Source organism: Arachis stenosperma, chromosome 8, assembly GCF_014773155.1.
Source record: "Arachis stenosperma cultivar V10309 chromosome 8, arast.V10309.gnm1.PFL2, whole genome shotgun sequence".
In the NCBI taxonomy this organism is placed as follows: domain Eukaryota; kingdom Viridiplantae; phylum Streptophyta; class Magnoliopsida; order Fabales; family Fabaceae; genus Arachis; species Arachis stenosperma.
This window is the reverse complement of record NC_080384.1, coordinates 19537462-19681640: the sequence shown is the minus strand read 5'-3', so window position 1 is coordinate 19681640 and position 144179 is coordinate 19537462. Positions and strand designations below refer to the sequence as shown.

The 144179-nt window shown below is 36.3% G+C and overlaps 11 protein-coding genes and 1 non-coding gene across 20 annotated transcripts in view; 4 read left to right on the top strand and 8 right to left on the bottom strand.

The window, feature by feature from the left end:
- The window catches only part of LOC130944006 (nuclear poly(A) polymerase 4-like), a 6396-nt gene extending 5210 nt beyond the window's left edge, over positions 1 to 1186 (bottom strand). For all 8 annotated transcript variants that reach the window (XR_009071943.1, XR_009071945.1, XR_009071944.1 and 5 more), the window contains exons 1-3: positions 733 to 1186; positions 524 to 601; positions 202 to 309 (exon numbers count right to left, since the gene is read on the bottom strand). Coding sequence is in view for 3 of the 8 variants with exons in the window: in XM_057872120.1 (XP_057728103.1) it covers positions 202 to 309; positions 524 to 601; positions 733 to 879 (333 nt within the window). In the remaining 5 variants the exon portion in view is untranslated. The remainder of the gene's footprint in view (positions 1 to 201; positions 310 to 523; positions 602 to 732) is intronic.
- Positions 1187 to 6254: 5068 nt separating this feature from the next.
- LOC130945532 (uncharacterized) lies at positions 6255 to 6836 on the bottom strand. Its single transcript, XM_057874239.1, has one exon. It carries the CDS (start codon positions 6834 to 6836, stop codon positions 6255 to 6257), a length of 582 nt encoding a protein of 193 aa, XP_057730222.1.
- A 22498-nt stretch (positions 6837 to 29334) lies between these two features.
- Positions 29335 to 29442, bottom strand: LOC130946996 (small nucleolar RNA R71). The gene has a single exon (XR_009072411.1). It is a non-coding gene; the product is annotated as a small nucleolar RNA R71 (small nucleolar RNA).
- Positions 29443 to 54721: 25279 nt separating this feature from the next.
- LOC130944658 (ATP-dependent 6-phosphofructokinase 6-like) lies at positions 54722 to 60159 on the top strand. The gene is made up of 13 exons (XM_057873084.1): positions 54722 to 55160; positions 55256 to 55302; positions 55429 to 55468; positions 55741 to 55803; positions 55920 to 56057; positions 56281 to 56439; positions 56548 to 56601; positions 57357 to 57425; positions 57561 to 57690; positions 57836 to 58104; positions 59008 to 59056; positions 59197 to 59351; positions 59635 to 60159. Exons 1-13 carry the CDS (start codon positions 55062 to 55064, stop codon positions 59905 to 59907), a joined length of 1545 nt encoding a protein of 514 aa, XP_057729067.1. The 5' UTR covers positions 54722 to 55061; the 3' UTR covers positions 59908 to 60159.
- A 12841-nt stretch (positions 60160 to 73000) lies between these two features.
- LOC130945531 (uncharacterized) lies at positions 73001 to 75041 on the top strand. Its single transcript, XM_057874237.1, has 2 exons — positions 73001 to 73081; positions 74292 to 75041. The coding sequence occupies exons 1-2, from the start codon at positions 73001 to 73003 to the stop codon at positions 75039 to 75041; spliced, it is 831 nt and encodes a 276-aa protein (XP_057730220.1).
- Positions 75042 to 80369: 5328 nt separating this feature from the next.
- LOC130945530 (protein FAR-RED ELONGATED HYPOCOTYL 3-like) lies at positions 80370 to 82517 on the bottom strand. The gene is made up of 4 exons (XM_057874236.1): positions 80989 to 82517; positions 80756 to 80930; positions 80540 to 80617; positions 80370 to 80420 (listed from the first exon to the last, which is right to left on the bottom strand). Exons 1-4 carry the CDS (start codon positions 82515 to 82517, stop codon positions 80370 to 80372), a joined length of 1833 nt encoding a protein of 610 aa, XP_057730219.1.
- A 117-nt stretch (positions 82518 to 82634) lies between these two features.
- On the bottom strand, positions 82635 to 83798 carry LOC130945528 (uncharacterized). The gene is made up of 3 exons (XM_057874235.1): positions 83678 to 83798; positions 83176 to 83240; positions 82635 to 83078 (listed from the first exon to the last, which is right to left on the bottom strand). Exons 1-3 carry the CDS (start codon positions 83796 to 83798, stop codon positions 82635 to 82637), a joined length of 630 nt encoding a protein of 209 aa, XP_057730218.1.
- Positions 83799 to 88689: 4891 nt separating this feature from the next.
- Positions 88690 to 91439, bottom strand: LOC130945164 (serine/threonine-protein kinase Aurora-2). The gene is made up of 9 exons (XM_057873860.1): positions 91212 to 91439; positions 90698 to 90814; positions 90380 to 90526; positions 90172 to 90267; positions 89930 to 90025; positions 89749 to 89845; positions 89548 to 89665; positions 89190 to 89262; positions 88690 to 89075 (listed from the first exon to the last, which is right to left on the bottom strand). The coding sequence occupies exons 1-9, from the start codon at positions 91254 to 91256 to the stop codon at positions 88974 to 88976; spliced, it is 891 nt and encodes a 296-aa protein (XP_057729843.1). The 5' UTR covers positions 91257 to 91439; the 3' UTR covers positions 88690 to 88973.
- A 6676-nt stretch (positions 91440 to 98115) lies between these two features.
- LOC130946824 (uncharacterized) lies at positions 98116 to 103667 on the bottom strand. 2 transcript variants are annotated; one of them, XM_057875682.1, is made up of 6 exons: positions 103415 to 103667; positions 101389 to 101426; positions 100757 to 100895; positions 100562 to 100669; positions 100362 to 100455; positions 98116 to 100044 (listed from the first exon to the last, which is right to left on the bottom strand). In XM_057875682.1, coding segments are annotated over exons 2-6 (519 nt in total). In that variant the 5' UTR covers positions 101391 to 101426; positions 103415 to 103667; the 3' UTR covers positions 98116 to 99868. The 2 variants fall into 2 exon arrangements, with proteins under 2 accessions (XP_057731665.1, XP_057731664.1); XM_057875681.1 differs by having other exon boundaries at positions 101389 to 101514; positions 103415 to 103666.
- On the top strand, positions 98428 to 98928 carry LOC130946825 (oleosin Ara h 15.0101). The gene has a single exon (XM_057875683.1). The coding sequence runs from the start codon at positions 98428 to 98430 to the stop codon at positions 98926 to 98928; it is 501 nt and encodes a 166-aa protein (XP_057731666.1).
- Positions 103668 to 103827: 160 nt separating the features above from the next.
- LOC130944113 (calcineurin-binding protein 1) lies at positions 103828 to 115889 on the top strand. The gene is given in 20 exon segments (XM_057872280.1): positions 103828 to 103992; positions 104129 to 104203; positions 104484 to 104603; positions 104708 to 104748; positions 105330 to 105541; positions 106359 to 108208; positions 109676 to 109882; positions 109992 to 110472; positions 110475 to 110584; positions 110852 to 111087; positions 111207 to 111417; positions 111551 to 111706; positions 112149 to 112306; positions 112385 to 112577; positions 112778 to 113160; positions 113548 to 113728; positions 113926 to 114155; positions 114251 to 114914; positions 115186 to 115255; positions 115470 to 115889. Coding segments are annotated over 20 exon segments (5811 nt in total). The 5' UTR covers positions 103828 to 103989; the 3' UTR covers positions 115700 to 115889.
- Positions 115890 to 118274: 2385 nt separating this feature from the next.
- On the bottom strand, positions 118275 to 130064 carry LOC130943646 (uncharacterized). The gene is made up of 22 exons (XM_057871616.1): positions 128932 to 130064; positions 128242 to 128357; positions 127645 to 127853; positions 126517 to 126636; positions 126160 to 126288; positions 125957 to 126082; positions 124727 to 124782; positions 124527 to 124626; positions 124323 to 124440; positions 124012 to 124221; positions 123569 to 123902; positions 123313 to 123406; positions 122323 to 122431; positions 121932 to 122203; positions 121716 to 121843; positions 121346 to 121580; positions 120639 to 120827; positions 120242 to 120531; positions 119871 to 120081; positions 119530 to 119772; positions 119111 to 119202; positions 118275 to 119016 (listed from the first exon to the last, which is right to left on the bottom strand). The coding sequence occupies exons 1-22, from the start codon at positions 129780 to 129782 to the stop codon at positions 118869 to 118871; spliced, it is 4380 nt and encodes a 1459-aa protein (XP_057727599.1). The 5' UTR covers positions 129783 to 130064; the 3' UTR covers positions 118275 to 118868.
- Between the last annotated feature and the right edge of the window lie 14115 nt (positions 130065 to 144179).

The following is a 144179-nucleotide window of genomic DNA, read 5'->3' as shown; positions in this document are numbered from 1 at the left end:
TTCATATGATGTATCAAATAAAGGCAAACATGCACACCTTGAATTAAAGCACATCATACACCAAAAATCCTTTTTAGATAAACTACATTATACACTAATAGAATAATAGTTAAAAAATTGTCCCTTCGATTCAATTCTTTGCCAAAAGCAAGCACTACACTACTTAGAATCAATCAGGAGAAAGTTACACCTCATACTCACCCCTAGTCGATAAGAACCGAAAGTGAAAATAACGGCATTGGCATCCTCAACCATCTGATCCGTATAGCCTCGTTGACGCGTCAACTGCTTCACCCAACTTTTAACAGTCTACATCACAGGTCAACTTTGTCACACAACAAAAATAAAAAACTTTGAACTTTACAAAGTTGAAACAGTACCCCAAAAAACAATCTATCAGGGTTCAAAAACATGTTCAACATTCATCGACATGCAACAACACAAAACACAAATTCCACAACCCCTCATTCAAAGAAACACCTCAATAAACAGCAATCTCAATTAGATCGAAGGAGTTGATAACCTGATCAAGGCGCTGAAGAACCTCTCTCCTGGTGGCAGCTTCTTCATTGCTCTCGTAGAGTCCCGAATCAAGCAGAAACTAGGAAAAACCAAACAAAACAGACCCCCCCAAAAACAAAAAAGGATTTTTCCCCCACCAAATCAAAAGCATGAACGTGAAGTCAATAAGCAATTCAATTAAAATAAAATTGTTTAAAAAAAAAAACCTACCTTCTCCAATTCGGCGTTCCGATGTAAATCGGCGTCGGTGGGACCGGCGAGAGAGATAGGCTTCGTGATCCCAAGCGTGTTGGTTTGCTCCACCACCAGTGGCGGAGACGAAGAGCCACCGCCGTTGGGAGCATCGGAAACCACCATTTTTTCTCGACCTAGATATTTTTCTCCTTTTGTTTTTGTTGAGAAAGCAGAGTTTACCCTTCACCCTTACCCTTACCCCTATAACCCACCCTTTACTTCGCAAATCGCAATCTTTTCGAATCAAATCGCAAGGGATTTTAGGGCTCTCCAAATTAAAACAAGAAGAAGCACATGAATCAAAGGAAAAATATCTTCGGAATAACAACGATTGGGGGATTTGGATTTCCGGCGGGGTTTGGGTGGGTTAAGGGAGCGTTTGGGGAATAATGATCATTCATATCATCCTTATTCTTTTATTCATATAACAACTCTTAAAACTCATTTATTATTTATTATTTATACTAATTCATTGTTTATTTACCTTATTTATTTATTTATTGCGCATGCAGTGGACTACATGTTAACGTTGTATCCACTCCAACCATCCCACATGTCCTTCTTTTTTTCGACTTGTGTTTTTCAATTATTTTGCAACTTTTATTTCTTGTCACTTTACATATATATTTTTTGGAGTTAAAAGAAAAGAGAAAACAATAATATTTTTGTCTTCGTTTGATCTAGAAATTTCGGATCTCTTATCCATTGTGTTTCTTTGTCTAGCGTGTACGCCGGTTCAGTTTCGGTTTAATTTCATTATATTTAAATTTTTAAATAATTAAACTATAATCAAATCAATTTAAATTCAATTTTGAATCAGTTTTAAATTTCAGCGTTTTTAATTAAAGTTTAATGAAAGATTAAGGACAAATTATAATGCTTTAGGGTGGGTTTTTTTTATTGATAATGGGACTAACGCTTAAGAAAAGAGTTGCAACCAGATAAAAGATTATTAAGTAATAAATATAAAAATTAAATTCTTAGTTTTAGTGAATAGAGCAAGAGTTTAATTTTCATGTTTTAGCAACAATAAAACAAATTTACATTTTGTTTCTTAATGAAACAATTTTACATATACACCTAATAATGTATCATTGTGTGTCAATAGTCATCTATAAAAATATATATAACTAAATGAAGAATTTAATTTCTATGTATTATATAAAATAATTTTATATATACATTGAATCATAAAATTTATTACTTAAAAAATTATATAAATTTAATTAGATAATTATGTAAAAAATTTTATACTATTAATATATTAAAATTAAATTTTTAAATAAATATATAAAATAATTTATATTATTAATACACTAAAATTAAATTTATAAATTAATTATTAGCAATTAAACAAAAAGATTACTTATTAGGATTTTTAAATATCTTGTACATATAAAAAAAATCTAAATAAGCTATGCTAATGTTTGACATTCCTTTCGTTATATATTAATTATTAAGTATCCTCCTTCATTTTCTAATATATATAATTTAGAGTATTTATTTAAAATGATCTCCAAAAAATTTCGAAGTTAATATTTTAGTTTTTAATTAAAATTAATTATCAACATTGTCTTCAATCTTTAAAGACGTCTGTCAACTTGGTCTTCCACATCTCTATATGGAGAAGTGCTAATGAATCTATCGGATGTGTGTCAGTTAACTTGTTAAGTGTGTTTTTTGATTGTGATTTGTTAAATTGGAGTTTGAATAAAAGGGATTTTATAAAATTGATTTTGAGTAGAAATAAGTTTGTATCAATATCATTTATATTTGGTAACTTTATACTAAAATTGATTTTGATAAAATAAATATTGTTTGAATAATATTAGTGAAAATCACTTTTAGATAGATAATCATTAAAAAATATATGACATTAAATTAATAAATTATAATGTTATTTTTTAATATATGTTTAATTTTTTTATATTTTTTCTTACATATTTTTATATAGTATATTTTTAGTACTTTTAGTATTCTTTTTTAGTATACTATAATTTTTTACTATTATTATTATTTATGATTAGTTTTTTTGTTTAATTTATTTTACCTAATGGATCAATAAATTATATTATAAAAAGATAATAATAAATATAATGTACAAAAATTACTATTATAAAAATATATATAATGTCAAATAAAAATTAATAAAAAAATATAAATAATAAATAATAGAAAAAAAGAGCTCATATAAAAAGAAATAATAAGAATTCTATAAATAATACAATAATATATATAAAGGATAAAGTTGGTAAAAGAAAAATAAATGTTAAATGTCAATGGTTTGTAAACGTATTTTGTGACTAAAATCACTTTTGCGTTTATAGAAAGGAAAATTAGCCAAACCAAATATTGAAGCTTTCAAAAAGTTGTAATGTACTTTTTTTTCAATGTGATTGCCAAACACACCTTTACACGTATGTTGTGTCCTAATTTCTCATTTTACAGATCTAGAGGTAAGCTGAACTTCTTCTGTATCCCTTTATAGGTTTTCTGTTTCATCTGTATACAAACATTTTATAAGAAGCAATGTTTAATTTAACACACCTTGCAACTTTGAAAAATCTTGCAGAAACTATTTATTAATGCAAATTGCTTATCGGATGAATTGATTAGTTGGGAAGGACTAACACCTCTGAAATACTTAACAGTATTATCATTAAACTAGAACAAGTGGATAAATCATCACTGAAGTCCTGGCAACTATTCCTTTTTTGTGGTAATAGGGGGATCACAGATCCCAACAAAAGAGAAAAGAAAAATAAAAGAAAACCAAAGATAAGCTTAGCAGCCCCTTAATCTGAGGGTGCCTATGCTGTCAACATATAAACTGTGAACAATCTCAGGGGGAGGGGGAATAAAAAATCTGGTGTCCGATAGGAAGGTTTTGTCTTATCCTTGCAAGGATGTCCACAACACCATTAGCCTCACGCAGAATATGCTTCCACGATACTTGAGTCAAGCGCCTTCTCAGCACCTTAATATCATCTAACAGAGGAGAGTAAGGGTGATGTCTCGGACGATCTGCCTTGATGAAACCGATGGCCATCATAGAGTCGGATTCTATAACAATACGATTATAATCGTTGTCGATAGTGATTTGCAAGCCTTTGATAATACCCCACAATTCCCATGCATAATAGAGCAACTCCCTAGGTTGCAAGAAAACCCTTTCACAAACCTTCCAAGATTGTCACGAACAATTCCATCACAAGCAGCGTTACCATTATGAGCGTAGAAGGACCCGCCCACATTAATTTTAAGGTAGTCAGCATCAGGTGGGTACCATCGGATTAAGCTGTCCGGTTCCTTGGTCATCTTGCGAGCCAAGCCTTGCTTCTTCATCACCTTGGTATATTCTCTACACCCAATGATGATTCCAAAAGTTGATGTGGGGTCTGTCTCCTATCCTTCAGATGGAATTACTTTCAATTGCTTCCCAGGAAGAACATATGCCTTTCCAAAGGTTCGAGTCATTTGGTCTCCTAGTCACATTTGGAACAATGTCATTTCCGCACCGATACTTGGCTCTAAGTACCCAAGCCCATAGTGAGTCCTTCTTTTCGATAAGACCCCATCCTGCTTTCATAATATACGCACGATTAAGATCTTTAGCGTGCCGCACTCTTAGTCCTCCAGCTCTCTTAGGTTCACCCATTATTTTCCAGTTCAAGAGGTGAACCTTTTTTGAGTTTTCAATTTCTCCCCAAATAAAATTCCTGCATTTACGGTCAATAACATCACAAGTAGATATAGGAATAAAGGTAGTTTGCATAGTATAACTCGGAATAGTAGAAAGGACAGATCTCACTAGGGTGGTTCTCCCAGCTAGGGAAAGGGATGAGGCTTTCCAGTTGTTTAGTCTTGCATTAATCTTTACTTCCACCTCTTTATATGTATTTCTTGTAACTCTGGAATGGATGAGAGGGACGCCCAAATATTTAACAAGGTCTTCCATTCTCCTGAAGCTTAAGAATCCACTTATTTCTTCTCGAATACTATGCCCCCACATTCTTGGAGAAAAATATTCTGGTTTTGTCGTTGATGATCTTCTAACCTGAGCTCAAGCAAAACGCATCCAAAACCTTCATAATGACTTTGGCTTGTCTCATTTTAGCTTCCGCAAAGAGGACAAGATCATCCGCAAAGCAGATGTGCGAAAGTTTCGGACTGTTTCTATTTAATTGAATAGGTTTCCAAAAATCATGCTCTACTTCTGCATTTATCAATTGGGATAGTCTTTCCATGCAAAGGACAAAGATATAGGAAGAGATGGGGTCGCCTTAACGGATGCCCCGAGAGGGATTGAATTCGTCTAGAGCTTCTCCATTCCAAAGGACTTTCATTTTCACAGTTGAAATGCAACAATAAATTAAATTGATAATACACTCCGGAATACCTATATCAATTAGTGTGTCTCTGACAAAGGACCACTTCAATCTATCATAGGCCTTTTCCAAATCAATCTTAATAGTCATCCACCCTTTTCTACCTTTTTTGTGCCTCATGCAGTGAATAACTTCTTGTGATATAATAATATTGTCCAAACTCTGTCTCCCTGGAACGAAGCTGCATTGATTTGGGCTGATAAGCTTTTCCATAATCTTTTTCAAGCGGTTAGCTAGAACTTTAGTAATCACTTTGTAAGAGGCATTGCACAAGCTGATTGGCCGCAATTGTTTCAGGTCCGTGACCGGTTCCACCTTTGGAATAAGGGTGATTAACGTTTCATTAACTTCTTCCACCTTGTTCGGATTTCGGAAAATACCATCAACTAGCATGCAGAGGTCCGAGCCTACCTTCTCCCAAAAATTCTGGTAGAAAATAGCTTGAATTCCATCTGTACCCGGGGATTTCAGGCTACCCATGTGAAAGATGGCATCCGTAATCTCTAGGTGGTTAAAAGACCAACCCAACATCATCAGATCATCATTGGAGAGGGGGGAAGTTGTTCAGTACATAAGGACCATCTGGGGTGTCATTAGTGAAAGGTTACTGTAGAAAGATGTTGCCATACCTTCCAGAGTTGGTTTATCAGAAATCCAGCTGCCATCTGGCCCTTGAAGGGACTCAACTTTATTTTTCCTCCTTCTTGCCATGGTACTTCCATGGAAATATTTTGTATTACGGTCACCGAACTCTAACTATTTACATCTCAACTTTTGGTACCATAAAATCTCTTCTTGCAGTAGAATGTCTTTATATTCGGCCCATAGAGACTTTTGCAGCTCTTGGAGAAAAATGTTACTTTCGAGATTTATGCAAGCTGTAATCCCTTGTAACCTCCTTATAATTCTTCTCTTTCTTTTATGGATGTTACCAAAGACTTCAGATTTCCATGACTTAAGAGACCTCTGGAACTCAGTGATACAATGGGACCAAGACTTCTGGACCTTCCAATTACCCTTTACCCATTCAGCAAAATCTGGATGCGTTAGCCAAGCTGCCAGAAATCTAAACGGTCTTTCGCCCTTGTTTATTGGAGGAGAAGGGATGAGTTAGAGACAAAGAGGCGAGTGATCCGATTTGAAACTGGGTAGTTGTTTGACCTTCGATTCAGGGAAGGTGTTATGCCATTTCAGATTACAAAGTGCTCTGTCTAACCGCTCTACTAGGTTACCTCTTTTCCAGGTAAAGGTCCAGCCACAGTAGCCTAGATCAAAAAGGGCACAATCCGAGATACATGTTTGGAATTCAGAACAGGCACCTCTGGGATTGCTTCTAGCACTACCTTTCCTTTTGAAATCATTGAGAATAGCGTCGAAGTCGCCAATGAGACACCAGGGTTGGTTAATGTTGCTGCTTAGATCGCGAATCTTATTCCAGAGAGCTCTTCGACTTGCCCTCTGTGGGCTACCATATATGACCGAGAGCAACCAGGGTGGTGACTGCCCCTGCTTCAATTCTATGTGCACCATTTGAGAGCTATGAAAAGTGATATCCACATTCCAGGTAGATTTGTCCCAAAGGCACCATATGCCACCAGAAAACCCTCTAGCATCCTCAATGTAAAAATTATCAAAACCTAATTTTTTACAAACAGTTCTACCACAATCTCCACCAATATATGTTTCTAACATATTACAAAAACTAGCATTATATTATCTTTTAATGTCTTTAATAAGTGCCGAAAAAGTTTTACCCCCTGCTCCTCTACAATTCCAAGTAATAACATTCATGATGACCTCAAAAGAAAAAAAAGAAGGGTAGAAACATACCCAAGTTTAGTTTTGGGATTTGACCCCAGCAACCATCATCGGCGAGTCTAGCATAACATCATTTCCATGTCTCGATAAGTTGCTGTCAGCGTTACTCATATACTCCAACAAGCTGTCTGGTGGTTTTTCCTTCCGCAGAGGGCCTCCTTGGTTTCTCCGCGCTCCTTCATTCATGAAGCTCTTCGGCAATTGGGAGAGGAAACCATCCCTTACCATGTGCTCCTCTAGCACATTCTTCGCAATTTTTGACACTTCGTGGGATTCATTTTGTTCTTGCTGTAGCCTCCTCATAGTATCGAGCATTTTGGCTTCCATAGCAACAATTTCACTATTCCTTGTTGTTGAACGTTGTTGTAGGGGCGCTTTGGATGAGCTTGTAGAGATTTCCCCTTTTCTTGTAGCATCTTTCACTTTGGGCTTGTGATTTTTAATGATAGCCGGTGGCCCATTAGGAACAATCTGTTTCTTTTTTTAGTTTTGTGGGTTTTTGCCCGCTCCGGGCCTTAAGACCCTTTGGGCCATCTGGGTTTTTGACCCACTCTCCTTGGGAACATTAGGAAGCCTTGGTTCATCTTGTTTGGTCTATTGCTTTTCGCTAGCATGGATAGTATTAATATTCCCTTCAATTTCTGCATCCTCATATAGGATATTGTAGCGCGATCCTATTTCATTTAAATGCCCCGTCTTGGTATCTCCTCCTTTCCTAACTGTAAAGGATTCCTTTCTGATGGCAATTGATTTCTTCCCCATAATTAACCTTTTTGGTTTCTTCCTTATTTGTCGTCTCACCATCATCCACGGTCCAAAATCTGGTGGCCTTTGATTACGCTAAGATTCATGCGCCATATTCGTACTTTCCATATTGATTTCGTCCATCAACGTTGCTGCAATTTTCTCGCCTAAGTTAACCCCTTTGTCGGAATATTCCTCCGCTCGATGATTATTGTCATCTGCAAGGTTTTCACTACATTCCTCCGATCTGTGGTCATAGAGACCACATGCGAAGCAGATAAGATGAAGGCCTTCATATTCAACATTCAACGTGCTAGCCAGCACCGAGATACGAGGAATCAATTTCTTCGTAAGATCAATTTCTACACAGATTCTCGCAAATCACCCCTGGGAATGGATGGACGTAGCTCTATCAATCTTAAGCATCGTTCCTAATGCTGGACCAACTCTCCATAGGAACCGATGGTTATAAAGTTTGATAGGTAACTTCGGAATTGGATCCATGCCGCGATCTTCTTTACTTCTCTTTCTGATTCCAAGAAGAAAGGTCTCCACCTTTGGACAATCAAGTAATGTCCAGCTATCATCCACGACCCTCCTGTGAGCGCGAAGGAGTAGTCCTCCTCATCTGAAAAATAAACCAAGAAATAGTCACAATCCATATCAATAACATTAATCTTACCTTTCTTTACCCAGTCCCTTCCGAGGCGTTGCTCCATGAAGCCGAGATTTACTCGCTTTCCCAGAATTTTGACAATGAGTGAAGCATGCCAGAGCTTGCACCAGTCATCAAATTCTTCCTTTGTCACCTTGATCTCAGGACAAGGATCAAAGGGTTTATCTTCCCTTTGCAGATTTTCCTCGCCCATATACCAGCGATCCTCCGGATTCGGCTCGCTCTCGTTTGAGTTCAAAGAGCGCGGGCTTGAATCTTCATCCATAGTGCCTGGGGTTACCAAAAGGGAGTCTCTATATGAGACTTTTGGCCTTGTCGAGTTGTTTGCATCATTCCCCTTCGTGGGATCCATACTCTCACCCGATTGATTAAGATCAGCCTCGCGAGTTTTGACCTTTTTGGCACTTCGTTGCATTAGGTCATCCTCCTCGGATGAAACCCTAGCAGAGCTCTCATGTGCCAACATCTCTTAGGTCGGAAACTATTCATTATGCACTTGTTTCTATCTTAAACTCACATATAATAACAAACAAATTTATGTCAATTCATTAAGATTGCATGTATTAGGAATTTTCATTTGCTGAGGTTGTAGCTAGTCACACTCTAAATATGAACAGGGTCAACGGTGGAGGTATATATGCTCATAAGTCTCATCATACTCTCAAGTCAACTCGTAAGCTCTTATGAGTTTTATGAGTAAACTCTGAAGTACACTTCAAGTTAGTTAGTTAGTTAGTTTGATTGTTTTTTACTTTTTTTAAAGTTTTTTTTTCTTTTTAAAGCTCCACAAGTTTAAGTGAATTTTTTAGTTTGATGACCTGTGATGTTTTTAACTCTAGAGTTCTACTTGCATTTTGTCTTAGACTACTAATACCTCTTACTCGTGTTCTGTTTAGTATTTAATTATATGTATCATGTCAAATCCTTAGCGAATTTTTTAGGATGAATCATATTCTGTCTCAACTTTGCCTTGTAGATCTTTATGTTGATTGAAATTTGATTGGTCCTTTATGTAATTTACTTATTTCACATCATTTATGTAGTTTAACTACTTTGCCATCAGCACTGGTGATGAGCGGATATTTTATACACTTTTTGGGGGTAATTTCATGTAGATTTTAGCATGTTTTAATTAGTTTTTAGTTAAATATTATTAGTTTTTAGGCAAAAATCATATTTCTGGACTTTACTATGAGTGTGTGTATTTTTCTGTGATTTCAGGTATTTTCTGGCTGAAATTGAGGGAGCTGAGCAAAAATCTGACTTAGGCTGAAAAAGGACTGCTGATGCTGTTGGATCCTGACCTCCATGCACTCGAAATGGATTTTCTGGAGCTACAGGAGTCCAATTGGCACTCTTTCAACGGCGTTGGAAAGTAGACATCCAGGGCTTTCCAGCAATATATAATAGTCCATACTTTGCATGAAGATAGATGACGTAACTTGGCGTTGAACGCCAAGTACATGCTGCTGGCTGGAGTTAAACGCCAGAAACACGTCATGATCCGGAGTTGAACGCCCAAAACACGTCATAACTTGGAGTTCAACTCCAAGAAAAGCCTCTACTCGTGGATAGCTTTAGTCTCAGCCCCAGCACACACCAAGTGGGCCCCAGAAGTGGATTTCTGCACCAATTATCTTAGTTTACTCATATTCTGTAAACCTAGGTTACTAGTTTATTATTTAAACAACTTTTAGAGAATTATTTTGTACCTCATGACATTTTCAGATCTGAATTACATACTTTTTGACGGCATGAGTCTCTAAACTCCATTGTTGGGGGTGAGGAGCTCTGCAGCGTCTCGATGAATTAATACAATTACTTTGTTTTCCATTCAAACACGCTTGTTCTTATCTAAGATGTTCATTCGCGCTTAATTATGGAGAAGGTGATGATCCGTGACACTCATCACCTTCCTCAATCCATGAACGTGTGCCTGACAACCACCTCCGTTCTACATCAGATTGAATGAGTATCTCTTAGATTCCTTAATCAGAATCTTCGTGTTATAAGCCGGATTGATGGCGGCATTCATGAGAATCCGGAAAGTCTAAACCTTGTCTGTGGTATTCCGAGTAGGATTCTGGGATTGAATGACTGTGACGAGCTTCAAACTCCTGAAGGCTGGGCGTTAGTGACAGACGCAAAAGAATCAATGGATTCTATTCCAACCTGATTGAGAACCGACAGATGATTAGCCGTGCTGTGACAGAGCATAGGAACGTTTTCACTGAGAGGATGGGAAGTAGCCATTGACAACGGTGACACCCTACATAGAGCTTGCCATGGAAGGGACCTTGCGTGTGGGAAGAGGATTTCAAGGAAAAGTAGAAATTCAAAGGACAAAGCATCTCCAAAACTCCAACATATTTCTCATTACTGCACAACAAGTAACGCTTTTATTCTCTTTTATTTTTCCAATCTAATAATTCCAACTGATAATTTTAATTAATATCCTGACTAAGAATAATAAGATAAACATAGCTTGCTTCAAACCAATAATCTCCGTGGGATCGACCCTTACTCACGTAAGGTATTACTTGGACGACCCAGTGCACTTGCTGGTTAGTTGTGCGGATCACAAATTCGTGCACCAAGTTTTTGGCGCCGTTGCCGGGGATTATTCGAGTTTGAACAATTGAAGGCTTATTTTATTTCTTAGATTAGGAATAATTTATTTTTATTGTTATAGAGTCATTAAATCTTGATAGGATAGTTTCTTTTCAAAAATTCCTTTTCAAAATTTATTATTTGTCAATTTTTCGTGAGTCTAGTGTCTTGTTCTAAGTTTGGTGTGAATTGCATGTTCTTGTTTTTCCTTGATCTTCAAGTTGTTCTTGTTTATCTTTCTTGTTGATCTTGAGTTTTTCTTGCTTTGTGTCTTTTCTTGTTTCACTTGTGTTCTTTTTAAAGCATTAATTGGAATATTCAGAACAAGTGTTACATTTACTCCCAATTGGCTAGAGTATTGGTTTATATTCTTGATAATTGGGTTTACGCTTTGGAATCTTTTTTAAAAATAATTTTTCTTTGATTGAATCTTGTGCCAAACTTTAAGTTTGGTGTTTTCTTGTTAATCTTTTTATAATTTTCGAAAATTTTATTAAAGTTTTCTAAAAATCTTAAGTTTGGTGTTCTTCCTTTTGTTCTTGGTGTTCTTGTGAATCTTCAAGGTGTTCTTGAGTTTTTCTTGTGTCTTGATCTTAAAATTTTCAAGTTTGGTGTTCCTTGGTGTTTTCCCTCCAAAAATTTTCGAAAATAAGGAGCATTAGATCTAAAAATTTTAAGTCTTGTGTCTTTTGTGTGTTTTTCTCTTTCATTATAAAATTCAAAATTCAAAAAAATTATATTCTCTAACTAATTTTGAACTACTTTTTTTTCGAAAATTTTATATAAAAATTCAAATTTTAATTTCAAAATATTTTCAATTTCTTTTATTTATTTCGTTTTTTTTATTTTATTTTATAAAAATTAATCCAAAAAAAATAATATCAACATATAAATTATCCCTTGTATTCCATCATGGAAGCAAGTAGGAATGAACAGTCCAAGAGGACTCTGGGGTCATATGCTAACCCCACTACTGCTTCATATGGGAGTAGTATCTGTGTACCCTCCATTGGAGTTAGTAGCTTTGAGTTGAATCCTCAGCTCATTATCATGGTGCAGCAAAACTGTCAGTATTCTGGTCTTCCACATGAAGAACCTACAGAGTTTCTGGCACAATTTTTGCAAATTGCTGACACAGTACATGATAAGGAAGTGGATCAGGATGTCTACAGATTATTACTGTTTCCATTTGTTGTAAAAGATCAAGCTAAGAGGTGGTTAAATAACCAGCCTAAGAACAGCATAAAAACATGGAAGCAGCTGTCAGAAAAATTCCTGAATCACTATTTCCCTCCAAAACGGATGACACAGCTAAGGCTAAGCATCCAAGGCTTCAAACAAGGAGATAATGAATCTCTTTATGATGCCTGGGAGAGATACAGAGAGATGCTAAGAAAATGCCCCTCTGAAATGTTTTCAGAATGGGTGCAATTAGACATCTTCTACTATGGGCTTACAGAAAAAGCTCAGATTTCTCTAGACCACTCAGCTGGTGGATCTATACATATGAGAAAAACAATTGAAGAAGCTCAAGAGCTTATTGATACAGTTGCCAGAAATCAACATCTGTACCTAAGCAGTGAATCTTCCATGAAAGAAGAAGCTAAAACAGTAACTGCTGAACTCAGTCCGGTGGATCAGGCTAATGAATTCAATCAGCAATTAGACTTTCTAACTCAGCAGCTAGCCGAATTCAAGGAAATATTACAGAAAACAAGAATGGCTAACAGGAATATGGAAGCACAATTAAAGTAGACAGAAAAGCAACTGTCAAAACAAACAGCAGAAGAATGCCAAGCAGTTCAATTAAGAAGTGGGAAAATATTAAATACCTCACTTCAAAGCAGCAGGAAACCAAGAAATGAACAAATGGCTACTCAAAATCCCTCTGAGGACAGTCAGAGCCCAGAGAGGAATAAAGCTGGCGCTGAACGCCCAGACCATGCTCATTCCTGGCGTTCAACGCCAGAAACAAGCATGAATCCGGCGTTGAACGCCCAAAGGGAGCATGGTTCTGGCATTCAAACGCCAGTAACAAACAAGGAGGTGGCGTCTAACGCCACTCCAGCTTCCATCCCTGGCATTCAAATACCAGTGGGGGATCAGTCACATACAAGTGCTGATGACAACCCTTCTAAAAAGGCTTCCCAACCCACTTCTGTAGGTAATAAACCTGCAGCAACTAAGGTTGAGGAATACAAAGCCAAAATGCCTTATCCTCAAAAACTCCGCCAAGCAGAACAGGATAAGCAATTTGCCCGCTTTGCAGACTATCTCAGGACTCTTGAAATAAAGATTCCGTTTGCAGAAGCACTTGAGCAAATACCATCTTATGCTAAGTTCATGAAAGAGATCTTAAGTCATAAGAAGGATTGGAGGGAAACTGAAAAAGTTTACCTCACTGAAGAATGCAGTGCAGTCATTCTGAAAAGCTTACCTGAGAAGCTTAAAGATCCTGGGAGCTTTATGATACCATGCACATTAGAGGGCACTTGCACCAAGCAAGCTTTATGTGATCTTGGGGCAAGTATCAACCTAATACCTGCATCTACTATCAGAAAGCTTGGTTTAACTGAAGAAATCAAACCAACCAGGATATGTCTTCAACTTGCTGATGGCTCCATTAAATACCCATCAGGCGTGATTGAGGACATGATTGTCAAGGTTGGGCCATTTGTCTTTCCTACTGACTTTGTGGTGCTGGAAATGGAGGAGCACAAGAGTGCAACTCTCATTCTAGGAAGACCTTTCCTAGCAACTGGTCGAACCCTCATTGACGTCCAAAAAGGGGAAGTAACCTTGAGAGTCAATGAGGAGGAGTTCAAGTTGAATGTTGTCAAAGCCATGCAACATCCAGACACCCCAAATGACTGCATGAGTGTTGATATTATTGACTCTCTGGTAAGAGAGGTCAATATGGCTGAGAGTCTCGAATCAGAGCTAGAGGACATCTTTAAAGACGTTCAGCCTGATCTGGAGGAGTCAGAGAGAATAGTAGAACCTCTGAAAATCCCTCAGGAAGAGGAGAAACCTCATAAACCCGAGCTCAAACCATTACCACCTTCCCTAAAATATGCATTCTTGGGAGAAGGTGATACCTTTCCTGTAATCATAAGCTCTACCTTAGAGCCACAGGAAGAGGAAGCACTAATTCAAGTGCTAAGGACACACAAGACAGCTCTTGGATGGTCCATCAGTGATCTTAAGGGCATTAGCCCAGCTAGATGCATGCACAAGATCTTACTGGAGGGTGACGCCAAGCCAGTGGTTCAACCACAAAGGCGGCTGAACCCAGCCATGAAGGAAGTAGTGCAGAAAGAGGTCACTAAATTACTAGAGGCTGGGATTATTTATCCTATTTCTGACAGCCCCTGGGTGAGCCCTGTCCAAGTCGTCCCTAAGAAAGGTGGCATGACAGTGGTTCATAATGAAAAAATTGAACTGGTTCCTACAAGAACAGTTACTGGGTGGCGTATGTGTATTGATTACAGAAGGCTCAATACAGCTACCAGAAAGGATCATTTTCCTTTACCATTCATAGACCAGATGCTAGAAAGACTAGCAGGTCATGAATACTACTGCTTCCTGGATGGATATTCAGGTTATAATCAAATTGCAGTAGATCCCCAGGATCAGGAGAAAATGGCATTCACATGCCCATCTGGAGTGTTTGCATACAGAAGGATGCCATTTGGCCTGTGCAATGCACCAGCAACCTTTCAGAGGTGCATGCTCTCCATTTTCTCTGATATGGTGGAAAAATTTCTTGAAGTCTTCATGGATGACTTTTCAATGTTTGGAGACTCATTCAGCTCCTGCCTTAACCATTTAGCACTTGTTCTAAAGAGATGCCAAGAGACTAACCTGGTTTTAAACTGGGAGAAGTGTCACTTTATGGTGACTGAAGAAATTGTCCTTGGGCACAAAATCTCGAACAAGGGGATAGAGGTGGATCAAGCTAAGGTAGAGGTAATTGAAAAACTACCACCACCTGCCAATGTTAAGGCAATCAGAAGCTTTCTGGGGCATGCAGGATTCTACAGGAGGTTTATAAAGGATTTTTCAAAAATCGCCAAACCTCTGAGCAACCTGCTAGCTGCTGACACGCCATTTATCTTTGATAAAGAATGTCTGCAAGCATTTGAGACTCTGAAAGCTAAATTGGTTACAGCACCAATCATCTCTGCACCAGACTAGACATTACCATTTGAATTAATGTGTGATGCTAGTGACCATGCCATTGGTGCAGTGTTGGAACAAAGGCATGACAAGCTTCTGCACGTCATTTACTATGCCAGCCGTGTTTTAAATGACGCACAGAAGAATTACACAACCACAGAAAAAGAGCTACTTGCAGTAGTTTACGCCATTGACAAATTCAGATCCTATTTAGTAGGATCAAAAGTGATTGTGTATACAGATCATACTGCTCTTAAATATCTACTCACAAAGCAGGATTCAAAACCCAGACTTATAAGATGGGTGCTGCTTCTGCAAGAGTTTGATATAGAAATAAGAGACAGAAAAGGAACAGAGAATCAAGTAGCGGATCACCTGTCCCGAATAGAACCAGTAGAAGGGGCGTCCCAATCCAACACTGGATAATTAGTGGATTTTGTCCCAATCCACATTGTGCAAGGTTAGAAATCCTAAATCACTTGTGGTTTTATGTATACATAGAACCCTAAATATTGATTTTATGAATTAATTGTGTATAGCTTGATTATTGTGATTTTGGGAGCCTTTGAATTTGAGTTGATGGCTTGGTTGTGGTTGAAAGCTTGTTGGGCACAAATTTTTTATGTATGACACATATTGGGAATCAGCCAAGGTATGATTTCGGTTTTATCTATGTAATATATAATATTTCTGGACACTTAGCCTAGTAGACCTTAGGATAGGATTGAATTGGTTGTTGATAATTGTTGATGTATGATGATTGTGATGATTTTAATGGATGATGTGTTGATTTATGATGTGGGGTGGATAATGAAGATTATGAGGATTGATAATGAATTATGAGGCTTGTGGATGTTGATAAATATGAGGAAGGTAAAATGATGGTTTATAATGTTAAATTATTGAGCTTTGAAGTTTTATAAGTGGAATTTGGTGTATGAAATGGATGATAATATAGATTGCTAAGTTGTGAATTGATGAGAAGGTGTATGTATGTAAATTAGGTGCATTAGAACTGTTTTGGATATGGAATAGGTGATTTGAATTGAGAGTTTTGGCAAATTTGAGTTTTTAGTATTTTTGGTATAAAAATAGATTTTAAGCTAACTTTGACGGATCATATCTTGAGCTACGGTTTTTGAAATTGATTAAATTTTATATGAAATTAAAGATAATTCAAAGAGCTTTAAAATGGTATAGATTTTGTGAAAATTGGAATTTTATAGAAAAAGATATGATCGTTGAAAGTTGGTATAAAAAAAATCTAATTTCTGTGAAGGTTGCAGAAATTATGAGTTTTGATTTGGGTGCGCACGCCCACTGCTGTGCGTGTGCTCGGAGCAGGGGCAATGTCATCACTTGTGTGTACGCACACCTTTGTGCGCATGCACAATCTGTGAATTTTTTGAAAACGTGCGTACGCATACACTGGTGCGCACGCACACACAGGGACATGTATTCTGTTGAGGGCGATCGTACACTCTGGAGTACGCACACACCCTGTGAAATTTGCAAGTTTTGTATATGCACAACCTCGTGCGCACGCACACGCTGGGAGGTGCATTCTGTTGAGCGCGTTTGCACGTATCTGAGTGTGTACGCATAATGGAAAATTTTATTTACTGTGCGTACGCACACCTCTATGTGTACGCACACTTTTAGAAAACTCTTTGGGGAGTGTGTATGCACAACCCTATGCATACGTGCACTGCCCTGTTTTTCAACAAAAATCTTGTTTTTAACTGTTTTACCTTTCCGGCAAGTTTGTAAACTTCTATGACACTTATATAAGACTCTTTAGCATGTTTTTAGCTATCAGAACATAAAGAGGGCTCGAGGTAAAATCAATTAGGTATTTTCTTGCAAAAGTTTAGAAAATGGAAACTTAAGTTTCTGGAGTACTGAGGACGATTTGGTTGAGTGAGAAGGCGGGGTATTGTATTGATGATTACTGATAGAAAATTGTGGAAATGGCTAATTACTGAGTATTGAATGAAATGATTTTGAAAATCATTGATGTAATATTTTTAAACTGAGATTATTGAGACGCTATACACCTGGCAGGGACGGCGGTTAATCCCGCCTGTTGAGGTCGCGGTGGCAGCGTAAGGGCGGTGGTTAGTCCCGCTTACGTTGAGATGTGAGGTCCGTGGCAAGAGTATCCCGCTCACATCACTTCGGAATCACTATAGTGTGCAGGCACTGAGATCCTGGACCGTGATCTGGGCAGGATATCTTGGGGGTTCCCATTATGAGACCGAAGGGCGACATCTCCATGGAGGTGTGTCGGGTTGGCAGTTGAACTGATGATGTGATATCACAGCTAGATAGGACAGACATTCATCATGTGCATCTTTTATCTGTTTGCTTGCTTTGCCGACTTGAATATCTTGCCTAATTGTATAACATGCCTAATTGTCTATTTGAATTACTTGATATACATGCTTATACTTGTGCTTTACTTGCATTGTATTATTTGTATTTTCTGCTGGGATTGGGGAGGTTTGGAAGGCGGTGGCAATGGGATCGCATGGAGGTTAGGCTGGCGAAGGCTGTGGGACACTGGGGAATTGTTAGATTAGAAATCTACTAAGTTAGATTACCCCTTTTTCTTTATGGTTTTAAAGTATGTTTTAAAGTTTACTTATGGTTTAAGCTTGAATCTTGTGATGGATATGAAGTTCTAGGATTGCCTCTGGTGTCCCGGAGTCTTATATCTTACATCATTGGGCACTGTTACCATACTGAGAACTTCCGGTTCTCATTCCATACTCTGTTGTTATTTTTCAGATGCAGGTCACAACCCGCCTCGGTGAGTTGCTTGATGGTGACAGAGCGGAGGATCTTCACTATGTTTTGAAGTCTTTTGATTATTTTGTTTAGTTCTCTCTCCTTTTGTATTTATATTTGCCTTAGAGTCTTACTTTGAGAGGAAGTTTGTATAAGCTTTTTATTTTCTAAACTCTGTATGTTTGTATATAACTAGCCGACTTAAATTCCGCGAGCCGCGGCTAGACTCTTATGACTATTATACTTTGATATATCTATATATATATGTCTTGATAGTCGTATGTATATTTTATGCCTCAAGTAGTGTAACTTCGCGTGAACGTTTTGCGCTTTGAAACTCTGTTTTTGAGCTTAATCCTTCATCAGGTTTCTAGAATTATTATTTCTTTCTATATATAAATGCATATAAGTTTTAGACTTATCGTAATCTTTGATTAACCTCTGCTTTACGACGCGAGGTAAGGCTTAGGGTAATTAGGGTGTTACACTATATGCTGTCCAAAAATAAAAAGAAAGTTTGTAAATTAGTTAAGTCTTTGTATGGTTTAAAACAAGTGCCTAAACAATGGCATGAGAAATTTGATTCAGTTGTGTTATCAAATGACTTATCACATAATAATGCGGATAAATGTATTTGCTCAAAATTTACTATGGATTATGGAGTAATCGTTTGTTTATATGTTGATGATATGTTAATCATCGAAATAAATTTAGAAAGAATTCGTGTAATGAAGAAATATCTAACATCTAAATTTAAGATGAAGAATTTGAATGAAGTTAATATAATATTAGGCATAAAGGTGAATAAGAATGAAATTGGCTTCTAGCTTATTATATAAAAAAGACATTGAAAAAATTTGATCACCTTATAATTAAATAATCAAATACACCCTATGATCATAATTTTAAATTAGAAGAAAACATGGAGAGGACTGTAGCATAATTAGAATATGTTAGCACTATTGGAAGTTTAATATATGCAATGCATTGCACTAGACCTAATATAGTATTTGTTGTGTGTAAATTATCAAGGTTTACAAGAAAACCTAGCAATTAACATTGGAAGGATATATAACCTAGGATTTTTGGTTATCGCAAAAAAACCATAAACTTGGGATTACATTATAGTGATTCTCCCACAGTTTTAGAAGGTTATTTCAACGCAAGTTGGATTACAAATCTTAGGGATAACAAATCCATTTCAGGATGAATTTTTGTAACACCCTACCACACTAAGCTTTACGCTTAAGTCGTAAAACAGAGGTGGTGTGGTATTACGACCTCTAAAATAAAATGAGTACATATAATAGCAGAAGAATTATAATATGCTACGAGCCTTGAAGAATAGAGGAAATAAAAATCGCGAATATAAAAGCGCAACGCTCGAGAAATGAGTTAACTTGCGTACTAAGAAAGCCACAGCTGTCAAGTGTAAAGTAACCCAAAACAGGAACAGAGAGTCAAAGATACAAAATAACGAGCTCCTGACTCAGCCTGCGAAGTCAAGACTGGCCGGAGAATATACACACATATATACATATATATACATATCCAAAACCCAAATGTACATAAACAAAATCCTGCCTCTCCATACACCTCTAGGAGGATAAAAAAGAATAAGTTATGTGGAGAGAAAGCTAAGTACATATATATACATCATAGCATAACAAAATAACCCAGTAACCACTCCGCTTCAAGAGTCCAGACGCCTAACGAGATGCCTCTCGACCTGCATCTGAAAAATAACAACATCGTATGGAATGAGAACCGGAGGTTCTCAGTATGGTAAATGTGCCACACACATAATATATAAGGTCCTGGGAATGCCAGAGGCAATCCTAGAACGCCGACACTCAGATTGTAGAGCTTAAAGTATTAAACAGAAGCCATAAAAGGAGGTTTTCTAAAAATATGTAGACCTGACTTAACTTAACCTTAAACCTAAATCTCATACTGCCATTCCTCCACACCTCCATCTCTATCAATATTTCACAGACAAATAAACAGATAAAGGAAAGCACAGGAATGTTACAAATACTGCAAGTAACAAATATACATTTAGCATGGCAAATACATTTAAGCACACCCAATTAAAGCACAAGCAAGTAGTTCAAGTAATATGCATATGATGCATGCCTGTCCTATGGCTGATGAGGCTCATCTGTCGGTTATCCAGCCAACCCGACAAGTCTGAATTGTCCTTAGACTGTCCCCCGACGTGCATCCCCAAGAGTCTATGCATAGCTTTATCTCAAATAATCAATATTGCTCAATGGGGGTAACATTCCCGGGAATTTATATAGTGCCCGGTCACACTTACATCGTAGGGTCAACAGAGTATCGAGTTTTCAACCTAGTACACGTGGTGGCAAGCCACGGCACTTAATCCAGGGAACCTCGTATCTCAGATTATTCAAATTCATAAGCCATATAAATAATTCAATTATAATTCATCAACATCCACATTATTCTCAATTGCATCTCATTCATCATCATACATCAAACATATTCAATCCTTATCCTTCATCATCACACCTCCCATTCCATCCATCAATAGTTCCAATTCAAAACATAATTTATCCTTTTCTAAATGAATTAAACCTAAAACATGCTCATTTTCTTAATAACTCAAAATCAGACCATATAACCGTTGAATCTAAACCTTTTTAAATAATCATATAAACAAAATCTCTAATTTTTTTATAAAATTTCGGCAGCATCTCCTCTAAAACTCGGACTTTGCCACCCTTTTCGGGTCCAAACCTGCATTCTCTTCAATTCAACATACCCTTTCTCATCATCATAACAATCACCACAATAAATCTACCTCAGATCAACAATTATACTCATACAATATTCAAATCCAACAACCAAAATTCAACTAAAAATCATAGTTCACTAATCCTAGGCTTCTAACACAAAATACCTCAAATCAATAATTCACCAAATTATTAGTTAATCAACAAGCACCAAACCAACCATGTTCATCAACAATAACATTCAACCATAATTCTCTCCAAATTAACATAACAACATTCACCATCCAAAATTAATAACTAATTATCCAATAAACTTCAACCAAATATATTCATCAACAAATTACTAAACATTAAACATACACCTGCATTCCAACTTATCCTATGGTCGTCTAGCCTAAGTTTTCACAGAACATTATATATTAAATGCAAGAAACCTAAACCATACCTTGGCCAATTTCCACGTCGACCAAAGCAAATTATTTAAAATCAAGGCAGCCCCTCAAAACTCAACTAATCCGCTTCCTCCAAGTTTCAGTATTCACAATTTCAAGCTCCAATTATTTATTCACAACCTAATACACATTCATAACACATATATATCCAATTTAATACTCAAAGCTCAAATTCAATGAAATTAAAATAGAATTATCATATCCTCACCTTACCCAAGCTTCACATGAGCAAGAGTGAACATTTTCCTCAAGCTAATTGGATCCTAAAACATCAAAAATCAAAGAGATTCAATACCCCTTCTCAAAACTCGAAAATTGGGGGAAAAGAGTGGCTGGGAGTATTTAGTGACTTACCTATGAAATTATTCCAGTAGAAACGTAGAGCTCGACGCGGTGGACGCGTGGCCGCAAACGGTGCGGCGATCGAAGTTCGGACGGAGAAGTTACGGCGGGTTGAAATTTGCCGTAGGGTTCGGGAACGTTTCTCTTCTCCATGGAGCTTCAGCTGCGTTTCTGTTGAAATGAGGAAGAACGCTGTGCTGGGTTCATTTAATAGGTTGGTCCGGTTGGACCGACGGCCCGATTTGGGCCCGGTTCAACCGATTTAGCCCGTTCGGTTCAATCTTGGACCGATTTCTTCGAAATTAGTGTCAAAATTCTCGTTTTGATGAGCTCTATCCTAATTTGATATAATATTTGTATTTCTAATCTTCCTTATTAAAAATTAATTTACTGACTAATTATCTACTAATTAATCGGAGTTTACATTCTACCCACCTAACAAAGAATTTTGCCCTCAAAATTCAGATCTAGTTACCTGAAAAGAGGTGTGGATAGTCCTTTCACATATTTGATTCGAGTTCCCAGGTATGTTTCTCAATACCAGTTCAACTCCAAGCTACTTTTACCAATGATACTTCTCTTCCTCGTAATCGTTTAACCCTGGTTTCATCAATTCTTACCAGGGCTACTGGAAGTGTTAGATCTTCTCTCACTTGGATTGGTTCTGGTTCTAGAATATGACTTGCGTCAGGAGTGTACTTCCTAAACTGAGACACATGAAACACGTCGTGCAAATTCGAAAGATATGGCGGTAAGGCAATTCTATAAGCCACTGGCCCAATCCTCTTCAGAATCTCAAAGGGTCCAATATAACGGGGATTCAGTTTCTTAGTCTTAATAGCTTTTTCCACTCCAGTGGTTGGTGTAACTTTCAGAAAGACATGCTCCCCTTTCTCAAATTCCAAAGGCTTTCGCCTCTGATTAGCATAACTTTTTTTTGGCGGCTTTGGGCTATAAGCATTCGACTACGAATCTTCTTTATCTGCTTAGTCGTTTCAGCTATCATCTCAGGCCCTAACAAAATCCTTTCTCCAGCTTCATACCAACACAACAGAGATTGACATTTTCTGCCATACAGAGCCTCATATGGAGCCATTCCAATGCTCGCATGATAGCTATTATTATAAGCAAATTCTATTAATGGCATATACCAATCCCAGCTCGCTGGCTGGTCCAAAACACAAGCCCTTAGCCTATCCTCCAAGGTCTGAATAGTTCTCTCTGACTGACCATCTGTCTGAGGGTGATACGCAGTACTCAAGCTTAACTGAGTCCCAAATGCATGCTGAAAAGCTCCCCAGAACCTTGATGTAAAACGAGGATCTCTGTCAGATATAATAGTAGAAGGCACGCCATGTAACCTGACAATCTCTTTAATATACATTCGAGCTAATTCTTCCATTGTACAACTTATTCGAATAGGAAGAAAGTGAGCTGATTTTGTCAGTCGATCCACAACCACCCAAATAGCGTCACAACCAGATCGGGTTCTAGACAAACATATCACAAAATCCATTGTGATACTCTCTCATTTCCATTGTGGAATCTCCAAAGGCTGAAGGGTTCCTGATGGTCTCTGATGCTCAATCTTAACCTTCTGACACGTTAAACATTTAGATACATTTAATGCCACATCATTCTTCAACCCTGGCCACCAGAACATCGCTTTCAGATCTTGATACATTTTGGTACTCCCTGGATGAATTGAGAACCCACTCTTATGAGCTTCCTTCAAGATACTTTGTCGCAGGTCTCCAACATTAGGCACAATAATCCGGTTCTTGAACCTCCATAAACCATCCTGACCTTTTGACACTCTCCACTCTTCTTCCTGTTCAACTGCTGGTAATACCTTACGTAACGCTTCACTATCTCGATGAGCCTTCAAAAGTTCTAATTTAAAATCACTTGAAATCTGCAACTGACTCAAACACAGGATTCCAGATTCTTCTCGAATTTCCAAATTCAAACCTTGAAATGCCTTTAGAAATTCTTCTTCCCATAGCATCATCCAAGTTGCATATAAAGACTTTCAACTCAAAGCGTCTGCCACAGTGTTCACTTTTCCTGGATGATAATTTAATTGAAAATCATAATCTTTCAGAAGCTCCATCAATCTCTTCTAACGCATATTCAACTCCTTCTGCTCAAAAAGATACTTTAAACTCTTATGGTCTGAGAAAATATGAAACTTAACACCATAAAGATAATGCCTCCAAATCTTTAAAGCAAACACAACAGTGGTGCACGAATTTGTAATCCGCACAACTAACCAGCAAGTGCACTGGGTCGTCCAAGTAATACCTTACGTGAGTAAGGGTCGAATCCCACGGAGATTGTTGGATTGAAGCAAGCTATGTTTATTTTATTTGTCTTAGTCAGGATACCAATAGGATTCTTTAGCCTCGTATTTTAATGAAGAAAAGGGCATAAAATAAATAGTTATTACTTTAATAATGGAGAATAAAAGCATTACTTGTTGTGCAGTAATGAGAAATATGTTGGAGTTTTGGAGATGCTTTGTCCTCTGAACTTCAACTTTTCCTTGAAATCCTTTCCCACACGCAAGGTTCCTTCCATGGCAAGCTCTATGTAGGGTGTCACCGTTGTCAATGGCTACTTCCCATCCTCTCAGTGAAAACGTTCCTATGCTCTGTCACAGCACGGCTAATCATCTGTCGGTTCTCAATCAGGTTGGAATAGAATCGATTGATTCTTTTGCGTCTGTCACTAACGCCCAGCCTTCAGGAGTTTGAAGCTCGTCACAGCCATTCAATCCCAGAATCCTACTCGGAATACCACAGACAAGGTTTAGACTTTCCGGATTCTCATGAATGCCGCCATCAATCCGGCTTATACCATGAAGATTCTGATTAAGGAATCTAAGAGATACTCATTCAATCTGATGTAGAACGGAGGTGGTTGTCAGGCACACGTTCATGGATTGAGGAAGGTGATGATTGTCACGGATCATCACCTTCTCCATAATTAAGCGCGAATGAACATCTTAGATAAGAACAAGCGTGTTTGAATGGAAAACAAAGGAATTGTATTAAATCATCGAGACGCTGCAGAGCTCCTCACCCCCAACAATGGAGTTTAGAGACTCATGCCGTCAAAAAGTATGTAATTCAGATCTGAAAATGTCATGAGGTACAAAATAATTCTCTAAAAGTTGTTTAAATAGTAAACTAGTAACCTAGGTTTACAGAATATGAGTAAACTAAGATAATTGGTGCAGAAATCCACTTCTGGGGCCCACTTGGTGTGTGCTGGGGCTAAGACTAAAGCTATCCACGAGTAGAGGCTTTTCTTGGAGTTGAACTCCAAGTTATGACGTGTTTTGGGCGTTCAACTCCGGGTCATGACGTTTTTCTGGCGTTAAACTCCAGACAGCAGCGTGTACTTGGCGTTCAACGCCAAGTTACGTCGTCTATCTTCGCGCAAAGTATGGACTATTATATATTGCTGGAAAGCCCTGGATGTCTACTTTCCAACGCCGTTGAGAACGCGCCAATTGGACTCCTGTAGCTCCAGAAAATCCATTTCGAGTGCAGGGAGGTCAGGATCCAACAGCATCAGCAGTCCTTTTTCAGCCTAAGTCAGATTTTTGCTCAGCTTCCTCAATTTCAGCCAGAAAATACCTGAAATCACAGAAAAATACACACACTCATAGTAAAGTCTAGAAATATGATTTTTGCCTAAAAACTAATAATATTTAACTAAAAACTAATTAAAACATGCTAAAATCTACATGAAATTACCCCCAAAAAGCGTATAAAATATCCGCTCATCAAACAGCAGCAAGTTTCAAATCATGTGTCGGGTAGTTCATCTCATGCGGTCTTAACTGCCGTGAGACATATGCTACAACATTCTGGTGCTGCATCAGAACGCACCCCAAGCCCTTCAGTGATACATCACAATACACCTCAAACGGTTCACTCAATTCAGGCAATACCAACACGGGTGCAGTAGTCAATCTGTGCTTTAATGCTCAAAAACTCTCTTAACACTCTGGGTCCAAATAAAAGTGTATCATTCATAATCAACTTACTTAAAGGTAAGGTGAGCTATGAAAGTCCTTTAATGAATCTGCGATAATACCCCGCCAAACCTAAGAAACTCCTGATCTCTGTCACTGAAGTTGGTCGCTCCCAATTCATCACTGCTTCCACCTTAGCAGGTGATGAGCGGATAATTTGTACCCTTTTTGGCATTATTTTTAGTATGTTTTTAGTATCTTTTAGTTAGTTTTTATTACATTTTTATTAGTTTTTAGTTAAAATTCACTTTTCTGGACTTTACTATGAGTTTGTGTGTTTTTCTGTGATTTCAGGTATTTTTTGGCTGAAATTGAGGGATCTGAGCAAAAATCTGATCCAGAGACTCAAAAGGACTGCAGATGCTGTTGGATTCTGACCTCCCTGCACTCGAAGTGGATTTTCTGGAGCTACAGAAGCCCAATTGGCGCGCTCTCAACGGCGTTGGAAAGTAGACATCCTGGGCTTTCCAGCAATATATGATAGTCCATACTTTGCCCAAGATTTGATGGCCCAAACCGGCGTTCAAAGTTACCTACAGAAATTCCAGCGTTAAACGCCGGAACTGGCACCTAAATGGGAGTTAAACGCCCAAACTGGCACCAAAGCTGGCGTTTAACTCCAAGAGGAGTCTCTACACGAAAATGCTTCATTTGCTCAGCCCAAGCACACACCAAGTGGGCCCGGAATTGGATTTTTATGTCATTTACTCATCTCTGTACACCCTAGGCTACTAGTTTTCTATAAGTAGGACCTTTTACTATTGTATTTTTAATCTTTGGATTATTTTAGATCCTTTGATCATCTTTGGACATCTAGTTCTTAGATCATTGGGAGGCTGGCCATTCGGCCATGCCTAGACCTTGTTCTTATGTATTTTCAATGGTGGAGTTTCTACACACCATAGATTAAGGTGTGGAGCTCTGCTGTACCTCGAGTATTAATGCAATTACTATTGTTCTTCTATTCAATTCCGCTTGTTCTTTGTCCAAGATATCACTTGTTCTTCAACTTGATGAATGTGATGATCCGTGACACTCATCATCATTCTCACTTATGAACAAGGTGACTGACAACCACTTTTGTTCTACAAGCAACCAAGGCTCTAGTGTTTATCTCTTGGATTCCTGATACACGATGCATGGTTGATCGCCTGACAACCGAGTGCTCGCCTGACAAACGAGCCAGCCATTCCGTGAGATCAGAGTCTTCGTGGTATAGGCAAGAACTGATGGCGGCATTCAAGAGAATCCGGAAGGTCTAACCTTGTCTGTGGTATTCTGAGTAGGATTCAATGATTGAATGACTGTGATGTGCTTCAAACTCCTAGCAGGCGGGGCGTTAGTGACAGACGCAAAAGAATCAATGGATTCTATTCCGGCCTGACCGAGAACCGACAGCTGATTAGCCATATGCTGTGACAGAGCATAGGAACATTTTCACTGAGAGGATGGGAGGTAGCCATTGACAACGGTGAAACCCTACATAAGCTTGCCATGGAAAGGAGTAAGAAGGATTGGATGAAGACAGTAGGAAAGCAGAGAGACGGAAGGGAAGGCATCTTCATACGCTTATCTGAAGTTCCTACCAATGAATTACATAAGTACCTCTATCTTTATCTTTATGCTTTATTCGTATATCACTATACCCATTTGAGTCTGCCTGACTAAGATTTACAAGGTGACCATAGCTTGCTTCATACCAACAATCTCCGTGGGATCGACCCTTACTCGCGTAAGGTTTATTACTTGGACGACCCAGTGCACTTGCTGGTTAGTTGTGCGAAGTTGTAGTGATCACAATTTCGCGCACCAAGTTTTTGGCGCCGTTGCCGGGGATTGTTTTGTGTATGGACAACTGACGGTTCATCTTGTTGCTTAGATTAGGTATTTTTTTTTCTTTAGAGTTCTTAAGAATGAATTCTAGTGTTTCATGATGATCTGTTGAAGTCTGGCTGGCTGTAAAGCCATGTCTAATCTTATTGGACCGAGGTTTCAACCTATCATCACAAGAGCTTGTTGATTTCTATCAATCTTGCTATTGGAGCAATGATCTGCTAAGGCTTGGCTGGCCATTGGCCATGTCTAGTGTTTTGGACCGAAGCTTTCTTTGAAAGCTTGGCTGGCTGTGAAGCCATGTCTAATTCCTGGACCGGAGTCTTAGACTAACATTGCAATGATTCCTGGAATCCAAATTGAGAATTTTGAAACTTTTATTTTCTTTTCATATAATTTTCGAAAAAGCACGAAAAAAAATTACAAAATCATAAAAACAAAAAAATATTTTATGTTTCTTGTTTGAGTCTAGTGTCTAATTTTAAGTTTGGTGTCTTGCATGTATTGTTTATTTAATCTTGGTTCTATTTTCAAGTCAATAGTACAGGGAACTGAAGATTCAGAACATGCAGCAGAGGAATTACACAGAAAAAGCTGGGCGTTCAAAACGCCCAGTGAAGAAGGACAGACTGGCGTTTAAACGCCAGCCAGGGTACCTGGTTGGGCGTTTAACGCCCAAAAAGGTAGTATTTTGGGCGTTAAACGCCAGAATGGATACCATTCTGGGCGTTTAACGCCAGGATGGCACAAGGGGGAGGATTTTGTTTTCAAATCAATTTTTTTTCAAGTTTTCAAAGTTTTTCAAAATCAAATCTTTTTCAAATCATATCTTTTCAATCAAATGTTTTCAAAATCAATTTCTTTCCTTTTTCAAAGATACTTACTAACAATTAATGATTTGATTGAACATCTCAAGTATATTGCCTTTTCTGTTGAGAAAGGTTTAATGTTTGAATCATATCTTTTCTTGTTAGGCAAGTCATTAATTTTTAAAATCATATCTTTTAAAATTGTTTTCAAATCATATCTTTTCAATCATATCTTTTTAATCACATCTTTTTCAAAATAGCTTTCAATCAAATCTTTTTGACTTCTAATTTCAAAATCTTTTTCAAAAATCACTTGATTTCTTTCCCACTCTTATTTTCGAAAATTAATTAGTGTTTTTCAAAATGTTTTCAATTTCTTTAACTTAATTCTCGAAAATTCTCTTCCCCTCTTCCCACATCCTTCTATTTATGGAGTACCACTCCTTCTCAATGCACAATTCGAACTCTCTCTGATTAAGTTCGAATTCTTCTACCTCCTTCTTCTATTTTTGTGTTCTTCTGACACCTCAAGGAATCTCTATACTGTGACATAGAGGATTCTACATTTTTTTGTTCTCTTCTCTTTCATATGAGCAGGAGCAGAGACAAAGGCATTCTTGTTGAAGCTGACCCTGAACCTGAGAGGACCTTGAAGCGAAAGCTAAGAGAAGCTAAGGCACAATTCTCTATAGAGGACCTAACCGAATTCTTCAAAGAAGAAGAAGACATGGCAGCCGAAAACAACAACAATGCAAACAATGCAAGGAAGGTGCTGGGTGACTTTACTGCACCTACTCCCGACTTTTATGGGAGAAGCATCTCTATCCCTGCCATTGGAGCAAACAACTTTGAGCTTAAGCCTCAATTAGTTTCTCTAATGCAACAGAATTGCAAGTTTCATGGACTTCCATTGGAAGATCCTCATCAGTTTTTAGCTGAATTCTTGCAAATCTGTGACACTGTCAAGACTAATGGGGTAGACCCTGAGGTCTACAGACTTATGCTATTCCCTTTTGCTGTAAGAGACAGAGCTAGGACATGGTTGGACTCACAACTTAAAGAAAGCCTGGACTCATGGGAAAAGCTAGTCAATGCCTTCTTGGCAAAGTTCTTTCCACCTCAAAAAATTGAGTAAGCTTAGAGTGGAAGTCCAAACCTTCAGACAGAAGGATGGGGAATCCCTCTATGAAGCTTGGGAAAGATACAAACAATTGATCAGAAAATGTCCTTCTGACATGCTTTCTGAATGGAGCATCATAGGTATTTTCTATGATGGTCTCTCTGAACTATCCAAGATGTCTTTGGATAGCTCTGCTGGAGGATCTCTTCATTTGAAGAAGACGCCTACAGAAGCTCAAGAGCTAATTGAAATGGTTGCAAATAACCAATTCATGTACACTTCTGAAAGGAATCCTGTGAACAATGGGACAAATCAGAAGAAAGGAGTTCTTGAGATTGATGCTCTGAATGCCATTCTGGCTCAGAACAAGATATTGACTCAACAAGTCAATTTGATCTCTCAAAGTCTGTCTGGAATGCAAAATGCACCAAGCAGTACTAAGGATGCTTCGTCTGAGGAAGAAGCTTATGATCCTGAGAACCCTTCAATGGAAGAGGTGAATTACCTAGGAGAACCCTATGGAAACACCTATAATTCTTCATGGAGAAATCACCCAAATTTCTCATGGAAGAATCAAGAGAGACCTCAACAAGGTTTCAACAACAATAATGGTGGAAGAAACAGGTTTAGCAATGGCAAGCCTTTTCCATCATCTTCTCAGCAACAGACAGAGAGCTCTAAGCAGAACACCTCTGACTTAGCAACCATGGTCTCTGATCTAATCAAAACCACTCAAAGTTTCATGACTGAAACAAGATCCTCCATTAGGAATCTGGAGGCACAAGTGGGGCGGCTGAGCAAGAAAGTTACTGAACTCCCTCCTAGTACTCTTCCAAGCAATACAGAAGAAAATCCAAAAGGAGAGTGCAAGGCCATCAACATGGCCGAATTTGGAGAGGAAGGAGAGGAAGTGAACGCCACTGAGGAAGACCTCAGTGGGCGTGCACTAACCTCCACTGAGTTCCCCAATGAGGAACCATGGGAATCTGAGGCTCAAAGTGAGACCATAGAGATTCCATTGGACTTACTTCTGCCTTTCATGAGCTCTGATGAGTATTCTTCCTCTGAAGAGGATGAGTATGTCACTGAAGAGCAAGTTGCTAAATACCTTAGAGCAATCATGAAGCTAAATGACAAGTTATTTGGAAATGAGACTTGGGAGAATGAACCTCCTTTGCTCACCAAAGAACTGGATGACTTGTCTAGGCAGAAATTACCTCAAAAGAGACAAGATCCTGGGAAGTTTTCAATACCTTGTACCATAGGCACCATAACCTTCAAGAAGGCTCTGTGTGACTTAGGGTCAAGTGTAAACCTCATGCCTCTCTCTGTAATGGAGAAGCTAGGGATCTTTGAAGTGCAAGCTGCAAGAATCTCACTGGAGATGGCAGACAACTCAAGAAAACAAGCTCATGGACTTGTAGAGAATGTTTTGGTAAAAGTTGAAGACCATTACATCCCTACTGATTTCATAGTCCTAGAGACTGGGAAGTGCATGGATGAATCCATCATCCTTGGCAGACCCTTCCTAGCCACAGCAAAAGCTGTGATTGATGTTGATGGAGGTGAACTGAACATTCAAGTGAATGAAGAATCCTTTGTGTTTAAGGCTCAAGGATATCCCTCTGTCACCATGGAGAGGAAGCATGAAGAGCTTCTCTCAATTCAGAGTCAAACAGAGCCCCCACAGTCAAACTCTAAGTTTGGTGTTGGGAGGCCACAACCAAACTCTAAGTTTGGTGTTGAACCCCCACATTCAAACTCTAAGTTTGGTGTTGGGAGGTTCCAACATTGCTCTGAGTATCTGTGAGGCTCCATGAGAGCCCTCTGTCAAGCTACTGACATTAAAGAAGCGCTTGTTGGGAGGCAACCCAATGATTATATTTTATCTATTTCTCTTTGTTATTTTATGTTTTTTGTAGGTTGATGATCATAAGAAGACACAAAATCAATTGAAAAAGCAAAAACAGAATGAAAAATAGGAAAAAAAAACAGCACACCCTGGAGGAAGAACCCACTGGCGTTTAAACGCCAGTGAGGCTAGCAATTGGGCGTTTAACGTCCAGTCTGGCACCATTCTGGGCGTTTAACGCCAGAAAGGGGCACCAGACTGGCGTTAAACGCCAGAAAAGGGCAAGAACCTGGCGTTAAACGCCAGGAATGGGCACCAGCCCGGCGTTTAACGCCAGAAATGGCTCAAAACGTGATTTTGAATGCCATTTGGTGCAGGGATGACTTTTCCTTGACACCACAGGATCTGTGGACCCCACAGGACCCCCACCAACCCCACCACCACCCTCTCTCTTCTTCACCCATTCACCAATCACCTCAATACCTCTTCCCCAAAAAAAAAGAAACCCCTCACCTATCAAATCTCATCTTTCTCTTCACCACTCACATCCATCCTTCATAAAACCCCACCAACCTCACCCTTCAAATTCAAACCACTTTCCCTCCCAAACCCACCCATAATGGCCGAACCCCATCTCCCCCTCTCCTATATAAACCCTTCTTCACCCCTTCATTTTCACACAACCTAAAACACCACTTCTCCCCCTCTTTGGCCGAATACATAAGCCACTCCCTTCTTCCTCATTTCTTCTTCTTCTACTCTCTTCTTTCTTCTTTTGCTCGAGGACGAGCAAATCTTTTAAGTTTGGTGTGGTAAAAGCATTGCTTTTTGTTTTCCATAACCATTTATGGCATCCAAGGCCGGAGAAACCTCTAGAAAGAGGAAAGGGAAGGCAAAAGCTTTCACCTCCGAGTCATGGGAGATGGAGAGATTCATCTCAAGGGTGCATCAAGACCACTTCTATGAAGTTGTGGCCATGAAGAAGGGTCAACTTTGATCAAAGGTTGGACCAAGTCCTCATAGATATTTATGAAGTGGGCGCTCAATGAAAGAGAGATTCAAGAGGGAAGCCAGTTCAACTGAGAAGGCATGACCTCAAGCCCATCACTAAGAAAAGAATGGAGCAAACAAGATACCCCTCTCATCATGAGATCCCTAAGATGTCTCAAGGGATGCACTTTCCTCCACAAGACTATTGGGAGCAACTGAACACCTCCCTAGGAGAATTAAGTTCCAACATGGGACAACTAAGGGTGGAGCACCAAGAACATTCCATCCTCCTCCATGAAATTAGAAAAGATCAAAGAATCATGAGAGAGGAGCAACAAAGGCAAGGAAGAGACATTGAGGAGCTCAAGCACTCCATAGGACCTTCAAGAGGAAGAACAAGCCGCCATCACTAAGGTGGACCCGTTCTTTAATCTCCTTGTTCTTTATTTTCCTATTTTTCGAAATTTCATGCTTATGTTTGTCTATGTTTGTGTCTTATGATCATTAGTGTCTTAGTGTCTATGCCTTAAAGTTATGAATGTCCTATGAATCCATCACCTTTCTTAAATGAAAATTGTTTTTATTACAAAAGAACAAGAAGTACATGATTTCGAATTCATCTTTAAAACTAGCTCAATTAGTTTGATGTGGTGGCAATGCTTTTGTTCTCTGAATGTATGCTTAAATAGTGCATATGTCTTTTGAATTTGTTGCTCATGAATATTAAAATTGTTGGCTCTTGAAAGAATGATGAAAAAGGAGACATGTTACTGAGGATCTGAAAAATCATAAAAATGATTCTTGAAGCAAGAAAAAGTAGTGAATACAAAAAAAAAAAGGGCAAGCGAAAAAAAAAACGAAAAAAAAGAGAAAAAGAAAGAGAAAGAAAGAAATAAAGTTGTGATCCAAGGCAATAAGAGTGTGCTTAAGAACCCTGGACACCTCTAATTGGGGACTCTAGCAAAGCTGAGTCACAATCTGAAAAGGTTCACCCAATTATGTGTCTGTGGCATGTATGTATCCGGTGGTAATACTGGAAAACAGAGTGCTTTGGGCCACGGCCAAGACTCAATAAGTAGCTGTGTTCAAGAATCATCATACTTAACTAGGAGAATCAATAACACTATCTGGATTCTGAGTTCCTAAAGATGCCAATCATTCTGAATTTCAAAGGATAAAGTGAGATGCTGATACGTAAAAATTAGGATTTTCACGTATTTACCGGCAAGTATACCGGGTCGTATCAAGTAATAAAACTCACAAAGAGTGAGGTCGATCCCACGGAGATTGGAAGATTAAGCAACTTTAGTTAATGGTAAATTTAGTCAAGCAAACATAGTTTTGATTTCATGAGCATTTTGATTTTTGAACATAATTGCAAGAATGTAAATGACACAAAATGTAAAGAACTAGAATAGAGAAATAAAATGGAAGTAAATGACGGAAACTTAAAGTGCAAGAAACTTAAATGACATCAAAGATAAATTGCAAGGAATTAAAGTGCTGAATTCTAAAGAGCATAAGAGTAAGAAATAAAAAAACAGAATGTAAATGACAAGAATAATAAATTGCAAGAATGTAGAAGGGAATTGGGTAATGGGTTTTCAAACACTAAGAACAAAAGAAATGAGAATTAATGATAGAGAGGATCATTAGGGATCAGAGATGTTAGTTTTCATGAATTGATGTTAGTCAAATCCTTCTCAATCATGGGTATAGATCTATGGCAAGTGGGTGATTGAACCCCAATCTCTTGGTGATTCAATCTCTCTCAACATAACCAATTGCCACTCTCGTGATCTAATTGTTCATGAGAAGAGATGAAGCTCATATATTATCCAGCCACACAATTTCTATAATCTCAACCAAGGAGAGTTACATCTCACATACTAACCAAGGTATATTGATTAAAGAAATCATGAAAGGATGAACTCTAAACTGAATTATGTGGCTCATTCCTCAAACTCACCACATAATTCATATAGATTAACCCCTCTCTCGATGGTGGTTGAATCTGTGAAGATCAAGAGTTCCCTCTTTAAATCAACCACTAGAATTGAGGAGGAAAGATGGGTTCATCAATCCATTCCAACAAACAGAGCTCCTCCCCCTAATGAAAGTGGGGTTTAGTGAGTCATTGCTCCAATTTCAACAACAATTGCCATAAACAAAGAATTAAACTAAGTGTAAAGGAAGAAGAAGAAGAAGAAGAAGAAGAATGAAGTGCTTAAAACTTGTAAATGAAGAAGAAAAGTTCCAATAGAAAACCAAAGAGAGCTCTCCCGGAAGTACCAAAAGAGTTCTCCAATACAAGTGCTAAAAAAAAAGTGTAAAAAAATGTCTAAGTGTCAAAAAGTAAGTAAAAAGTGTAAAAGTCCCCTACAAGTACATCAATCTCTTCTATTTATACTACTCTAAAACTCTTCAGAGATCTTCAATTTGGGTTAGCAATGTGGGCTTTCTCATTGTTGAATTCTTGGCTCAATTGGAGGTGTTGCTAGGCTTGGAAAGGAAGGGTTCATTCATCATGATTCTGGCCCATTGGCTTGGCGTTATTGGCACTAACTCCAGGCCAAATGCACGTTGGCAACGTGCAGGACAATTTCCTGGGCATGAAGTATGAGACTTGGGCGTTGCTAGCCCAAGTTGTTGCCAACAACTTGCTTTTCCTCTTCTTGGCCTTACTTTCATGCTAAATGTAGCCCAGAATTTGAGTGTCAACCTTCAGCTTCAATATGGACTATTATACATCATTGGAAAGCTCTTGATGTCTATTTTCTAATGCCACTGGAATCACCTCAATTGGACTTTCCTAGCTCAAGTTATGGTTCCTCAAAGAAGGTAAGGTCAAGCTGCCAAGTTGTTGCCAAGTTGTTGTGAATAACGCACCCTCAACCCCAAGTTGGCAACGTGCCCGTGCATCACTCTCCCAAGGCAAGGACTTGGGGCTGGCGTTGTTGCAAAACACGCCCCCCTTGTGGCACGTTGGCAACGTGCTCGACCCACACCCCAAAGCCAATCTCTAGCTTTCTTGAATTTCACTTCATGTTCTTGTTTTTAGGGCCTAAAGATGACTCTGGTTTGGCTTCAATTTTGTGCTCCATCATAGACTATTATATATGGTTGGAAAGCTCTGAATGTCAGCTTTCCAATTCAACTGGAAGCACTCAATTTGGATCTCTGTAGCTCAAGATATCTTCCATTGAAGAGGACATGGTCAGGCTGCCTTGTTGGAGTTGTTGTGAATAACGCCCATACATTTCAAGTTAGCAACGTGCACCATAATTTCCTGGCGTTGTTGTGAATAACTCCTTCTCTTTAGCACGTTGGCAACGTGCTTGAGCCCTTCTCAAGGCTCCATGCTTGCTTCCTGGCGTTGGCAACGTGCATGGCAAGGCCATTGGGCGTTGGCAACGTGCATGGTGCATCTCCCTGGCGTTGGCAACTTGGATGATGCCTTTGATTGGCGTTGCCAACGCGGATGGTGGGCTGATGGGCGTTTGCAACGCGGTTGGTGCGCCATTGGGCGTTTGGCAACCTGGTTGGTGCGCCATTGGGCGTTTGGCAACCTGGTTGGTGCGCCAAGACTTGGTGCCAAAATTTGCTTGTGTGTGGCGTTGGCAACGCCCATCTAGCGTTGGCAACGTGGTTGAGCTTGCTTCCCATGGTGCCAAAGTTGCTTGGTTGTGTGGCGTTGGCAACGCCCTCCTCAAGTTGGCAACGTGGTTGAGCTTGCTCCAGGGCCAAGCTTGTGTGTGTGGCGTTGCCTTCAACAACGCCCATAGTTCTTGGCGTTGGCAACGCCCTCGACACTCCTTCATGGCTCAAGTTCCTTGCTTGTGTGGGCGTTGGCAACTTGGTTCTAGAGTTGGCAACGCCAACTTTGCTTCCAGGACTGCCAAACTTGCTTGTGTTGTGGCGTTGGCAACTTGGTTCTAGAGTTGGCAACGCCAACTTTGCTCCTTCCAGGGCCAAGCTTGCCTTGTGTTGTGGCGTTGGCAACGTGGATCTCAAGTTGGCAACGCCAACTTTGCTCCTTGGTTGCCTCCAGGACCAAGCTCTTTGTGTGTGGGCGTTGTCCTCAATAACGCACACTATATCCAAGTTGGCAACGCCAACTTCATTTTCCTGGCGTTGGCAAGAATAACGCCCCTTGTATCCAAGTTGGCAACGCCAACTTCTTGCCCAGCTTGCATCATTCTTGCTTCCATGCTTCCTTGTCTCATCACCTATCATCAACAAGGGAAATAGCTTCAAAGTCTTACCAATTCATGCAATAAATTTCATGAGATTCATTCATACTCATTCATATATGCATTCCTTAAAACATTTGCATGAATTTGGCTAGAATTAACATGTTCCTTGATATCATCATGCATGGAAACAAAACTCATAAAAGGACTTGTTTATTTAGAGAAAATGAGTGAAATTAAGCTAAAACTAACTAAACTAACTAACTAATAATGCAAATATGCATTTGCATCAGATGCCAAAACTGTTCGGAGGCAAAAAGCTACTAGTCCCGCTCATCTAATTTGGAGCTATGTTTCATTGATAATTTGGAGTCTATAGTATATTATCTTCTTTTTATCTTATTTGATCTTCAGTTGCTTGGGGACAAGCAACAATTTAAGTTTGGTGTTGTGATGAGCGGATAATTTGTACCCTTTTTGGCATTGTTTTTAGTATGTTTTTAGTATCTTTTAGTTAGTTTTTATTACATTTTTATTAGTTTTTAGTTAAAATTCACTTTTCTGGACTTTACTATGAGTTTGTGTGTTTTTCTGTGATTTCAGGTATTTTCTGGCTGAAATTGAGGGATCTGAGCAAAAATCTGATCCAGAGACTCAAAAGGACTGCAGATGCTGTTGGATTCTGACCTCCCTGCACTCGAAGTTGATTTTCTGGAGCTACAGAAGCCCAATTGGCGCGCTCTCAACGGCGTTGGAAAGTAGACATCCTGGGCTTTTCAGCAATATATGATAGTCCATACTTTGCCCAAGATTTGATGGCCCAAACTGGCGTTCAAAGTCACCTACAGAAATTCCAGCGTTAAACACCGGAACTGGCACCTAAATGGGAGTTAAACGCCCAAACTGGCACCAAAGCTGGCGTTTAACTCCAAGAGGAGTCTCTACACGAAAATGCTTCATTTGCTCAGCCCAAGCACACACCAAGTGGGCCCGGAATTGGATTTTTATGTCATTTACTCATCTCTGTACACCCTAGGCTACTAGTTTTCTATAAGTAGGACCTTTTACTATTGTATTTTTAATCTTTGGATTATTTTAGATCCTTTGATCATCTTTGGACATCTAGTTCTTAGATCATTGGGAGGCTGGCCATTCGGCCATGCCTAGACCTTATTCTTATGTATTTTCAACGGTGGAGTTTCTACACACCATAGATTAAGGTGTGGAGCTCTGCTGTACCTCGAGTATTAATGCAATTACTATTGTTCTTCTATTCAATTCCGCTTGTTCTTTGTCCAAGATATCACTTGTTCTTCAACTTGATGAATGTGATGATCCGTGACACTCATCATCATTCTCACTTATGAACAAGGTGACTGACAACCACTTTTGTTCTACAAGCAACCAAGGCTCTAGTGTTTATCTCTTGGATTCCTGATACACGATGCATGGTTGATCGCCTGACAACCGAGTGCTCGCCTGACAAACGAGCCAGCCATTCCGTGAGATCAGAGTCTTCATGGTATAGGCAAGAACTGATGGCGGCATTCAAGAGAATCCGGAAGGTCTAACCATGTCTGTGGTATTCTGAGTAGGATTCAATGATTGAATGACTGTGACGTGCTTCAAACTCCTAGCAGGCGGGGCGTTAGTGACAGACGCAAAAGAATCAATGGATTCTATTCCGGCCTGACCGAGAACCGACAGCTGATTAGCCATATGCTGTGACAGAGCATAGGAACATTTTCACTGAGAGGATGGGAGGTAGCCACTGACAACGGTGAAACCCTACATAAGCTTGCCATGGAAAGGAGTAAGAAGGATTGGATGAAGACAGTAGGAAAGCAGAGAGACGGAAGGAAAGGCATCTTCATACGCTTATCTGAAGTTCCTACCAATGAATTACATAAGTACCTCTATCTTTATCTTTATGCTTTATTCGTATATCACTATACCCATTTGAGTCTGCCTGACTAAGATTTACAAGGTGACCATAGCTTGCTTCATACCAACAATCTCCGTGGGATCGACCCTTACTCGCGTAAGGTTTATTACTTGGACGACCCAGTGCACTTGCTGGTTAGTTGTGCGAAGTTGTAGTGATCACAATTTCGCGCACCAGCAGGATCCACAGCTATTCCCAGCTTACTCACCATGTGACCGAGAAACTTCACTTCACTCTTTCAGAACTCACATTTAGATAGCTTAGCATATAACTTCCTGTCTCTCAGAATTTGCAGCACAGTTCGCAAGAGTTTAGCATGTTCCTCTTCAGACTTAAAATAAACAAGAATGTCATCAATAAAGACAATAATAAACTTGTCCAGATACGGTCGGAAAATCCTGTTTATATAATCCATAAATACTGTCGGGGCATTAGTTAACCCGAAAGACATCACTGTATACTCATAATGACCATAACGGGTTCTGAAAGCAGTTTTCGGAATATCCTCGTCTCTAACCTTTATCTGGTGATACCCGGATCGCAGGTCAATCTTAGAAAACACACCAGCACCCTGTAATTGATCTATTAGATCATCGATTCTAGGCAACGAATATTTATTCTTCACAGTGATCTTATTCAATTGCCGATAATCGACACATAACCGCATACTCCCATCCTTCTTCTTTACCAGTAACACTGGCGCTCCCCACGGATAAACACTTGGTCGGATAAAATACTTACCCAATAGATCTTCCAGTTGAGCCTTCAATTCAGCCATTTCTAAAGGTGACATCCTATAAAGAGTAATCGAAATCGGACCGGCTCCAAGCACCAACTCAATTGCAAATTCCACTTCCCTATTAGATGGAAATTCATTTATATCATTCGGGAACACATCTGGAAATTCACATACAACCGGAATCTTTTCTAAATTCTGATCATCACCTGATACTCCCACAGTTAATAACATAACACCCTGACATTCAGTTCTAGAATAGTTTACTATCATAGAGTTCAAATAATAACTATTCACCACAATCGGTGCTTCTGACCCTTCCGGCATAAACTGTACTGACTTCTCAGAACAATCAAATAGAACATGATTCTTAGATAACCAACCTCCCGGTTATCCCATCATCATCTTCCTGCAGGATATGTCATATTCCCTACCACCAATTCTGAGCCTCGCCTTGCAACTGATAAGTTCCTAATTCAACTCACTGCTCTTCAGGAACTTGTTGGGCCTGCAATGCCCATTCCATAGCCTGAATCCAATTATCTGCATCAGTGGGATTTGAGGTTCCCCTAAAAGTCGGAGAGTGAACTTTCAGAAATGTAGCAAGTGTCATAGGACCGTCCTCATCATTATTGTTCTCATGATTACTCTGATTTATCTGGTTACCCAACACCTCAGCTGTTGCCTGCATAGCTGCAGCCATATTTCCCAGAGCAGCCATAAATCCTACTAGATCATTCCCTGCCAAACCAGGAGTAACGGTGCCTATCCTACCTCTACCTCACCCGTGACCGCGTCCGCGAGTCGACAGCTGGTCCTTATACACACTAAACAAGTGATATTAAGTTGATCAGTCTCAATATCGCAGGTCTAATGCTTTAAGTTCCAAATGCATGCTCACAGACGTTTATGCCATATATATCAGTCAGATATCCTAATAGCACATAAACACATATACAGAGAATGCACAGAAGTACAATCAGTCCGTCTTTCAGGCTCTATAGGAATGAACTGCTCTGATACCATAATGTAACACCCTACCACACTAAGCTTTACGCTTAAGTCGTAAAACAGAGGTGGTGTGGTATTACGACCTCTAAAATAAAATGAGTACATATAATAGCAGAAGAATTATAATATGCTAGGAGCCTTGAAGAATAGAGGAAATAAAAATCGCGAATATAAAAGCGCAACGCTCGAGAAATGAGTTAACTTGCGTGCTAAGAAAGCCACAGCTGTCAAGTGTAAAGTAACCCAAAACAGGAACAGAGAGTCAAAGATACAAAATAACGAGCTCCTGACTCAGCCTGCGAAGTCAAGACTGGCCGGAGAATATACACACATATATACATATATATACATATCCAAAACCCAAATGTACATAAACAAAATCCTGCCTCTCCATACACCTCTAGGAGGATAAAAAAGAATAAGTTATGTGAAGAGAAAGCTAAGTACATATATATACATCATAGCATAACAAAATAACCCAGTAACCACTCCGCTTCAAGAGTCCAGACGCCTAACGAGATGCCTCTCGACCTGCATCTGAAAAATAACAACATCGTATGGAATGAGAACCGGAGGTTCTCAGTATGGTAAAGGTGCCACACACATAATATATAAGGTCCTGGGAATGCCAGAGGCAATCCTAGAACGCCGACACTCAGATTGTAGAGCTTAAAGTATTAAACAGAAGCCATAAAAGGAGGTTTTCTAAAAATATGTAGACCTGACTTAACTTAACCTTAAACCTAAATCTCATACTGCCATTCCTCCACACCTCCATCTCCATCAGTATTTCACAGACAAATAAAGAGATAAAGGAAAGCACAGGAAGGTTACAAATACTGCAGGTAACAAATATACATTTAGCATGGCAAATACATTTAAGCACACCCAATTAAAGCACAAGCAAGTAGTTCAAGTAATATGCATATGATGCATGCCTGTCCTATGGCTGATGAGGCTCATCTGTCGGTTATCCAACCAACCCGACAAGTCTGAATTGTCCTTAGACTGTCCCCCGACGTGCATCCCCAAGAGTCTATGCATAGCTTTATCTCAAATAATCAATATTGCTCAATGGGGGTAACATTTCCGGGAATTTATATAGTGCCCGGTCACACTTACGTCGTAGGGTCAACAGAGTATCGAGTTTTCAACCTAGTACACGTGGTGGAAAGCCACGGCACTTAATCCAGGGAACCTCGTATATCAGATTATTCAAATTCATAAGCCATATAAATAATTCAATTATAATTCATCAACATCCACATTATTCTCAATTGCATCTCATTCATCATCATACATCAAACATATTCAATCCTTATCCTTCATCATCACACCTCCCATTCCATCCATCAATAGTTCCAATTCAAAACATAATTTATCCTTTACTAAATGAATTAAACCTAAAACATGCTCATTTTCTTAATAACTCAAAATCAGACCATATAACCGTTGAATCTAAACCTTTTTAAATAATCATATAAACAAAATCTCTAATTTTTTTATAAAATTTCGGCAGCATCTCCTCTAAAACTCGGACTTTACCATCCTTTTCGGGTCCAAACCTGCATTCTCTTCAATTCAACATACCCTTTCTCATCATCATAACAATCACCACAATAAATCTACCTCAGATCAACAATTATACTCATACAATATTCAAATCCAACAACCAAAATTCAACTAAGAATCATAGTTCACTAATCCTAGGCTTCTAACACAAAATACCTCAAATCAATAATTCACCAAATTATTAGTTAATCAACAAGCACCAAACCAACCATGTTCATCAACAATAACATTCAACCATAATTCTCTCCAAATTAACATAACAACATTCACCATCCAAAATTAATAACTAATTATCCAATAAACTTCAACCAAATATATTCATCAACAAATTACTAAACATTAAACATACACCTGCATTCCAACTTATCCTATGGTTGTCTAGCCTAAGTTTTCACAGAACATTATATATTAAATGCAAGAAACCTAAACCATACCTTGGCCGATTTCTACGTCGACCAAAGCAAATTATTTAAAATCAAGGCAGCCCCTCAAAACTCAACTAATCCGCTTCCTCCAAGTTCCAGTATTCACAATTTCAAACTCCAATTATTTATTCACAACCTAATACACATTCATAACACATATATATCCAATTTAATACTCAAAGCTCAAATTCAATGAAATTAAAATAGAATTATCATATCCTCACCTTACCCAAGCTTCACATGAGCAAGAGTGAACGTTTTCCTCAAGCTAATTGGATCCTAAAACATCAAAAATCAAAGAGATTCAATACCCCTTCTCAAAACTCAAAAATTGGGGGAAAAGAGTGGCTGGGAGTATTTAGTGACTTACCTATGAAATTGTTCCGGTAGAAACGTAGAGCTCGACACGGTGGACGCGTGGCCGCAAACGGTGCGGCGATCAGAGTTCGGACGGAGAAGTTACGGCGGGTTGAAATTTGCCGTAGGATTCGGGAACGTTTCTCTTCTCCATGGAGCTTCAGCTGCGTTTCTGTTGAAATGAGGAAGAAGGCTGTGCTGGGTTCATTTAATAGGTTGGTCCGGTTGGACCGACGGCCCGGTTTGGGCCCGGTTCAGCCCGTTCGGTTCAATCTTGAACCGATTTCTTCGAAATTAGTGTCAAAATTCTCGTTTTGATGAGCTCTATCCTAATTTGATATAATATTTGCATTTCTAATCTTCTTTATTAAAAATTAATTTACTGACTAATTATCTACTAATTAATCGGGGTTTACAATTTTCACCATAGATGGTGGATCAATAAGTTGAACCTCAAAAAAATAAATGTGTATTTCACATTTTACCATGGAGGCTGAGTTTGGAACTTTATCAGTCATGGGTAAAAAAGTAGAATGGCTCAAAAATTTATTATAGTTGTGCCCACGCCAGATGACAGTCATTTCAATCTTCTGTGATAGTGAATCAATCATGTATTGAATATATAATAAGGTTTATAATGAAAAGTCTAAACATATAAGTTTGAGACATGAGTTTGTGAGGTAATTAATAAATGATGGTATCATTAGTATCATTTATATAAGATCTAAATAGAATTTAACAGATTCTTTGACTAAAGGTTTGTCAAAGGATAAAATAAAAAAGACTACTGTTAAAATGGGATTAAAACCTATTGTTGTTAAATGATGAAAACCCAATCTTATTCTAATAGACTAGTAGTTTCAAGATTTAGTAAGTAATAACAAGTTATTTAACAATTAGAACAATAAGATATAGGAGTTAGTGCTATTTACAATAAATTAGGAGTGTGGGTTAAAATTATTAATGGAATAATAATATTATTTATCAAAGGATTTCACCTATATGAATATAGGAGTGGTGCCGCTCCAATCGAGAATTTTAGAGGTTTTATTCTCGTAAATATTCATGACACCAGGATGAGTACAAAGTTATTATAAGTGCTTAAAATTACAGTACAATTAGGTATCCTTTAAATATCATCCTTTATTCAGCCCTTAGAGGAGAGAGAAAATAAAAAGTAACTTTCCTATTTTTTAAACAAGTAATACGTAACAGTGGGTATATAAATTAATTAAATAAAATAAATCTTTAAAAAAATTGTCCAAAGACCAAGTTTTAAAGGACAAGTATCATTTTTCATAAAATTATAGGCTCTTGAACTTGAAAGATGCAAGTAATGTGTGCAATTTTCGGTACTAACATATGAAGTATAAATTTACTCGATTAGACACCTACTATTTTATTAGAAATTTAAAATTTACAATAAAAGAATGTTTAATTTTAGTGACACATTTATTATGCATATACTTGTATATAATATTTAAATTTTGTAAATAACGAAGGATTAAAAAGTATTTATAAATTTAATTAATTAATATTAATTAATGGTTATTAACGATTTATACATTGTCAATTATAATAACGGTATATAGTATCATTTGGCTAAAACGATACAACCACTTTAAGAATGGTGCATGTTTGAAATATTAAATTTTTAGCTAAAAAAGACACAACTCTTTAAGAATAGTATATGTTTAAAATATTTTACCTATTGACAATAGAAGAGTCATAACAATTTATATATGTGATAAATTATAATTACTGTGTACAATATATATATATATAAACTCTTATCCATCATTCAAAATATACTAATAAAGTTTGTATTTTAACTTATTAAGGTAAAGTATTAAATTGTTCCTTACGTTTGTGTAACACCCGAACTTTTAACACGTCATGATCGTACCAAAAGCAGAACGTTACTAACCTATTTTTCTTATTTACTATTTAATATTAAGCCTTTAGTTCGATACCGCGTTTCAATTTTTAAGAAAATGCCAGAAAATATTGTTTCTCATTAATCAAAATCATTCATCAAAGAACACACAGGTAATAATAATCACTTAATTATTAATAATGATAAATATTATACAAAAGAATTCAAAAGAAACTCAGATACAATTCCTATCCCTCTGTATAAAATAAAATCTTAAATAACAAAGGCGAAGAAATTCTATGAAAACAACTTAACACATAAACTTAACTTAAATAAAACTCATAATCGCCCGCAGCTTCACACTGAGTCTCCGAACCTGTGTCACTAAATGGGTGAAAATTTTGAGTGAGAACAAACTACACGTTCTCAGTAGAGAATGAGAATGCCGTAAAAGTAATGATTAACATGCAAATAATTAACTTTACTTAATAAAACTATTTTGTTAAACCTTTGGATATACTTTTTACTCTTACTTCATATAATCAATTACCTTTTTTTAACTTTTCGAACTAAAAATAAATCTCAATTCTCAGTCACCTCAATGCACCAACTAATAGCACAAGAAACAGATCAATACACAAACAAATTGCAAGAAGACAAACAGCAGAATCATAGAGAAACAAGAAAAGCAAACACAATCAAATACAAATGTGCAAACAATATGATGCATGCATGTTCCTAGCGCAGGCCATGAGCTCATACGTCGGTTATCTACCTGCAACCTGACGTTACTCGAAGTGAACCCCGAATATGGTCCCTTTACCGTGTCAATTAGACACCTTGGCATCACGGTTACCCGTGTCAATTAGGCCTCGTTATAATAATAGTTCAATGTGTATCACAGTAAGGAACAGTGCTATCAATTAGGCGAACAGTCCTGCATTAGCAATCTCAGCCTATCCGTTAGGCGGGCACCTTCGCATTAGCAGTTTGGCACAAAAGCCCGATTAAACATACAATATGCTATCAATTAGGTGGACATTCCCGCATTAACAATTTTAGGCTATCAGTTAGGCGGGCACTTCCGCATTAGCACTTGGCACAAAGGCCCATTCAAAATAATTCTCAACTTTTATTTCATTCCTTGTTCCTCATTTTTTCTTTCTTCACTATATCTCTCAATATCATTGTCTTTAACTTTAACCTTTCTTAGGGGCAACTTACATTCCTTTTCTTTTCCTAAGTTTGTCTAATCTAAAACCATGTGGGTAAGGTAACTCTAGAGATCTTAATCTTTAATTTAAGTTAGGTTTTGAATTTGGATTAGAATTGAATTTTATACAAGCTTTAAAATTCTGCTGTTGCATTTACAAAAATTCGAAAAACAGACAGCAGCCATGTTTTTTATAAATTCCATAATAATTTTAATTCTAATCCGTTGATTCTAAATTTTGGTGAGATTACAGTCAACATCCCTAAATTTCAGAATCCACAAGTTTCAGATTCATATCACTTCATTTAGTTGGAAGTGGAGCCCTGTTTTCATAAACCAATTCAGAGTTTCCAGCAAACAACCGACCTTCCAAGTGACTTATCTAAGTCTACAAAATAGATATGAACATGAAACTTATACTCACTTAAAATAGACTGATAGATCTTTAAAATCCTTTTGAAATCAACTCAAAATTATGTTTAAATTAAAAATTATAGCCTCTGGAAGTTGGTACTGTAGAACTAGAAAACCAGAAACATCTGCAGCAACCACTAAACTTCAAAAAATCATATCTTCCAAACCACTTGACCGAATTTCCTGAAATTTTTATGGAATATTCAAGACACACTAAAGTTTTACAGAAAAATAATTTCATCTAAAAATTAGGTCTAGACTGCTCCCAAAAAGTTATTCGTTCTGCTGCCAATTATGCATATTTCTGCATAAATTCTGCACAAAGTATCTCCAACAACCTCACATACCAAATCCTATATTCAAGCCTAGGATTCATCTAAAACCAAATTTCTAACTTTCTTTTGACTAACCAAAGTTGCCCAAGAACTCTTAATTCAATATATCACAATTCATATCATAGGTGCAACGTACCATATTATCACAACATCCATTCTTCAGCATCTCATCTATAACAACATATCTCAAGTCCTGATTCATCAAATCAATTTCCAACAGCCATAGCAACATTCCATACACAAAATCAACATCAACAAGTACTAGCAGCAAGCATAACTTCAAAATACACAATATTGTCAATAACTACTACATTAAATCATTAAACCAATCACCAACTACAGCCATAATTCAACTCAATTCCAACAATTATTCACACAAAGCAACCATAAACTATTTGCAGTTACTCATTTAATTTTATTGGCATTCATAACTTAAAACATTTATTTTTCAAAACAAATCCCCTACCTCGATGTCGCAAGCATATTATTTAACGTAACAATTCCACTTAGTCTAAATTCACAACAGCAGCTCTAACAGTTTCAGTCTCAACAATGGAGGAATTGGAACCGAATCAGCAACTTCAATGACAGCTCTATTGACGAGAACAGGTGCAACTGCCATGATTCTGACCCCAATTGACGGTAATGGTGCTAGTGGCGTCTTCGACGGCGATGGCTAGGGCTCCGATTGGCGGCAGGACTTGGCAGCAGAGGAACCTTCTTCCTTCCCCTTCATCGATCGCGTCTCCTCTCTCGTGCACCTCCTGTCTTGCCGTGTCGTTCTCTCTCCGTCTCTCCTTTCCGCGACAGCTTCGGTGAGGCGTGGGTTGATAGCGGGACACGGCTCTATCCCTCTCTATTTTACGAGCTCTCTCTTCTCCCTTTTCGATTTCTGCGTGTGTGCATGTGGGAAGCGAGAGTGAAGGACTTGAGTATGAGTGCATTGGTGAGGCTGAGAGTGAGTGAAGTAAGTCTGTGTGTGTGTGTGTGTATATCTAGGAAGAGGAGGGCGATGGTGAGTGAGTCATGAGGGAGGGTGAGCGTGGCTCACCAAGAAGTTGACAGGTTATAGGGGTAAAAAGGGTTAGGGTTAGGTAAAATTATGGTTTAGAATTGAGAATTTGGGGTTAGGATAGAGTATTAATTTAAAACTAAATTTAACCTAATATAATTAACTTCAAATATATTATTTATTTTTCAAATTACAAATTATTTGTAATTAAACACTTTAATTTAAAATTATAGATAAATAAATAAATTTTCTTTTAGTTCGTAACATTAGTCAAAACTTTAAATTATTTCAATTAAAATTATATAAAACTTTCATTATTTAATTTTAAAAACTCGGGTTGTTATATCCTATCCACCTTACAAAAAAGTTTTTCCTCGAAAATTGATACAAGATGGAAAAGATTCATATCAACTCCATTTTTAAAAATATCAAAGAAAAGAAATAGAAAGGTGTGGCACGTTAAGTTTTGCAAATGTGAAAGAAACCGTATCTCATGAAAGAAGTTTGAAACGGAAAGTTTTACGGCAAGCAACCAAGGAAGAGATTCACATTAGCACGAATAAGGATTATATGTTGAAATGCAGCTAACCCCTAAAACTTAACTTCTAACGATCCCAAACTCCGTAATTTATGTTTACTTATTACTTTTATTTCGTCTATGATAACCCGTTATTACTCTCATATACATAAATTATTAGTATTAAGTTGGCCAGACTTAATACCATAAGGTATGTAATGGTAGGCTAACAGCGTTAATCAACAGACAGTCATGCATATAAAATCTAACTTTTGTTATTAAGACAAGTTCTATCGCATGACAGACACTCAGAGTATGCAATGAAGCATAATCAGTTCATTCACAAGGCTCTACTGGAACAAACTGCTCTGATACCATAATGTAACACCTTAACTTTTAGCACGTCATGATCGTACCAAAAGCAAGGCGTTACTAACTTGTTTTTCTTATTTACTATTTAATATTGAGCCTTTAGTTCGATACCGCGTTTCAATTTTTAAGAAATTGCCGGAAAATATTGTTTCTCATTAATCAAAATCATTCATCAAAGAACACACAAGCAATAATAATCACTTAATTATTAATAATGATAAATATTATAGAAAAAAATTCAAAAGAAACTCAGATACAATTCCTATCCCTCTGTATAAAATAAAATCTTAAATAACAAAGGCAAGGGAATTCTATGAAAACAACTCAACACATAAACTTAACTTAAATAAAACTCATAATCGCCCGCAGCTTCAAACTGAGTCCCCGAACCTGTGTCACTGAAAGGGTGAAAGATTTTGGGTGAGAACAAACCACACGTTCTCAGTAGGGAATGAGAACGCCGTAAAAGTAATGATTAACATGCAAATAATTAACTTTACTTAATAAAACTATTTTGTTAAACCTTTGGATATACTTTTTACTCTTACTTCATATAATCAATTACCTTTTTTTAACTTTTCAAACTAAAAACAAATCTCAATTCTCAGTCACCTCAATGCACCAACTAATAGCACAAGAAACAGATCAATACACAAACAAATTGCAAGAAGACAAATAGCAGAATCATAGGGAAACAAGAAAAGCAAACACAATCAAATGCAAATGTGCAAACAATATGATGCATGCCTGTTCCTAGCGCAAACCATGAGCTCATACGTCAGTTGTCTACGCGTAACCCGACGTTACTCGGAGTGAACCCCGAATATGGTCCCTTTACCGTGTCAATTAGACACCTTGGCATCACGGTTACCCGTGTCAATTAGGCCTCATTATAATAATAGTTCAATGTATATCACAGTAAGGAACAGTGCTATCAATTAGGCGAACAGTCTCGCATTAGTAATCTCAAGCTATCCTTTAGGCGGGCACTTTCGCATTAGCAGTTTGGCACAAAAACCCAATTAAACATACAATATGCTTTCAATTAGGTGGACGCATTAGCAATCTTAGGCTATCAGTTAGGCGGGTACTTCCGCATTAGCACTCGGCACAAAGGCCCATTCAAAATAATTCTCAACTTTTATTTCATTCCTTGTTCCTCATTTTTTCTTTCTTCACTATGTCTCTCAATATCATTGTCTTTAACTTTAACCTTTCTTAGGGCAACTTACATTCCTTTTCTTTTCCTAAGTTTGTCTAATCTAAAACCATGTTGGTAAGGCAACTCTAGAGATCTTAATCTTTAATTTAAGTTAGATTTTACTGAATTTGGATTAGAATTGAATTTTATACAAGCTTTAAAATTCTGCTGTTGCATTTACAAAAATTCGAAAAATAGACAGCAGCCATATTTTTTATAAATTCCATAATAATTTCAATTCTAATCCGTTGCTTCTAAATTTTCGTGAGATTATAGTCAACATCCCTAAGTTTCAGAATCCACAAGTTTCAGATTCATATCACTTCATTTAGTTGGAAGTGGAGCCCTGTTTTCATAAACCAATTCAGAGTTTCCAGCAAACAACCGACCTTCCAAGTGACTTATCTAAGTCTACAAAATAGATATGAACATTAAAATTGTACTCACTTAAAATAGACTGATAGAACTTTAAAATCCTTTTAAATCAACTCAAAATTATGTTTAAATTAAAAATTATAGTCTCTGGAAGTTGGTACTATAGAACCAGAAAACCAGAAAAATATGCAGCAACCACTAAACTTCAAAAAATCATATCTTCCAAACCACTTGGCCAAATTCCCTGAAATTTTTATGGAATATTCAAGACACACTAAAGTTTTATGAAAAAATAATTTCATCTAAAAATTAGGTCTGGACTGCTCCCAAAAAGTCATTCATTCTACTGCCAATTATGCATATTTCTGCAGAAATTCTGCACAAAGTATCTCCAACAACCTCACATACCAAATCCTATATTCAAGCCAAGGATTCATCTAAAACCACATTTCTAACTTTCTTTTGACTAACCAAAGTTGTCCAAGAACTTTTAATTCAATATATCATAATTCATATCATAGGTGCAACGTAACCATATTATCACATCATCCATTTTTCAGCATCTCATCTATAACAACATATTTCAAGTTCTGATTCATCAAATCAATTTCCAGCAGCCATAGCAACATTCCATACACAAAATCAACATCAACAAGTACTAGCAGCAAGCATAACTTCAAAATACACAACATCGTCAATAACTACTACATTAAATCATTAAACCAATCACCAACTACAACCATGATTCAACTCAATTCCAACAATTATTCACACAAAGCAACCATAAACCATTTGCAGTTACTCATTTAATTTTATTGGCATTCATAACTTAAAATATTTATTTTTCAAAACAAATCCCCTACCTCGATGTCGCAAGCATATTATTTAACGTAACAATTCCACTTAGTCTGAATTCACAACAGCAGCTCTAACAGTTTCAGTCTCAACAATGGAGGAATTGGAACCAAATCAACAACTTCAATGACAGCTCTATTGACGAGAACAGGCGCAACAACCATGATTCTGACCCCAATTGACGGCAGCGGTGGCGGTGGCGTCTTCGACGGCGATGGCTAGGGCTCCGATTGGCAGCAAGATTTGGCGGCAGAGGAACCTTCTTCCTTCCCCTTCATCGATCGTGTCTCCTCTCTCGTGCGGCTCTGGTCTTGCGGCATCATTCTCTCTCCGTCTCTCCTCTCCGCAATAGCTTCGGCGAGGCGTGGGTTGATAGTGGGGCGCGGCTCCATCCCTCTTTGTTTCGCGAATTCTCTCTTCTCCCTTTTTGATTTCTGCGTGTGTGCATGTGGGAAGCGAGAGTGAAAGACTTGAGTATGAGTGCATTGGTGAGGCTGAGAGTGAGTGAAGTGAGTCTGTGTGTGTGTGTATCTATGAAGAGGAAGGCGATGGTGAGTGAGTCATGAGGGAGGGTGAGCGTGGCTCACCAAGGAGTTGACAGGTTATAGGGGTAAAAAGGGTTAAGGTTAGGTAAAATTATGGTTTAGAATTGAGAATTTGGGGTTAGGATAGAGTATTAATTTAAAACTAAATTTAACCTAATATAATTAACTTCAAATATACTATTTGTTTTTCAAATTACAAATTATTTGTAATTAAACACTTTAATTTAAAATTATAGATAAATAAATAAATTTTCTTTTAGTTCGTAACATTAGTCAAAACTTTAAATGATTTCAATTAAAATTATATAAAACTTTCATTATTTAATTTTAAAAACTCGGGTTGTTATAGTTTGGGCATAATCTTATTTTGGTTTTTAAGGTTTAAAGTGTCCTATTTGAATCCAAAAAAATTCCTTTAGATTCAATATAGTCCCACCGTGAGGTCAAACTTAAATAATTAACGGAATGTCTTACATGACAACAGTACAAAAATAAAGTCGATAATCTGAAAAACAAGTACAAGCTCCAAAGGCACAAAATCAACCATGCATGCATCAATATATTTATTTCATTTAAATGGTAAGAAAAATGATAAATAAATATATTGATATATTCACAGTTGATTTTGTGCATCTGAAACTTGTAATTGTTCTCCATATTATCGACCTTATTCTTGTACTGTTGTCATATAGGACATTCCGTTAATTATTTAACTTTGACTTCACGGTAGGACTACATTAAAGCTAAATGAAACTTTTTTGGATTCAAATAAGACATTTTAAACCTTAAGGACCAAAACAGAATTACACCCATACTTAAGGGACCAATTTAGTACTTTACCCTAACTATTAAGAGTTTTTCTTTATTAAAAAGAGTTAAAATTTTTTTATTATTCTTAACTAAGAAATTTATTGGTTTTATTGTATTCTGAAAGGGTATTGTCATCAACTCTATAACAACTAAGTATGGAGACAAATATCTCTCTAAAAAAAACCAATCGAATCATGCTTAAAATCAAAACAAATATAAGATTTTGTCATCTTCTTAACCATAATTTACCCAACAAAGATACGTGACTTATATGGATGCCTTGTGCTAAATGTTTATATATATAGTCTAGCTACACATCCAAGTATTTTTAGCAACCAAGTCCAATTAAGTTGGATCAAACTTAACAAAAACCACTTTTATCACACCAGTGTGTATCACACGCGCGTTTCAATAATGCAACTTCTTCTTCTTTATTTTCTTGTTCTTCTTCTCTGTTTCCTCCTCCTCATCTTCCTCCTTCTTTTTTCAAATTTGCGCACGTAAATTCTTCTTCTTCTTCGTTATCTTTCTTTTTCGTTATTGTCATCACCAACAACACCAACATTTTACTAACATCTTTATTGATTTTGATTCTCTGTGGTGACATCATTAAATAATTTTGGAACCGAAAATATTATCAAAATAAAACCATTGTATAATACCAAATGATCTGAAAATGGTCCATTATATAAATTCGAATTCAGAAACACCTGCGTCCGAATGAAGTGAAAATATTATCAAAACAAAACTGTTGTATAATATCAAATAAACCGAAAATTGTCCATTATATAAATTTGAATCTAGAAATACCTGCGTCCCAAATGAACCGAAAATATTATCAAAACGAAACCGTTGCATAATACCAAATGAACCAAAAATTGTCCATTATATAAATTCGAATTCAAAAACACCTGCGTCGCGAATGAACCGAAAATATGATCAAAACGAAACCGTTGTATAATACCAAATGAACTGAAAATGGTGTTCATAAACAACTGAATTTAGCGATTGCATTCCATTCCATTTAATTTAAAATTGAATCATCCAAACACCATCCATTTGATTCGATTTAGAAGAAAAATCTAAATTGCTTTTATTCAACTGATTTGAACTTAAATCATTTATTGTTTTAAACACTGTGATCTATTTTTGCCTGATCTATTTTAAATTCATGCTTCTGATTTATTAGTAATTCGATTTAGATTTAAACAAACAGTTAAAAAATTACTTAAAGAGTAACAAGAAAAAGACACAACATTGGAGAAGGAGGAGGAGGAGGAGGAGGAGAAGAAGATATATAGAAGGAGAAGGAGAAGAAAATGGAGGAGATGGAAAAGGAGAAGAAGCCGGTGATTTGAAAAATTGTTATAACAATTTAGTTAGACTTAGTTAAGTATTTTGTTTGGATGTAGAACTTTATTCATATTTATATAATTGCCCATTATTTCAAAAGATTTACTACTAAATGTACGATCATTCATCTACTAAATATTGTTATATTTATTTGTTCAAAGAGTGGAGAATTTTTTATAATTGCTAAATAAAAATTTTATAGGTTTAATTATATTTTGGAAGAGTGTTATTATCAATTTTATAGCAATTAAATATGGGGATAAATATATTTCTAAAGAAAGCAATTTAATCGTTTCTTAAAATCACAACAAATATAAGTTTGTTATCTTTTTCTTCATTATAATTTTCTAACAAAAATTTTATAGAAATATTTAGATAATTATTTAAAAAATACACACAAAAAATAAATAAAAATTTGATCTCTATATTTTTTATTTTTTAAAAGTATTATTAGTTGTTTATAAAAAAATCACAAAAATATACTTAACAAAAAAGCATTAAATTTTAAAGATAAAAATATCTCACTTTATTAATCATACTTGTAAAATACTGCGTTAAAATTTAATTTTTAAAATTTTTTTTAAAGATACGTATTTAATGTTTAATATTTTTGTCGTATTTTTAAATTATTTAAAGATATTTTTTAATAATAAAATTTAAATATATTTTTATGAACGTTAAAATTATTTAAGTACATTTTTAGTAATTTATCAATAAAAAATAATAAAAAACAATATATTCTTGGATATTAGTTTGTTTTTACACTGTATCTCTTCTCTCCAACTAAATGCTATCAAGATAAAGAGATGACAAAAAAAAAAAAAAAGCAAGGGAGAAAGAAAGCGCCAACAAGATTTTACTTAGTCCCGACTACCTGTATGGTTTAAAGCTTGATGACTATTGTAGTATTCTTAGTCTGTTCATTAAAGGAAAGAAAATTAAAATAAAAAAATAGATTTCTCACGTTATAATTTAAAGGCACATAATTTTTTATTAATTAAAAATATAAAAAATATTTATTATTTTTTAAAATAAAAAATATAATTTTTTTATTTAAATATATAAAAATAAATATTTTTTTAAAAAAATTTAAATATTTTACATAGAGAAATATTAGAGAGCTAGTAACTTTTAAGATTTATAACTATCAAATAGTCATTAATAAAATTTTTAATGATGTAAAATTGGTGTGAGATTTCATCCAATGACTTATTTACATACTGACCAAAATATTTAATAAAATTACTATCCCTAGACTTTTTCTTTTAGATATTAAAAAATAATAAATATTTTTATACTTTTAATTACTCGATAAATTATTTGTTCACTATAAAAAAATTTATTTGTCATTTTTTCAATTAAAATATGAAGAATATCGTAAACCGGGGTGGCATAACGGATTGACGTTTGACGGTACATAAGAACATTAACCAGTAAAACCGCGCCACTGGTTTTCCAAGACCACCGCATCGTCCCTGCTGGCGAAGCTTCTGCATAACAAAAGTGATCCAATATCTACCGTCCATCTCCACAACCAACGGCCCAGATCCAGCTCCATCTGTCTGCGTCAATATTCTAGGAGCGTATCGCCGCAACAAGTTATCGCTAGTCCCACTCGTTTCAATTCGTTCCACTCTCTGTCTCCTCCTTTATATTTCTTCGTCGTTTTGATATTTTTGTTTTTCGTCTCTTACTCTCAAAATCTCTCCGTAAGAATCTGAGCGTTAACGAAAAGAAAAAAGAGGGAAAGTATTGAAGGAATCCCAGTGAAGAAGGTAGCAATGGCTTCTAGTGATGCCAATATGAAGATCGTTCATGGCGAAGCTGGTTATATACTCGAAGACGTTCCTCACTTATCCGACTACATTCCCAATCTTCCTGTACATCTCTCTCTCTCTCTCTCTCTCTCTCTCTCTCTCTCTCTCTCAAGTTACAGTTGATGATTATGATTTTTTATTTTTTCTATTTTTTGCAGACATATCCGAATCCGTTGCGGTCGAATCCAGCTTACTCAGTTGTGAAGTGAGTGTGAATCTAGTTTTTCTTTTCTTTTTTTTAATTTTTATTTTTGTATAGTCGTGTGATCTGAGATTGCAATGTGTGTTATGCTTGAAGTATTGATTCTCTTTGTGTTTTTGTGTTGATTAGGCAATATTTCGTGCACGTGGACGATACCGTTCCTCAGAAGGTTCAATTTACATCTCTGAAATCATTGCATTCTAGCTGTTTGTTCGTTTTCTTCATCCACTGTGCAGTTTTTTTTTTCTCCACTTAACTTGATTTGTCATATTTCTGAATTATAGGGAAAGAAAAGGGCCATTTTTTAGTTCTCATAGCAAATGAAGGATAAACCAAAACATTACATAAGTTAAAATGATAAAAAGCAATGCATTTGTTTCGTCTTCAACGGCGTTAACAAGCTGCAATCGTATTTAAGGCCTTTGGTACATCTTACTGTAGGTTGTTGTTCACAAGGATAGTCCCAGGGGTGTGCATTTTCGACGTGCAGGGCCTCGACAAAAGGTTAAATTTTTTTCTTTAATCTGTACATATATTTATCTACTTTTTGTTAATGAATGAATTAGAAGCAATGAAAATTTTGCTTTGACTAACGGTTTCCTAATGAATATGATGATTAGGTGTATTTTAAATCGGATGATGTGCGGGCATGCATTGTTACTTGTGGTGGTCTGTGCCCTGGCCTCAACACCGTCATCAGGGAAATTGTCTGTGGCCTTTCTTACATGTACGGTGTCAACAGTGTCATTGGCATAGATGTGAGTGGATACTTTCTCTCTGTTAATTCATGTTTGATCGATTATCTGTGGTTCCGTTATATTGTATAGCATATGATTTGTGTTGGCAAAGAAAGGTCATATGGAAAATATCCTATTGATGCAAGTTCAACTGAACTCTCTATTGCATTCCCTGAAATCAATTTTAACTTAAGTTATTGTACTTCATTGTTTGCACCACTAAATTGTATCCAATGTTATGCAGGGTGGTTATAGAGGATTTTATTCAAAAAACACCGTTACCTTAACACCTAAGGTGGTCAATGATATCCATAAACGTGGGGGTACGTTTCTTGGGACATCACGAGGAGGGCATGATACTAACAAGATAGTTGACAGCATCCAGGATCGTGGAATAAATCAGGTTTCCTATGTGTCAATTGTATTAATGGGTCATAAATATACTTCCAGGAATACTCTTTATTGGAGGTATTGTCAGTGCCTTGGTTTCATTGTTTGGGTATGGTTGTAGGTTTATGTTATTGGAGGTGATGGAACACAGAGAGGAGCAGCTGTGATTTATGAGGTATAGTGATTCAGATGTTTACATGATAAAATGTTCCTACCTTTGCTCTCTAATAAGAGAAATAAAAGGGAATTTCATTTCACTCAAATATTCATGTTAAGTTCATGACTGCTATAGGCCCAATGTGTGCATGGTTTGTTTCTTTATGTTGGTTATTGTTGATTGGTAATCCTAGACTACAAATTCATAAGGGATGAGAGGAATTATCTCAAGCAATTCCAAACATTCTAAGAATAAGTGTGATAAATGTTTATATGTGAAACTGCCTGCTTTTGTTTCAATAAAATCTAGACCAATTGGGGCCTCCTTTCCTTTTTGGCCATATCTCAGTAAATAAACATTACATAAACTCTCATTTTTTACGGTACAGAGTACAAATAAAATCAATTCAAACATTATATTTAGGTATAACTAGATCACTGTCAAGTTTCACATTCATGCCTCGAGTTTTCAAGACCCAACAAAAACAAAGGGTAGTAATATAGTAGTTATTTTTTTCAGTAGGTAATCACGGCAATGAAACACATCAGTTTAGTTATATTCCAAGACTGTAATTTTTATGGTGTAATACTGCTTTCGTGGGTTAAATCAAGCTTTATGGTAATTTCGATTGGAACAAGTTTGGAGCATATGGCTGTTCTGGAAACTGAAAATAAATTGATTGAATTTCGCATCTGCATGGTGGATCATCAACATTCTTGGCGTCCATTGATATATTAAGCTGGCATTCTAAATTGATTTTAGTCATTGCACAGGAAATTAGACGGAGAGGGCTGAAAGTAGCAGTAGTTGGGATTCCTAAAACCATAGACAATGACATCCCGGTAATGCTTGATCACAATCCCATAAATTTTCTCGCTGAACTCTTACCATTTACAGTTTATCTAAATATTCACTTACCTATGTTATGTTTGAACTTTGAAGAGATTTATAATGTGGATTTTCTTGCTTTTCTGCAGGTCATTGACAAGTCATTTGGTTTTGATACTGCGGTTGAGGAGGCTCAACGTGCCATTAATGCAGCACACGTTGAAGCTGAAAGTGTTGAGAATGGCATTGGCATTGTAAAGCTTATGGGGCGCTATAGTGGTAAGTACACCTCACATGTCTTTCAAGCCTCTGATAAAATTATTTAAAATCTTGGGTTTGACTTGATGCAAGTTATGACTATGATGTTTCCTTTAACAGGCTTATTTGTTATTATTTATTTGTTTATTTATTTCTTACATTGCAGGTTTTATTGCAATGTATGCTACTCTTGCTAGTAGAGACGTGGACTGTTGCCTGATTCCAGAGTCACCCTTCTTCCTTGAAGGAAATGGTGGGCTGTTTGAATTTATTGAGAAGAGGCTAAAAGAAAACGGTCATATGGTTATAGTTATAGCAGAGGGGGCTGGTCAAGATCTTCTTACAGAGGAAAATGCTCAAGCCATGAATGCAAAAGATGCTTCTGGAAACAAGCTACTTCAAGACGTTGGTCTATGGATATCCCAAAGGATCAAGGTAATTTACTTGTTCATATGAAAAATCTTTGAAACTAATTTTTTGCCCCCTCAGAAATGTATAGTAGAATACTTTCGGTCATTTATTTGTCTGTATCCCCTTAAGAATTGAAGAGTTACATGCTCTGTGAGCTCTTACTAGTTACACTAGTAGCTATTATCATTATTATATAGACAAAGATTCATTTGATTTGACTGGGGCTTTCATGAGACCTGCTTCAGTCACATAAGGCCATATCTAAGCTAATCTCTATCCATAAGGTCATAACCTAACCTAATCACTGGCAGTGGTTAAGCACATATTATCCCAACTATATATCATGGTATTGGGATGTTAGTCACGGATTGCTAGTGTCATAGTTGTTGGTGCTTTTTCTTCGACGCCACAATTGGACATCTTGTGTAATATGTAATTGTTTACACTACATAATGCTAACTAATTAAGTGCTAATTGGAACCTTTGGTAATTTAATTAACATAATGCTAGTGTTGTTAACTTGTTATATGCCATGCACTGTTGCATGGGTTATCTCAGGATCTTGGTTTATTATTTGGGTTTCTCAATGGGAACCTTCATCATATTCCGTATTCTTTCCTTCTCACCTATTTTTTCTTTTTAACAAAAAATCATCATTTTTCCTAATAATTTAATCTATCTGCTAACTAAGTGCGCATTGCATGAAGATAATAGGAAAATGAAAATGGCAGATGCAATTTCAAAAGTGCACCCAGTTTACCAGCATGGCTTGACTTTATACTAGATGGTTTGTGCGTGTTTGCTTGGATTTGAATATTGTCTAACCTTTTAACTTTCTTACCTATCTCTGTTGAATGTCTTTCTTACTAGACTATTCAGTTTATGCAAATTTCTCCCTCTTAGTAGATGTTTGTTCTTCTATAATAGGATCATTTTGCCAGGAAAAATAAGATGGCTATCACTCTTAAATATATAGGTAAGTTTATCCAACTTCATCCCTTGCCCTTTTGCTTTATTTGTTTCTTATTTTGTCAACCATTTTGGTTTGGGAATATAGATATCATCTTTTAAATTTGGCCACAATATATTTGAGTTCTTAACTGTTTTATATGGCAGATCCCACTTACATGATACGTGCAGTTCCAAGTAATGCATCAGACAATGTCTACTGTACGCTTCTTGCTCAGAGTGCAGTTCATGGAGCAATGGCTGGGTTTACTGGATACACAAGTGGGCTTGTCAATGGAAGACAAACTTATATTCCATTCCAAGTAAGTTACTAAGTTGCTCCATATACCTACACAGGTTCTGAATTGTTTTATAACTTAGCATTCTTCTACTACCTGCATGTAAAAAATGAAGGCATAGGTAATTAGGTATTTGTATATGCTAATATTGTTGAGAACCAAGAATGATTTACTGTTGTACACAGAACAAATTTGTGGGGTGAACATTTGCATTCTATTACTTCAATTTTTAAGTGATAGTTTGTGTTTTCCTGCTATACAATAATTCTGACTTTTGTGGATGAATGTTAAAAATTTTGATACACAGAGAATCATTGAGAGGCAGAACCAGGTTGTGATTACCGATAGGATGTGGGCAAGACTTCTTTCTTCGACCAACCAGCCAAGCTTTATAAACCCCAAAGACGTGGACAAAACCAAGAAAACGGAACAGCATCCTACTCGGTTGTCAGAAGGGAAAAATTGCAAAGATGTTGAAGTCAAGAAAGCAGAGAAACCTCCCACTCAGATCCTCGGAGTGGACAATTCTAAAGTTGGACAAAATTCAGAAAACCATGTTGTCAGTAGTAACAAGGCATAAAATCTCATGCCAACCCCTTAATTTTTTGTATTTGGTGGCACCAGTTTGAACTAAGCGGATAGCAGAGGGGATTTTACATTTGTGACCATTTCCATGTGTTGCAAGTTGGAAAGCCCTTGTATCAAGATCACTCTACAGCACCTACTTAGTACGTAGATGTTTCTGTTGCTAAATATCCCAGGGATTAATAACCATGACATGTAACTATTTGTTCTGGAAATGAGGTTTATCAAGGGACTAGTTTATCAGGTAGTATTGTTGAAAACTGTTTGCTAATTGAGTTTTATCAAAATTAGTAGGGTAAAGTACTAATTTGGTTTTTAATGTTTGAGTTAAATTTTAATTTGGTTCCTAACATTTAAACCTCTTATTCCAATTTCAAAAAAATTTAAATGGATTCAATGTTGTCCTATTATTAAATTTGACTTGAATAATTAATGAAAAATTTTTTACATTAGTGATTATTAGCGGCTTAATTTTATTTACATACAGAAATGTCAAATTTAATAATGGGATAATATTAAACTTATTTGAAATTTTTTGAGACTGAAATATTTATAGATCAAATTATAATTTGATTCAAATGATAGTGACTAAATTAATAGTTTATCCAAATTAATATTAATGCGAGTATGACTGACGTGTACACGTACGTGTATACTGTAGTTTGATTTGAGAGTCATAAGATTTAAAAAGTTCACTATAATTCTTGCTTGAGGAATAAAGCAACATTCAAGGGGAAATAACTTTGGTATCCATATCCAAAAAAGGCTTTGTCTTTGGTGGGGAAAGTATAATCAGGACCATGGTGGACCAGATGGAAAGATGCCGTTTGGGTGGCTGGGATCGAATCCGTACAGAAATTTATGGAAATGCTAAATTTGACCCTAAGTTTAATAAATTTGTAGACTGGTTCTTTATGGTTTGGTTCGATTTTATACATAAAACCCGGTTTGATTCTTTTTTGGACGAACTGGGCTACATTTATTTGTTCATCATGGGCTTTGGAACGTGGGCTGCCCTCTTTCCCCCAAAAAATCGACAACACAAAACCCATATCCCAAAAAGCACCGATGATCACGACGGATGTTCTAATGGTCGTCATCCTCAGTCCGGCGATCAAATGGAAACGACATTGGACAGGTCTTCGGCGCAACGCCGGCCACTAAGAGAGAGCTACCTATGCGCAGCAATGAAGGATGTGGAAATTGGTCTGCGAGGGGAAATGGAGATGAGATTTGGTGAGGTGAGGCATGGGCGCAATGCCAGCCACTTAGGGAGATGAAATGGAGACGCGGTTTAGTGAGTATGCATCGCAACTGCGAGAGGGTTGGGAGATTGAATGGAGGAGGTGCCCGAGGGTCTTCAACAGTGGCGACGACGGCAACTAGTTAGCGGTGCAAATCTTGGATGATGGAGAACGAAATGAGTCTGACATGGGAGATAGGAAATAGAACACGGCCACTCCTAAAACACAGCGACATGATGAAGATGCTATCTCGCGAAATGGTGTTGGCAAGAAGAAGTTCGCAATGGTCGTCGGTAATTGGCCGTGGCAATGGAGGTGGAAACGAAGATACAAGACTGTTGTGTAGGAGGGAAAGTTGTTGGTTTTGGGTTCGATGTCGCCATGGGCCTGGTCTCTTGTCGAAAAAAAAAGAGCCAAATACTATGTCATTACCTTAATAATGCTACCCAGATCCTCCTGTAGAATTGGTCAAGTAGTAAAAATAAGTAAAGTAGCACTTCTACATGGACATGTACCTGTAAAACCTTGATGCAGATGCAAATGTTGAACAATTCTATCGCAAGTGATTTCAAGATTAACCTTAAATTGGGAGCTGGTGTTTGAGAAACATTTGTTTGTTTGTCCTTATTAAGCCGTTTTAATTACAGAACAGTGAATGCAGAGAACTAATAATGGAGAAATCCATTGAACTAAATCAGTACTAGTCAGTGTAATGTAAGAAGAAGGTTGCAGATGAAATTCAGTTTGGTTAGCAAGCTGGGACGTGATTTAGGTCGTAGCAGCAGCCGTTGGCCATTACACGCAGATGACACCCCAGGCGTAGTTGGTTAATAGTAAGTGTGTGAAGAAACACAGTCTATTTTCAAAGAGCGATACAACATTTATATCCACAAAATACAAGAAACTTGGTCTATTGTTTTCCCAGGAATTAGCACATCAAGTAACGGAATTCGCAAAAAGTGATACACACGAAGTTCATCCACAAAATACAAGTCTGGTTAACAACATAAGGATAGCAAGATTCAGGAGCCTGCGACGTTGTTGCTCCATCGAACTTGCAGAACTGTGACTGGCTCAGTTGATATGACCTCGAAGATCCCGACACCTCCGGGCTCGAATTTGCACAGGCTGGCAAATTCTGCCCAGCCTCCGGAGATGACCCCGAAGCAACCGTCGCGCCTGCCACTAAATCTTGTATATGTGGCCTCGACCTCAATGTGTCCATGTGATAGGAAGAGTGTGTGTCTCTGACCGGTGAAATGGCTCAGATGAGGGACATTTGAATGTTTGTAGCATAGCAGCAGATCATTAAGAGAGAATAAACTTATTGATGAAGACACGTACAAGAAAAGGAATTGGTGCCTTACCAACAGGTGGGAGTGCAAGATGCGGTCAGTGAGGTCCATTACAAAGAATGGCCATTTGGTCTTATGTGTTTGGGATATCGCTTTCGCCTTGTGTCAGGAAGGATTGTTGGTACAACGGGCATGCCGGTAAGCACCTTTCGCTTCGTACGGAGGTTCCTTTGACGGTCGGGGGCTGTATGAGTTTTCGTGTCCACCAAAGTTAAAGATACGCACCTGGAATTCAGAGTTCTCCTTGTGTTTGAAAAGAAGCATGGAGTCTAAATTAATTTGGTACGTCCGGTAGAACTCTGGCCAACCACGGGTCAATGCGATGCTACCATTTTGCTGTTGTTTCCAAAAGCATCGATGGCTGATACACCTGCCATCAGGGACCAGCAGGGTTATGTAGGGGGCCCCGCTCGGGAGTTTGTCTGGACCGATCGGGAGGGCCTGCGAAAGAATAGGAAAGTGCTGGCCAACACATTGATCATTCAGGAAGTAATAACATTGTGTGTCCTTTGATATACGTCTCGGGGGAGGTGGCTTACCAGTTTGAAGCTTGGGGGCCTTGTTATTGGCTTCAGAAAACGCAGTGGGCGGTGTTGCTGGTTTCGTTGAAGGTTTGTTTCAGGTTGCTTGCCCTTGTTCCTGGATGAAGACATGATAACCTGTTATAGTACAAATAACAAACCTGAGAGTTGTAATCTATAGGTGGTTAAATAGTATTTCAAACAACAACACACAATAACGTTAGGGTTTAGGGTTTCATCTAAGAAGGGAAAAAATGAATGCGACCAAGAGTAACATTTACAAAAGCTTTGAAACGTAAAACAAGGGGTTCCGGAGTGAGTCATTTATCTGGTCGTGGAACTCAGAACTCAGTGGTTCTACATGAGAATCGGGTAATAAAACAAACAGGCAGGCAGGCCACGGGACTAAGGAATGATAAAAACCGTCAAGATTGCATGTTAGATGAAACATGCAGAGAAGGTAGACGGCGCAAGATAGTGGAGGCAAGGCAAGGGTTCAGCAAATAGTGCACCCCCATTAAGGGATACCACCAATGAGAATGGACAAGGGTTTTCCCCACCGTCGAAGCAAAGGCCCCATATAACAAGAATGACGATGCAAGGAAACACAGTAAAAGAAAAAGAAATTTATTTTTTTTTTAGGAAAAAACATGCAACATGTACCGACGGCCTCGGTTGTTGGTGATATCAGTTTCACATAATCAGATGGGTGGGATTCCGCGAAGCAACCAACAGACGGTCTAAATTGAATCGCAGTGAGGAATTCGGGACGGCTTACCTGGATTGTGTAAGTTGCTGTCTGTGGACCGAGGAAACTTCGTGCGAGAGTCTCCCAGAAGAGTTGTTGGTGGTTGGATGCAAAGCGACGAAGGGGTCAGGGTGTTATGGGTTCGAGTGAAAGGCGCAAGTATTTTTCAGCCTGTGTAGTAGAGGAAAACCTCCAATGTGTCCTTCATCTAATTTTTAATGGGTCATGGGCCAGGGGAAGCCCAAGAAGAGCAAAACAACAAGGATCGTTCCTGGGTATTTTTTTTGTTTACCTTTCTTCCAATTGCCCTGGCATGGAAGCCAGGCCCGGATGCAAAGACACGGGTGTTAAATATTAGACGTAGACAACCAACTTGGGTTGGTCGAGTGGCCAGTTCACTCTTTCGCTTAAGCAAGTGTCGGGAGTTCGAATCCCGCCTTGTGCATGCAGCAACCCATTGGCCAGTGGCAGACCCTTAAATGGAGCTCAGATCTGCGATGGATTAGTCCCTGACCTGTCGAGTTGGGGAATACCGTGGGAAACAAAAAAAAATATTAGACGTAGACTTAGTATAGAATCAATTATATTTATATGTACATGTTACGATATGTAATAACCGAAGTGTAATTATTAACATTTTATCTATTACTGAATGAGATGATATTTTTGTGTATATGTGTAATATTCATACGTTTATACAAATATATATATATATATAATGAAATATATTAAATTACATTATGTAATACTTTCATATTTTATTTTATCTAGTGTGAGGTATAATGTCAATAGGAATGATGCTATTCAGCCAAATTTAAGAAAGATTTTTCTATCTAAAATTTAAAAAGTGAAAGACAATTATTTCGGAAATAGAGTAATTTTTTACTTTGTTAATTAAAGATATACGTGCAAGATATGGCCTATTTCAGTGCACCCGTGTATTTGTGGAGACGATGATAATGGTCCCGATCATTAAACATGGCTTGTTTTTCTTACTTTCCAATTTAGGAAAAGAAATCGTTGTAGAAGCCATACTGCTTGTGTGTGTATTTCTGTGTGCTGCCAGGTTCTGTTCGGTTGACATATACGATTAGACACAAACACAAAGAGACATGCATTAAAGACATGGACATAATATATTTTGTGTGTATGTCTTTAGTTTGTCAAATATAAGGAACAAAAAACACATGTTTAATTAAAGATTTAAATTATTTTTTACTAGCGGCCCAACAGGCACTGTCGTGGCTCAACTCAACAGGCACTATCGTGCCTGTTTAGCTGCTTTCTCATTCAGTAAAACATTTTTTTAATATTTTTATTTTTAAAATTATAAATTTAATATCAATAAATAAAAATTAATTATAAAAAATTACCTTATTTAAACTATTTTGCAAGTAGCGCTATTTTATAATCCTAAGTCTGAGAGCGAACAGTTATCTTAAATTTATTTCACGGTTAAGATGGAAGCAATTACATAATTCTAATGCAAAATTTATAGAGTGGGTACGTGACTGAATATGTAATTTTACATTATAAAAATAGGGGTAAGATAGGAAAAAAATTGGATACCAAACCTTTTGTATTCACATTATATATTGTTATAGATATATTGTGGAGGTATATGAATACATTAAAATAATATGATAATAATTTGAAGAGAAAAATTATCATTTGTACATTTGTATATTTATTTTAAAGGTTTAATTACTCTGTTGGTCCCTATAGTTTCGCGAAATTTTTAATTAGGTCCCTATACTTTTTTTTTCCTTTTAATTGAGTCCTTGCGGCAAAATTTTTTTTTAATTGGGTCCCTACACTTTTTTTTTCCTTTTATTTAGGTCCCTATACCAATTCTTTTTTTTAGTTGGGTCCCTATAAAATTAAGCCAATTACTACTAAGAAGGACTTAATTGAAAAAAAAATTAGTGCAGGGACCCAATTAAAAAGAAAAAAAGTATAGGGACCTAATTGAAAATTTCACAAAACTATAGAGACCAACAGAGTAATTAAACCTATTTTAAATAAAAATACCTTATTTAAACTATTTTGCAGTAGAACTATTTTATAATCTTATGACTGAGAGTGGACAGTTTTTTTTTTAATTTCTTTCACATGTTAAGAGTGAAGCAGTTACATAAAATAGGAAAAAAGAGTTGGACACCAAACTCCTCTATCCACTTTATATATTGTTATAGATATATTGTTATAGATATGTATATTTTTAAATTTTTTTTTAGGAAAAAATTCAAGGATAAATTTGGTTGTAGGATCAAGGAGAGAAAGGGAGAAAAAAAATCAAACGTTTGGATAGGAAAGACGAGAAAGATAAAGAACTCAATGAGGGTAAACAAGTAAGAAGTCAGCATCTGAAACATTGTGTCTCAGTGCCTCAGCAGCAAATTGCAGTTACACAAAATTAGTATCACCGAGGTCACCCATCTGTGTCAGCCCACGTCCTTCGTAGGTCTGTGCCTCACCAGGTCAAACAGCAGATATGTGTCATGCCTCTGCGACGGTGTGGTAGCTTGATACTCGTGTGGGATGTTGCGACTGTTTAGTGGTGGGTTGCAGATATTGGGAAGTGGCTAATAATGGCGGCAGCGAGGGACATCAGCCATGCACAACCCTGTATAGTGTTTCTTGATCTATATACTCTTTTAGATCCGAAGAGGTGGATCGAAAAATATTCATTTTTGACCGATAAACCCTAGACCGTAACCACTTGCATCTATCCATTTTTTACCGATAACCATAATCCCTGATTTCTATGCCCTAAACCTTAGCCGCCAAGTCCCTATACCCTAAATCATAAACCCTAGTCCTCAAGAGCAACTCCAACGCTGATTGCTCGTGTTACATTTTTTGACACATTTGTGTCCCTAACCATCAGAGAGAAGCTCAGGTTGGTCCCGGCATAGCTTTTTCATAGATCCTATTCCCTGTGATTGAGGATTTACTATAGCCAATAATATTTTGCCATATGGCGAGTTATTATTTAAATATACAATTAATTAGATTAAATAAGTATATTTTTATAATAATTATTAATATAGAATAATTAAATTTCTAATTAATTAATGATGTATGTTAATTATTTATGTCATACTTAATATTGAATATTATATATACGAGTATATTACATTAGCCAGGGGAAACCTAGCCGCTCCAAAATTGTGGTTTTCTTTGCATTAAGTGACTTTACAAATTAGTGTAATCCCGATATATATATATATGTATATATATATTGTGTATTATTGTTAAATTTTAATTTATTTAATATTAATATGTTGTAATAGTTAATTATTTCTAAATAAAAAAAATTTGTATAATATTATTACATTACTTTTAAGTATTTGAATTAATTAATTACGTGGGAGCACAACAGGGACTAAAGTTAGTTCCTTCTAATGGAGAAGAGATAGAAACTCTGAGTTCTTTTTTACTGTTTAGAACGCAAATGCTGGTGCGGAGTTATCTTGTATGACAGGGGGCCCGTTAGTAGGAACTGGGATGAGTTTCGTATCAGAAATTGTGTAAACCATGAACATTAGTCCGTAAAACCTAAAAATTGTCATTTCATTGCCATCATGATGAGTGTGTGATGTTAGCCCCACATCAAAGAAAGTAAGGAAGAATGGTGAGTTTATAACTCTGGATTAACCATCAACTTACTACGTCAATGTTTCCAGTTGGATGTGGTGGTTTCTTGTCCTACGTTCTGTATCTTGGTTCTTCGCCGAAATCTCCCTGGTGGTCGAGAGTACTCCAGCGTTAGTATAGCCGATGGTTAACTGGACTGGTGATTTGAACCATCGAAAGTATTCCCGTAGAACCTAAATTGTATTCCGAGAACCATATGTCACAAAGTCTAGACCCCTAATGAAGTACTGTTAATACCTTATCAGGAAACCTTATCTCTTATCAGGAACGGGAATCGGGGTCGGAGTTACTGGCATATCCGCAGTGATAATCGGTCCAACCTAACCCTATCCGCACCTTATTAAGAGTGACCGTATGTATGGCAAGCGTGGTGTACGTTGATCAATGTGTACATCATACTAATATTGAAACTTATATTGTGGTACTTCGGAGTTTAAAGTTATTTTGTACTATATAACGTTGCCCCTACAATTTATAATTATTACTTACAAAATATATGACGATATACTGCTATTCATTACATTAGTTAGAAATAAATGTGTTGGTATTTATTTTTTTGGCTGTCGACAACAAATTTTGATCACTTGACCAAAACTTTTAAATGATTTGAATCATAAATTTCTTTTTAATAAAATAATGAGATGATAAGTCAGGCAAATTATGAAAAAATACTACAATTTTTTCATAAAATATATAAACTCTAACAGGTAGCTAATATATAAGAATTATATGTTTATGTTTGAATTTTTAGGTAATACAGTTTTTAATTATCTCATAGTTTACAAATAAAAAAAGTACGTTATACAAATTAATGCTTTCAAAAATAGTACTCTGGTGCAATTTTCAAAATAAAATTGTAACTTTCTAAGCAGCTATTTTAGTATTTAAGGAGAAGTTAAAAAAATGAGAATTTTTCTCATACTAAAAAACTTTTTATCATTTTTTTTCTTAAAATAAATAATTTTAGAACTGAAATATCAAACACAAAATAACTTATTTATAAGTTATTTTTAATATAAGTATAGTCTGTAAAAATTAATAGCATAATTCTTATAAAATTAGATATTAGATAATTTATTACATTGATCTTTATTTAAATAGTTACAGTAAATAATTATTTAACCGTTAACCGATTATCATTAACCTTTAATTAAACCAAAAATACAATCAGTTAATATAATTAAAATTTTATCCTAGTATAGGGTTGCTTTGTAATTGGTAACAAATTATGGGGTGGGACTGAACCCACTTTTTTTAATCCAAACTTTCTGTTAACAATAGGACAAAAAAATTACATTCTAATCTGACCCTATGGGCACGAAACCCTTTGGCTTCTGGAATACGACTTCATCGAACGGTGACGTCACATATTCCTAAAGGGTGAAACTCTAACTACCTTAGTTAATTAATTAAATACAAATTAGATTGGATACACCATTCATATCCGCTGGATTCACATGCTATCTAGTGCGTCTATGTTCTTGTAGGTTGTGCTTCTCAGAATATCCCCTTCTTCTCCGGTTGTGCCTGGACGGAGAAAATGGCCGAAGAAAATGCGGAAGCTGACGTCATTAGGGTTATCAAAGCGGCAGGAGAGCCCTCGCGCCCGATGGTAGGTTAAAGCTTTCTCTACTGTTCTATGCAATATTTCGGACTCCATTATCCGCATTTAGTTCTGTCTCTTACGCTCTGTCTTTATATACCCATATCTGCAGCGTCTACCATTACCAAATCATCTCCTCCCTAATTCTAGCAACCATATTTACATCACAGTCTCCGACGGGTCAGACCGTACCTACAAGATTGCATGCAGCCCCAGGGGGCGGAAAGAGATCACTCTCGGGAGGGGATGGCAAAGGTTTTACCATGAATACAAGCTACAACCTTCTAACATTCTGCTGTTCAAGCACAAGGGCAGGGATGACTTTAGCATTCGCATCTTTCAGTCGTTGGGTGTGGAGAGGACGTATGTTACGTCCGGTGGTGACTTCGACGACATGACAACCCCCCAGGTGCAAAGGAACCATCCAGGCACTCCTCCAACACCCCGGCGTCAAACAGATTGCATCAATGTCCCCAGGAGTGCCGCTGCAGCTGAGGTGGAGCAGACATTTCGTTCCGAGTAGACATTTCGTTCCGAGGTGGAGAAGAGGCATGAGGAACTGCTCCGTGAGGCGGGTGTTGACCGGATGCAATCGGGCGACAACGATGCCGGGGCTAGTCTTCTAGGTGAGCAGAGCCCATGACACCGCTCGTCATACCATTTCAGTCCTCGCCTGGATGCTCCAACTTATCTAGTATGTTGTTTCGTTGCTTCTGTTCTACTCTGTTGCCATGCGCGCAAGCGCGTTAATGGTATCAGATTACAGCTAGGAATTGGGGCAGAAAATCCGTCAACGACCTCCTGTGTTTCATCGTTTAGTTGTGGGTGTTGTTATGTTATTTTCTGGCAGACGATTGGGATGTTTTCCCTTTTATTTTTCTTTCAAGCACCTCCCCATTGAATGTCAACGTTTTTATTCCCGTTGCTTTAAATAATTACAAAAATTACGGATGAAAACTTACAATTCTGACCATCAGCCATGCGATGGCCCTCGATTTTCTATTCGTCCCCTATTCAAATTCGACGATTAGTTTCATGTTTTGTCCAACACGTTAGATATCATTAGTTAGTACAGCGACTTATTCCGTACATAACCGACCGAATGGGGTCAAATTTAATGTTTATAGTATGCAAGATATCAATTACGTTTCGCATAAGTTAAAGTCTACATCTCAACAAAGGTTTATGCTAATTGTAGCCAATCGAGATAACCCTTGATGCATTTATCCCGGTTAGATGCCGAAACGTCTCCCACACGCATCAGTTGATCACAGGCTCATCGTTATAAATCCATTGTAACTCGTCAGTTACCCTTATCGCGATACTTGCCACACGCCCACACGCTTGCCCTAGCGTAAACACCCCTCCAGGAGACCAAAACTCACGCCGACTGAACTGACAATGTCCGAAGACTCGGTCACCGAACCGACCAACCAGAGGCGCCAGGATGGCCTAGCAGACCTGCCGGTAGCGGCCCTGATTGACATCATCCGTCCGGAGGGACATTGTGCAGACTGTGATCTGGTTGAGGAGGTAGTGGCAAGGCAGGAAGACGATCTAAAGGCCAAAATCCAGGAGTACCTTGAATGGATGAGCACCGCCAGGACTGCGCATTTGACGGCTGACATGAAGCTGAGGGCGACGGAGTTGGAGCTGGCAGAAGTAGCGAGAGAAATTCGGGGGAAGCACATGTTGCTTACCCTAGTAAGGGAGAAGAAAGACGCCACGACTTGGCGAATGGAAGCCAAGACAGCTGAGCTGACAGCGGAGATCAACAACCTCCATCAGGAGGAAAATAATCAGCTCGCCAAGTGGCAGGAGGTGCTAGTCAGGGTTGCAACTTTGGAGGAGAAGCTTACGAACCTTACCGAAAGGCGTGGTGATGACAATGAGCAGGCGGCTAATGGCGACGCCAACCGCGACTAGTCGAGCCATTAAGAGAACCGAGGGTAAGCGTGATGACATCTGTCCATGTCTTAGCTTGTTAACATATTTTCCGTTATTTTTCGCTGGTCGACGGCCACTATACGGCCACGCTGTTTGCCTTCTATGTTGGTAACAGGAATGTTGCACTTTTGTTATTCTGCTAGGACTTCTAATAGTACCCCTTCCTTTAATCAAATCATGGACTATGCCATTATATTTGACTACACACGTGAATAATTAACTATAACTATATTATTATGGGATGGGTATTTGAATAAATTAGATATATATAAAATATAAAAGGAAAATATTCAACTCCCACCGTTGGTCGAAAAACTTTCCGTTTCACAATGCCATGTCATCTTCCCAAGTCCCAACGGGCGTTGATGGGACTAGAGAGAAAGAAAGAGGTTTATTCAACTGGGCTTGTATAGGGACGTACTCGAGGTCGAGCACGCAGCATCGATAAGGTGAGGTAACCAGCGTCCCATCACCTCTCGAGCTGCCCTTCAATTCTACATAGGGGACCTCACACAGCCACACCGGGAACCCAAGGCCTGGTAATTATTATCTGCTCCTGAGTGATACCACAGGGTGGACGCGTGTCCTTCGCCTAATTTGTCCAACAACTTTATTTTCCAAGGCGAAGATTCAGAGAATTTAAATCTGGGCTAGTATGTGTAAATAGGTGAATCATTCTCCCTTTGAAAATTTAGATTCAACAATTAAATGATTATTAAAAGTAGCTTGTAGATAAATACGTCGATGCTCCAAGTTGTAATTCCAAGCGTATTCTATTTGATGAAATGATATGGTAAAATGTAAGATAATGATGAGAGAATGCAAGTTTTTTTTATAACTGATCTACAAGTCTTGAAAGGCACACTGGAAAATTACAATTTTATTTTTAAACGCTGTAACAGACATGAATATTATAACTTTTCATAAGTCAAGAAAGAAGAAACTTTATTTTTGAAGCATCTCAAAGTGACCCGTAATCCAACAAACATAGACAAAATTAAATTTTCAATTGACATAATAATGCCCCGAGTTTTATCGGTAAACATAAAAGCAATGAGGAAGCGTGACATAGCAGTAAATGCGTACCCTGGCCCAGAAGAGCTATTAGGCAAAATCATCTTTCTCTGCTCTGTTACTGAAGTGAGACAATGTCACGTTTTAATGGACAGAAGCAGCTGATGACTACATTGGAAATCAAAATTTAGAGAGTTAGTATATTTGAAAAGACATCACATTCCCTACAAGGGTAAACACGAAAACCTACCTGCGCGGCTTCTACAACACGCAAAAGGCTCCACTTCTGACTTCGTTTCATGATAGCATCAAGTTTGCTGCAGGGATCAAGCTCGCTAGCTCACCCCCTCCACACTCCTGATTCCTCGAGCAGAAAATACCCTCCCCGTGGAGTATCCCCGAGTAGCCAACAGAGGAGATCGTAATGAGACCCGAGGGTGAATGCTATGTCGTGTTCAGGGGGCGCGTACCCGGAATATACGCAACATGGGAGGCAGCGTCGGCTCAGGTGGACGGCTTTTCCCGGAACCTGCACCTTCGCTACCGGAGCTTCAAAGAGGCTGTCACCGCCTGGAACGACTACTTCCAGATACATGAAACCCCTTCTCTGGCGCGGCGAACGGAAATGGCACTTTTGGCGGAGTTTACCCGAAAAGGCGGCGATAGTGGGAGCGATGGCACGGTGACACGGCAGACTCCGGAGGGATCAGGTACAGCCCCATTGTAGGGACCATTCTAATTTGTTGTTTAATATCCCAGAATATAGCGTGGTAATGTTTGTTCTATTAAATGTTCTTGTTCACCTTGTTGTGACCGTTGCAACGGGCCCGTTGATACGGCGCCTACATGATGTGGTCGAGTCCTTGGAAAATCGTGTCATTGAACTAGAAAGGGATAGGAATGAGCGCTTGGATCAGACGGCAGAACTGCTCCGTCAGCTGGCCGACGTTTTATCGCATGGAAAAACTGCAAATCAATTCTCCCATTGATGATGCCATGCCGTCCCAGCGTTGTGAGGGACGTGCCGATGAAGATCACCATGGAAACGGCACCTGTTTGCCGGTCATGAATGTGATGGTGACTTGAGTGTTGTTTTGAATGTACGTTGTAATTTGACTCGTTAAGTTGTACTGTTAAAACTGGTTATATATTGCTTAAAAGAAAAACTGGTGTTATTCGGGGAAAATCGGATAGGCAACGAAAGCCCACATTTGTAGAAGCGAAAAAAATGAGGATGGAATTAGTGGGGGCTCGTTCCCTGGCGTCGCTGGGGGGGTTTTGTTTTTTGCCGTATATAGGCAATGTGCAGGCGCTTGCGTGGATCATGTTATGTGTGGTATGTTTGCCAGACGCGCTGTGGTGGGCTATGCGATATGCGTTCGATTAATAAAAACTCCTTTAAAATGCAATAAATAAATTCTGACCACTATAATTAATTATATTAAATAATTATATTTTCATCTTATAAATGTTTTGTCTTGATTATATTGGTAAAAATTAAATTGTAATTAATTTATCAATAATTATAATAATTAAATGTATTAAATAATAACGTGTGTTTAATGAGCAATTTATATTAATTATTTATGTCATACTTACCGTTGAATATTATTTATATTATTGTTCGTAATTTATCTATACGCTTAGTCGCATTTGCTAGATTGTAGCATTGAGGGGCGCGACTGTGCATCATGATGGGCCTGAGTGTCTAACCCCCTTGCTCCGCCCATGGCCACAGGGAGCCGTCACTCACGTCACGTCAACGAACAATTAAGTAACATCATTTTTCAACTTTATACCAGTTCCAAGTAAACTACCCCGATTGCATTGTGAAGAGAAGAGTCCAGCAACAATGACCACCGATAGTTTTTTGTTTATTTCTTTTTATCTTTTAACATGGCGTTGGGCCAAACATCCGGCCCTGGTCGAAACAACAGCGACAATTTGCCCCGCAGCCCAACCCAGTCCCCTCACCGACCCAGATGAGATGGAACCATACAGTGCGACAAGCCCACAACAAATGTTAATGGTTTGAAGTAAACACAGAAGTAAACACAAACCCAAATGGGCCCAATTAATATGGTTATTTATCTCCGAAGTCCCATAAATGTATTTTTTTATTTTTTATTATTAAAAAAAATTAACGAAAATGGAATCCGATAAGGATAAGATGCGACGGTTTAGGCCGAGGGAACTAGATTCGAACGAGCGCAGTTAAACCATAAATACGCGTGCAACCGTATTTTCCACACTACTGGATAACACTGTCATAAACATACACTGCCAGGCCCCTCGTCCCGACGAAAAGGTTTCAATGGAGCGGTTGTCTGCTGCGATTGAACTACCCCGTGACGTTTGGTTGGCCATAGCCATTAAAGTCGCTGTAAACTCCATTGAGGACCTGTGCATGTTCCGTATGACGTGTTGCGCTGCGCGCGATGCTGGCGAAGAGGATGCTGTGCTCAGGATGGTTTCGATACCACCCCAGCATGACATGAAGTGGTGGTGGACACGCGACCCCACATCGAAAAGATTTTTCGAGAGGTGTTTTGAGGCTGGTCACCCGGAGCTGCTGTTTCGGGAGGCGCTGCGGGAGCTCTACATTCAGCGTAACGACACCATCGGATGGGAAATGCTGCAGAATACGACAAGCAATGGATTGGACACTGCCAAGTACGCACTTCCAATGGAGTTGCTAATCCGAAGGGACGACGACGACGACAAAAAGAATGGCTTGGAACTATTTCGCGCCCTGGAGGCTGATGATTTACTCCCCGTGTGTTACTCGAGTTGCTTTGCAATTCTCACAATTGCTTGGCCGGAGGAAGTCCAAATGCCAAAAAAGGGAGATGATCATATGGTGTGCGACTCGGCAAGATGCTTGACCCAAGGCCACATGGGTCTTCTGTATGACTACTGCCGAAAGGCTGCAGCGCGGGGCTCCATCCACGTTGTCGGGGGCGCGAACCATATTCCGTGTATCCGCTGTCGCGCCGACTACGAGGTGGAACGATACTTAGATATACACAAGTTTTAAGGTTGTCAGGCATATGTGACCATGGAAGACAACATCGTTGCGACTGTGGAGGCCAGGAAGGGGGTGGGGGAGGTTGTGATTATCGCGCTGATGTTCGTGATCGTTATGTACTTCTATTGGGACTTTTTTCTTATAAAAGTTGCCGGTTGAAACCCCCCATTTTTTTTGGGTGACACTATCATATAAAAAATAATTAACTCGACACATGACATATTATTTGTTTGGATGTTGAAAAGAAAATAGAAGGAAAGAAAATAAGAGGAAAGAAAATGAAAAAAAGTTGAGTTATTTGTGTGTTGTTTGGACGAATAGAAAATAGATGGAAAGAAAATAGAGAGAAAATTTTCTTCTGTTTGGATGGAAAGAAAAGTGAGAAGAAAGAAAATTATAATAGCATAAAATTACCTTAATACCCTTATCATAAAATAAAGTATAAATATTTTTATTTATTCATGTTTTATTATATTTTATAAATATTATAAAATATTATAATTTTATATATTTGATTTAAATTATTTATCTAATACATATAATAATTAAATATAAAATTTTATTATAATAATATATTAAAATTAAATTTATATTAATATTTGTTAATAATAATATAACTAAGGGTAGTATTGAAAATTAAAAAATATAGAACTTTTTTTCTTGTTTTCTTGCTTGTGATCAAAGAAAATTTTTTTAGTGTGACCCACACAAAAATTTTCTTTCCTTCCTATTTTCCTTCATAACCAAACAAAGAAAAATATTATTTTCCATCCATTTTTCTTTCATCCATTTTCTTTCCACCTATTTTCTATCAAACCAAACATAGTGTAAGAAAAAAATTAGGAATATAAGATATATATTATTTAATAATTATATAAGATAACTACATATTTATTCAATTAATAATCTATATTAATAATTTAAATCACGACTAACCGAAAAGATTATATGACAGCATTTTTAAATATTATGTATATTGTTTACATTAAACTATAATTGACTACACTTGTTTAGACCATTAACAATAAATTTATTTTTTTAAACATAACATAATTATTTGTTGCGAGGTTATTTTTTTGTTATATATAATAATAGTCCAAATCGCCATGACATTTATGCAGAGCACGGCGTTTTTTTCCTTTAATTTTTTTGTTTTATAATATAATTGCACAATTTGGTTTAACAAACCCTTGTGATCTCCAGGTCCTTTATCTGACCCACCATACTGGAATTTTCCATCCGTTTTTTTTTTGTTTAGAATGACAGAACCCCTCTAGGATGTGCTATTCCACCGACACAAACTATGCACCAGATCGCAATCATGGGGTCCAACGTGGTGCCCTACGCCGATGTGGAACATTGTGCTTCTCGCTGTCGGGTCGCCGCATTCGGACATGTGGATCGTTTTGGCTTAGAAGTGAATTGCCGTCGAAGGATCTTAAGGTATCTATAAAGAATCTTTGTGGTTGGTATCTGTCTAAGGATCTTCTCTCGTAGGGATTGGGGTAAACCCTATCGTTCATCATATCACCTAATGCTGTCAGAGGTCTAGCACACTCAACGGTAGAAGGCAATTTTCCCGAGAAAGATCCCTCGTGATATCTTCGAATGGTCACATCACCTTGTCACATTAGAGACCCAGTTAGATCGTCGGGAAAGCAAATGTTTACACCAATTCGTGCACATTTTAAGTATATATGTGGTATAAAAAAAGACCTATCAGCGTGCCTTCTAAGGTAAGCATCACTCGACCAACACACTTCCTGCGAGGTAGTCGACGGAAAAATACGCTCAATGGAAGAGGAGGCAGACGAGATACCAGCTTCGGAGGTAGTCGGATTTTATGCACCCGTATAAGGCAAATATTTATGTCTCCTCCTTGGCCTCTGTTGAATAATTTCACCGTTGTTTGTAGGAGGGATTGGTGGCGGCGGCTCTCCTAAAGTTGAACGCCACGATAGATGCGTTAAACAGGAACATTGTGAGACTACTTGAGGTATACATGATTTTCATGTATCTGCTTGCAAACTCCATTTCCCCTTAGATTGACCCTGTCCCCACTTAGGTCTGACCCAAATCTGTATTTGCTTTTCCAGATTCTCCAGAAGAAGCATTCTCAGGTGGACATATTCACCGATGACCTTAGGAAAGCACTCGGCCAGGTTGACAAATGCCTTAACAAGTACGTCAGGACGGGAGGGGAGCGTGGGACAAGGACCGTCGGGGCTGGGTCCCAGATCACCGCAGCCATCCTGGAAAGCAGCGCTCAAAAGAGGGGAGAACGTACCCCGGCGGCGGACATCGACATCGTCGACCTAACAGCGAGACCCCGCAAGGGACGCATGGCAAGACCCGAAAGCTTGGGTGGAGGGAACATCACTTCTAGCATGACGGGACACTAGGCGGAGAGCACCATCATGTTCGGGTCGATGCTCCATGATGATCGTTAGGTGGCGCCAGGGGTGTCGCAGCAGACCAACCTCGCATGGACCGCACCTGCCCCGCAGTTTAACACGCCCCGTTCCACCCCCAACGCGTTGGGCCACGCAGGGCATGTAAGTAAAACTGCACAGCCTGTAGGCGACTTGCCGTATTACCTTAACAACCACGTGTGCATTCGCGTGATTAATTTATTTCACCCAATTTTCTGTGTTTCCCGACATGATATGACACGATAGGCTCAAATGTCCGAAGCGGTGCAAACATCATAGGAAGCAGCTCGGGATTTCAGGGAAAGTTCTTCAAAAGAGGAGAACTCCAAGACGACATGAGAACACCCCGGAGAATGCCAAGAAACCCAAGACAGCAGAACAGCCAACACAATCCGTCGTCTGAGGCAGTGACCTTTCCGCCGGTAAAGCTTACATCGTCCAGATTGATGTATCGCTTGGGTTGAACTCAAGGTAAAATGGTGTTCCGAAAAAAGGCTTAACTTTATTTTTTGTCTTCCGCAGTTCATACATGCCGGTGTCAAGATAACCCGACAGATGGGTTTTTCGTTGCAGGCAGCCCAGATTATAGCCTACATATTCAGCGATTGCATGAACCCTGACGAGAAACTGTTTTGCCGCGATGATCGGCAACTGGACCGAGAGGCGTTTTTGTCGCTCCTCCATGGGAATGAATCGTCAGCCTACATCCTGGAGCTGCATGCGCTCAGGACCTCATGGACACAGTCGCAGCTGCAACGGTGTTCGGTCTGGTCCCTTCCGCTGATTTTTTCGGTAACATTTCCATACTACGTGACATGAGATGCCGATTCCTTTTTGCGCAACGGTTACGACCGTTATATGACCGGACAATGTCACACGTGACAGAAATTTGCTCTGACCGAGGACATCGACGATGATCACTTGATGGACTATTTTCGTGGGACATGGCTACCACGTCCCAACGCCCTGAGATATGTAAGCACTGTCGCGGCGCAGACCGCACGAAAAAAACTGATAGTTACAAGGAAAAATGACATAACATTGAGGAAAAACAAAAAAAACTAGAATGCTGTTTATTATTTTCCATTGCCGCTCATACCTGGCCAGAAAACGCTAACGCATAACTCCGTGACAGATCTACGTCCAGATGAAGGACGTCCTCGAGGGTACGAAGGAGTCTCACTACTACCTGATGGCCGTGGATGTCTCCAATCGCCAGACGTGGATATTCGGCAACTTTCCAACACAGGAGACTATCAAGGGAAGAATTTCTGCGGTTAAGTCAGTGGTACGTAATTTCTACGTATCCTTTCCCATGATGCACTACATTTTCGTTGTGTTTCCATCTCGACCTGGAAGGTTTTTTTATGTTTTTTTTGTCTAATCCGATTTGTTCTGAACTACTGGGCCTGCTGGGTTTAGTTCGGGACACGCAGAATCCAAAGAAAGATAAAAAATAAAGGGACGATATTTAAAAAAAAAAGAAACAAACCAAAAAAAAATAATTTCATTTCCTCCCTACCCACGTAGGGATGAAATTTTTTTTGTCTTGTCTCATCCCTTATTGGACATGCAACTAAACCCAAACATTCATGTTTTTGGAATTTACAACTCCTTTTCCTGTCTTATCTGCTACCGTTTTGTAGGCCACTGTTCTGGACAAGATCTTGAGAACCATGTTCTCAGATCTCGACGTCTTTGGAAGGAACCCGCTGCTGTCTGAGTGGAATCCAGACTTTGTCCTAGGGATTACCAACGAGAACAACTGGTACGAATTATATTAATTGCTCAACCATGTGTATTTGTTCTCTGGTTTTGACAGGTATTCACCAATTTGTGTTTTCGGCGGCGACCGTGGAAAAAAAAGTGACAAGAACAAGCTATGGATGATGCTGTGGCTTCAAATGGAGCATATGTTCACAACCAACCCTGTCCCGCAGAGGAAGGTATCCAACACTACTTTTTCCACGTTGTATGCATTTAAAAAGGTTTCCCGTTGTGTAAAGATCTCTTAATCGACACATCCATGTATGACATTACTTTGTCATGCTGTAGAGCATCGATCAACTGTCCGACAGGATACGGATTGACACTATGTTGGCTTTTGTAAACGAGCACTTTAATGAGTTCCGCGATGAGATAAGGCAGCGGGCAGAGGTGGACTAGAATAGCCGGAGGGCAATGGCAGCAGTGCTGTCATGACCCTGTTCACAACGTGAGCTTTGTTTTGACCATGCTGGGCTTTTCATGCCCCCTTTTGTTGGCGACCAGGGTGGGCCGTCACTTTGAAGTGGTACCAACAAATCATTGTACACGAATCCACTTCGACGTGATAGCTACCTGACCCGCCGTATTGTAAAACCTTTATCATTAGTTTTAACTGCTTGACTGTATTTGGTTGCATGCGTATCCACCCTTGCATGCCAGGAACAACCGCTTTTTTGGTAAACTACTTTGTTGCCGTGCGCTGGATGTTAAATTAGTATTTTGTATTCTGTTCCGTATGTTTTACAACGGTGTCTGCAATATAATGCACTGCCTTTATTATCAACCCCTAAACAAATCGTCTCACTATATGGTTATTTTTTCCCTTGCCAATGGATAGTGCCATATTCTCAGTACCAGGAAAGCATAAACAGTCGATGCAGTTTATATGCAATTTCGTCCCGAAACCCGGACATCCAAAATCCCTACGCAATGACCACTTTAACTTGGCAATAATGTCTCGTTACATGACTCGGTTTACACTAACTAGCCATTTCTAATTTAATTAATCAACACAAACTTGTGACTCAGTTTACACTAACTAGCCCTTTCTAGTTTAATTAATCAAACACAAACGCAACTATTGTCACAACACATAGCAACACATTGAGACACACCAACACATTAAGGAGGCACGTCCTCACAAGCTCCACTGCATACTACATTCTTCCATGAACGCAACCGATATGGCCTAATGAATAAAACTTTTTGAGGCAACAATGACTCGTTACATGACTCGGTTTACACTAACTAGCCCTTTCTAATTTAATTAATCAAACACACAAACACAACTATTGTCACAACACAGACCAACACATTGAGGAGGCACATCCTCACAAGCTGCACTGCATACATCCTCATAAGCTGCACTGCATACTGCATCCGTCCCTGATCGCAATGAATATTACCAGAAGTATAAAATTTTTAACTCACATAACCTACACTATGCATACGCCCTTCCGGATGCCACGCCAACAAGTACAGCGCTTAGCATCCACCCATACAGAATCCAGCTCAATGCGTAACCGCCAACAAGAACGGTTCAGCCAGCTCACTCAAATTGGTAGTACTCCTCACCCCCCTCTCCTGCCTCCATGCTTTTGTAAGCCGTGCTAGCCTCAAAACTGTCGATGTTCTCCCCCGTACTCGATTGTTGACACTTGCGAGAATTGTGTCCGCCCTTTCCACACAGTCGACACCTCTGAACACGACGAAACTTTCCCCAGGATGTGACAACTCTTCAACCGCATCCTTTGTACCTTGTCCACATCGGATCCCGAACAGACACCCTGCTGACCTCCTCAGCAACACCCAACTTTTGGCGATGTTTGTCCCGCAGAGATTGACGCTCCTTTGCCAACCTTGTTTTCACGTCAACGTAGTCCTCGAAAAACCGGCAAGACAGGCTCATCAGTTCCCTGCAATCATCCAGTATCGCCGCGTGGATGCTCATGTATGTCGCGTCTGGGATCTCCCCAACACGAGTTCCGTCGCAGGGTGCGCGCGGCTGCTTAGCCCTCTTTGTCCACCGGTCAAGTATTAGGCCTTTGGGGATAGATGTCATGTTTAGATAAACCAGAACCCCAACCATGTGGACACAAGGAAGCTCAAAGGACTCCATCTGCTGACAAGAACAGATGAATTTGTCGTCTTCCTCGGCCCACGACACGACCCATGATATCTGCTTGCAGTATATTATAACTTTGAACAAAACGCAAGTGCTCGTCCTCTTGGTGGACACAACTCTAACGTTGCTGGCTAGCATCAGCACCTCCCGAAACAGTTTAAAAACCTCTCTTGTATAAACCATTGCAGTGAACTGCTCAATGGCCTCGAGTTTCGTCTTCACAACAGGCTCGCCATACGCAGACTTGTAGTCTGCCACTAGTTCTCTCCTTCTCATGAACTCTAAATATTGTTGGAAGTGCTCGACAAACTCCCTCAGATCGTACCCGTTGTGTATAAATTTTCCAAGCTGCATATTCAAAGCCTCGCACCTGGATGTCGTCTTCAGTCCTGCGAAGAATTCCCCCCGGATATGGGCATTGGACCAGGAATGCTTCTTGGCATATATATCCACTATCCACGGATGATCCTCCAACCCGTGGTCCGCCAAGCTATCCGTCCATATTGTCTCAAATTCGTCAACCTCTAGATCTCCCATGAGGCATAGACGGAATTTCCTAAGAAAACTCGGCCGTCCAACTCTAGCAGTGGTGTTCCTTAACAGATGCCAACTACACAACCTGTGATGTGCACTGGGAAAAACTGTGCTAACCGCACTCTTCATGGCGAGGTCATCATCCGTGATGACAGACTTCAGCTGTTTTCCCTTCATTGCCTCAAGGAATGACCGCAGCAACCACACATAGCTTGCTTCGCTCTCGTTGCTCAAGATGGCGCAGCCGAACACCATCGTCCGCATATGATAGTCCACCCCTGAGAATATTACCAAAGGGCACTTGTATTTGTTACGACCGTAAGTTGCATCAAAATCCAGGACATCACCGAAGACGCTGTAGTCACAACGACTTGTACCATCGCACCAGAAGAGATTTTCCAGCCTCTTGTCAACATCCAGCGAGTACCTCCAGAACATCCCAGAATCAGTGGTCCTTAAATTTCCCAAGAACTTCAATGCGAACTCCGCATCTGTCGCACCAGCCCGCCTTTGCTTCTCTATCGCATTATATATGTCTTTTATCTCGAACCCAACAGTCTCGAATCCTCCTGACTGATTGGCAAACGCGTGAAAAATCGTCGGCACCCGCAACCCAGATTTCCTCATGGAATTGATTTGGTGCCAATCCCCTTCCTTGACTGCTCTATGTGACCACGACAGACCCCTAAACCTCGCATCCAGCATGAGATGATTGTGGTTATCGCAGAATTGTTCAACAAACCATCACCCGCTGGCATCATCAGCGTGGACCTTAATCCGGGCTTCACACCCGCACCGCGTGATCGGTCGAGGATCCTTTTTCCTGTCTTCCCGATGCATGTGTTTCCCGTCGTGCTCTCCTTCCCTGGAGCACACGAATACCTGCCAAATTATTTTGCCCTCCACCCCCTGCTTTGTTCTGCGACCCACTTTGGACCTCCTGACCGAGAATCCCTTCATGTGACCGAATTCGTTGTAGTAGTCATAGGCTGCCTGTAGGCTTGTGAACTCTGTCGTCAGCACGTCCTTGGCTGTCAGGGAAGAAAATTCAATTACGCCAAAGGACCATATCCCGTCAACAATCTTCACTGCTGCTTCTGCATCTATGTCCGCAACTGCGGCGGACGAATCCATCGCTTCTGCTTCCTCTACTGGCATGGTTTTGTCGCTCATTCCATCATCAGCATCCTGCATTTAACAACACGCGGCATGTGTGAGAACAGGCGGTGGGCCACATGAACATAAACCGGTTAACAAAAACTCATAACATGAGAAACAAACACACGTGCGACGCATGGACTCGGTCAAAATTAGATGAAAACTCGTAGCTAGGCTCCACAAACCCATTGGCTGTCACAGTTCAAAAAATTGCAGTGAGCGAACAGAACATGGGCGTTATCAACCATGACTGTGAACACGCAGCTATAATTCCAGACACCCTAAAATAATCCAACTAAAACTCACTCAACTGTATTTCCAGTCATACTATAATAATCCAACTAAAACTCATTCAACTGTAATGACCAACCCCAATTTTCGGTACAGAATTTAAGAGGTAACAAATCTAATTCGGCGGTGTGCCATTCTAAACGGCAACCCCGAAAAATCAAATGGTAAAAACTGTCGGCGGACAGGGGAAGGCACCCCCCGCCCCCCCAACAATTGAAATCAATTTCTGTGCATGTCGTCCCTGCAATTATCGGACGGTAAAAACCTAATCGACACCGACAAAGCGCACCTATGAATCTCGTTGCCATGGATGGTCCATTTCCTTCCCTTATTTGAACCTCGAGACAGCCAGATCTCGATCTCTGCTTCCGCGTCGTTCAACCCCGCCTTCTCCTCCGTCGTGTACTGCCGTCTCCGTGCAGTTCGACCAAACGAAGCTTCACACTGACCCCAACACATCTTTCACCTACCTATTAATGGAGTCTGGGGCTTTAGATTAATACCGGATTCTCATCTCCTCCCCCTCCTTTTGGTTGTTTTCTTAATTCCATCCCCAACCGCTACTTTTGATTATTTGTGAACCAGCCCCAATCTTTTCCAAAAATTGACTTGATTACCTGGTCCACCAAGGTCTTGAATATACTTTTCCCACCGTAGAAACGTCCTCCAAAGAAATTATGACATGGATCAAGGGAAAAGAATTCAAGAAAAAAGAATTCATAGGGACTAGTGTGCTGAGTGGTTCATTGAAACATTTAGGTTTCGTTTAGTAAACTTTTTGCTTTTTAAAAGTTATAGTATTTATGTTTTGTAAATTAAATTAAAAATGACTTAATAAGCACAAGAAGCAATAATAAGTGTGTTCGATAAAATAAATTTAAAAATTTAAAAATACTATAATAGATATAAGAATTCAATTTAAATATTAATTAATAGAATAAAGCATAGTTATCAAACTCGGACCGGACCGGCCGATTCAATCGAAAACCGATAAAGTGGACCTTAAACCGGTCCGGATATCTCTTCTAACTGTTTCTGCAATTGGCTTGCAGAAAACCGGTTTGACTCGCCTAAAACCGGTCGACTCGGTTCGAACCAGACATCTTTGACCGGCGGGTCAATGTCCACACCTCCATGATGCACAAGCGGTGCCATGGATCATGGATCATGGCTTTCAAGATAAAGGAGGGTGAATCTTCCGCCAGGACAACTTGTCCTTTATTAGTTATAGGGTAAATAATTATATATATTATAAAAGCAAAACCAAGCACTTATTAAGTTATCATACTAGGGACTAAATATTATATATATTATACTAAAAGTAATTATATTTAAATTAAAACAATATAATTTAAAAATATAAAATAATTTTTTTATTTTTCCATAATAATATTGTATTTGTTTATTTTATAGTTAATTTTGATATACTAACGGTATAAGATATTTTATATAATTATCAATCACCTCTGTTCTTTTGAATAACCATTTCATGCTATTAATTAAAAAATAATTATTTTTGCTGACGTAGCGTTACATAATTAAATATAATATATCAAAATTTTAATTTTATTATAATTGTATATATTTATTTAATTATTACCGGATTAAACGGTTCGACCAGTAATTCACCGGTTGAACCATTAACCCAATGACCCAGTAACTTAGTCGGATCGATTACCGGTTCGGTTCTGATAACTATGGAATAAAGGTGTAATTTTTTATTTTTGAATGTTTTTTTTTTCATGTTTTTTTTGCCTTACTTAGGAAATAAATGATTACACTTTATTCTGTAAGATAAAATTTAAAATTTAGAGGATCTAAATCTTAATTAACATACGAGGTTATATTAGATTTTTTAGTTTTGATATGTACATGCTAACTTTTAAAAGTCCCAAACACATGAGTTTTTAAATTTATCAAACACAAAACAGTGTTCGTGTTTTTCAAAAAGTTTGCCAAACTAAACATTAGAAAGAAAGAAATATCAAATTCGAAAAGGAATGGAAAGCTCTGGCCAAAAAGAATGACGTTGAAACTTGGACTCACGATTCGGTGGTCCCAAAACGTTTGAACCATTAAATGGTCTCATAATAAAACATGTTTTTTAAGTTTTTTTAATAACTGCTAAATAGTCCTTTTTAAATTTAATTACAAATTAACCTCATATATTTTATTTAATTATAAAAACGATTTTTTATTTTATAAATAATTATTTTATCATAAATCTATCATGTTTATTAACAATCAAGAACAAAAACAATAATAAATTAGATCTTCCATTGATCCTAATAAGTTTTTTGGCTATTCCAATCGATTAAAAGATTAAATTTGATCCGTCACGTTCGTGAGGAATCATAAAATCGTGTTTCCTTGAAAACCAATCAATTGAATTATAACTCAATCGGTTGGATTACAGTTTACCACTAAATAATCGATTGAAAATTGCTGGGCAGCGTGTTTTTCGCAAAAATCAATCGATTGGTCATATTACCCAATCGATTGAACGATGACTAATAATGTGTGTTTCTTACAATTCAATCGATTGTTTAGAATTTCCAATCGATTGAATGCTTCAAAACAACCTGAGGTCTCACAATTCAATCGATTGCTTTTGTTACTCAATCGATTGAATTCACCAAAACAATATGAATTTGCCTAATTCAATCGATTGAAGTGTGCTACCTAATCCATTGAAATATGTACTACGCCTATTTTAATCTTCTTGTCGTTTTTAGAAATTATCTTGTTATTCATCTATCTTATCTTTAAAATTCTATCTTCAATTTTTGTGGTTTTATTTTGATTTAGATACTCTAATCTTATCTTTTCCTTAATATTAACATTATAAATTGGTGAATAATCCATCACCAATTATTCAATATCACCATTGAAATCGTGTATCATTTTCTTTTATTATTAAAAATTTCATTGTTTTTCTTTGGAACATCCATCTACACAATATCCAATTTTTTTTTAAATTTTTTATCCGTCTATTTAATATCCACTATTTCTTCATCGTTAATCACCGTTGCAGCAATCAGCAAAGATCCAATCAAGTTTTTCATTGTAGTGTTCAGAGAATAAACCATCGTTTTGATTACAAAATGGAGGTCAGTGAATAGAATCTCTAATTTTGTAATTATTCGTTTCGATACTTTATTAGTGAAATTGATTGTGTAATGAAAAAATATTTTTTTTATCTTTTATTAATTCACAGACATTGAGAAATACTAAAAAATAAATAAATATTATTATTTTTTATTATTAATTAACTAGCAATCAGGGACGGACCTAGAGGGGGCGAGTAGTGGCCTGGACACCCCAAAATTTTAAGAAACCATACTTATCTATAACAATATATAATGGGAATACAGAGTGTTTGGTGTCCAATATTTTTTTTCCTATTTTACCCCTATCTTTATAATCTAAAACTACATACTCAATCACGTACTCACGTTTTATAAATTTTACATTAACCTATGACAGAATGATGTAACTGCTTCACTTAAAAAAATTGCTCACTCTCAATCGTAAGATTATAAAAATGGTTTCACTTATATTATAGTTTAAACAAGGTAATTTTTTTTTAATTAAATGTACAAAAAATAATTTTTCTCTTTAAATTATTATCATACTATTTTAATAATATACTCTTGATGCTTATATGTAATATATAATGATAATTAGTATCTAAATTTAAATTCCAATATTACTCTTAAAGAGAGGTTTATTATTAAAAAAAATCTTTTGTCAATTTTGTTAAATAAAAAAATTTCTACCCATTTTTTTTACAATAACCTCGTTAAGATATTCTTATTAGATGTAAATTATTGTTACAAATATTTTTATTAAGATATGTTTTGAAGGAATAAAAGTAAAATAATTCAATAAGGATAATTTTTTTAAAAAAATAAATTTACACTAATAATTTTTCTCTTCAAATTATTAACGTACTTTTCTAATATACTCTAAGTGTGCTACCCAATATAATTGGTGATGGATTATTCAAAGAAAAACAATAAAATTTTTAATAATAAAAAAATGCTACATGATTTCAATGGTGATATTGAATAATTGGTGATGAATTATTCACTAATTTATAATGTTAATATTAAGGAAAATATAAAATTAGAGTATCTAAATCAAAATAAAACCGCAAAAATTGAAGATAGAATTTTAAAGATAAGATAGATGAATAACAAGATAATTTCTAAAAACGACAACAAGATTGAAATAGGCGTAGTACATATTTCAATCGATTGAGTAGCACACTTCAATCGATTGAATTAGGCAAATTCATATTGTTTTGGTGAATTCAATCGATTGAGTAACAAAATCAATCAATTGAATTATGAGACCTAGGTTGTTTTGAAGCATTCAATCGATTGGAAATTCTAAACAATCGATTGAATTGTAAGAAACACACATTATTAGTCATCGTTCAATCGATTGGGTAATATGACCAATCGATTGATTTTTGCGAAAAACACGCTGCCCAGCAATTTTCAATCGATTGTTTAGTGGTAAACTGTAATCCAATCGATTGAGTTATAATTCAATCGATTGGTTTGATAGTCCAATCGATTGGTTTTCAAGGAAACACGATTTTATGATTCCTCATCTTTTAATCAATTGGAATAGTCAAAAAAATTATTAGGATCAATAGAAGATTTAATTCGTTATTGTTTTTGTTCTTGATTGTTAATAAACATGATAGATTTATGATAAAATAATTATTTATAAAATAAAAAATCGTTTTTACAATTAAATAAAATATATGGGGTTAATTTGTAATTAAATTTTAAAAAAGGACTATTTAACAATTATTAAAAAAAACTTTAAAAATATATTTTATTATGGAACCATTTAATGGTCCAAACGTTCTGGGACCACGAAATCCGGTGCCTGAAACTTGAAAGTATTGTAAAAAGATAAGGAATGTAAATATAGCATGCATGAGGATGTAAGTTCCTGAGCAGATTTTGTAGGGGAAAAATGATTTTAGTAAAGAATAGTGCTAGTAAAAGAGTAAATTTTTTTACTAAATTTGTAGAAAATATTGTTTATAAAAAAAATTCTTCACTTTGAGGGGTACAATGACATCGTAGCATTATATTGTCCAATTTGTAATGTGTTTCTGTACTATTTCAATGATTTCTCTTTCATTTTTTCACTTAATTCCACTTATAAAATTAATAATAAAAAATTACATTTTACTATCTCAATTTGAGAGAACTCATTCTCCTACTTTTTCTCCCAATGTTTTTTACGGTGTGTGAGAAGTTTGACCAACTATCAAAAACAAAGAAAAAGAATTTCATGAAAACATTAGTTTTATGAATTATGTCCCGCATCCTTTTTTTTGCCGGTATCAATGTCTCCTCTGCAAGGGCAGGGCAGTTGTACACTTCGTGATATTGGATTAAAAAAAAACAAGAATAAAAACGAAAAATTAGAAATCTTGATAGGGTTTTGGGGGAATATATGACCACCTTTAAACAACCTTGCTTTTGATTACAAAACATTTATTTTAAATCATAGGAAGTAACAGGCAATAGTCAAGAAGGTATGCCATTTAGATCTCTCAATCAAAGAATGACTGCTAAAATTACAAAGAATTTGATAGGGTTTTTTTTAGCCCCTATATACACCAGAGGGCTCCGCATTCTGAACAATCCAAGGGTGTTCAAGAAGTTTGTGTAAAGGTAGACGTTGAGAAGAGTCCTTGACCAGCATCTGTTGGTAAAAATAATCAGAGAAAACTGAATAATCAGGCAAATGCGGACACTTAGCTAACCGATCAATATTAGGATCTTATCAAAACATAATGCAAAGAAGTAATGAACTAACCTGACTGATGAGGTCCTTTGCAGCAGAAGACACAATGGGTTTTGGGGGGAATTTGAGATCCACTTGTACAATCCTGCAATATATAAATGTATTCATTTGAATTGAATTTGGATTAGAAATTTTGAAATAAAAAGATGGCAACATAACATGATTTCCTATTCAGTATTGATCGGAACAAAGTAGCCTGAAGCACACTAAATTCATTAGCTTCCCTTCCTAGTTCATTCAAACAGTTTCTTCCAAAGTCAACACCTAGCATTTTTGTCTTCGGTTTTGCAAAGGTCTAAACCATTGTTTGGGTTGCAATGGAAATCCAAACATCAACTATATTTCCCACCCTTTATATCAAACTGCTTACCTCCTATAAGTATCAGAATGTTCTTTAGCCTCAAAAGGGGGGACTCCATATAGAAACTCATAGCACAGGACACCAAGACTCCATATATCCACGCTAGCATCATGTTCTATACTCTCCACTGTTGAAACCCCAAAAGCATACATTAGAAAGAGATAAATGGTGCAAAAATATACAACAGAGTAATTAATGTGAAAAACATACCCATCTCAGGTGGAAGGTAATCCAGTGTGCCACACATGGTTCGCCTTCGGTTGAAGGTGTGCACTGACCACCCAAAATCTGCTATCTTCAGTTCACCCTGAAAATGAGGTTAATACAATGAATTAAAGATGAAGACAACGTAAAAATGGTCTACTCAGAATTAACAGGTGCTGGAGAATACCTGAGCTCCCATAAGGAGGTTCTCTGGTTTAATATCCCTATGTATTACATGCTTTCCATGGCAATATATCAGGGCTCGGGCCAATGATGCAACATACTGTCTCAACCATAAAATGGTAGCAATCAAATTAAGTCGTCTATCTCAAACAAATGTTCAAGTGATAAATATTCAGGCAAAAGTATGAAATATCTCAGAAGAAAAAATATATAGAGAACAAGAACTGCTATATGCATAATACTTACAGTAGCTGCACGTCTTTCACTGAAATATTTGCATTTCTGCAATTCTTTGTATAGTTCACCTTTAGGTGCATACTCCAAAATCAAGTAAACTCGTTTCTGCAGCAAAGTTATTTCAGGCATGAAATGTACATAGTTAGTGATATATTTAACCATCTTCATTATTAATGGAGGATACATTCTAAAGATATCAGCAAAGCAAGAAGTATACCTGATCATAAAAGTAGCCGTAAAGGCGTAAGATGTGAGGATGTCTGAGATGACTCTGAATCTCCACTTCTCGCCGAAGCTGATGCTCAACTTGGGACTGTTGCAACTGGCTCTTAAAGAGTACTTTCAGAGCAACAATATGATTACTCTGTTTCATAAACACATACAATCACATTATGAAAGATGAACACTTTAGAAGAACAAATCAAAACAACGGCAATGATGTAAATTGTTTGCAGAAAAAAAAGAGAGAGTTGTGGGAACAAAACAAATAATTGAAGTTGAAGCAGACTGAGACCCACGAGAAAAAGAGACTCACTCTCTTTTCCCTGGCCAAATAGACATGGCCGAATTTCCCCCTTCCAAGCGGTTTCCCAATGTCGAAATCGTTAAGTGTCCACCTCTTTTGCTCCCCAGCTGAAACCTCCGAAGAAGCCTGCCACAAATAACGACGAGAAATTGAGAGAACTAAACTATCTTTAGAAAACATAAATCCCTAAATTTCGAAAATCAAGGTTCCCGGCCAGGCTCCTCAACGTCTTTTGTTAAAAATCCGCAGCTGATTGTCTAAAATAACAACAAATTCAAGCCGATTTCCGAAGCGAAAGAATAATAACTAGAATCTTTTTTAACCTTTCTAGAAATTCATTTCTAATCTTCTTTTAATGTACATTAACCTCGACGTTGAACAATCAAAGAATATGGCAAAAATTACGGTAACGGAAACGAATCAGAGGAAGGGGGAGGGTTAGGGGTTTAGAATTGGGGCGAATCGACCTAGGGAGGGATTGTAATTAAAACTGTGACATAGGAAGGGTTTGTATAAGCTATACCTGTTGTTGATGTTGTTGTTGAGGTTGCTCTGTTGCAATCGCCATGAGAGAGAGAGAGAGAGAGAGAGAGAGAGAGAGAGAGAGAGAGAGAGAGAGAGGAATTTGATTATGAAGGAATGAAGGAAGGGAAGGAAGGAAGACGAGGGAGGTTCTTCTTCTTCTTCGCCTTCGTCTTCGTCTTTCTTACATTCAATTGAATCCAAGGACCCCTTTCTTCTTTGCAAAGAATGAATCCCTAACGATCAAAAATAGAGATCTACAACGGTCGAGTAACGGATATCTGCCACGTGTCAACGCATTTTGAAATCTCTCTCTCTCTGTTGGGACTTGGGAGCGTCCATTTTAGATCTGAGAAGTGACATCGTGCCATCGTGGTAATAACTAATAACCATAGTAGTAAAAGTGAATTGTTATCTTCATTTTATTATTTATTTTTTAAATTTAAATTTATAATTAAATTTTTATATTTTTAATTATATTATTATATTATTTTTAATTTTATAATTAATTTTTTATATTAAAAATATTAAAATTAATAGAATATTTTTTATAAAAAATATTTAATAAAAATTTAATTAAATTTTTAATTATAAAGTTTTTTTATTTATAAAAAAATATTTTATTAACTCTAATATTTTTTATATTAATAAAAATTTAATTATAAAATTAAAAATAGTATAAGAACATAATTAAAAATATAAAAATTTAATTATAAATGGAATAATTGATTTTTTTAATGACATGAAGAAAACATGGAAAGGAAAAAGGTAATTAGATAATGGAATGGTTAAAGTTATGAATAGTCGTATAAAAGTTTTTTTTATTTTTTATTTTTTATGGTATCCTTATCCTTCAACTCAATAAACTAAAAATTAATTTGCTAATGTAAGGGTTTGTCACTAATAGTCGTATAAAAGTTAGTAATATATCATGCTCATTATCAATTTTTTTTCCCTCACAATCACATGGAAAGAAAAAACATTTTTTCCAAAAAAAAAATTATTCTAGTATGAAAGAAAGAGGAATTTTTTATTATAAAATAAAAAAATTATTTTTCAAAAAAAAAAATAATTATGTGCGAACTTGCCGTCTACTGAAAAAAAAAAGTTGGATTCTTAGATATAATCTTAGAATTATTTTTTTCGAAAAATAAAGTTTTTTTTTTATTTGATAATAGAAAAAATTTCGAAGAAAAAAAGTTAAAGAACATTTAATTTCTGTTAACAACGCCATATTTTTTTTGTCAATTAAATTCTTAGATGTGATGGTGTGAATAAGTATTATTTTACTTAGGCTTTTTTTTAATTATTAATTTTTGTTTTTGACTAGGTACTATGTAGATGGATATGTTGGAGTTTTTTTTTCTTAATTTACATAAAAATAAAAAAATACATTTTTGTGTATTGTAAAGATATTACGCAATTGAAATTGAGAAATTACTTTTTGATCAGTTAAGGCAGAATTTTAAAATCAAATTTTTATCTCTTAAAAAATTTGGCTCCTTTGAATTGAACACATTTTCTTTGATAGATGTAAACTTATTTTCTTTTTTCACACCATAATGATTCAGGTGTGAGTAGCCTTGCTTTTTAGATGATCCCTATAAAAAAGAAGTATTTTTACAAATATATGTTTGTTTTTTCTAATTACTTCGTTTTTTATTTCTATTTGAAAGAATTTCTATCTAATCTAATTATATCGAAATTCTGAATCTTTTTTTTTTCGGGCTCTGCCCGGAGCACCTCATCTTGTCATTTCGTTCTTGCTCATTCCCGTTAGGGTTAGGCCGAAGTCTTTGGCGTTTCCTTCTCTGCGCCTGCTCACGCTTTGCTGACCTATCGCGTGGTAAAGAGAAGAGAGTACGAAAGTTACAGTGAAAATGGATTTTCTCAATTTTTTTTAATAATTAAAAAAGTAAAATATAATTTCTCACTATTAATTATTATAAATAAGATCAAGAAAAAATATGAGAAAGAATATATTAAAAGATTATAAATTATATTTTACTTCCTCAATTTTTTTCAACAATTAAGAGAATCTATTCCTAAGTTACAGCTACCTCGTTATGGTACTCGAAGTAGGTTGAACTCTTAAAGAAGTCGAGCCAACAATTTGTCTGTTTAGAGTTTATGTTAGACTTTCTTGTTATGTATAAATTTTATTATTAGACTCTTTGTGTATGTTTGATTTGTATTATATGTTATTGTTATTATGTATTCATTTTACTGATAACAAATGAACACTAAAATAATTAAATACGTTTTTTTTTTAAGTAAAGAGCTCAATACAATAAAGTAGAATAACAATAGAACAAAAGAAAATTAAACAGTAAGTACAAAATTCAGTCGATAGTCATCTCTGACATTGTCGTCAACAACCATTAGGATCAATTTCATTCCACTTTTTGTACCTCATAAGCGACCTATTAATAACTTTTGCTATTTTTACTATTCTTTTCCATTTATATGTGTCAAATGATAGCAAAAAAATTAATTAATCACCTATTATTTTCCTCTTTTTTTACAATCACTCCTGTCCAACTCTCAAAGTGTTACTTAATTATTTTTGGAATAGATCACAATCTATTATAGTCAACTAACCACGCACACCACACCTGCCAAGTAAACTCACAACGAAAAAAGAAATAAGTGGTGAAAGTCCTCAACATCCTTTTTACATACAACACACACATTATCATGTTGATCAATAACGCTTAATCTACATTATCTATCCTTAGTATTGACTCTATCAACTAATACAAATCAAGTAAATAACTCAATTCGTGGAGGTACTAAACCTCTGCAAATAAAATTAGTGAAGTTATAGCTCGTAATATCCTTTGAAAGTGTTTTCGCCCGCAAAATCTGCACAAAAGAGTTAATAGAATAAATACCTGATTTATCAAATTTCCACACCAGTCGGTCCTTTCTCTTAGTTATTAAGTTGACTGACCGTAGAACTCCATGAAATTGGTTAACTAGTTCCAACTCCCATTGAAATAATTTCCTTCTCCACTGAAAGTTCTATATTCACTCTAACCCATCCCAAAATCTACAGTTTCCTATAATAAATCCATTTTGATTTGAAACCGATAAAAGTCTTGAAAAATTCTCCTTCAATACACCAGCTGGTAATCAATTGTCCTCTCAAAACCTGACTCTTCTACCATTTTTTACCTCCAAAGATAAATCTCGGATCATCTTCTCCCTCACCTCTTACTCCTTTATCTGCAATTGATAAATATCCTTTTATATATGGCTGGCAATGAGTAGGGTAGGATAGGATTTGGACCCTACCCTAACCCTACCCGCGGATTGAAAATTTTATTAAAACTCTATCATACTCTATCTGTGAGTTGAGAATCTCTCAACCCTAATTCTGGGTCGCACTTTAAAGTTCTAAACCCTATCCTATCCTACCATACCCGCAGAAATATCAAATTTTTTTAAAGCAAATATAAAATTCAATCATTCCAAATTTCATACATATTAATAAAATAAAAAATATAAAACTAATGTTCTTAACTAATAAATTAACATATTAGTTTAATGGTTGCTCACTTATCACAAGTCATTACATGAAGGAGGTTGTGGGTTCAACTTTTACCTCCTTCACTATATACCTAATTTTTATAAAAAAATAATACATTAGGATTTAAATTATTACAAGAGCACACAGTCTTCTTTCATAATGGATAATCTTTCTTAGAGAACTGCCACTATCATCTGAAGTACTACATCCCCACTCCCAAACCTCCTAACTTTTTAAAAACTTGTACTATTTTTCATTTACTAATGGTATCCCATACTTGCCATCTTCATTTCTCCACAGAAATTTCTTCTGTAGTGAGTTTAACTTTTCTGCTACTGTTTTTGACATTTTGTACAAACTAAGCTAGTATAGTGGCATAGTATTAAGTATTGATTTAATAGGAACCAACTTATCAGTTTTATTTAAAAATTTCGCTTTTCACAAACTAAGTTTCTCTTCTAAATTATCTATAGTCGGTTTTCATGTCTTGACAAATTTCAGATTAATTCCAAATGGAACACCAAGATATTTAATTGGCAAGAATGCTTCCTTACACCCCAACAATTTGCACATCCTTTGCGTCCATTTTCTCTCGCAATTAACTGGAATCAAGGTGGATTTATCAAAATTAATACTCAACCTAGACATCACCTCAAAACACCACAAAAGGTTCTTGTAATTCATGATTATAACCTCATCCTATTGACAGAATAAGATGGTGTCATCTGCAAACTGTAAGTGAGACAATTCAATATTGTCTCGTCAAACCAACAAGAAAAAATACTGTTATTTCTCACAGCTTCAGCTATCATCCTATGGAGTACATCAACAATAAGAACAAAGAGAAAAAGGAAGAGAGCATCGCCTTGCCTTAAACCTCGTTCCATGCTAAAGGATTTAGATGGTGAACTATTTATCAGAATCGTCGAGCAAACACACTCCTTGACCCATCTTCACCATCTAATACCAAAATCCATCTTTTGAAGGACGATATCCACAAAACTCCACTTGACTCTATCATATGTTTTTTGAAAATTCAACTTAATTATCGCTGAACTCTTTTTCCTCGTCTTCAGCCATGGCACAGTCTCACAAGCAATCAAAACTTCATCATGTATCTTTCTCCTTTTTACAAAAGCAGTATATGTCTCTCCTGCTAATCCTGACATTACGCTTCTTATTTTTCGTATCAATATGACTATCTAGTGTTTTGTGATCGAAAATACGAAAGAAAAAAGTGAAAAAACTGGATAACTAGTGAACAATACTTTCAATAATCTCTTATCTTCTGTTTCTATGTTTTTTAGTGAAGATTTGGAATGTAACTTTAAAATTTTCTTGAGTTTTTGTATAAATTTTGAATTTGATCTTTAGGTTTTGATTGAAGGAGAATAATCATTTTTCATATTAACTTCGCACTATTGAACAGTCGCAGAAGTATGTGTTTATACGTGGTTAGTTTTTGTTAAATTTAGGCCAATTTGTTTAAATTTAATTATAAAAAAAAATATTTTTATATAATTTTCCTTTTGGTGTTCAGCTCAACTACTCTTACGCGTCTTAAGAAAAACATGCAAAGTATTTTTCCGCAGCCTAACGTCGATGAATAGATTCTTTGTGAAATATATAAAAGCAGCTTCGTCAGCTTTCTTGCATTGACACGAGAGAGTAAAACCAAAATTACAGTTCGAATTACCAAGTGATCACGTACTTAAAAACAATCGTAATAGTATTTTAATAATAGAGATCGGGCGCATGTAGTTTAATCATAATCGTATATTTAATATGTAATGTAAACTTTTAACTAATAAATTAATTTTCGTGCTTTCTTATTATAACTATATTAACAATTAAATTTACGTTTAATTTTATAAACTTACATACTTCTCTAACATATTAAACATGATATTTTTATTAGGTTTTAAGTAAAAAACATCTAACATTTACATAATTGAATATAATATTAAAAACTCTAATAAATACGATAATACATGCCTTAAAATAGTATAAAGTATAAACATAAAAATTGGAAATACAATGTATCATCATTCAATCATACAAGACATGAAAATAACTTTTCTTTTGTCTTTCGCCTTATCTCAATTCTCAAGCACAAAAAGATTCTTCTCTGAAGCCAATATTCCCATGCAACTTTTTTTTTAATTATTATTACAATTGTCTCGATATTTTTTTAAATTAAAAAGTAAATTATCTTTTTTTTCATATACTATTGTATAATTTTTTTAAAATTTTTTAACACATGAAATAATTAAATATTTAACCAATTCAATACATAGTTAAAGTTTGAATAAATTTTTCCTTTAAAACATATATTCTAAACTTACACAAATATTTCACAAGCTTTATAATTTTATAAGAATAAAAACAATGCAATTAAATTTTTAATTAATTTAGACATAATATTTTATATTCAAATAAAATATATAAAAATTTTTATGTTAAATATTTGTATAATTAAGCTTATTATACCATAATATACCAATGAGTTTACTATTTAATTTCCCAAAAACATCGAAGTGGTTTTTTTATTTGTAAAAATCTAAGATCCCACATTTAAACATTTTTTTTTATTAAAAATAGGTAACTTTACTCAAGGTAAATTCTCTTGTTTATAGATTTTATAATTTTTTTTGGGTAAATGTATATGAATATAATGTTCAGTTACAATTATGTACATACATTAATACAATTAGCAGTAAAAAACTTAATTAATTAAAATTTAATTATTTTGTTAAGTTTTATAATTTTATTAAATTTATAATTAAATTTTTAATATTTTTTTGTCTTTTAGTTAAATTCTTACATTATTTCTAATTTTGTAATTAATTTTATTTTATGTTAAAAATATTAAAATTAACAAAATATTTTTTTCAAAATATATGTGATTAAAAATCTAATTAGATTCTTAATTGTAATTACTTTTAATTTATAAAAAATAATTTATTAATTCTTAACATTTTTAGAGTAACACAAATCTAATTACAAAATAAAAAACAATATAAAATTTAATTAAAAAATAAAGACTTAATTACAAATTAAAAAAATAAACAAATAAGCTCCTAATTTTTAATTTCAAAAATACTTAAATTTTTTATTAATTGAAAATAAAAAATATTTCTGATTTTTTTAAAATAAAAAATATTTAAGTCTCTAACTAAATAAATCGATCTTCTAAAAAAATTTAAATATCTCGTATTTTAAAAAGTGAAAGACATTTTTGTATTTTAAAATAAAAAAACCAAGAACCTATTTATGGTTACTCATCAGAGTAATTAAGCCGTTAATTAATTAATGTTATGAATTTTTTTTCCCAAATAGACAGTTATTTCAAAGAAAAGGAGACACAACTCTATTCAAAAATATCAAAATTACCATTATTGAAAGCATGCCATGGTCCCCAGCAGAGAAAGGGTCCTGTAACAATGTATGGTGATCAGTGTTAGAAGACACCAGTCAGTTAAAGGGACAGGTGTTGCATCACCTCCACCTCAGTTTCATGCAAAGCCGCCACGACACAGCAATGCACCCTCCCCTTTTGCCAGCTTAACCTCCCTTCATTGCTATATACATTCCCTTCACTTCTCTCTCACTCTTCCTCAAACCCCCATCACTTCTTGTCTAAAAATTCTCAAAAGTCACCAGCCACCAAAACCCATTTACCATTATGTCTGATCAAACAAGGACAGGCTATGGAGGAGGAGGGTCCTATGGATCATCCTATGGTGGAGGAGGCACCTATGGTTCATCTTATGGAACCTCCTATGACCCCAGTACTAACCAACCTATACGCCAAGCCATCAAGTTCATGACAGCATCAACCATTGGTGTCTCATTCTTGATCCTGTCTGGGTTGATCCTCACTGGAACTGTCATAGGTTTGATCATTGCAACACCACTTCTTGTTATCTTCAGTCCTATCCTTGTCCCTGCTGCCATAACCCTTGCACTGGCTGCTGGTGGATTTTTGTTCTCTGGTGGCTGTGGTGTTGCTGCCATTGCTGCATTGTCATGGTTGTACAGCTATGTCACTGGGAAACACCCTGCTGGCTCTGATAGGCTTGATTATGCTAAAGGGGTGATTGCTGATAAGGCTAGGGATGTTAAGGACAGGGCCAAGGATTATGCTGGTGCTGGTAGGGCTCAGGAGGGCACACAAGGGTATTGATCATCATTGTGATGAAGAAAAATGGAAGCTTTGTGTGTATGTGTGGGTGAGTGAGGTTGGAGGTGGTACTCGAAGTCATAGGCACCCTTTTTGAGATTTGCATGTTGGAGTTTCATGTCACGTTATCATGTTTGTATCTTGTGTCCACTGTCCAGTGTTATATTCTGTATTTGTCTTTTCACTTTTTATTGTATCTTTGTTGGTTTCTGAGGATGAATCTCTTACTTTATTTGTGTAGTCATCATGTTAATAAATCAGAACTCTTGTAAGAATATTTCCTCGTCTTAAGATATGTGTTTGATTATTTCTTAGAACTGTTCCTTTTTCACCATTTTTGTTGCTCTATTAACTAGCTGTAGGGGAAGCAAAGATATACATCAGATGTGTGTTAAAAATTATGTTTGTGAAATTGATTTTAATAATTAAAGTGACATTAATAGAAAAAATATAATAAAATAATAACGAGGTAAGAATAAATATGTATTTTTATTAATATTATATTTTAATTTTAGAAAACTACAAGATAGTATCTTAAAACTTATTTTTTTCAAAAGCATTTTAATTTTTCAAAAAGGCAATACTACCTTTATAAAAGCATTCTTAAAATTTTTCAAAAAGCTAAAATATAACCACATGATTTTTTTATTTTATAAAAAATATGTCACCCCTCCAAAAAATTTTTACCAGGTTATCCATGTGTGAATTCAAAGACATGCAACATATTGGTAATCAGAAACAAAACTGAAGTAACACATTTCTAAAATAGTAGTAAATAATGTTAGGAGCATCATCATCAAAAGTAAAAATGGAACCTCTGTTCTTGCATGCAGAATACATCTAAAAATATGATGGGGGTATATAAAGAACCTGGTGGATTCCAAATTTGTCTTCAGTCTAACATGAATATGTAGGTGTGCCTCAAATAATGTTATAATCAGAATCACTTGTCAAAAAGTTTTTGAGACACATGTTGAGTAGACCTTGACACTTGGTTCTTTGGTAACAAATACGGTGGAAGAAAAGAAGGGATGACGAATGCAATGCATAGACAGAGTAATGCCAGCGCCACTACCCACCAAGCTTTGTGGGGTATGCCTAATAATAGTTCGTCACAGACTGTAGTAAAAAATGAGGAGGATACAAGATATCAATATCAGAATTCCATGAGGACAAGTCACGGAAATAATGTAAATATCTTAAGATGAAAGAGAATTCAATGAAGGCATGCAATCAACCCCTTTGGATGCAGCCACTACTAATAGCAATTAGTGTGTTTATGGCAATTACATAATTTTAACTTAAAAGTGTGAAAGTTCTTATATATCTGGAGTTAGAAAAAAAAAAATAATAATTGGAGACAATAGAAAAGGACCAAATGGGATACGTCAAATATACATAGATTGCAAATACAGATACTTTGCAAAAAAGCTTACCAATGTTGAAGATAATAAACTGCCTCTCTTGTACATGTGGTATTGCTGGAAACCCCTCTGGCTCCACAGTTACAAATAATATGTTGTGTTTATCCTGAATTATGTCAATGTTGCAAGGGCAGAACACAATAAAATTAAGCACATGCATACATTTAAGTTTAAGAAATTTCAACTACCATATTTCACATTAAATATCGGACCTCATCACCATAGGATTTGAAAATGAGCTTCTCAGTGTTGAGTAATCTCCTGTTACTGTTCACCAACAATTTCGATTTAAGTAGTTGTATGGAGAAAATAGCTGGTACCTGGTGTTTTTAATTTTGTATATGTCAGTTTCCAGAGTAGAGATTTCCATGCAAAGAACTTCATGAAGGTATGCTATGTATACATACAGAAGCTGGATATGATATCTTCACTTCATACCAAGTGTGTGGTCTCAGATTCTCTAATTTATAAAAGCGAGAGCCACCTTGTAATAGCAACGTTTCTCTCTCAAGCTCTTCTCCAACTCTCAGAATTTTATCCTCATCCCTGCCACAGTGAGCATTTGACCTTAAGATTAAGTTCACAACAAGAATTCTGATATGTAGAATGTAAACCAAAAGCATGTTTGGCAAATAACTGTCTCAGGTAAAGATATTCCTTTGTGAAAAGAAGAAAAAAATTGTATGTTTTTTAGTTAAAAACGAAGTCTTGTCTTATTGATTGTCTATTTAGACATAATCGACTACATAGATCAAACGATATCATAATAAATTATATGCTACATGAGTCAATGTCAAAATGCCCTAAATAAATGATATATTAAACTATTTATATTTTAAATCTATTTTTAACAATTTTCTCTAAAGTTTGTTTAGGTCGTCTTCCATCTGAACCACTTTTCTTATTGGAGTTTTAATAAAACTTCTCCAAGCATATCCATACTATTTAAGATGGTGCTACCCCAAAACTCTTTTCTAATGCAATCATTTCTAAAATTTTATAATGGAAGCATAACTGGGGACTTTTATATGGTGCTTACATATTCCCAAAGCAGAGGGCTGGGCCCTTTATGATGATCTGGAGAATGCAAAGTAGAATAAACATATTACACATATAAATGTGATGGGTAGATGATGAAGATGACATCCAAATCTTCATCCGATACCTGAAAATGTCAGTATTTTAGTACACACTTGACCATATGATAGTATGCAGAATTTAGCATGTTTGTTGGTTTTTGTTTTTATGAAACTGCACCACCTGTCACCTGAGACTAGATAAAGAGGAGAATACATCACATGTATATAAGATTTTACGATTTGAGAGTGATAAATTTGTTTAGTTAGACTAGTTTGCCCTTCACTATGAAATAAATAGACAAATCAAATCTTGAAGAATGATTATGTCCTTGTATTTGGCTAAAATGAGCTTGGGAATTTACTTGATTATCATGGTGGGTTGGAGAGTGAGCAATTCTCTCCCTTTCTAAAGCAATCTTATGAACACAATGTTTGATTCCAGATCCCTGAGCTAACTAAACTAAGTAACTAACAACTTCCGCACAGAAAGGTAAACAAAGGCAGAACAATAACACACAGTAGCCTCTCGAATACTTTGAGAAATAAAAAAGACATGATAATGCAGCTTCAGAATTGGCAACTAATTTGGATTGAACCTGCTGAAATGCCCCCAGCTGAAGGGGAAAAGAGAAAAAGAAAAGAAAAAGAAGATGTCCTTGACTAGTTTTCCGTAGGCCTTTTATCAAACACCTTCTCTTCAGTTTCCACTCACAATTAATTTCGGCAATGATTTACAGACAGAACCAAAATAAAAAATTCTAAGCGCATTCCAGTCATATCAAAATTAACACTAAAATCTTCAGTTGCGGTAGAAACATGCATACCTTTAAATGCAAAACTTAGAGAAGCCAAAACCGGGTGAAGGGAAAAAGAGGCCGTTGTTAAAATTTGATAGTTAATTAGTTATTATACCCATAGGTGTAAGAACCGACCTGGTGATCGAATCGATCAGGCTACTGGGTCACTGGTTCAACCGGTGGATCACAGTTGAACCAGTCTTATTTAAATAAAAATATAAAATAGTAAAAAACTTAAAATTAAAATTTGAAATACAAGTTCAATTTTTTGAAGTCATAAACTAAAGTCACACAATATATTAATTAACAAAAGTCTCGTTGAGACAAGAAGTTCAACAAAACAACAAAAGGAAAAACAAGTATGTATTTGAACTTGTAAAAAGCTCACTCCTTGCTGATGAAGATAGACTTATGCCAGCTTAAAAGCTGGAATTGAAAAAATCTTAGCCATAAGCACTAAAAATCAAGGGAAGGGAAAACAAAAATAGGTAAAAAGATAATAAATCAAGGCATTGCACACTTGATTGACGAAAAAGGTGCTAACAGTCAAATTATTAATTTGGTTAAGCTCAAACTGGTTTGAAAGTTAAAATCAAAACGTTTTATCTTTTATCTGCATACAGTTTTCAGTTCAAGCACACACTGACAAAGTCAACTAAACAATTTAGTTCAAATTTGATATTTTCTAGAGAGGCTTTACACCAATCAAGTCCTATCTAACTATGAATAATATTACAAATAGAGCGACATAGAATCCTCCCAACATTATTTTCTTCAAAAGTTCAATCAAAAAACATATAACTGGCACTTCAACAAACTGTGAATTCAGAACACTTTCCAATCAAAACCACTCAACAAATCCAAGTATGAAAAAGATCAAAGGAGCTAAAACCAATTCAACAATCAACAAAGACGCAGCATATTCATAATCAGCAAAACCACTGCATATTCATATTCATAAACAAATTCAAAAACCAATTCAACAATCAACAAAACTCAGCATATTCATAATCAGCAAAACAACTGCATATTCATATTCATATTCATAAACAAATTTAAAAACCAATTCAATATTTCAACCACTGCCATATTCTAATCAGCATCATAAACCAAGCAACAATAAAATTAACAGCAATAACATCAATGAATAACTGGAAATATTAGAATAACTGGAAATTAAAATGGTTACCTGTTGTTGCAGAGGCAGAATCGATTCCGGGAGGTGGACGACGCACGGCAGCGTGCAGGCAGCAACAACCACGGAGGCACGGACCACGAGGAACGAGCAGTAACAACCACTCACTGAGACGGAGGAAAGGCGGAGGGAGGCGCCGCGAGCATGCAGTGGCGGTACCGAGGTGATCTCCCAGCTCTGCCTCTATGTGACAGTGTCTCTGGTGGTGCTTCAGATTCAGCCAGGGTTTTTTTTTGTTAATTAAAACCTCAAAACGACGTCGTTTGGGATGGGCGTTTAAAAAAAATGAGAAGTCAAATGAACTCTCGCACTTTTTTCTATTTCTAAAATAATGAAAAAAAATAGAAAATGACAAAAAAGCAGAGAAGCCCTAAAACGATGTCGTTTCTTGAACGGTTGAAGGGCCGTTCTGAGAGCGCGCCCGCTCTCCCTCGCTTACAAGCTAAAACAACCGGAAACGGAGAGAGAAAAAAACATTCGAAAGCTAAGACTGAAATCGAAGCTTGGAACCCTAAAAATTGATGATCTAACAGTCACAAACTAATATTTTGCATTTCTGAACATTGGATATGGTACATGCATTTTCGTCTTTATCGTGTCGTTACTGCGATAGCTTCTACGTTTCTCACCAGCTTCGTCTTCAATGAAATGCTAAGTTTTCGATTTGGAATCTGATAAGAGCTCCTTTTTTTTTTCTTTTCTTCTCAGTTCTCAATTGCAGCTATCAATGATACTGACCCGAAAGCTAAATGGGAGCCACTAGCTCCTACCAAAGAAGCTCAGGCATGTTCCTTTTTACTTAACTTCTATGATAAATGGTTATGGCATTATATTGGAAATTCAGTCTAGGGTTCAGTGACTAGGGTTCTTCATAATCTTAGTAGCATTGAGGTAGTAATGTTCCGTGGCTTGTTGTTAATGTGCTTGTTTTAAAAAAAAAATTATACTCATTGTTATTGTTTGAAATCTAGGGTTATGAAATTGTGATCGACATATCCGAGTGTCTCAAGTGCTGCATAGCATTATTCATTCAGCATCATTTTTCTTTTCCCTGCTGTTTCAGGAATTTCATCTGACTCAAACTTATCATGATGGGCTACTCAAGTTACAATCTAAAGACTACCAAAAGGCTCGCGAGTTATTAGAATCAGTACTTAAAGATCCTCTTTTAGCTAATGCACAGGTTTTGGATTTCACCTAGTGCATACTTTTTTTGTTCCATGGTTGTATACACTTTCGTTTTAAATTGGAAGTACAATGATCTAATGGTGTATTTTCTGTCATCAGGTGGATAGCAGTGTCAGTGATAGTCATCTTTTGCAACTAAGGTTTTGTTCTTGACTCTATTATGTATTTTATTCTATCTCATGTTGTGTTTTCAATTATTCTGTAGTTGTATTCTCATATAAACCTCCTCTTCAACATTTAGTCTGTTAGAGTGACATTGGGCACGAGTATATTGCAATGAGTTCCTTTGCCATGGGTTAAGGGATCACCATGATTATGATATTCTGATAATTTTGTTAATTTATGCATTTTGACAAAGTGCATGGGTGGTGGATGTTAGCCATAAAACCACTGCGGGTCTTTGTAAAAATGGTTGCATAGCCCCACACAACAAAAGCAAAGGTTGGCAATCCCCGTCAACAGATGAGTATGAACTATTTGCATAGCTTCATATATAGGCATAATTTTGACTTTTTTAGATTGTGCTTTCCAAGTGCTTGGCCAGGGTTGGCCCTATGTGACTTGTGTAATACATGTCTACAAATGTCTTGTGTCATTCATGTTGCAGTTCTCTATGCAACTGGGTTTTTGGCCTCCCACGTGCTTGTATTATTATTCTTCTCTTCTGAACAATATTCTTCTTTAAGTATATGTGATTGTTAGCTATTGATTTTTTCCACAGATTTTTGGCACTGAAGAACCTTGCCACCGTATTTCTTCAGCTAGGTTCTGCACATTATGAGAACGCTCTGCACTGTTATCTTCAAGCTGTCGAGATTGATTCAAAAGATTCTGTTGTCTGGAACCAGCTGGGAACATTGTCATGCTCAATGAACTTACTGAGTATTTCCCGTTGGGCATTTGAGCAAGGCCTCTTGTGTAGCCCCAATAACTGTAAGCACTTGTATATTTTTAATTATGTCCATTGGTTGGGGTTTTATTTGTTGAGCTCTCATTAGTATTTCCCGGCTGTGAAATTCAGAGTTTGTTTCCCTTCTGTATGATCTTTGTCCTTCAGTTGAGTGTATCCTTCATTCAGTCTCTCTGTTCTGCACTGTTCAAATGCATTATGGACAATAGAACTACTTTTGTTTTTTTTTTATTTCCTTCTCAGTTGGCATCAAATATGAAATTAATATCTGAAGAAATGTGAAATGCTATTCAGCAAGAAGTAATTTTTCATTTATTCTGACTGAATGGACATCAGGGAGAATTTATGTTACGTATTTGACATTATTTTACAAGGATTAACCACTCCAACCATAACGTTTAAACATAGCTGAACTTTGTTCCTTTTTTGGAGGTTAATTTGTAATTATACACTCAAGTAATTTCTATCTAACCCTACTAAATCATAAATAAGTAGAGGAGTCCGAATGCACAAGGCTCCTACAGTTACGGGATATTAGATCAGGCATTGACGCCCTTTTACCCCTTTGAGCACCATGACTATCATGTCTCAAGTTTGAAATTTTACTACGATGTGAAGATCACCCTCTTATTCAAGCAAAACTAGTTATTTCAAAATTGGTGAGGTAGTTATTTCTTATAATAAGATTTTTTCTCTGAAAGTTCTTTTCAAATCACATTCTTTTCAATAGTAATTCAGTGCATGTCATCCCCTCCAAATATGTACATATTACATAGAGCATAATGCACATATTAAATATGTATATGTATTCGTGATCTTTTGCCCTTGATGTAACTACAGGGAATTGCATGGAAAAGCTTTTGGAAGTTCTTATTGCTATTGGCGATGAGGTTGCTTGCTTGTCTGTCACTGAGTTGATTTTGAGGCACTGGCCATCACATTCTCGTGCATTGCATGTTAAAAATACCATTGAAGAGTCAGAACCATTGCCATTTGCTCCCAGAGGCATAGACAAACTTGAACCGAAACATGTGCGCCTCAAATTTCCGGATAAGAGAAAAGCTAGTAATGAGAATCCAGATGAGGGTGTTGCATTCAAAAAGCCAAACCAGAACAGAGAACTGCAGCTGACAGAAGCTTCCTGGGTGGCTCTGGCTGATGCCCTGCTGGAAATCCTACAAAGTTCTGATGTAAACCCTGAAAAATTGTGCATCTCTCCGGATGTTAGACTAAGCATAAGCTTACCTTGTTTTGAAGCTGCTATGAATACCGTGGAAGGGGTAAGGCCCTGTGGTGAAAGCAGTGCTTCGCGTGATGGTAACATAGAAAGGCCAAGTGCTAAAGGTAAAGAAGCAAATATCCAAGAAGAACAACCACATGAAAGGCGAAGTTCTCGACTAGAAAGGCTGCGTAGTCGTAAACCAGGGAAAGAAGAATCGGATTCTTGTGGCAAGGACCGGGCAAAGGTTGTCATTCAATACTTAGAGCCATTCATTGATCGTGGATTGGGTAGTCCAGATGTTGCTGATAGTGATAACTCTGCATTATCCTATTCAGTAAATTCTGAAAATAATAATGTTTGTGCATTTCTATTACAAACTTCAAAAAATTACGGTGCTTATCATATGGGGCACTTGCTTTTGGAAGAGGTTGCAAGACAAGGCCTCCTATATCAAGATGCTTTTGTCAAATTTCTTGAGTTAGAAAGGTTGACACGGCATTGGGGAATGGAACGAACTGCTGAATGTAGTCTTTTTCTTGCTGAGTTGTATCATGACTTTGGATTATGCTCCTCCCCTGGTTCTAAACAATCAGAATATATGTCAGAGACATCTTATCATCTCTGTAAGATCATAGAGTCTGTAGCTCTAGATTATCCATTTCACTTGAAACATGCCTTGAATGAAGATGAAGGTTTGCTTGGTAGTTTTCAAGGGATGGATAGAATATCAGTTGATACCTCTAATGAGAGCAATTCAGACAGCTCATTTCTGATGGAGAATAGTGCATTTTGGGTTCGATTCTTCTGGCTAAGTGGGAGAATGTCTGTTTTTGATGGTAACAGGGCAAAAGGTTGTGAAGAATTTTGTATTTCTTTGTCACTTTTAGCAAAGCGGGAAACTATGGAAGATTCTCTATGTTCAGTCCGTCGTATGCATTGCAAGGCCGTAAAAGAGCTGAACATTGATAGAGTTCTTTACGAGATCAATATATTAAAGGTCAATTTCTTGATGGAAAATTCTGTCATTGAGATGATGGAACAAGAAAAGTATTTGGAGTGTATATCATTGCTCTCTCCACATCTATTCTCCACACAGGATGTCTACATTGATGCATTTTCTCTTACAGTGCCAGATAAAAAAGATGAAAAAATAACTTCCATTGAACTAATGGCTTTAGATGTTCTAATAGAAGCATGTCAGAAGATAGAGCCAATGGATGTAGAAATGTATTTCAATTGCCACTATAAAAAGCTGAAAATACTTATGGCAATAATGGGATTAAATAAATGTATGACATCATTTATATTTTCTGATCAAACTACTGACTTAGTGGTATCTCCTAATTTTGAGATTGATTCAAATGAAAGTTCAACCAAGCATTGTAGTCACTTGGTTGCACAGGAAGTGAAGGCACTCTCTGATTGTATTTCTCAAGTGAAGAAAGTTATTGACCATCGTGGAGATTCTGTAAGTATATATCATTCTCGTTAGTTTAGGATTCTAAGCTGTGATAGCCAGGAAGCAAGTTTCTGAGAAAAATAATCTCACTGTTCACCCAGGATTAAGTTTATGAACTACAAATGTAATTAAGTTTCCTTCATGTTCACAGCAACATCTAGATATTGTCAACATGGTAAAACATTTCTCATTGCATGTAAAAACCAAAAGGTTGTACTTCATCCTTGTGTATGGTCATGATTTTCTTTCCCCTGTAGTGAGAGATTTCTTGTGTTAGATTCAAGGAGACTGATTGGCTCTGGTTTACATTTTATCCTTTTGGGTATATATGATGGTTTTGGTCATAATTTTTCTATTCCATGGAGTGTTTCTTCTCTGAAATTATTTTTCTCCTACCAAATCAGAAGAAAAAAAATAAGGACAAAAGTTACTTTTGGAGCTTTGTTCTCCCGCTTATCTTGTTCTTTTCCGCTAATATGTATTTCTTTTGTTCCGTATGGAATTGGAAAAGAAAAAAAGGGGTCTGATTCTTTGATTTGGAATTATTTACTGGAGACTGTTAATTATCAACTGAATCTTTTTAGGTTTTCCTTTTGTATTCCCCCTCTTAGAGAGTCTTTTAAACCTACCTCACAATGCTGTTAGTTATCCAAATTATCAGCTTGTTTTCACTCAGTAACATTTGGGGTTTATAACAATTGGATTTCATTAAGTTATTCAGGATTTGGTTTTTGCTTTATGTTTTGAAATGGTTTTGTTGATATGGACATCCATTTGTTGAACTGTTTTAAGGGAAAGATACAGAACTTTGTCTGCACTGCAGTTTTGCAACCCTGTTGCTCTTTCTCCTACTATAGCAGGAAGTACTTATTTACGCAAGAGTAGAAAATCCCCATCAGTTGGCTTACGTGCACTTTGGTCCTGTTACTTTAAAAATGTGCAAAATAGTAATGACCTAAGTGCACATAACTCAAAGTTGCGGGAGTTCTGTAAATTTTTTCCTACTTATTTAATTGTTTGATGTACTAATCAGTCGTCAATATTTAGTAACATTTTCACTGTGCAACAATTTAAGGACTTCCAACATTTGTAAGCAATTTTTGCTGTCCAAACTGTGAGTATATGTCAAGTTAACATGAGCTGCTGCCTTGAGAACATGATCAATCAATGCTTTAATCTCATCTATGGAACTGCGCCCATCTAGTGGGACAAGACTTCGACATTGTCTCATTCCTGATGCAATATTCTAATTTCTCTTTTATACGTCGATCATTTTCTTTTCTCTTCAGTTATGGAGGATATCTTATTATCCTAATTGTTGCATTTTTCTCATTTTCTATTTAAAAAATAAAATTAGCCGCAATATGTGTTATGTGAAATCTGGTTCACATAACCTGGTTTTAGTCATGACACATTTTCATATTTAACTATCGAATATCACTTGTAGTGAAACCATTAATGTTCTTATGCTGGCAGGATGGCCTTACAGTTCCAACAAACAGCATTATCCAAATGCAGTCTCTATTATTGTTAATCATGAGATATGTTGCAAACTTACTTGTCTGTAACAAAGCCTCTGAACCAGTACATTCTGATGAAGAAGAAAACAACTATTTTGTTGATGCAGCCATTGTTTTCTGCAAACTCCAGCATCTCAGCCCAGCTACACCTATCAAAACTCAAGTGAGCTATCCTGTGGAAAGAAATTTACTTTCAATGATTTGGTTGTATTATGGTTTTTTCTTTTGGGTAATTAAAAACATCTCTATTCTTTTCTGAACCCTTAACTCAGGTTGATTTAATTGTTGCAACGCATGACTTGCTTGCTGAGTATGGACTGTGCTGTGTCGGTGAAGGTGGAAAAGGTGAAGAAGGAATATTTCTTAGATTTGCAATAAAGCATCTCTTGTCCTTGGATATGAAGCTTAAGTCGAGCTTTAACTATCTAAATAAAGAATCCGTGCAATGTGAAGAGGTATCCAGGAATAGTCTTGTAAATTCATCTGCAGAAGATTCAAAGTCAGATATATTAGATGTCCAGATGGATTGGACAAAAATAGGAGAACTAAATTCTGGGAAGGAGGTTTCTGAAGGAATAATATCAGAAAGGATTGCATCTTGCCGAGTTCAAGAAAAAGACAGCAAGGAAATGGTGTGTGAAGATCATGGAGGGGCTGGGACTGACAGCAGTTTCAGTAAGGTTGAAAATCCAAGCAATCTATTGATTGATGGGAATGAACTTTCAGAAGATGAAATGGAGGAACTTGAGTCAAATATGATGATGATATAGTGATGCACAAAAATACAAGCCGGGGAGATTATCAGACCAAAGAACAATGCGCTGATGTTTTCAAGTATGTACTTCCCTATGCAAAGGCATCTTCTGTGAGTGCTCTCTATCTCTAATTTCTGTGGCTCAGTTTGTTTGCAGAATGTTGTATAGAACTTTGTTTCTGATTTTGTTTTGCTAAAAATTTTGTATTTACAAGAGGACTGGATTGGTCAAACTTCGTAGAGTTTTAAGAGCCATCAGGAAGCACTTTATGCTGCCACCAGAGGACCTGTTCTAATTTCTGTGGCTCAGTTTGTTTGCAGAATGTTGTATAGACTTTGTTTCTGATTTTGTTTTGCTAAAAATTTTGTATTTACAAGAGGACTGGATTGGTCAAACTTCGTAGAGTTTTAAGAGCCATCAGGAAGCACTTTATGCTGCCACCAGAGGACCTGTTGTTAGGAAACCTGATAGATAAGTTCTTAGATGATCCGAATGTTTGTGAAGATAAACTCTCAGGTGATGCTGGATCTGATGGATTTCTTGAAGCTATAAAAAGGATTATGTTTCCTGATAAGGGAGGACTTGTACAGTACAACACAACATTATTGAGGAGGTAAACATTTATAAAGTACTGTTATGCTAAACCAGTCTCTTCTATATTTTATGCCATGTATCCATGATATTCCCTGCCTCTAGCTTCTTAGGGTTAAACCAAAGTGTATTTGTTTTCAGGTCTGAGCCATATTTGGAGGTCTACTGTAACTTATATTATTTCTTAGCTCTATCTGAGGAAATGAGTGCTACAGATAAATGGCCTGGATTTGTTCTCACCAAGGAAGGAGAAGAGTTTGTTGAACAAAATGCAAAGCTCTTTAAATATGATCTCATGTACAATCCTCTACGTTTTGAAAGCTGGCAGCGACTTGGGAATATTTACGATGAGGCAAGTTAGAAATAATAATTGGTTCACTAAACTGTAAACCCTGAAAATTCTGCAAAGGCAACCCTTTTTTTTTTATTTCAACATATGTTACCATATATGGTTTTATGAATGTTTCTTGATTGTACTGAGCCAGGAAGTAGATTTGTTGTTAAATGATGGCAGCAAGCATGTAAATGTTGTGGCATGGCGGAAGAATCCTACTTTATCCAGTAGAGTGGAAACAAGCCGAAGGAGGAGTAGACGGTGCCTGCTAATGAGTTTAGCTTTGGCTAAGACCTCTGCGCAACAGGTTTTACATTCTTTGTATTTACGCTTTTTAGTTTTTAAGTCGGAGATGAAGCCTATTATAATGTCCTTTTCCTGGAGGAGCATAGTTCCTATCCTGGGGTATTACTCTCTTGGTTAATCCAAAACAAAACTTAAGAAAAGGAAAGAATTTCTATGGAAAAAAAGGTTCCTTCCACATGTTATATTCATGGTAAATCAAGATTATGGCAGTCATTATTCATGCTAGCTACGCGGTTCCATTGAATTTCTGAAAATATTGAAGAATGAAGTTTACAAAAACATTATCTTTTATGCTGTGATATGTCCAACATACAATTGCTTATGGATTTGCAAAATTGTATGCGTGCGGTGTTTATTTAACCCTAACCATACTCTTAGACTCTTTTTCAATGTTGAATCATATTGATTATGTTTGTAACTTTTTCTCTGAACGTGTTGTCCAGTGTGAGATACACGAGTTACTGGCACTGGTATACTATGACAGCCTTCAGAATGTAGTGCCATTTTATGATCAGAGATCTGTTTTGCCCTTAAAGGATGCAGCATGGAAGATCTTTTGCAAGAATTCAATGAGACATTTCAAGAAAGCATTCATGCTGAAGTATACATTCTTTGCCCATGGATTATTGCGTGTCTCTTTGGTTCTTTGGTGATGTTTATGATTGATTTCTTTGTGCAGGCAAGATTGGTTGCACGCATTTTACTTGGGTAAACTCAGCGAAAAGCTTGGATATTCACATGAAACTGCACTAACGTATTATAGCAAAGCCATTGCTTTGAACACATCAGCTGTTGATCCTGTGTATAGGATGCATGCCTCACGTTTGAAGCTGCTGATGAAGTGTGGAAAACATAATTTGGAGATTTTAAAGGTTTTTATTTTTGTTCCCTTTTCTGACCACTAAACTCTATTTTGGTATGTTTTGTTTCATTGCTATTATGCATTTATTCTTGTTCATTAATTTTTTTTTTCAAGATATTTTTGTGCTTTCAACTGTAATCGTTAATTTTGAAGTTAGGAAGGAATCTGGTGCACCTAATCTATAATTGGCAACACTTTGGTCTCTGGCAGGTTCTTTCATCACACTCGTTTGATCAATCTGTAAAAGATGCTGTCATGAGTATCCTTTGTGATGTGGATAGCTCATTATCAAATGAAAAGGAGAGAAGCATTAAGGCCAATTCTCTAGAAATTAACAATGAAGGGTTGCTCAAATTGGAGACTGCATGGTCTATGCTTTATAGTGATTGCCTTTCGGCCCTCGAAACCTGTGTGGAGGGAGATCTCAAACATTTTCATAAGGCCAGATACATATTAGCTCAGGGGCTTTATAAAAGGGGTGAGAGCGGTGATACAGAGAGAGCAAAGGATCAACTTTCTTTCTGCTTCAAATCTTCACGCTCATCCTTTACAATAAATATGTGGGAAATTGATAGCACGGTTAAAAAAGGACGGTACGGTTTTATTATTACTCCTTTATTGTTAACTTACTGCAAGTTTGAACTTGAACAAAATGGAATTTTACCACACACTATTCAAGGTTCATACAATGGATGATTTTGAAGTATGAATGACTATTACATTGAACATGCTGTTTAAACAATCTTTCGAATATTTGAAAGATGTGATTTCTTGGAAGGATTCTCTTTCTTTTATTCCCCAATTGGAAAGAAATCATACCCAAATTGTCGTGTAACTTTAGGGTTTCCCTGTTCAATAAAAATAAGCATTGGATATGAGTATGACTTGTTTATTGTTACAATATGAAGGAGCAAGGATATAGCAATATTGTCAACAACATAGTAGTAACCCTAACCTATGTTCAATTTTACAATATTCAGGCGCAAGGCACCAGGGTCAGCTGGGAACAAAAAATCCCTTGAGGTTAACTTGCCAGAAAGTTCGCGAAAATTCATTACTTGCATTCGAAAGTATGTGCTGTTTTATCTCAAACTATTGGAAGAGACTGGAGATAGATGTACTCTTGAACGTGCATATGTTTTTCTTCGAGGAGATAAGCGGGTAAATCACAAAGAGCTTGATTTACTGCTTAAACTGAAGTTATGATTTGACTTATGCATATTCACTTTATATTTGAGAATTGTTTGATAGATTTTGATTTGTAGAATTGCTGCTGTTATTTCTGCATTCTTTGTGTTCTGATCTGATAGATTCATATGCTGGTCGTGTTTATATATTGACTTCCACCATATATGCAGTTTTCACTATGCATTGAAGATATTGTACCAGTGGCCATTGGAAGATATTTGAAAGCCCTGGTTTCAGCTATGGGCCATTCTCAGACTTTAAGCTCTGGTCCAGTAAGCAGTTCTGACAATGTGCTCGAAAAAATGTTTGCTTTGTTCATGGAGCAAGGGAGCTTATGGCCAGAAATATGCAGCTTGCCTGAAATTGAGAGCCCAGATACATCAGAGAGTATCATATACGGGTAATAAAATGTGAACAACAATGACCGTCCTTAAGCATAAATGCTGAACATTATTTTCAATGAAAAAGCTTATTCAAATCTTCTAATCTTTTCAGATATCTGCATGAACACATTGTATCATTGGAGAAAAATGGAAAACTGGAAACCCTTGAAGCAATAAATGAGAAGATTAGGAAACGATTTAAGAATCCTAAGTTCTCAAATAGTAGTTGTGCAAAAGTATGCAGGCATTCTTCTGTTGCTTGGTGTCGAACTCTTGTATATAATTTGGCACAAATTACTCCAATATCATGTGAATTCCCGAATAGAATTCAAGTTCAGAATTCAACAGATGGTGGGATGGATAATGGCCAACTGCTCTGTATTGACTTGCAACCGCACGAATTATGGAGTACAACTTTTGAAGATCCAACTCATTTGGAAAAAATTGAAACAAAATGGATCGCGATTTTATCAAAAATAAAGAATATAGTGATCAACAAAGTTTCCGATGAAAATTTGGAAACTGCAAACACTTTGCTCCGGGCTTGCTACAATTTTTACCGGGAGAGTTCTTCTGTGGTGCTTTCCTCTGGGCTCAACTCTTATTTGATCCCATACCAATTAGCAGCAGAGACCCCATTCAACCCTAATATGAGTGGGATTGAAGCACTTGATCTGAGCATCCCTAGGAAGCTTCTTTTGTGGGCATATGCTCTACTGCACGGACGATATGCAAATATCTCCTTTGTTGTAAAGCATTGTGAAGAATTCACGAAGGTAGGCTAACTGAATTTCTCTGCTGGAGTTGTTTGACGCTCGACATTCAAGTGTTCCTAATTGACCTTGGATTTACACCGTACAGTATGAATTAGGAGTACTTCTCCACGGGACAGTGGGGCATTATGCAGTACTTCTATGGCTATTGTTGTCTTGTATATTTAAAGGATTAAGAATCTTTTCTTTCATGTTTAGTTGACAATGTCAGACATTATCCTGAGGTAAGAGAATCATTTGACCGCCATTCCTAACTTGTATTTCTTTTTTGCAGTCAAAGATGAAAAGAGGAAGTGGAACTTCACCCGGAATTTCAAACTCACCTGCTGCCTCTACTCTTCCAGGTTATTTTGTCCTCGACAATAATGTTATTTAGGCCAGAGTTTAGTGCCACTCATTATTGTCTATTGCCACATCTTTTCATGATATTTTTCTACCCTACATCATGATTATATACTCCCATTATTTTAGACATACTGATCTAAGGAAAAATAAGTGTAGTGTAACTACACTTAGAAAGCGATGATTTTTAATGATACTACTACGTCCTTGTTGTAGGTAGCAGCAGAAGTGTACAAAATTCTGCAGGATGTAGTGATGTTGATTTTACCCAAGTCACAGCAGTCGGGTCTGGTTCTTTGTCTGGCAGCAATACAACGAACTTCGTGAGTTCCGATGAGATTCAAAAGAATCTCTTTGCTTTTCCATCCCACCTGCATCAAAATACCACTAATGATGCAGAAAGAATCAATTTGACAGCTCGAGAAGGAGATGCAGATGGAAATTGATTTTGTACAAAAATACGAGGCACATCTCATAATAGCCGCCTGACTTGTGCGCTCTGCCAATAGGGCTTGAAGATGTAGATAGTAGTTGTAAATCTTGGTGTGTTATATAAAAGATTCGGCAAAATGTAAATAGGATTCTAGTTGAGATGTTAAAACTGCGCAAAATGCAACGAATAGCTCTGATTTCTCCCTTCTTTTTATTCATTTATTTATTTTTGAAATAAGTGGTTAGTCTAAGCGCAACACAAGGTTATGGGGGTAACGGTCAAATTCGTTTTTTGAATGATTATTCTTATTTTAAATTAGTTTTTAAAAGATTTTTTAATCAAATTTGTCTTTCAAAAATTTTAAATTAATCGAGTTAGTCTTTTTCGTATTTTCTTTGTTAATGATATCAAATTTGTTAATGTGGTTCTTATAGTGAAATTACAACACATACATACGAGCTTTAATTGACTATTAACATGATAAGTTTATAAAATTAGATCAAATCAAAATCTAATTGAGAAAAGAATGAGACATTGAAATCTCTTGATTTGGGGTTAATTTGATCTAATTTCATAAACTTATCAAGTTAGCCGTCAATTAGATCTACTAGGTGTATTGTGATGTCACTTAACGAGTCACATCAAATTTTGACACCATTAGCAACGGAAGGATTAAAATGACTAATTTAAAATCTTTGAAAGACGAATTTAATAAAAAAAAATTCGAGGATTAATTTAACCATTTACTTACAAGGTTATTTTACCTACATCTACATTTGCACTTTTGATGGGAGATCCAAGGTGTATTTTCCAATTTTGTTCTAGAAAGTCTGGAAGAAAATCAAACGATGAATAGAGAAAGGTTCCATCAAAGCAGTGAAAAAGTTTCCAATTAAATTAAGTGGCGCAGGCTGATCAAAATTATTTAATGGGATGCTTCTAGATTCCAAATGGACATTTTGAGGGATGGTTCGGAAGAGATTCATTTGTAATCCATTCAGGATTCATGTGGTTTTAATCAAGCTCTTCTGGCAGAGGTTTTTTTTTCTTTTTTCTTTTTTTTTTTTCAGTATCTTTCAGCATGTTAGCCAATGATTAATCTGTTGGAGATTGGAGTTCTATTTAAGGGTATTGTCGACCAATGAATTGTCACATGTACAAGACGAAATTTGAATGTCCGATACTTAAATGAATTATTGAGCTAATTATTAAAGCAACTCAAGTTAGCTTGGTGATAAGGTTATTAGAGAAACAGTTTCTTCCCTTATTAAAAAATGGATGGATCTTATACTTTTCATGTTGCCGAGTGAGGCTCAAGCTATGTTTGCAAACTCATTCGTGGATGTTTATCTAAAAAGACAGTTTGCTTCTGGTCATTCATTTAGTATATTGATGGAAAATCCATGCATGCAGTGGAGAATGGGAAGCCAGGGAACCAATGGAGATATTCACATCCATTTTGAGAATACTAAGTTACTCTTTCAATATTAGCAGCTTGCTTATCGGTGGGTAAGGCCCTGTTGGGTTTTAAATTGATTGATGATATCTTCAATGCTGTTGGCTTGTTAGAAACGTAATAGTTTGCATCTCAATTTAACTCAATATTTTGATATTATAATTTTAAATGACACAATTTACAAAATTTCTATTATATTTAACGATTTACAATTTAAATCTTATTATAATAACATCTTTTATATACCTAATTTACTTTTTCAATTTCACGTAAAATATTGATTTTAAACCAATAATTTTGACAATTAACGTATGAACATTTTATCAAAAGAGAAATATATATTTTAAACTTGTTACGTGGAACCTATAAAACATTTCTTTCCCTTCCGAATATTCATCAGAATTATTAGTGCCTAACAAATATTACGAGTAGAAAGTTTGAATCGAAAACTAATTTACTTTTTTTCATGTCTGGAAGGGAGGCGAATGATAAATTAGGTATCTTGTAATGCATTAAGACACTAATAACGCATAACGCATTCAGTTCAAATTCACATGCCACATTGCCACATCCACCGTACCGTGCTGTTATTAGTTGACTATACAATCCATGCAAATCGATACATAACGTATGACATTTTGATCCTACCGTAACCATTTCTAAATGGTCTGCTACGTTAACCTGATCAGATGAGGATAAAATTTATAGAAACATTACTACGTAATATTAGAATATTAGAACTCTCGCAGCCGTTCATTGCAGGGATTCATTCAAGAACCAGACGAAACGGAGTTACGCGAAAATAAAAGGATAATATTAAATGACAATATGTTAGTTTGAGAGAAAAACCTAGGAAGTTGGGTGAGATATTACCAAAGACTTTGGACAAGGATTAGATACAGAGTTAGAGAAAGGGCAGGTGCAGCACACAAAAGAAGCCCTCATTTAAGCACAGCTAATAAGCTTGGTAAATGTTTGAAACTGAAACAAGCCCTCAACGACCCATATATGCTCCTCCCTCACCCCATCAATCTAGAAACGTAAACCAGAACCCCACCCAAGAAAGCTTTAAAATCTGCATGATTAAAGCTATGTCTAAATATAATTAAATACACAGTAGCATAATCAATCGTAACCTTGAAAACCAACCATGATCTCAACTCAGAATTAAAACAAAAAAGCTAAGTAATACAATTGTAGTATAAGTATGTTTGATTACAAAAAAAATGACCAACAGCTGAAACAAGTATGAAACAATAACTTCTCTTTTGTGGCAAGGTTGCCGGAGGATTGAAGTTCAAAAAATCTTATATTCCAAGACTGCCAAATTCTCATGGTTGATTTTTACTAAACTTGAGGGCATTTCCCAAGTGAACAAAAATGACAAAGTATGCATTAAGACTAATCTACAACTACATTTAGAGAGTGCTTATTTACTTTATATTTACACAGTAGGAAAATTCAAGGTGAATATTTTCTTTTTTTTTTTATAACAAAAACTATTGAACATCAGGTGTTACAGTAATGAATGCCTCTAAAACTCTACTTTGGATTTTCTGTAGTGCTATTTCTCCCCACCTTGAGTTTTCCTACCATCTCTATGTCAATCTTTGACCTATTCTAGATGGCCGTACTCAAATTAAACATGTATTAGATCAAGGGAAAAGGAGGGGAAGGAGGAAATGAGTTAATGTTGAATATATGTATATATGCTGTGAACATACCATCATGACTGCCAGAACAGCTCAAAATCGTTACTATACAAGGAACGGTCTTGAATTTCCAGATTGGCAACATGCCAATTGATGAGTTGAGATTGGAACAATTTACACAATACCAGTCCAGCTGGAAAAATCCACCATTCATTTTCGTCCCTGCATCCACATAAAGTTGAAAAGAGAAAAAGTTGTACTAATCAAATTTCCCAAGCAAAAAAAACTGTTATATATAAGCTTGGAATACACTTACATGCCGATACTCCATGGCTGAGTGCTGGGTTGTTTTTTACCCGAAGATGATTGAGAGTAGTAATGAACATATCCACAAAGAAATGCAATGACCTAGTAACAAAAGAAACAGCCAAGTCCCTTAGATTTGAAAAGAGGGCTATGCTAAATCCAAAATGAATAAATAAAGGGAAAGGGTCTCTCTGTTGATATATTCAACTATTTAAGGTATGTTTAGTTGGAGTAAAAAAATGGAATGAGAACGTTCATAGAAGACCTCTGTAAGTTTACTACGCATTAAACCCATCCGTGAAAATTTCCAGCCTATTTTAAACCCCCTATTCCCCTAACAAAAAATATGAATAAACCTCGTTTGTCCCATTGCATAAGGTAAAAGAATAACTGCAACTGATCAGCTGAAACCTGATAGAGAGAACTCACAACATTAACGACAGATGTAAGGTTCCATAGAGCATAAAGGCGTGCAAGGCCTGCAGAACGTCTTGGTCCATGACTAAAGAGAGCATTAATTCCAACAGGAAACGGGAGGAGAATACCAAAAGGCAATATGAACAAAACAAGGAAGACATCCATCATCGAAATTGAATACAGTTGAAGCAGCGTAAGTAATACTAAACTAAAATCTCCTAGAAGTAGCATTGAGATTACTAAACCAACAAGATCCTGCAACAGTGCAAAAGGGAAAGGGGGAACATGTCAGCTCTAAAAAACAATAAGAATAAATTATATCTAGTAAGTACACAATGATCAATGCAACATACCTGATGGCCAACAGGTTTTGTATTATGAAGTATAAAAGAGAGAAGATAAAAGATATCTCTCTTCTCATCAAGCATATGCAAATTGTTCACACTTAAAGCAGCTCCGTGTGTCTTTCGCCTCATATAATTGTTCTCAGTTCTTCCACGAGGGCTTAAGTGACCTCTGCTTCTTGGAAGAACTGGGGGTCGATCCTTCTTAATATTAAGAAGCCTGGAAACAAAAATAACATAAACCAAATCATAATATCAACTATCACATACCAAAAAACATACCATAAATTTCAATAGATCAACAAGGAAAAGAAAATTAGTTTCTCTGTAGCTGATATGAAAAGAAGGTGATGTTGCAAAGTAAAAAAAAAAAGGATTACCGTGATCTTTCCTCAGTTCTTGAAGCTACATCAATATTTTCTGCACCGGACGGATAGCCTTCATCCTCAAGAGCATAAACCACAAGCCCATAGTTGCAATATCCACTACTTGTCGCCTGAAACCAGCCAAGATCAACACCAATACCATGGATACTCAATGCAGGATTAGCATGAGTCTCTAGCCATTTGAGGACAGGTCGAAATGTTACTCTTAGTCGTCCTCGACGAACTAAGCGCAACTGCGCGTTAAGTCCAGCCACTAATCGATACCATGTTGTTGGTTGAACTGACTGAAACATTTTAGAAAAACGCAAATAATTTTATTTCCCTAAATAGAACAAAATGCAACAAATAAAATGCATCTGTCTGTCAAACTCATTTTAATCATTATACAAACCTGACTCATAAGGCTGGTAAGAATATTATCATTGTTAAGAGAGAATGGAGCCATATAAGTTCCATCACCCCCAAAAATCAATGCCATTGGAAACCTTTCATGTAATCGAGGAGGCAAGTCTGTCCTCTTTTCATCTCCACCAAGAAAGAAGTCCACATATGCAAGCATCAAATCAGAAGTTGCATTCACCTTTATAATTTCACAGGTCAATTGGCATTCTGATTTCAATTGTAAAGAAAAGTTGCACAGATATCTTAAGAAATCTTTATTTCAAACAGCTCTTCAATTTAAAATACAATGAAAAAATGAACTTTAAATCAATTGAGATTTTTATCTCAGATTAGCAATCAATGTTCACCGGGGTTTTGACTGGAATTCCTCAGCATTTAGGGGGGCAAAGAAAGACAAAATAAAAAGCAATCAACAACAATGCAATGAACTAGAAGGCATCTCGTATGACAAGATCATTGTTGGTTTAACTATAAAACACACCTATCAGGGGATGGCAATTAAATGAAAATAAACCATTAGATCATCTGATGACCATTTATCCATACTGATACAGTTAACATTTATTGTTGATAATAGAATGCACAATACAAAAGGATTCAAAAATGCAATTTAACCAACACAATCATCAGCAAGTAAAAAATACCACCAAATACTTAATTGTTCACCGGTTCAATATACATATAAACAAGTCAAACCTTGATCCCTTCATAGAGAGCTCGAGAACGACATGAACGAAGGCAAGCATGATCGTACTCTGATCGAACAAACTCACGCAAACGTTGCAACATCAATCTCCTACGCCATTGTTGCCATGACCATGCAAGAGGATATGCAAGAACAGCAAGAATGCTATAGATTGCACCCTCCCACCACTGGTATGTTGCTAAAGCATTAATCTCATCCACGAAAGTATTGAATGCACCTTCAAAACTGTCATAACAATTGTTGAAAGATATCCGTTTTAATATCATGACAAAACATATTCCTAAAAAAAATAAATTAGCTAGATTCTTAAATTCCAACCAGCGAATCTACAATGATCAAACAGAGAAGATTTCTCCTTACACAATATCCTGTATCTGTTCAGGAGGTGAATGTGGCAGATGCCAAGGCTCACTGAAAGTATTAGGCCCCATAAAGTACATTCTATAAACATGACTTTGGGACTCCTCAACTCTGTTTGTTTCCAAGACCTAGGCATTGCAGAACAAATGAGAGAAAGACATAAGCATCTTAATTCATAAATATAACAAGGAAACAAGAACCATGCTTGATGAATACCTCATTTAGTGACTCCAGGAAAGGGAAAGAATGATCTATTTGTGAACCATGTTGGGTAGGTGCTGGGCCAGGCAATTCATCAACCCCAACAAATTTCATTCTAGCAACACTAAGCACCAGTGCTAACAGGATCAGTAGACAAGTAAGAAAAAGACCAAACAACCATGGACCACCAAATGTGTAGATTAACTCTTCGAGAGCAGTATAACAGTTTGGCATGTGATATCTGTCTGAAATACATCTGTACGGGCAAGGAGTTTCAGCATTCCCACCTGTACAATTGGACAATATGAAAATTTGTGCATTTTAACTTTCAATATAATTCTTCAAAATAAAACAGAATAGTGTGCTGTGCTAATTCAGTCAAAATCCTTTATGTTGTCTAGTCTACCTCGAACCGTAATATATGATGCACGATGAGGAAGCTCATTAACTGGACACTGGCGACAGAGAGATTTATCAGATCCAGTAACATTCTTGTAAGTGCCAGCTGGACATTCCTGTAGGCAAGCAAAAAATATAAACCTTAGTAGATTATTTAGAAGTGGAACCAACAATTAGTCACAGAAGATGGAATGCTCCTAGAATTGAAGTGGGGTAAACAAATCAAAGTTCCAATTAATTTGACTAAGCTTCCTCCAATCCAACATTGTCAAAAGCATTGGCAGCCAAGGAACTGAGGGCAAGGTAGGATGCAGTCAAGCAGCTCACTGCCATTGAGGAAAGGTAGAGAAAACAACGGGCAGCAGCCACATCAAATGAACTTATGCAAGGCATGATGGACAAAAAGCTCACAACTTTGACATTGCAGAAAAGAAGGCCCAGGTTCCATCAAACTCATTTCTTCTATTTGGTCTAAAAGGAGTTGGATAAAAATTTACTGCAACTCCGTCCACTAATATCATATCACTTCAAGAAAGGCCCGATTTATCATTATAGTATATCACCATATTAAGGTTATTACAAAAAAAATTATGCAGTTATGGCAACCACAAGCACCACTGAATTATCTTTGACAGATATTTCATCCATTAGAAATTCTTTTCTACTCTACAACTTGACATATTAACATCCCAATAAGTATTAAAAAAACCCACACGTAGATATACCAGTATATCATCTTTCAGAAATGTAACTTACAAATCATACTGCCCGCAACCAGCATCATATTGAGGTTGACAAAAATAATGCAGCACCTAAATATGACTGCAGGCATAGTATATGACAAAAATAATGCACCATAGTATATAATAGTCACAGATGTAAACCACAGCACCAAGAAACATACAAGATCATACATCCATGGAAACTCATGATCAAGCAAGACCACATATACATGTGGAATTACAATTAAATTGTGGGAACTGTTAAGAAAATATACCTCACAAAATGTCCCATAGAGCCCTTTGGGGCAATCCCTTCCGGTTATTGTCCCATTTTCTCCCGAGCCACCCTGTCCTTTACCTTGTCCTCCCCTATTATAATCATATAAAAGGATAACCTTTTGAAATTACCATTATAACATATGAATGTAAAAGAAAAAACTCAGAACTGCCATTTACTTGCAGCCATAAATATTAAGGAAATTCAGAAGCAAACTTACAGAACGCACACAGAGTAGAATCTAAGCAACATACCCAGTATGAATGTCTCCTTTTACACTAGCAATAGGCTGATAAAGATCTCCAGTGGGAATGTCAGACCAATGAAAGTGAATTCGTCCACCACCTCCACCGCCGCCTCCATTTGTGCTATAACCGCCCATACTAGAAAGAATAGCTGATTCAGCAAGTGAAAGGGTATGGAGAAACAATAGTATGGTCCCACCAGATCCACCCCCAGAACCTCCAGTAAAATTATCAAAAATTGCAAGATTCTCCCTCCTGGTTGCTGGTTCAAAATTCTCTCCATCAGCACTTATAGAACCTTTAATGGACAAACTTGACAAAGAATGTTCTAATGATCCAATGACTGCACAGCACACATAACAAGATTGGAAGTTAAAGAAAATTTGTAGTAATCAACATCTTTGAGTATTTAAAATGAACCAATTAATTAACTGATCCAAACATAAGCTTACCTACAATACCACCCCCAGACGTTCCACTAGCTGAGCTGCTATTTCCACTTCCACTACCAAGTTCACAGGGCAAGTTTGCATTCCCATATGAAATGCCACCTTCAATACAACTATCGTTATAACATGCATCCCCTCCTTTCCCACCATGCCCACCGCCACTGCCAACACCATTGCTTAGAACATTTCCATGGCCCAAACCACCAGTACAGCCTGTGAACATTAATTTTCAAGGGACACAATGAATATAGAAATGAACAGTAGTTTCAGCTAAAAATTGACAGCTGATAATAGCCTCTTGAAAAGAAAAATACCCATTCCAGAGGCCGATATTAATCCTGAAGGTTCCACAGTTATGGTCCTTGCCCTGTGGAAATGGACAACAGAACCTTTAATAAGGCCTTCAACTAGAATGTCCTCAACTCGGCAGATCTAGAAAGGAAGATACACAAGAACTTTCAACTAAAGATATATAAGGATAACCAAATTCACCACACTTCAGGATAGTTCACAAGTACCTGAAGTGTGAATGACAATGATGAATTCACATTGCAATCTTCAGGAGGATGAAGTAATTCAAAAGGGCAAGTTTCATTGTCACAATAAAGCTTGGGAGTCCTGTCAAATCATAAGAGCACATAAATTTAGCAGAACTAAAAATCAGTGTACAGAATGAGATGAGAAATTAACAAATATATTTAACAATATCCAAACATACGCATCATCAGTTGTTGCATTCTCCAATGGACCACGCAAGACAGACCCAGGCCCAACCTACCGAAAATGCCAAAAGCAAACTCAGGTTCGGGAGTTAAGACTAAATCTTGCTTAACCAAAGTGTAAACACATGCACTATTATCACATTAGCTACTGCCACAAAGCAAGTTAACAATATGGTTCTAAGTCCAGAGAACCAAGAACATCTCAGATTGCAACAGAGCCACACACACACACACACCAAAAAAAGAAAGGTACCCAAAGGGGGAAGACAGTATATTTGATCTAAAAGGTAAACAATAAGCACCACATGAAGATTATGATCCTGATAAGATGAAAATGTAGAGAGGAACAAAAGTTTGCAATCTATAAGAGAATTTTTCTCTTAACAGTTTCTAAATATTTCAGCATAAATAAAAAAGATGCAGTTTCTTCATTTAAGTTTAAAAAAAAATTTTAGGAAAATTATTATCATTATCTAAATATAAATATTTTGGCATAAACAGAAAGATGCTTTTTCTTCAAAATAAATTTTAGAAATATATATAGGTAGTAAAGAGATTATTATCATTATGAACTATATATGCAAAGATTTGGGTATAAGAATACTACTACCACTACAACAAAACTTTATTCCACTATGTGAGGTCGGCTACATGGATCATATAGCATTGGATATAAGAATGGAGCCAAATAACGGTTTTCAGATGTATCCATTGAATTATGGACCTATATATATCATAGATTGAATACAAGGATTCTATTCGGAGAATTGAAGAACTTCACTGCAACTACAATCTTTTACTAAACTATTATCCAGGAAGAACAATTTGCATTCGATGATTACAATAAAATAACAAATGTAAGATATTCATATTTCACTGGTATAGACATAAAATGTTGTGTGGATTTATTTTAAAACTAAAAACTTAACAAGGGCATAGCATGCAGCAAATTATTAATCAGAAGCAGCATATCTTCTCCAGCAAACTAGTAAAATAAAAACAAAAATGAAACTATAAAAGAAATGGGAAAAAAAGAAGCATTGCTTTCCACAAGCTGAAGAAGTCTGATACCCATCAAGCAATACCTTGGCAGCTATGCCCAAAGTAGAAGGAAAAAAATGAAATAATATTAAAATATTTCTGGAAAAGGAAATATTCCAGTTCATCATATTAGATGAATCAAATGGCAAAAACAGAAAATGATCAGTATAAAAATAAAATCTCACATGAATACTGTAAAATAGGGATAAAACCAAGCGCTGAGCTTCAATCCAATCCCCTGGCCCTGACAAATTTAATAGACCTTGTCCATGAACTCCAAGGTTTGCATTAGAATGTATAACAGAAGACTCCTGTCAATAAAACCAGATGAGTTAAATGATAGACCACACACATGCAATAACATTTTAAACTGAGAGTTGTTAAATACCCTGAGAACAATCAAATTACTAGCTTCAAGCAAAGAAGTTGCCACAGCAGTTCCCTCCCCGGCATCTATGAGCAACTTTGAGTTCCACATCAAGAACATTTTTACTGACATACGGAGAGCCCCATATACCTTTGCCACACAAAATAAGTGAATATAAGGCATAAATTAATGTCAGCTCATTTCAGATATGCTCATTTATATCTAGTAATTCTGGATAAAATAGGTGACGAAAATAAAGAAGTGTATGAGTCAACATTCAGTTCACACTCCGAAGATACAACAGTTAGTGGATTGAGAATGACTGAAGATTCAACAAACAAGATCTAGTAAACAAATTCTGACAGATATTCCAACTACCTTCAACTCAGAATCACTCATCAACAGTTCTTCAGCCAGTAACTCAAACTCTGAAGAAGCATAATGTCGCAGCCCAAAGCTCAACACCCCACCCTGCAAGATACTTATCTGTCCTTGCACCTATATAATGAATGTGAAAACACAGTTGAACTAATTTCCTTACATGGCAGATATTTTTTTTTCTCCAAACCAGATGAAAAACAGACAGGTATCACAATATATCTTACTCTTTTGCATGGAAGTAAAGAATTAACATGCCAGAACAGAATTGCAAAGAGAGATGAAGACAAGAACTCCTCTAAAAAACCTTGAAAGAGGACAAAAAACAAACATGGAAGCAGATATCACAGTAACAAAGCCTTGAAAACCTCAACATGGATTTAAAGACATCCTGATAAAAAGGCTATGAACTTTCAAACCATATCACACTAACAGTTGAATTTATCCCAGATAAAGTGGTCACACTTAGAAATCTCCAACCTCCTTAGAAGTAGGAGAGCTTTGCTCTATAGCAGAGTACATCATATTGTAGCATAGATTGTATGTGGACATGAAACTTAACTTCTACCAAAGCCATCGGATGAAACCCCATGACCCAACGAGTTAGGTTACGACCAATTAAAGAAGCAAAGCCTAAAAGAAGAGCAGAAGGTTCTCACTTTCTCTCTTTTAGACAAAAGAATTCACCAGAAAAAGATAAGGGAATACAGAGACAGAATAAAAAAGAAAAAAACAATAAATAAAAAAGCCATCCACTAAGAAGAAACAAACCAATAATATTAACAGAATACTAAAGTGACGGTCATATGAGCTTTCATATTTCTAATCTCTATGCAAACCTAACAACCTCCCCCCTTTCCCCCCACAAGGACACAACCCTTCTCCTTGCATCGTAAAAATACACTGGCAAAACGGCGAGAACATTAGATCATGAATACCAACAAAGCTCTTGAAAAAATACTCAATCTCTTATATATCAAGAATAAGAGAAAACACAAATATATGGTTTTAAGATTAAGAAAGGCATAGACAGCTTGCAGTGTAAAGAAATATACATCAATCAAATTATCACAGGGATATAAAAACACACTCCAGAGAGAAATGGGTGTTGAGCTGAATTTGACAAACCTGTACACGACTCCAGAGCAAAGGAACCGTGGCCCTAGCCTTATTTCTAACATAAACATTGGTCCAAAGAGGTTGATTAGGAAAGTCCAAGAGAAGTGTCTCCGTATCAGTTGTCATGTTAAAGTTATCAACAATGAGGCTTCGAGGAACTGCATCATAAAGAGTTCCAGCAGCACCTGCATTTTCAGCACAGCCCACGCTACTACCACCTGAAATAGCAAAATCAATTGGAAGTTAAGAGAAAGCAATCAATTTTCATGCAACAAGTTAAAGATCTCTTGCCCAACCTTCCAGGATTGTCCATAAAAATAGGATGCTGGTTAAAGAAAACTCCAGAGTAGAATGAGAGTAATTCCCAAATCCTAGGTGTTTATAACTAAAGTGCAAGTTAATTCTAGAGTGCAACTAAAATTTCACTGGCAAAGTGGGAGAAAACTCCCTCCTCCTCTGCCAGGTGCAAAAAAAAAAAGGAAAAAAGGGTCATGTCACACTATATATTAAGCGCATAGCATAAAATGAGTACTTAATCTGCAGAGAAGCTCTTCTGCCAGGTATATTCATAAAGAACTAAATATAATGAAATCATGAAATCCTCACCATGTACATAAATTTTGGGCTCATCGTGCCTGCTGAAAACATCAACTGAAACTCTGCCACCACCACCACCAGCATAACCATCACCACCACAAGCACTTATCATCCCACCACCAGTCCTGCTCTTTAAAACAATTAAAGAGATCAATGAAAAAGCATACAAGCAATTTTCATGTAGAAACATTCCACTAGGGAAACATTCCACTAGTTGCAATACATGTCTTTGACTTATCGCATATCAATATGGGAAAAGACCATGGAATCCGATAAGCAAGAGACAGTGTGTTCCAGGCTCAGCATGCTATTTTGTGTGTAGATATTGTCATAAACAGATTAGAAGGCAAAAACAAACTTCAAATCTAGGGATAATATGCGTCTTAACTTCACAAAATGACAAATGATTCTTTGTTCTTTAAATGCGTGTCGATTTACGTAGCCATACTTAAAAATGAAATCAAAATACAGATTCTTTGCTTTTTGTTATTTGTTTTATAATATACATATACCTTAAAAAATGAAAACAACAGTGAAAACAGCAATAATGAAGATTCCAAGATGAATATCAAAATCGTCCAACAAGAGAACCACGAGATATATGACAACTGAAATAGCTCAAAATCAACAAGAATATTCTTATGTCAATCAAGAAACACACACAAACACAGACGCAAAATAAACGAATAAATTATTTACATTCTGTAAGCCTTGATGTAGATGCTGCCACCAGAGCCGCCTCCACCTTTGTTACCTCCATTTGCACCATCAGCTAAAACCCTAGCATTCATCTCAAGAACCTGATGAACCATCAATTTCACAATCCCACCACCTAACCCACCATAGTCTACCTTGAGGCTCGTAGACCCACCTTTGCTCCCAAAGCTTTCAGGGTTCTGAAGCGTATCCCAAGCATACGCATCCCCTCCCCAAACATCCTCTGGCAGCTTCGACGTGTCCGTCAAGCAGCTCGCGCCCCTCCCACCGTGGCCCCCGCCGCCTCCATCCTCCCCTGCTGGCGTCCCGCTAGTCTGCGGTGGCGGGTTCCCCGCCATCCCCGTCGTATCCACCACCGAACCGTTACCAAATTCGGCGTTCTCCGATTCGAGCTCGAAGGCTCCAGTCACAATCGAGGAGTTGGCGCCTAAGGTGAAGTTCCCGGTGACATTGACGGTTATAACGCACCCATAAATCTCACAATGGAACCTCACACCGGGGAGGATGTTGAAATTTCCCTTCCCTGCTATGTACACGTCGCGGGTGAGGTTCAAGTCGTTCGTTATCTGGCACGTCGTGTCTAGCGAACCTACCCCGCCAAGATCGTCCTCACAAGAAACCGACGGCGGGCGTGGTGGTGGAGGTGGAGGAGACGGCGGCGAGTAGTCATGGTGGAACAACCTGCTCCAATCTAGATCAGTCACCTGCTCTATGTCGTTATTGTCGATCGTCGGGGCCGTCCGTTGCTCTCCATCGCCGAAAACGGCGGCACCGGCGAAGGCGAGGACGAGTATGGCAAGAGTACGGAGCCGCCGGAAACGAAATTGAGCCATTCGCTGACGACAGAAGTCATTACATTGAGGGAATGAGCTGAGATTTTTTCGCGCGATTTCGGTTATTGTCGAAAATCTTGGGATTCAAGAACCAATGCAATGACCTTTCGTTTTCACCAAGAAGGTAAATTGTACAAAATGAGGGGAAGAAAATCGAAAACCCTAGTTTTCTGCGAGCGCGCGAAATCTGAATCTCAGTGAAAACCCTAGAAATCTCTCACTGAAGAGACGCACGGGGAGAGAAAGATCGCAATGGGAATTTGTTTACTCAGAGAAAGAACCACGATGGTGCAGAGGAGCTTTATTTATTTTATTAATGAATTATTAATTTGATTAAATAATAATTTCTCGTGAGAAAGAAGAAAGTTGAAATGTTAAAGTGCGGTGAGGTTCATGTGAATCCTGGTGTTCGACTCTTTTTCTTGCCCTCTTTCCCTTTTGATTCTGTAATCTGACTAATTTTCCTGTGATTGGGTGGCTTGGATTATGAGGATCTAGGAAAGCATGGAGAAGTGAGGTGTAGCGAATATTTCCGTGTCTTACCGAATCTCACGCTGCTGCCAGAGAGCGTCAGGGGCACAGCTCAAGTTAATAGAAAATAATTAACGGACGAAACCACGTGTAACGGGAAAGTGAATAACGACAGAAGGGGTAGGTTACTGTCTGCGTGAAATCACGCGCTGGCCCTTTGCACGTAACCGAGATGCGAGGGAGCGTGTTGGCGAGCAGCCTCCGCCGTCAGATTCAGGTGGCGAATCAGATTGGCGATGCGATGACCATTATGACCTTGGAAAGTGACTTGGTTATATAAATTATAGATATAGATATAGATTCAGGGGTAAAAAACGTTATTAAGCCATGGGAGGATACAATTTACGCAATTCAGCCAAAATGAATTCTGATACACTATTCCACCAAATATGACTTTTATATCATTCGAATCAATAAAATTCGAATTATATTTACACGTAATTCGAATTGAATCACATCGAATTACTTCCAAGCAATATTCGAACATAGTTCGAAACAAGTTGTATCGAATTTTGCATGCATAGTTCGAGTTATATTAACTCGAATTACTTGGAGCACATGGCCTAGGGTAGTTCGAATCAAATTGATTCGAATTACTCACATTTCGAATCAAATGGCTAATTACACATTGTACAATAAGATATTAGAAAAAATATTATATAATATAAAAAATATATACTGAAAGAAGTATAAAATAAGATTATAGTAAATTAATTTTAAATCCTATTAGTACATTGAATTAAAAATAACATATAAAAATGTACTTGTATTTATTAAATTTTAATAACATATAAAAATTAATGACTTTTTAAATATTTTTTTTATAATAGGAGTACATTTTTATATACTTTAAATACTTTGTATAAAAATGTACTTGTATTTATCATACAAAAATAAAGTCTTGTGCCAATATAATAACATTATAACATTTTAAATCAATTTTTTTTCTAGGATTTTAGATTAAAAGCACCACATGAAAAAGTATTATTGGTATTTTAAAGCTAACTTAATTAAAAAAGATAGAACTGTAATTTTTAGGATTTTATATACATAATTAGGCTAATTTTTTTTAATATTGATCAAAGATGTGTATTACACTATGTTATTTGGTTTCAGGTAAGTTTTACTCTACTATATTTTTTTTTACTTTTCGAAATACACAAATCTAAAAAATTTTATAAATTAATTTAAAAGAAAATATTATTGACGTTTTATAAAATTTTATAATTCAAAAGACACAAATCTACAACATTTTATAAAACGTCAATGATATTTTTTTTTAAATTAATTTATAAAATTTTTTAGATTTGTGTATTTCGAAAAGTAAAAAAAAAATATAGTAGAGTAAAACTTACCTGAAACCAAATAACATAGTGTAATACACATCTTTGATCAATATTAAAAAAAATTAGCCTAATTATGTATATAAAATCCTAAAAATTACAGTTCTATCTTTTTTAATTAAGTTAGCTTTAAAATACCAATAATGCTTTTTCATGTGCTGCTTTTAATCTAAAATCTTAGAAAAAAATTGATTTAAAATGTTATAATGTTATTATATTGACACAAAACTTTATTTTTGTATGATAAATACAAGTACATTTTTATACAAAGTATTTAAAGTATATAAAAATGTACTCTTATTATAAAAAAATATTTAAAAAGTCATTAATTTTTATATGTTATTAAAATTTAATAAATACAAGTACATTTTTATATGTTATTTTTAATTCAATGTACTAATAGGATTTAAAATTAATTTATATTTAATAATTTTATACTAAAATTAATTTACTATAATCTTATTTTATACTTCTTTTAGTATATATTTTTTATATTATATAGTATTTTTCTAGTATCTTATTGTACAATGTGTAATTAGTTATTTGATTCGAAATTTGAATAATTCGAATCAATTTGATTCGAACTACCCTAGGCCACGTGCTCCAAGTAATTCGAGTTAATATAACTCGAACTATGCATGCAAAATTCGATACAATTTAATATTGCTTGGAAGTAATTCGATGTGATTCAATTCAAATTACGTGTAAATATAATTCGAATTTTATTGATTCGAATTATATAAAAGTCATATTTGGTGGAATAGTGTATCAAAATTCATTTTGGCTGAATTGCGTAAATTGTATCCTCCCATGGTTTAATAGCGTTTTTTACCCTATAGATTCAGTTAAGGAAACAGGCACACATAATAATAATAATAATAATAATAATAATAATAATAATAATAATTTTTAATACATTTATTATTTTAAAATAAAAAATTAATAAATTTTTAAGTCATTTTTAATAAATTTATTCTTTTTGTTAGAATTAACAGTGTGTCTTTGCTTAAGTTTATTAAAAAGTTAAAACAAATCTAACTAAAAATAGTAACATTTTGAAAGTTATTAGGAAAAAAACGTTATAGTCAACAATATTCATATATAGTTTCGTTAACAAATATGTGCTTGTTAAAAATATAAATATATTAAAAGAATTTATTTATATTTATAATTATTAATTTAAAATCTTATTTTTCAATATAAACTTTTCAAAAGAAAATATCTATATATGCATATGTAATTGACAGTTAAAAAATAACGTATTTTTAGAATATAAAAATTAGACACCAAGAAATGTTTCATTTATATATAAAATTATAATTAGATAATAAATGATACATAAGTTATCAATAATAAATATTTCAAGTCATGTCTACAATTAAGACTTAAAGAGAGCGACCGGGGGAGGGGGCAAAAAGTCATTATGATAAATGAGTAAAATGACCTCCTTTACTTTAATTTGATTCAGTTTATGAGTGTTTTAGTTTCTAGGTTAGGGTATAATTTGGGAGTTTAGTGTGCGTGTGATATTCAAAGAAGGATTTAATGAGAAAATTGAAAGAAAGAATCAGTAATGGACTGACGGTTGTTGAAACTTGAAAGTGCCAAGCGATCATAGTTGCCAAATGCCTCGGCTTGTGTCTGGGAGCGTTAAACCACGTCACTCCTTCTATTATTTTTTTTTTTTAATTAGGAATGAGATTCTAACTCAAAATTTTTAGATAAAATAGAGATTATACTTTTTGAAGTTTGAACTATAGCACGTTGCCCTCCTTCTATTATTAATTTGTTACCATCTTATCTTTTTAATTTTTGTTATAGACTAATGTAATATTTTACAATAACCTATTTCACTTAAAATAAACAAAAAATAAAATAAACCATATACTATAGGAAAATTCAAGTACTAAAAAAATTTCTGATATTCCAATGATTTTAGTTGTGAATATCGAGTTAATATTTAAAATAGCCTCTGAAATTTGATCCCGATTCAATTTAACCCTTAAATTTTTAATTGACCTAAATTATACCTTAAAATTTTAACGCGTGCCCCAAATTGGCCCTTCTATCTATTTCCATCACCGCAAAGCTAACATAGCACAATTAAACAATATCGTTTTGTTATTTGTTCCAAAACGACGTCATTTGACTCTCCCTCTTTTTCTTCCTCCTCCTCAAACAACCATGGCTTGGGTACTGCTTCGAGCTTCAGAAACCTCAAGTATGGTCTCATCCTCAACTTTAGACTCATCTTTTCTTCTTTGTTCATTCTCTCTCCGAATAGCCATTAAATCCATCACTCACACTCTCTCCTTTTTTTCATGGCTTTTCTCCAATCCGATTTCAGTGATCAAGTAATCATCATCACTTTCATCTACACACGCATGAGCAATTACTTCATTCACAATAATAACTACAACCGCAACCTCTTCTACTTCCTGCATTTCACTTCAATTGATTCTTAATTATCATTATTATTATTATTATTGAAAAAGAAAATACAAAATGGAGGATAGGATTCCAGTGCAATACTACAACATCAACTAACCCTCTTACTTCATCGAGAGTCTCCTCTATGTTCTCAAAGTCGTCAACGTAGGAACCACTATCCCCTCCCCATTATTCCGAAAGCTTTTTATGTGATTGAAGTGGCTGATTATTCTGGCCAAGACAAAATGGATAAGGAAAAAAAATAAGAAAGAGGTAGCAATGATTACGAATACGGCTGTGGTAGAAGGATGTTGTAGGAGCTTCTTGTTGGTTTGTTTGGATTTGGCACCATGGAAATTTGATACACCCCTTTAGTGATTAAGGAACAGGGAATTGGGGTTTTGAAAAACGCCGTCGTTTTTCTTGTGCCACTACAAGGTGTCAATTAAATTTGCCACATCATTTTTCTGGTGACGAAAATAAACGGAAAGACCAATTTAAGACACGCGTTAAAATTTTATGGTACAGTTTTAGTCAATTGACAAATTAAGAGTTAAATTGAATTAAGAGTCAAATTTCAGGGGGGCCATTTTGAGTATTAACGTTGTGAATATCATTACTTAAAATTGTTCTTATACTATATAGTCTGTAACTAAAATTTATACATATGAATAATTTTAGTGTGAAACATGAGAATATTTGATTATTTAATTTTGACATTTTATTTTACTATAATGATAAAAAAATTTTAAATTATCAAAAGACAATTTTATTGATGTTTTGGAAAAAAATATTATTTTAATTATTAAAACAAAACGTTGCTGATATTTTGTAAAAAAATATTATTTTAATTATGAAAAGATAAAAAGTAACTTACTTTTTGTTAAAACCCTCAACTTTTAACACATAATTAAGGTCACCTTTAAAAAGTTCATCACTTAATCCAATATAAAAAAATAAAAATTCGTTAATTGTTTTTACTTACTAGCAATGGCTAATTATTAATAAGGGGGAAGAGCTCTTAACTACTAACAATATTATTGTTCTTGTAAAAGTGAAGGTTGACCGCTGTATAATTTGTCCACCGATGAGTAATTATAAGCTTTTTTCGTCAGAATGAGTTATACTTTGGCAATGAAAGAATAAGAAATGGGTACTTGCAAAAAGCACTCCGACGCTTAAGTTAGTAAGTGAATAATAAGCTTTACAAATTGCAATATATCAAAATGATTTTCTTACCTTCCTTTTATATTTGGAATGAAATGTACTAGTTACTCACTTGAATGAGGAATAATAATGTTTTAGAATATTATTATACGTTTTGGTATTTTTATAACCGAGTTATAACGGTCATATCATAACCCTCAACCTTGGCCTGGTGATATTCTAATAAAGCAGGTTGAGCTTTTTGAGTTATAACTCGATGATATAAGTTATAGGTATGAAGCCCTCAAATCAATTTACTTTATTAAAATAAAATAATTTAAAAATAGGAGATGATTGAAGTTAACGTGTATAGAAAAGTGTAGTAATCTTTTCATTGATTGTACTCTTTGTATTTTCCAATGCAATCTAATCTGTTGACGTGGAAGGAAAGTAACAGTCAAGAATTTTTTATGGAACTGAATGGTTTCATTAAATATGGTATTTTGAGTTGTTATTGGAATCCTGAAGGGATTCATAAAGACAATTTTACTTTCTTTGAAGCGGTTTGTGAAGTCATATAATCATGAATAAAAGAGGTTAGTTTGCTTTATTTGTTTCTCTGTTCTATCGTTTCTTCTTCTTCTCCATTTTTCTTTCGAAAAAATTATGGTGAGAAAAAGAAAAAGGAGAAACTAAAAGATGATGATGATGGATCTTACAAATGGGTTAGCAAGGATATTAAAATTGGAGGTTCTCTTTTTGTGGATATGAATAGTATGGGTGAGATTGACGTTTCAAAAATAGTTAGGAGAGATTCTGGAGTAAGGGTTGAGTTGCTACCACGCGCCAGGGTTGATCGTGTTTTTCATAGAAAATTAGATTTTGAGTATTTTTACATGCATAGCTGTGTTCTTAAAGAGTTTCGCATAAAATTGTTATTTACTGTTTTTGAATGTGATTTGTTGAAACAATTAAACTGTGCGTCTTCTCAACTTCATCCAAATGGTTGGGGTTTTTTTAGATATTTTGAAAATTTGATGGAGTTTTTGGAAATAAAACCCTCTATTGAGTTGTTCTTTTTTGTTTCAAGCTAAAGGATTTGGAATGGAGTTTGGGTTAATCTGAATAGTGCTCCAGATTTTGTTGTTTTCAAACTCTATAAGTTATCCTTTAAATATTTCAAGGAAATATTTTTGAAAATAAATTCGATCGACGAAGATTTTTCCTTCTATTCGGACGAGCACTTAGGTGAGAAGTTCTCTTTGTTTAAGAGTTAACAGTCACAACATATTTTAGGTCCAGAAGAGATAACTCCTCGGAATGAGTGTATAATAGGGTATTTGGTTGAGGTTGTTGATAGAAAAAACTTAATATCTATCTTTGATTTGCTTCTTTGGGAGGAAGATAGAATGTCGGTGGTGAACTATCTCGGTGAGAGTTAATAAGTTATTTTTGAATATGTGTTAGTTGGTTATATTTTTTAGATTATTTCATTGTTTTATAGGTGAAAAGTATCCAGGTGTATCTGCAGCGAGATTGAAAGCTTGTCTGAAGATGAGAAATTTTGAGAATGAGGGGTCGTCTTCAAATTCCAGAAAAATTGATGGAGAAGGAGAGGTAAATCAACCAATCCCAAGAAGAAGAGCTTCATTTTCAAGAAAAGGAAAGCCGATATTATCAACTTAGGTGATGATATTGCTGAGAAAGAGAGGAAGATTCTTTTGGAAGAGATAACTATGTTTGTGAGCAAGCAGAAAAAGCTGCATAGTTTTTTCGAGGACAGGGACAGTTCCTCAGTGTGGGATAAGAAGTTTCCATTTATCGTCGTGGCGAACAAGGTATTACAGGCATCTTCTGACATTTTTCTGATTGATGAGGTCGGAGATATCGTGGTTGACCAGTATCTACAAATATTAGATTGTATTTGTTTGTAGATGTTTGATAGTAATGAGTTATATGTTGTATAACTTCGATGATTGTGTAGGTTTTGGGATTCTGTTTGGCTAGCATTAGTCGGAGCCAGGAGAGGAGGCATAAGAAATTGCTACAGAAGAATGATGAATTGATGAGTTTGAAGGAAGATCTTGATTTAAAAGAAATTGTAACTGATGATCTGAGAAAGAAGTTGGCTGCAAATGAAGAAGAGTTGAAATCAGAGAAGAATAATCATGACAAAGTTATAGAATTGTTGAAGAAAAAGGAAAGTGATATTTCCAATATGAATAATCAAATTGGGAAGTGACTGTGAGTCGAAAAATATAGAGAAGAGTCGGGAGACTGAAATTCTCAATGCTTTGGCTAAAGACTTTGAGCGTGCTATACTGCTATTACCCAATCAACGCTATTAGTTCTGGATAGTGACCTTTCAGCGATGGACCCGGGTAAAGTTGTTCAAGATGGAGTGTTAGTAGATGATGATGAAGCGAGGATAAGGATGACAACCTGACAGATTAATATTTATTTATAATTCGGTTTTAGTACTTTTGATCATCAATGATTTGATAAATTTGGACTTAACTTTTGCCAATCTGTTTTGGCTATTTTAGATTGTAATAAGTATTTTTTTGAACTTATTTTGTTTGGATAATATCTAATGAGTGTTTGATATGTCATGAACTTTTGATTTGTGGATTGATTACTAGGAAATGACTATTTTAGATTGCAGGGAGTTGGTATCGTATTATACCAAACTTTTAGTCCCTATTTATCATAGGTTTGATGTAAACGCACTTAGATTTGACGATAATATCTCGTTCGTTGAACTTTGTTTGATAATTGAGTATGATCAAGTTTGATTGCACATGTTTAATCATTGCAGTTTTGAATTTGAAGAGTTATCATTAGTGGATAAATCTTTGGGTATTTATTCAGTATGTGATTGAATGGTTTAGTTGACTGCAAATAGTCATAGGTTAGATTGATAGAGATCGGATGAAAGAAGATAATTAATATAGATCGGCCTTTCTTGAGCCATAATGGATTGTCATATAACTTTTGTTTACAAAGGTTCAAGTAGGCTTGCCTCGTTAAAACCTCTCCAAGCAAAACCTTCTTTGGAAAAAATCTTGTGACTAGAAAAAAGAGTGCAAGCTTGTCCCTGTCTTTTAACTGTAGTATTGCTTTAAATATGAAATATTCCAACTGTTAGGTAAAATTGTACCATCTAAAGATTGGAGTTTATATGCTCCATTTCCTAGGACATCAGCAATTTGGAGTGGGCCATCCCATTTGGCTACAAGTTTTCCATGAGATGGAGGTCGTCTGGCTTGCTCAGTTTTCTTGAGTACCAAGTCACCGACTTGAAATGAGCGAAGATTGACCTTGAGGTTATATCGCTGAGCTATGTTGAGCTGCATTGTTCGGTGATGAAGAGTGGCTATATCTCAGATCTCTTCAATTGAATCTAACTCAAGCCTCCGAACTTCATTGTGATTGATTGCTTGCGTTCTTAGCAAGAATTTAGATATCTCCAGAAGAATCATAGTATCAGACCCATAGACTAAACGGAACAAGGTTTCCTTAGTAGTAGAATGTGTAGTGATGTTGTATCCCCAAAGAATTTCAGGAATCAGCTCAGCCCAAAGTCCTTTTGCATCATCCAATTTCTTTCAGAAAGCATGTAAGACAACTTTATTGGAGCATGTTTTTGACAGTTTGTATAGTTTTTCATCTTTTGATAACAGTCTCTCTATAAGCTCGGCCAAAAAAAGCCGATACGGAGAATTTTTTAGGATAGACTCCGTGCCCATACATGCGTACCACATATTCCTTCATGGGCCTCGGCTAAGGCGAGATCAGCCTCTGACCTGTTTAGACATTTTAATAGGGGATGAGTATATCCTTGCCTATATAAGTTATCATTTAACAATGTAAAGAATGAAACTTGTCTCCTGAACTTCTTCAAATTATTAATTTCAGGCGAAATATTTCTAGTTTTCAGATACTGGATATCAGGCCATCGCCAGTCATTATCTTTATGAATGTTGCAAATATCAATGAAATTGATGTTTGGTGTAATCAAAGTGGATTGCAAGAGAGTGGCAGTGTGTGATTGTGTATTGGCAAGCTTTGACAAAATGTCAGCTCAGTGATTTTGTTCCCTTGGAATATGATGAATTTTAAATTTTAAAAAATAAGATATGAGTGATTTGACAACATCTAAGTATTTTATTAAGAGAGGATCTTTGACTTGAAAAAACTGATTTACCTGTTGTACTACTAATAAAGAGTCACGGTGTATCTTTATTTCAAAAATATTTAACTCAATGGCTAACCTTAAGCCTGCAATTAGTACTTCATATTCGGCCTGATGATTGTTGTTGGCCTTGAAGGAGAAGCGTAAAGAGTGTTCCAAAACAATTCCATTATCATCTTTAAGAAGAATTTCAGCTCCCAACCCTTGGGAGTTAGAGGTGCCGTCGAACGTATAGTGTCCATTCTACTGGCATATTATTGGAATTGGGAGCAGTAAACTTGGCAATAAAGTCGGCAAGGTATTGTGATTTGATGGATCCTCGGGCTCGATATCTGATATCAAACTCAGATAGTTCGATGGACCATTTTATTAATCGCACAGCTAATTCTAGTTTTGTCAGTACTTGTCGTAGCGGTTGCTCAGTTCTAACATTAATGATATGACTCTGGAAATAAGGTCGGAGACGCCTAGCTGAGAATACTAAGGTAAGGGCGAGCTTTTCTATCTTTGGATAGCGAAGCTCAGTATTTTGCAGAGATTTGATAATAAAGTAAACAGGCTTTTGCATCTTGTCCCTTTCTATAACAAGAACAGAACTAATTGTCCAGTTAGTAATGGATAGATAAAGATAAAGTTCTTCTCCAAGTTTAGATTTTTGCAAAATGGTAGGTTTTGAAAGAATAGTTTTTAGATTTGAAAAGCAGTTTCACATTTATCATCCTATTTGAAGTTATTTTTCTTTTTGAGTGATTGATAAAAGCAAAAAGAGTTGGAAGCCAAACAAGGTAAAAATCTTGATAAAACAGCAAGTCTCCCTGTTAATCGTTGGACCTCCTTTACTGTTTGAGGACTTTGCATTTCCATAACAGCTCAACATTTTTCAGGATTTGCCTCTATACCTCGGCTCATAAGCTAAAAGCCGAGAAATTTACCTTCTTGAATACTAAAGACACATTTCTCAGGGTTTAATCTCATGTTGTATTTTTTGACTTGTGCGAAAATCTCCACAAGGTCCTTGATAAACCACTATTTTATGGTTTACAATGTGTTTAATTGTGTGGTTTTATCATGATCATTACCCACTTATTCATATAATTAGCATGCATTTATATTTCCTTCCTAAAATTATTACATGATTGAAAACATGCTTCTTTGGTCTTAATTTAGCTAATCTTAATCCTCTCTTATTACCATTCGATGCCTTGATCTGTGTGTTAAGTGTTTCAGGCTTCATAGGGCAGGAATGGCTTAGAGAATGAAGAAGAAGTGTGCAAAGATGGAAGGAATACAAGGAATTGAGGAGATGGCCAGCGAAAAGTCACGCGGTCGCATGGCTCACGCGACCACGTGAAATAGAAGAAATCAGAGTGACGTGATCGCATGGCTCACGCGACCGCCCGGATTGGAAAAGCACAAGTGACGCGGAAGCGTGGACGATGCGAACGCGTGGCAGGGAAAAACGCGAATGATGTGTCCGCATGGATGACGCGATCGCGTGACGTGCGCGATCTGCAGAATTACAAAAGTCGCTGGCAGAGATTCTGGGTCGCATTTCAACCCAGTTTTCGGCCCAGAAACACATATTAAAGTCAGGGAACTTGCAGAGATTCAGGATGCTTTTCATAATTCACTTTTCATGATTTAGATCTAATTTGGAGAGAGGTTCTCTCCTCTCTCTTTAGGATTTATGATTTAGGACTTCTCTTAGTTTTAGGAGTAACTATCGATCCCAGGTTCAATGTTCTTTTACTTTATATTTATTTCCTATTTTCAGATACTTTATTGCTTGTATTAGTTATGTTGCCTATTTGGCCTATGCCACTTTCATGATGATTTTCTTATTTAATGATATTTGAGGTATTTCAGTTTATGATTGTTCCTTTTTATTATCCCCAATCTGAAGACAATTTTTATTCCAGTAGATACAATTTCCTTTCCTTTTGGTCTTAGTTAAGAAATCAGTAACTCAAGAGTTATCTTAGCTCAACATAATTGATAACTGTTATCTTTGCTAATTGGACTGAACTTCAATAATCCCAACCTTTTCTTAGGAAATAAATAGGATTCGAAGGTCAACTAATTTGTCCCTTGACTTTCCTTTGCTTTAGTAAATGTTAACTAAGTGGAATTAAGATTCAACTTTCATTATTATTGATAAGAATAACTAAGTCTGGATTTCCAATTTCTCCTACCTTGCCAAAAGTTTGCTTTACAGTATTTATTTATTCTAATTGCTATTTAAATTAATTGTCATATTCACTCCTCACTCTTGAAACCCCAAATTTACAATCTCCATAACCAATAATAAGAACATACTTCCCTGCAATTCCTTGAGAAGACGACCCGAGGTTTGAATACTCGGTTATCAATTTCAAAGAGGTTTGTTACTTGTGACAACCAAACTTTTGTACGAAGGGATTTCTGTTAGTTTAGAAGCTATATCTACAACGCGAATATTTTTATATAGTTCTATACTAGCAAAAATCCTAACGTCAGTCATCTACGTGAGACTTGCCGATTTTGATTTTTGCGACCATGTCATCAACATAGACTTCCATGTTCCGACCAATTTGCTTGGCAAACATTTTATCATAAGTCGTTAGGAAGTAGCCCCCTGCATTCTTAAGGCTAAAAGGCATAATTTTATAGCAAAAATTACCATATTCAGCTATGAAAGTAGTTTTATCTTGGTTCGATTGATGTATTAGGATCTGGTTATAACCAGAATATGCATCTATAAAACTTAAAGTGCCAAAGCCAGATGAATTATCAACTAAAGCATCAATATATGGTAAAGGGTATGCATCTTTAGGACATGCTTTGTTTAAATCAGTGAAGTCGACGCATCTGCGTCATTTAGCATTATATTTCTTTATCATTACAACATTAGCTAACCATGTTGTGAACCTTATTTCTCAAATGAAATTGGCATCAATAAGCTTTTTTATCTTCTCCAAGGATGCTTGTTTCTTTTCCAAGCTGAGGTTGTGCTTTTTCTATGCTATAGGTCGGATTGATGAGTTAATTGCCAACTTATGAGATATTACAGAAAGGTCAATGCCGGGCATGTCGATGGAAGTCCAAGTGAAGAGATCGGCATTTTGTTGAAGAAATCGATTAAGCTTCTCTTTCTCGTCTTCCTACATGGCTGAACCTACAAAAGTGAACTTGTTTGGACCGTTAGTTAAAGGAATTTTTTGTAACTCCTCCATTGGGGTGGGATGATTTTGAAACTTGGCTCGTGGGTCTAACTTGGCTAAGGATGGAAGCTCGAGTGAGTTATAGATGACATCTATTTTCGCACTTATAGTTCGGTTAGATATAGGCATTTTGAGACTAAAAGCGTGAGATAGAATCTGCAAGCAAAGAGAAAAACCAATCAAGTGCAGAATATTTTAATATGCTTTTTTGGATCTCCCATGTTGTCATAAGGAGTTAGTGTCATCGGTAACATAAAGTTCCTGGGCAATTTAAAATCCATGACCTCGGCTGTGAACGGTCCAATTGCGTTGTCCGATTCATTGCATTCATTGTTTTGTTGATCTCCCTCCGGTTGTTGAGTTTCAGAGATATCGTTGGATTAGAGTTTTCTGCCTCGTCATCTTGTCGTTCATTGAGATCATCGTTATAAGCAATCCGAGCATTGGTTAGCTCGGCTATCTGATTTGCCATTCTTTTGTTTTCTTCTTCCATGCGCTGATTAGCTTGTTGTAACTCTGTTACCATCCGAAGAACCTCGAAAGGTGTGGGAGGAGGTTAGTCAGCCATAGGCAGATCTTTTGGGACCTAAAGGAAAAAAGGACTTTTGTTTCTAGGCCTCATGGTGGGCGCCAATTATTCTTGTGGAGGTTGGCCGCTGTATAGCTCGTCTGCTCATGAGTAACTGTAAGCTTTTTCGTCGGGATGAATTATACTTCGGCAATGAGAGAACAGAGGGGTGATTACCTGCAAAAGGTATTCTGACGCTCAAGTTAGTAAGTGAATAATAAGTTTCGTAAATTGCAATATATCAAAATGATTTTCTTACCTTCCTTTTACATTTGGAATGAGATGTATTCAGTTACATTTTCAAAAATCTCACTTGAATGAAGAATAATAATGTTTTAGAATATTATTATACGCTTTTGGTATTTTCATAATCGAACTATAGTATTTATAGCCGAATTATAACGTTTTAACCGAATTATAACAGTCACATTAATTCTTAAATGTGTTTGACTCATTATCACTGTTTTAATTGTCCAAATAAATATAATATTTTAGTATCTTTTATGAAGGGCAAAAAATTGAAATTTCTTCAATGTTTATGTATACATTTTTATCTATTTTTATGCTGAAATTCTTTTTTTCTATTTTTGTGATACTATTAAAAATTGATTGTATGCTAATTAACTTGATTTTTAACACCACCAGACTTGGACTTAATAATGTAATGCATACAACTAGAATTCATCGGTCATCGAACAATCAATAAAGAACGCCCTCACTTGATGATGAGCTTTAGTTATATAAATAAATATAAAAAATGTTATTTGCATAATGTATAGTTTGTAATTTATTAGTTATAACCCGACTTAATTAAATTTATAAATTAGAATCTGAATAAAATAAATTAAGCGGGATCTGCTTCGGTTAAAAAAAAATTCGACTATAATAAAACTATTTTAAATTAGATTGAAAATGATTACTAAAATATCAGAAAAATATTCCAATCACTTTTAAAAAGTAACACTCTATAAATAATAAATACAG

Excerpts from the sequence above, each read along its gene's own strand:
- LOC130945532 (XM_057874239.1), bottom strand. The coding sequence starts at position 6,836 with ATGTTAGAAACATATATTGGTGGAGATTGTGGTAGAACTGTTTGTAAA.
- LOC130944658 (XM_057873084.1), top strand. The coding sequence starts at position 55,062 with ATGGCTTCTAGTGATGCCAATATGAAGATCGTTCATGGCGAAGCTGGT. Across the intron at positions 59,057-59,196 it reads TATCACTCTTAAATATATAG|ATCCCACTTACATGATACGT; the intron begins GTAAGTTTATCC and ends TTTATATGGCAG. Across the intron at positions 59,352-59,634 it reads AAACTTATATTCCATTCCAA|AGAATCATTGAGAGGCAGAA; the intron begins GTAAGTTACTAA and ends TTTGATACACAG.
- LOC130945531 (XM_057874237.1), top strand. The coding sequence starts at position 73,001 with ATGCCGTCCCAGCGTTGTGAGGGACGTGCCGATGAAGATCACCATGGA. Across the intron at positions 73,082-74,291 it reads TGCCGGTCATGAATGTGATG|GCCCCTCGTCCCGACGAAAA; the intron begins GTGACTTGAGTG and ends ATACACTGCCAG.
- LOC130945530 (XM_057874236.1), bottom strand. The coding sequence starts at position 82,517 with ATGAGGAAATCTGGGTTGCGGGTGCCGACGATTTTTCACGCGTTTGCC. Across the intron at positions 80,931-80,988 it reads CGGGATCCGATGTGGACAAG|AGGTGTCGACTGTGTGGAAA; the intron begins GTACAAAGGATG and ends CGTCGTGTTCAG. Across the intron at positions 80,421-80,539 it reads TGTGCCTCCTCAATGTGTTG|GCCATATCGGTTGCGTTCAT; the intron begins GTCTGTGTTGTG and ends TTTATTCATTAG.
- LOC130945528 (XM_057874235.1), bottom strand. The coding sequence starts at position 83,798 with ATGTGTTGGGGTCAGTGTGAAGCTTCGTTTGGTCGAACTGCACGGAGA. Across the intron at positions 83,241-83,677 it reads CGAGATCTGGCTGTCTCGAG|CCAATGGGTTTGTGGAGCCT; the intron begins GTTCAAATAAGG and ends GAACTGTGACAG. Across the intron at positions 83,079-83,175 it reads ACCGAGTCCATGCGTCGCAC|GATGCTGATGATGGAATGAG; the intron begins GTGTGTTTGTTT and ends TGTTAAATGCAG.
- LOC130945164 (XM_057873860.1), bottom strand. The coding sequence starts at position 91,256 with ATGGCGATTGCAACAGAGCAACCTCAACAACAACATCAACAACAG. Across the intron at positions 89,263-89,547 it reads CATTCTGATACTTATAGGAG|GATTGTACAAGTGGATCTCA; the intron begins GTAAGCAGTTTG and ends TATATATTGCAG. Across the intron at positions 89,076-89,189 it reads CAAAGGACCTCATCAGTCAG|ATGCTGGTCAAGGACTCTTC; the intron begins GTTAGTTCATTA and ends TTTTACCAACAG.
- LOC130946825 (XM_057875683.1), top strand. The coding sequence starts at position 98,428 with ATGTCTGATCAAACAAGGACAGGCTATGGAGGAGGAGGGTCCTATGGA.
- LOC130946824 (XM_057875681.1), bottom strand. The coding sequence starts at position 101,507 with ATGAAGATTTGGATGTCATCTTCATCATCTACCCATCACATTTATATG. Across the intron at positions 100,896-101,388 it reads GCCCTCTGCTTTGGGAATAT|GGATGAGGATAAAATTCTGA; the intron begins GTAAGCACCATA and ends TCACTGTGGCAG. Across the intron at positions 100,456-100,561 it reads TCAAATCCTATGGTGATGAG|GATAAACACAACATATTATT; the intron begins GTCCGATATTTA and ends GACATAATTCAG.
- LOC130943646 (XM_057871616.1), bottom strand. The coding sequence starts at position 129,782 with ATGGCTCAATTTCGTTTCCGGCGGCTCCGTACTCTTGCCATACTCGTC. Across the intron at positions 124,222-124,322 it reads AATATCGGCCTCTGGAATGG|GCTGTACTGGTGGTTTGGGC; the intron begins GTATTTTTCTTT and ends TAATGTTCACAG. Across the intron at positions 120,082-120,241 it reads AGAACTGAGGAAAGATCACG|GCTTCTTAATATTAAGAAGG; the intron begins GTAATCCTTTTT and ends TTTTGTTTCCAG.